Below are 138,333 nucleotides of genomic sequence, written 5' to 3' on the forward strand. Positions count from 1 at the left end.
CAGTTTATTGCCCACAAGATAAATCATAGCAGTATGCTGTCTGTTTGAAGTCGGCTGCGGTGCACGCCTTGCAAATTTCCGCCTATCATCGAATTATAAAAACTGTTGTCGCTCAATAACTCTTTTATTGGAGTGGATATAGATGGAACCAATGCATCTGTAGCCATTTAAAAGCTTCAACTTGTCACATGTTGGTTGTATCATTATTGTGATCAAATACGTCCAGTAGCACCTGAAGTGCACATAGTGCACTCACTCTCACTCACTCAGTGGCAGTATGTGGCTACCAGTCACTCGGCTGTATCCTCATATGTCCTCCATTTATAGACTGACCCTGTTTGTGGACAGACTGGAAATCCTCCCACATTTAGTTTGAATCCAACACAAAATAAGGAGCTGGAAAGCAAGCAGCATCATGATAGACAATCACTTGTGTCAGCGGCACTGAGCTCATTTAAGCTCTGGCAGTTATATTTGAGTGAGAAATATTTCATCCTGAAACACACGTCAGTACCGGTTATTGAGATGATCTTTCCATTTGTGACTTCCACGATTTACTGCAGTGTCTCGATGTTAATAACTAATTCTAAGATGTATTTTTGGATTTTCTTCTTTTCTTTGGCATCCAGAAACTGTAACAAAGTCAAAGGTTATTGAAATCCCAAAGGTCACACATTAACAACAGCCCAGTGTGACTCACAGAGATAGCCATAACAATAAAAAGAATGCGCACTGTCATCCTTTCAGTTGTTTATCGAAGCTGACATGAGAGTATTAGAGAGGGTTTTTTTTGCCAGAGTGCAACGTGTTCCATCGTCATCTGGTATTAAACATCTGGTTTGATGCATGAGCTGTTATCTGTGGCGGAGAGGCGGCGGTGTGACTCAGATCCTACGTCGTTTGGCGACACACGACACCATCTACATCTTGTCATCATACTATGATTTTCTGTTGTGCATCTGTTCTGTACACATGGCATTTATTGCATGCATCTATTGTATGTCCGTTCTGGGATAAAGATCCCTCCTCTGTTGTTCTTCCTAAGGTTTCCATTTTTCTTCCATTTTTTCTCCTGTTTTTTGTTTATTTGGAGGAGTTTTTCTGCATTTAAGTGCTGTGTGCTGTACTGATTGTACAATAAAGCCTCTTGGGGCAAACGTTTTGATTTGTAGCTTGACTTGAGTTGTCTTTATTTCTAAAGGGGACAGAAAAATGTACCGTTGAAAGTGTGTCATTTTTCACTTCCAGTGAAATATCTCAACATCTACAAGATGGATTGGCACCACATTTGCTGCAGATGTTAACAGTTTCCAGATGATGTAATCCTCCAACTTTGGGGATCCCCTGATGTTTCCTCTGGTGCCAACACGTTGACATTTCTGGTTTTAAGTGAGCCAACATCTCAACAAATATTAAATGGATTTCCATGTAATTCAGTGCAAACATTCATGTCCCCCCTCGATGATGTCTAAGTTGTCTAATGCTTTGGTTTGTGAGCACACACCTTCAAAACGATATTCCCATTAGCCTCAGTTGCCCTCATTGTTTAGAGCTCATTTGCAAATGCTAGCGTGCTAAACTAAGAAGGTAAACATGAGCATGGTGGTTTAGTATCTGCGAAGATCAGTGCAGTCAGCACTCAAAGTGACTGTGCATGTGCTAGAAAGGCAAACTGGATGTTAATTTTGTGTACTGCATATATGTAGTGCATACACAGACCCCCATCGGCAGTATGTAGCATGCACATGTCTGCTGTCCACATACAAATCTGCTAAGAATTTAATAAGCTTTTGTCTGACGGATTTGATACTTGTGTAGGTATGTAGAAACCTTTAATCTTTGCATTTACATAAAAAAATGCATTTATCATTACATTAGTAGTGTATGTTTCAGATCCTCGGAAACAAGTTTTGGACAGACTGATTGTTTGGGCAGAAGGAAACAGTATAATATTTCTTCATTTCCAAACTCAGCTGTTAATCATAGGAAACACTTCCCATATTCACGCTTTGTTGATAATGTAGTGATGAGAGATGAATAATACTGATGCGGAAACGACCCGACTCATGAAGCAAAGTGTTCTGCACTTCGTTGACAGGAGCCGAGACTTGTGCTAATTTATTTCTCAGATATGGAGTGCGAACCTAAATTTGGGTTAAATTGCTGCTCTGTTGTGGGGTAATTTTACACTTCCTGTCCATTCCTTTGTTTTCTGTGCCCACTGATCAGCGCTGATAACGTGTTGAGTTCTGTGGTCAAACTGTTCCAGATTTGTTGAATGGGATTAGGACCTGATGTTATTTTGGTATTCCAGCAGTACTTCTTTGTTGAGCCAAACTTCAAAAAGTGTTTCTCAAAATCACCCAGTTGCAATCATTTATACCAGCACAGCACTCGTTATACACCATGAAATTATATTGTGCTTTTTTTGAATGCAATAAGTGCCCTGTCACTCAGATCCAGGACGGAAAACAGTTTCCAATCCCATGTTATCTTTCTGTGGTGAAGCTTTGCATTTTAGGACCTCTAATTTGCGATAAAATGTTAAGGCACTTTCGTCTCCGCTTGCAGTCCAAGTCGAGTGATCACATCTTCAAGCAGGTCTTAAAGCGGCACAATGCAATTTACCTGCCTGTTGCATATACTTGACAACTTGTTAGGATTGGAAAGGCCATTGAAAATACACTCCAAAATAAACACATTTTTGTAAGTCCTTTTCCTGGTTGAGCCAGGAACAGATGTCCAATCTGGCTGATGAATCGGAACCATCTGAAACAACCCTTTTAGTCTTAGTTCAATAAATATACCTTTCAACACATTTACAGGAAAAACATGTGGAGTCACAGCACAGGCTTTGCTTTTGTGGTACCTGTAACCTGCAGTTATTATGGAGTCGATTGCTTGCCTATTCATAAATATTTCAATTAGTAATAGCAGTGTGTATTATCTTTTTTTTTTTACTTTTGCCGAGCTCTATCGAAACAGTTTGTATTATGTGCTCATGATGGTGAAAGACATTTCCAACGATCTCCAGTGACACCATTACAGAAAACATGCTTGTAATAGCCCGTTTAAAAGATTTTCTCGCCAACTGTTAAACAAGAACAGAACTTCGAGAGCTGTGGTGGTGTCTCCTCAGGCGATGGAAGGAGAGGAGAGCTCTTGTCTGTCTTTTATTTGACATGGTTCTCCCTCTTCAGAGCTGTTGACTCGTGCCTTCTGTCTGCTGAGCAAGTGTCAGACATGTCAAACAGACATTTTTGTTCACAATGCATCTTTTGTTTCTATGGTGTAAGGACGATGTTTTGAGAGCCATCAGGCCGGCACTTGACATCTGCAGCTTCTCTGTACATTCATGGCAGAGTCATTGCATGTTTAGAGCTTGACTGATGACTGAGTACCCTTTTTATTATTGTTACCACTATCTAAGAAGAAGTCTTAATAAAGCAGATGGGTCAAGTGCTTCAAGACTGGTGCCACACTAAGGACACCATGATTTATTCCATTTGAAAAGCAACCATTACCAGCTGTACATTTGAAAGTGTTAGTATGCACATCTGTGCTGGTTTTGAGATAAAATAAATCACCCAATGCTGCAGACTCACTCTTTAAACATGCACGTGTCTCCCGCTCAAAAGACCTTTGGTAGCAGAAGTCATTAATGGGACTTGTTTCCCATCTGTACAAGTAACCCATAAGAGGAGCTGCGTGCTGGAAATCTGAATGTGCTAGTGATTTAGTATGTCACTGTGCAGTAAACACCATGATTCAAAGCCATATGACTCTGAACTGCTCAGAAATCAGAACCAATCGCACGTCTGCTGCAGACATAATGCACCCCCAATGGCCCTTTCATTAACACACCACATTTGTCCTAACAACTCCTAATTGACCCTCAAAGAATGACTTTGATTTGATTTATATGTGAGTTTGTAAGTACGGGGGAAGTAAAAGAAAAGAGGAAAATCTCTGACAAGATTCGGTTTCCCCCAAAGGGCTTTAGAGTCAGTTAAACTGTCTACAAATTGCTCACAGCCCAATAATTGAGCTCAAGTGCTGCAGTAGGAGACAGACCCTATGGAGGATCAAATAACTGATTACTAAGGAAAAGAAAGTGAGGGTGCCAGGGAAGTGTGTATCAAAAGATATGGCACAGACTGGAAATTCCTCTAAATCAAATCTTGTGTGTATGAGATGAAAGTTTGGGAGAAGTACGCAGGAAGGATGCCATCGCTGGAGTTTAAAATTCAGTTGCACAACTTTTGTAGAATTCTTCAGTGTACAGATAGATCCTTGCTTCTTCGGACAAGTATATTTTAGTCTGCTCTTATTTTCTGTCCTTTTCCGCAGAAATAATGTGAATCGTGACACTCAAACTTCATTAGTTATTTGCCACTGAGCCCTCAGGGAGATGGTCGTGACTACATGCAACCCTGCAAGATGATCTTAGTAGCTGGTATTAACATCTGAATATAGTTCACAAACTGAACTTCTCTGTATGTGGTGGAGAAATGCAACCATTTCTACCAAATAAGGAATAAAAGCATTTCTGAAAAAGCGACGAGCATGGATTTATTTTGGCGGGGCGAGAATTCTCAAGAGAGCACGTTCTGCTTTGCAGATACGCTGAACAGATAAAACCAGTGCAGGAGCTGTGTAGAAATGAACGCAAAGAGACTGGGACGTCAATGAAATGCCAGACTTGCACACAAAAGAACAACAAAAAATAGGACGCTGATCTCGGTTTCCCCAAAATTCATCCCAGCTGTCTCAAATGGAGCCACTATTTTGTTGCTAAAGACAACATTTAATATCCTGTAACGTGGGTTTGATACACTGCAAAAGCATTCTTACATGTCCCATATGCAGACCCTTGACCTTCTGCTTCCTTTAGCATACATGTGGGGTGATGCTATCTGTTGGGTGGTCAGCGTGGGTCAGCGTTACGGACTTCTCTTTTCACTCTGGTCACTCTGGTCTCCTCCTCAGCTTTCCTTATTGAATAGTTGGGAATGGACACCTTGTGATCGTTAAATTTCCAATGTGAGAAAAAGCATTTGAAATAGCTGTGCTTGTTTGGGGAATTAAGGAATGAGGTGGAATGGACGTTCTCTTTTTCTTCCAAATAGCAACCTTAAAATGAAGGAGGTCTGTGATTTTGACGTTGCTCAGCCTGCTGTATTCATTTTTTCTGTCGTATGACTCCCCAGTATACTAGAAAATTCAGTTTAAAGTACGATTCTAATTCTCTGAGCATCAAAAATACACCTGAAGTCATATTTCTTCTGATATTATCAGTTGCTTTTCTTGAAAAATGTTCAAAAATGCAATTATTTGGATATGTTGTTGCTAATTAGCTTAAGACACAGATAATAATGGGAGGCTTAGGAAAAGAAAGGGTGAAGTTTTGATATAAAAAAACAAAATCTATTTGGCACACAACACCGAGGGAAACAAGCACATGTTAAAAGGTTTTTTGATTTCATGGCACTTTTATGGAAGATGTAACAACGTGACTGTGTATTAGAACAAAACCATGCATAGTACAAGGAGAGAAATGAGAGGAAACGAGGGATGCGTGTTCCACAGATTCTCCAGTTCCACATTCCTGCAGTGCAAGGAGGTGTAGTTCACACATCCTATCTGCTTGCTCAATTTAAATATTTTGCTGTGTTTTAAGTGCTTCTTAATTTTTCATGGTCTCTAGCCTTCCCAGCTGATCCCTTCCAGATGTGGTTCAAGTGGGAGGTGAGTGAGGAAGCAGGGGCAAAGACAGTCCGCCCTGCACACACATATGTGCACACGGACACACGCACACACTGAAACTCATCCTTATAAAACAGCTTCACCCCTTTCTTTCCCTCTGTATGTCAGGTCGGACAGATATATTAAACCCATAAGAGGACACATACACAAATGAAGGGTATGGGTGTCATGTCCAGTGTTTTCCTCAATTTCTGTGGGAATAGCAAGTAAACAAAAAAGAAATCACAAAATTGATCCCCGCAGCAAGGACTGGCCACTGGGCCTATCACTGCCACAACAAACGCAGACACGCCATATCTCGATCAATCACCTCCCGGCTCATTCGCTGCGGGGTTTGAAAACAGTTCATTGTTGTTTCAAAAGGCCCTGGAACAAATGAACGGTGGGATGATCAACTCTACAACACTGTCGTGGAGCTCATGTTCACATAGCCTCAAACACGGGGGAATGTCCTCACTCACAAGAACATGTGTTTTTGCTGCCTTTTTTTCTGGATTGACAATCATAACCAGTTTCTTTTAATATTAATTACATCAAATGTCATATTATATGAATTCTGCTGCGAGAGAAAAACTATGATTTACTGCCAAACTTTGATAAATACTTCATGATACCACAATTCAAAATTAATAGCAGAATATTGAGTTGAGTGTAGAGGACTGTTATTAAGTTTACACCATATCTTTAAAGGATCATATTGTTTTTCTCTGTTTCCTTTTATTCCATTAACTACCAATTGCATTCACTGCATTTTCGGACCATTTTCAAACCATACCAAATATTTGACTGATTTCCCATCTTCAAGGCAGCCAGTGGTTTCAGTTTATTTCAGTACAGTGTGAAAATCAACCGATAAAGGTAATTCATCCCAGTGAACATTTGGACAGCTCCTGTTTTTGCCAAATTTGGTTCATTCTTGTGTCACACAGTGTACCGTCTGCTTTAACATTCCTTCTGTGGTGCAAGTGTCAAAGAGAATAAAGAGTCGGCTGCTCGATGTTTACAGTGTCAGGATTTTAGATGCAGCTTCACACGATCCTTTTCTCAGCTCTCATGTTCGGTTTTTCAGCAGCCACCTTTCCGGCTCAGTTGTCAGGGACTCGCTGAACTCATGAACATGAACATGAAGTCTTTTTGCAGATTCATCGCCGTGCAACTACAACAAGTTTTCACAAATACATAAATAAAGTGACACATGTTCTCTGTGGTCTCTGTAGGTTGATTTTCACATTACACGGTACTGAACAAAAAGCTGACCCTGCTGAAAGGTAGGAGATAAATCAAATAATGTAAAGAATATTGCTAGGCTTATTTAGTGTTAAATGTTGGTCATTTGTATGAATTTGCTGACATAAACCAACAATATGGTTTAAATCCCCGCAGACCCATGATGATAAATTTTAAAACCCAGAAATTGTACTTAAACACACCATTTAACCAGTAATCAACTGTGTAATGTTACATCATAACATTTGTCTTTGAGTTTTAGTATTTCCTGATTTTAAAAGATTTAAGATATTATATGTCTTTTGGGCAGAATAATGTGCTTCTTAACTTGTACAAAGAAGGACTGATGCATGTTCTGGCTAATTTGGAGGTTTCAGGGTTTGTCCCTGCACATCAGGAATCAGTTTGTTAACTTTAACTAAATTTGTTAACTGGTGTTTTACAAAATTACAGGCCAAATAGTATAGGATAAGTCTTTCACAAGACATGACAATGTATTGGGCTTGAAAGCCTCTTTGTGCGGCTTTGTGTGAGACAGATAGTTGGAAAAGATCCTGTGCTATATTGGGTAGAGAATGGGACATGTATGTGATGACAGGCCTTTCAATTATATCCTCCCTCCCCTGTGAAAATGCCATCATCTTTGTCCTCGTATTCCCCCAACAATGCAGTAGATGGACAGCTATATCGACCAGATACCATCAATAAACGTCTTCTTATGTTTGCCTGCTAACATACTGTATGACCACAAGGAAGAAATGCAGTCACAAACGTGTCAAAATTGCATCCAAGATTGGGAGACTGGAAAGAATGATCTAAGGAATCTCACATCCATCTACACCAAACTTAATGGTGCACAAATGATGGAATGTTTTTGAAAGTAGGTGAGGCATGAAAGAGCTCATAAATAGGCTACCAGGCCCAGGATTTGGGAGCGGTTCAATGCAACATTACCCCAGTGCAAAACAACACAGGAGCGAGCTGAGTGTCTTCATCTCTCTTCATCCTCCAGACAGACAGAGTGCGGGGAAAGGCAGACCGACCTCAGTAACACCAAAACTCTGAATTTATGGGACCCTGCACAGCGAGACAGTCAGGGTGATGCCAAATCCGACGTTTTCGCCTGCCCAGTTAGAAAACACCATTAGATTGCCTCAGTCAATTCATCAAAAAACTGGAGATTTGGGGGAGCTTGTCTAATTTACAGGTCCTCAGGCCCACCACGGAGAGAGTGTTGTGGTTGGCTGGGGATGCCTCAGCGCCAAAACTGCAGCCAATGGCAAAATGTTCCTTTCTGTTGAGGTCAGGTCAAACTGAAACCATTAGAGGGAAGGGCAAGGTAGTAAAAGAACTGGGGTCAAAAGTGTTCTTGAGAAATATGGCACTAACGAGCATCTGCAGGCCAACGTCATGGAAACAGGTTTTGTTTTTTTTTTTCTTTTACATCCTACCGACACATCAAACCAACACTACAATCGCTGAGTCATGCAGTTAATGGACATGAATCTTTAAAGAGCAGAACCTAATTTTCTCAGCTCAGTGGACCCAGGGAGCAGAGTCAGGCACAAAGACGAGCGTGGAGAAGGAAAAGGGGGGTTAGAGAGCATAAGGACTACATGGGAACTAATAATCCCTTCACAATAGTCTGCGCGTCTGGGTTCTGATCTGCACCACAGAAACTCTCTATGGTCTGGAACATTCCTTCAGACTCAGGTTTAGTTCCTCCTGGAGACAGACGCACGTTGGCTCTTTATCCTAACTCCCCTGTCGAAGCCAATATTTCAGATCTCATATAGCTCACGGCAGGGGGCCTGCAATCTAACGGCTTATCATTTTCGAACAATTTTAGACCACTATTATAAGGAGTTCAACATGGTGACCAAAGCAGGCAATCAAAATTCAAATGAAGTTTTCTCGCCATATTTAAGGCAAGAATTAATCTTCCCCTGTGGAACCTCTCTGAAAACACCGTCTTGCTAATCTGTCTGGGTGCCAAAAAGTTCTTTCTGGCTTCAGGTACGGAGGCCTTGGCTATGTAAATCATTGTTTTTGCATATTTGCGGACAATATGCCAAGATCCAGCCAAGCACGTCAAGAATTTGTTTATGATGTTTTAGATTGCATGTAATTCCTGATTTATTCTGTGAAGAAAAGAGGAGTTGTGGCCTCTGAAGACCGGACTGAAAAATAAACTTGTGCAAGCCCTGCAGCTCAACTGCCAATCAGCACTTGTGCACTCAACTGTGGCAAAGTGTAAATTTAATTTACAGCAATGATTATTTTGACTGCCTTCATTCCCCGTAGATTCAGAAAGAAGTGCACTCATTCTGTTCATAGTACCGAAAGGCGCCTTTTTCTGTGGATCAGCTTCAACGTATGCTCTGCAGACATTGCTTATCCACAGGCCTCAGCACCTTGATATGTTTTAGACTATTCGTGATCCAGCCTCCCATAAAGTGGTATGTGCTCAGCGGACACGAAGCCGACCACGAGGAGGTCAAAGAGTGCCGAGTACTTTTGGGGGAGCTGGAGGTGAAATAAATCCCTCTCCAATGAATCTTATTTGATCAGCTGGAAGAAGAGCCACAAGAGGTCACTTCAGTGTAATCGCAGAGAAAAGGAGGCACTTTTCACAAACGTGGAGGTTGAGTTGTTTTTATGATCACCTTTGAAGCCAGAACAACAGCATCATGGTTAGCAGGACCATGACAGCACTTTGGTAAACATGTCTTAGAGCTATGTAAAAAGGCGCCAATAAAGTCTTGCTGCTTTTTCTTGTCTTGTCTCATTCTAAGCTGCTCTCTCCTTAAAAGGCAACATTTGAGCCGCGGTGATACTGTATTGTTTGCCAAGGACACACGGTTGGGAAACAATCACATCTAGGAATAACGTGGGACACAGATCATTAAAGACCTGAGCTGGTGGAAACAAACATCCCATGTCTGTTTCCATTGGTAACTCATGATGATATTAAGCATTTACTGGTGTTCAGTAACTCAAACCTAGTTCTCTATCTAGCACAATGTCATGGATGAACGCAATGGAAACAGAAACAAACAAAGCCATTAGATCTGAGCAATCTCACTTTTGAAGAGCGTGTGTGTAGACTGACTTTTTCCTGGATGCGAGTGTGATGCATTTATATATTACTGAACTTGCCACCACTCTTTTATTGACTTTGCTCAGAAAATGCTGAGCACAATTGTCCTGCATGCATAGCAACAGACCAAGAGAGCATCAAACCACAAGATGCAATCAGTATGTTGTTTAACAGTCTGGTATGGCCTTAATAGAGCACACAAAATGGATTTTTCATGGTCATGTAAAGACTATGTGTACCACTGCCATATGTACAAAATATTGCCTGTGTGCATGGAATATCAATTTGTGTGTAGACATATTTTCAGACCACTAGGAACACTTTTGTATCCCATTCCTTTCTCTCTTTTTTTCCCAACGTGCTGCTTGTATGTGAAGAGTTGAACTCGGCCATTTACACAGTCCCACCCTGCGATTCAGCACCAAATGTATCCTGCCTTTTCTCTCGCACTGAGCACACATTTGGGTGTGTTTGTCATAGGGTAGAAAGAGGGCTAATGTGTCCGCCAAACCACACTACTGGCCCATAGATAGGAATTTAGGGGCTAAATGGTCCAACATTTTACTTGCTCTTGTTACGTCCCTCTGAGATTCGCAGTATTTTTCCATATTTCTTCACTTTCACAGCATTTAATGCACTTAGGTGAAATTGCTTTTACTGTTGAGGGCAGAAATATTGAAATGCAATTATTCTTTATGAAATTTGTATGTAAACTTGTGAGATTTTTGTTATCTGTGTAATGACTATGCACTAAAATTATTGTTGTCTAACTTGGAAACTTGTGGGACATTGTTTTGACATGAACATGCAATTTTTCTGACTATCTTGTGACCTTTCTGTGCAAGGTCCTAACTAATTTATCCAGCTTTCATGGGGGTCCAGGAAGACCTACCAGGATGTCAAGGCCAAAGAGACCAATTGTTTGTCATTGGCGACCCACCCCATTCAGCCCTTGTATACCAAGCTTATACCTGAGTAAAGCCAGGGATATATCTGAATGTGACACTGAATGCTTCGAAAAAAAATCACACTGGAAGCAAAGGAGGTTCCTCAGTCAAAGAGCCTGTGTTCTCACGAAGATCAGGATGGGAACGAGAGGCACAGTTCTTCTGCGCCTTTTCCCAGAGCCTCTCATCCCTCTACAGGCCAAGTTTGCTGCCAAGAGAAGTTATAGGTGGTCTCCAGGCTGCCTTTGATCCTCACCAACCAGGGCTTCTTGGACAGATCAGTCAGTGTAATCACTTGTGTTTCAGAGTGCTCAGGGGAAACAGTAGTGCTCCATTTCCCTTTCATGGCATGACCTCAGCAGTGGCAACCATGGCCTTGAGGTGACACAGACCTCTGTCCAACTAGGCGTCTCTGTTGTCCTTATCTAATTGAAAGGGCAGCAGATAAATGTTAGAGACAAGCTGCCTTGATGAGGCACAGAAAAAGAAGCAGAGAGAGGAGAGTGGGGTGTTGGTGCCCACCTCCGGTGAACACTGTGTCGATTCAAGTGGAGAAAATTGTTGGCGAGAAGGATTATGGCACACAGCTCCCCTGAAACTTGCCATGCAGCTCTTATTTTTAGCTGACCCTTCAAGTTTGCATCATGGCCGAACCACAGTCCAGTTACTGACACTCAAAGAGCAGCAGAGGTCCAAGCCGCGTTTGCACGAACACCCTGCTTTGGCAAGGTGAAGCGGGTGCTGCTGACCAGATGCACAGACAAGGTGCAAAGAGGGCCCTGAACTCCACGGCAGCTCATCTTTGGACTCCGCAGTGCGAGGAGTGTGTTTGTCTTGGACGGGCTAGAGACAGAGCTGCTGCCAGCTCCTTTGAGCAAGCGCTCGAGCAGCAACCGAACAGGTTTGCTACATCAAGATTGTGGGTGGGGGAGCATTCTTGCGTTTCACTTTAGATTAGTTTTAAACTCCTGGGAAACTCTTCACACACATAATTTTCTTATCCGAAGATAATAATTTTATTGTTCTGTGGGACATAACTGCATCCTCGCCTTTCTCCATGTGTTTTATCTGACATTTCAGGCTGCAAGAAAAAGACGACTCTCTATAGGCGCCCGGAAGAAAGACAGGCTTCAACTTTTCTTGTTTCTGTCTTCACGAGTGTGGGAGAACTCTTGGTTGATGCTCCGTTGCCATGGAAACTGTAAGACACAAGCGTGTCTCTGTTAGGTCAGTCATGCACCATGGTTTACTGTTATAAAGGATCTTAACGTTGTTCCATTAAAATCCCTTCAAATAGTGGTTACTTAGACCTTTTAGGCCTGCTTTCCTGTAATAGTTCCCACATGTTTCTCAACAGATATCCATCTTATCAGGCAAAACACGAACCAAAAGTGAAAAAAAAAAAAAAAAGTTTCAGGTAACCAAATGACTTCTTGTAAAACCCCATATTTCCATAAACTGCATTCAGTTAATACCTTCACCTGGAGGCCTGGCAGTGGGACAGCCAAGGCAGCTATTTGCTTCTTACTAACATCAGAGGTGGCTCAGAGTTGTGTTTTAATGATGAATAATGAAGTGATCACGCACGAATATACGCCAAGGGAGAGATGTCCACGCTAAGAACTGTAAACATACTCTAACTTATTTTTACGTTGAGGTTTTCAGTGACATCAGAAAACAGTAAATATTTTGGTTTCACATTTATAGTACAACTCAAACTGAAGGTCACAGATTATACAAGTGGAAACTGACCTGTGAGCCAAGTTCAGTGAGTGTACAGCCCACACTAAATAAATTTTCACCTTATTGTGGCTTATCTCAACCACAAATGGTGGTTTACATGCCGCAGATTAGCACTCATAAACACTATTCATTAGAGGGCTCCGAGAACGCTTCCCATAGGCCCTTGCCGACAGATTATGCTATGATTTATGTGGTGTGAAACTTGTGGCCACGACAAGCCGTGAACTAAATAAGTGGAAGATTTAGGTTTGGTGAAAATAAACAGACGATATTACGCATTAGTGAAACATATTCTCTTGAAAAACAAAATATTCCATCACTTCATCTCCAGCTGGGTTTTTCCAGGATTGGTTTTTCATTTGTTTCATGATTCATGCGTCTCACTACTCATTATTCCCTCTTTTGCCTCTTTGTAATTTCAAATCTGTCTAATCCCCTCTTGAAACTGGCAATAGTATCTGTATGTATAAATGAGGTGCGGGCGCTATCTGAAGACAGGAGCTCCTGGCTGGAGTGCTTTGCTCTCTTCAGTGCTGTGAGATGGGAGAAAGTGGCGTCATGGACACAAGAGATCTGTAATCGGGACATTAATATTTCCAAATGTCTTCAGAGATTACATTTATAATCAAAATGAAATAAATATAGATGCAATCAAATATTAAATAAAATAAACATTTAAATAAATAAAACTTAGAAACCCTTCGATGGCTGGGAAATCCCACTGAGATGCTACAACATTAAGGGTTTATGTTGCATGGTTTATATATTTGTACTGCGTGCTTTGCTTTAATCTTTAGACTCTAATGGTCCCCAGTCTTCAGGGATGGCAGTGTTGGTCCATCACTTCACCACTTTGGTCCAGACTTGGTCATTTGACTATTAGACGGATTACCATAAAATTTTGTACAGACATTCAGAGTCTCCAGAAGATGAATTGTAATTCCCTGGTGCTTCCTCATCAGCTGGTTGTCATGTCTGGCTTTTACTGAGATGTATTGATGACTATTGGATTGATTGCCATGACATTTCAGCCCTGGGTCCTAGAAAATCTACAACTAGGCAAAGATGTTGATACTCAAAGTTTGTTTCCTGACCACATATAAAAAACAATTTCGACAAAAATTTGCAATTTTAATAATGCAGTATCCACTCATAGTGAATGTGAAAGCACTCAGTTGGAGAATGATCATAGTCTATTTTAATATGGGAAAAGTCAGCAATTGTTAGCATGCTGACACAGAAACCAAGACAGTGAACATGGTAAACCTTATACTTGCTTAACAGCTGAATGTTAGCACAGCCATACTGAGCATGTTAGCATGCTAACATTAGCATTCAGCTCAAAGCACCATTGTGCTTTAGTGCAGGCTCACAAAGATGCTCGCATGGCTGTAAATCCTTGTTTCCACCTAAAATTGGGCACATTGTGATTTTCTGCAGCATCACACCCTTCTTGTTTCTTTTACTCCCGTTTAAAAAGAGAAAAACTTGATGAAATGGCTAATGACACAGCAGTGACCGTAAGCCTTCAGCACTTCAGTAGCCCTCCAGATAAGCCATGAAGCACTCTCAGCAGAAATGTTGGCCCTCTATTGCAAACACTTTCATCAGTGAGGCTATAAGGAGGACCGACCTTCAGGCCTGCGTCAATTTTTCTCTCTTTGTTTAGTCAGGCCAGCTGGAGGCTGTGCTCCGTCATCTAGCTGGTGTTCCAGATTTGACTCAAAGCAGAGACTCGGCAAGTGAGCCAGGCTGAAATATTATCCACAAATGCACACATTCACATGAACAGTTATGGGGAGCTTCAATGCACTGCCACTGACTTGAGAAGCAGCATCCGTCACACTAACCCCATTTTACTTTGAAAAAAAAAAAAAAACACCTCGTGCACCTTTACCACTGAAATCCTCTCCATCTGGTATTTCTCACCAAATGAAGAAGGTATGTCAGGGTGCGAAAAAGCAAATGTTTATAACTCCTGCCACAGTGTATCATCGCCTTTCCGAGCAACAGTGAGGAAGTAATAGCTTAATTGTATTGTTTCTGATGAAACCGTGTACTTTTCGATTGCTGTGGTTTTACAACACATTGTAAATTTGTTACTGTTGTCAGCTTGTTAGTTTTTTACTGTTTTCCATTAAAGAAATCCCTTTTTATACACAGTTTATTGTTTTTTTGTCTTTTATTTTCTTCTCCTAATTCTTATGGAACTTTTTACAAGAATGATTTTATTTCAACTGAACTGGACTGAAGCAACAAATATTCCTGGGAAAAACATGCGTGTTAGGAGGAAAATCATTCAATAAATCTAAAATGCTTTTTAATAACATACCGCTCAAGCAGGTGCCATTGTAGGTCTATTCCTTTTGTAAAGTTAAACCATCTCCTCTCCTTTTGATGCTTTTTAAACCATCAATCACTTCGAAGGAATGTGTCAGTTTTTCAAACAGTAGACATCTCATAAGTTATTTTACTTTGGAATGAAGCTTTTTAGTTGAAGACATAAAATCTGTAAGACACATGCTGGGACTGAAGTATCTTTCTGTGCAAGGTTCTGTCGTAGTCTTATTGAACACAGGTGTTCTGGTGCTAACTGCTGACGCCCCACTCCCTACAACTCCTGCGCTGTCAGTCACAAACTGTGGAGACTGATTAGCTGAATGAATATCTGCTTGAAAGATGGATGCCGTGACTTCAGCGGTTGGCACTCCGTATAGTTAAACAGAAATAAACAAGCTCTATCTGCCATGCTCTGCGGCTAGAAGACCAAAGAGTAGAAGCAATGGGGGAAATTTTCACATCATCTGTCAAGTGTTCTCACTCCAGCACCCTGATGGGAGGCCAAAGAACATGGAGCTCCTCTGTTTTCAACCATTTTCCTGTTTTATGAGTATATAAACTCTAGTGTATAACAAAATTGTGTGCTGTAATATAAAACTGCTCCTTAAAGCTGCTATTTAATGTAGTGGTTTAATTTAGAGCTGCTTTTTATGTATTTTTATGTCTGTTTGAGAAAAGACAGAGCAGCTGACTGCTGATGCCCGATGAATAAACTTGCATGAGTGATACAGATGGAATACTTAAGCAGGTGATATGATGTCACTAAAATAACTGGATTTTCTACTTTGTGGCAAGCAAATTAGTTAGTTTTCTTCCATCTAAGCAGCACAAACCCTGTGTGGGTTTTCCTGGTTTAAAATAGCTTGTAAGCCTCGCTTAAGTCTGCTGAAGGCATCAATCATAAATTCTGCTCACTCTGTCATAGAGGGTAGATGGATGGTCTACTGTACAGTGTATTCCTGCATATGTTAATTAATGCTTGTCCAATCAATTACTTTTCTTCTTGCCTAACTAAACACTTTCATGCAAATCAAGGTCATGTGAAGTTCAGCCAACCTGTTGGTTCAGCAGCTGCAAAATGCACAACCGCTGAATACAGACGTGAGGACAGACAAAATATACCCTGCATTCACAGTGATGACAGAATGACTGCGACTGCATACTGTAAACTATGTTTAGTACTTCTTCTAACTGAAGAGGTTAACTGATTGTGGTTTATTATGTGGGGAAACTAACCCTCCTTAGGGCAACAAAGTAAATAGATAATCTTCATTTCAGTCGTTTGCTGCAAAGTGATTCAGCCCGTTTCAAACAGACCCTTATAATGATGCGCTGGATTTGAGAGGCCTACATGCAAGAATGACCATGTATTGAGTGCAACGGGCATTCAAAAGGCTGCATCATGAGCACAAATTTCAATTCATTTTCAATTTTTAAATTTTATTCATATAGCACCAAGTCACAACAACACTTATATCATGACACTTTCCATTCTTTCTCTCTCTTTCTCTCCACTCTTCAGTGTACAGAGACCCAACGAGTCCCCCATGAGCAACAGCGGCGAGGAAAAACTTCCTTTTAACAGGCGAAAAAACCTCAAACAGAGCCAGGCTCCGGGTGAGCAGCTGTGTGCCTCTACTTGCTGGGTTTAAAGAGAGAGAGACAATGATGACAATAATCACAATAACAGATATGATGATAATAGAAATATGACTATTAATAAAATAGTATATGATAGTATATGTACTGTATATGGTATGTGTATGACAGAATTTGTGTGTATCTGTATATGATAGAATATGTATATAATAATCATCATAATAACAGCAATAGAAGACAAAGGCAACAACGACATGCAGAAGTGGCTGTACATTTTAATGCAACACTCTGTAAAGTAAGGAATCCTACCACTGTGATTGGCTTGCCAAACCAAAAAACTGTGTTTATGCAATGACTGAAAATGGTTGCATTTAAAGGTGAAGACAGTATGAATTTAGAAGGAACCACAATCTTTATCCGTAAATACAGCCATTACAGTTTGGGTTTAGAGGAAGTTGACTTGAAATAAAAGGGACTTGACAGTGTTGACTGTCTGCATAAATATGCCTTGTACGACAGACTTTTATACTGGAAATTTATTGTAAAGAAACGTTTACATTGAACCTGAACAGCTTCTTTTTGTTTCTTCTGCTTGGATTTTCCCTTTGCTTGGATTTCATCCTAAAGAGGATTTTTTTTTTTTTTTTTTTTTTTACTTTTTTATCTAAAAAATCATTTATTGCAGTGGATTGCTGATGCAGTCGGTTCCAATTTCATCTGTATGAAAATGAACAGAGAACATTCCTCGGTCTCCCTGCTGTATAAACTGAATACTGGATGGCGCCTCTCCAAACCGGAGTCTCTACGAACTTGCCTACCTTGGCGCTGCGCCACACTTGTGTAACATACTGTAGACACCGTGAAGGCAGCATCATCACAACCAGACAAACTTGGTCTGTCATACATTCTGGTGTCAACTAGGCCTTCTGAGGCCTACACTAATTAAAATCATATTAGTATCCTATTTCTTTCTCTTGCAGATCACCTCCTACCAGGGAATCTTTCAAAAATCCTTTAAAAATGACTATAGAGGGAAAAAAAAAACACTAAACTACCTTTAAGCTATTGTATTTGTTGTATTTATTGTATTCCATCAAGTGTGGAGAGTCAGCATTTGCTCCCTTCATGATTAGATTAAAAAAAGCATAATAATTGAAAAGGTAGCTAAACAAATAAAATATGAAAAATACTAACAACTTAAAACTTTCTAGAGACTTTTTTCATTAACTTGGAAAACTGTGTTCATAACATGCCTGCCACAGCCCTGAATACTTTTTCTTTACATATTTTAGCCTAAACACATTTATTCACCCACCAGGCCCATTTTATCATGAAAAACACATTTTCCTTTCAAGTCATAGGCCTCCTATGAACCTTATCATTCACTTCAAATTGCAGACAGGAGCCAGTCAGGTAATAAAGGGCTATCGCAGACCATGGATATTCAGCAGACAATGTTGGCATATGGCAATACCCGAGTAGAAACTGTGTTGCACCCTCTTCTGGGACAAAAAGAGCATAGCATCACTATATACATTTATGAGAAATCATATTTAATTTTTAATTTCAGAAATAATCCTTTGATAATAATTTTAAAATATATACGCTCTCACATTCAATACTGTTGAGACCCTTACACATGAGCCATGTGTGTTTTAACAACTAAAACTATTACAACGTGCCGTCAGCTTCAGTACCGGCGCAGTCTCAGGAGCTCTCTGATTGGTTCTCTTCGCTGTCGCTCTTTCGATGACGTCCTTCCTGCTTCACCGTATCGACACGTGCACGGTGTGCAGTAGAGAGCTGAAGGAAAAAGCATCAGCTGAAGTTCAGCTTTCACACACCATCGTGTGGTCTTTATTTTTCTTTGTCCAGGGAAGGCTTTGCCAACAAAGCGGTCAAAATGGTGAAGCCTCGGTTCAAGGGGAAAAGCTCGATAAACCCCTCGTCGTCCAGCAGCAACCCCGGTGAGCTAAACCCTCATTAGCCACACCGTTTGTTTACAGCTAATGCTAAGCGTTGGAAGCCAAGTGATATTAAACTCTGGAAAAGACACTTCTGCATTATTTTCCTTTGCCAAACTAAACTAACGCCAGTCACTACCATAAAGATTGATTGATTGATGTGTGTGTCAAAATGACAAACAAAACTCTGGGTGACATAACTAAAACTGAACTAGCTAGCAGCTAGCAGTTGCTGCTGTAACCCAGTGACGGTAACGTTAGTGTTGGGCCTTTTAAATTTGATGTGTTTGTGTTCAAGAGCCTGTGACCAATGGAAATGTTTAGACCAATTATTTCTAATGTCTTGAAACAGCTTCTAGTCTTGATTGGTCAAAAGGTGTCTATTGAAGCAGCTCCTGTCAAGCTAATGCAGTCTGACAACAACATCTGTGTTGCTGAACAGATTAATCACTGAAGTATCTGTACATATATTTCACAGATCGAGTCAAAGGGGCTGGTGGAAACAACATGAGGGACCGAGCCACCATCAAGCGTCTCAATATGTACAGACAAAAGCAGAGATGGTTAGTGATGATAAATATTTTTCACTCTTCCTGTGTGCTGTCAAGTGACAGTCAAATATGATGTTAAGTTCTCTGCTCACACTGATCTTCTGTTTCCAGTAATAACCGTGGAAAAGTCATCAAACCTTTGCAGTACCAGTCCACAGTGGCTCCAGGGACTGTAGCCAGAGTTGAACCGAACATCAAATGGTTTGGTATGTGCACTTCTTTACCTTCGTATATGTGTTTATGTGAAAGTATGTCTCTAGTGGTAGTTGCAAGTTTATTGCCTGTCTTTATAGAGAGAAACTGCATTACTGAATGTGGTATTAGATGGTGCTTGTGCATGCTTGCAAGAACAGAAACAACTTTGAGAGGTGGTACTACTGGGGACAGTGCAGATCATTTGTGAAATACTTGCTTTTTCCTGGATTCTAGATTAATTTGTATGTGTTTGGTGATAGAGACGACAATGCTGAACACATGGACTTTGCCTGCATAAAGAGCTAACAGGTGTCTGGGTTTGTACCAACCATGTCAGTTCATGGTTCGCAATGTGAAAACGTATTTCAAGAGCTTTGTGTTAAATGCGTCACTACCACTGTTACGTGACACTTAATAAGATGATACAACGGATAAAAAGTGCTGGCCCGTAAAGCATAAGACAACATATACATCACTGACGATCATTCTGTAGATATATCAGGTTTGATAGCAGACAGAATCCAGAACAACCATTGCAGAACATAGGGTCTGATGGACAGGGGGGCTGCAAGAGCCGAAAAATTAAGTTCAGACAAACGAGAAATAACACATCAGTGACACGAATTGGAAATCTAAATTGAAAATTGATTGAAATAAGCTTTCACTTTCGATCATCGAAATCAAAAGCAGAATCAGAAATTCTCGCAGTATTAATATTTATTTTCTCTCTGTACCGTTTCCCTACTTGTCTGTGAAGTCTGTGTCAGGAGGTGGATTTGTGTATTTCCCAGTCAGAGTCTCCGGGAGTTGCCGGCCTTGGCAGAACTAAGGCCGACTCTCCAAAACCAACTGACTACTGACTGACTGCTTGACTGATCAAGGGTACTGTGAGTGCCCGCTGTGTATATTGTAAATAATCACTGCTACTGAAGTGCAAATACAGATGCTGCCATTTCAATCTTGATTTCCTGATTTGGTTTGGTTTTGTGGGGATCCACAGTAAAACCTGGAGTGGGCTTTTGAGTTGTCTTTCTTTTGGGGGTTGTGAACTGGATTGGACTGAATTCTTTCTGGGAAAAACAGACTCTTTGCTAGGTGGATTGAACATTGACTTTTTCATATGCACACACTGACATACACATCAATATTGATGCGTATATTTCATTGTTGTTTGGTATTTGCTTTAGTGTTTTGTATGGTTTCAGCTAATTTCTTTCTATTTAATTACTTGATAAGTACAGTATGAAAAGTGTCAAAGCTGCTCGGTACATTCCAAAAAATATGGCAGTTCCATCACACATGCAACTATGTAGCTATGTAACTTGATACTATTTTTTTTAAAGAAGAATTTGAAAATGTAAATGACAGTCATCAGGGCATAAAATCAATGATCTCTTGATGGTCATGAATCAAGAGTCAGTAGTCTGACAGTGGCCGTCAGCACCGAAAAAAAAATGTTTGAACCTTGACCCAAAAAATCAAAAGTCAAAACTTACAGTGGATTTGGAGAATCATGACACTCCTAGTAGTTCGTTTTCACATGCCTAATCCTTAAATGCTTTGTAGAATTGACGTTGTTTTGTTCGTTCGTGTTGCCTCTGCTGCCTTGTTTCAGTGATAAGCTCATGTTCAGCGCAAGACAGTTGCATTTTCCAAAGTTAGCAAACACCCCCAACTTATTCAGGATTTTTCCACTTGTGTTGTCAAATCCAAATATGTGACTCACTTTACTTCTCAGATTGTTTGGCATTAAGATAAGCAGTCGAGCGGAACTCACTTATTTTCACCATTTTGTATTAATGAAAAGAACAACCTCATGCACTGATACAGCAGTAGGGCATGGACTGGGTTAGACTGCATTTTAGGAACGCTGAAATACAAGCGTTTTGAGTTTTGAATTTGAACATCAAATATTGCTCGCCCACATGTGAACAGTGGTGCAAACCTTGAATAAAACGTGACAGTCCCAAAAGAGTCAAAGTACTGGTGTAATAATCACCTGAATAATCTGTGAACTGGTGACATTCCCATTCTGAATGCACTGGTCGTTCATTCCACTGATGGCAGATGTTGAAAGACAGAAGAATTCATATGTGAAAAATGGGAGATCTTAAACTAAACAGGTCACGCTTTGAATCTACATATTCTGCATTTCAGCAAACACCCGTGTGATCAAACAGTCGTCCCTCCAGAAGTTCCAGGACGAGATGGGAGCAGTACAGAAAGATCCATATCGTGTGGTGATGAGGCAAAGCAAACTCCCCATGTCCCTCTTGCATGATAGGGTCAAAGCCCATGTAAGTATATAGGTTATACACTTCTTTTTACTGGACTTTTAAGCAAGAATGATGCCTTTTTCCTGTGCTGTCTGTGTGGCGGTCATTGTGTCCTGTGAAGGCTCTCTGGAGGGGTTGTTCATTGTTTGTCTGAATTAGCACTTTTTATTAGCCATTGACCTTTTTACCTGGTATATATAATGTGCTGCAGATTGATATCATGTCTCTGTTCCTCAGTAGCTTGTTTATTGGGGTTTTATGAGGTGAGATGAACATGAGGCCTCTCTTTAATCCTCGTTCAATGCTCGGTCAGCCCCACTATGACCCTTAGTGTACTGGCACAGTGCTTGGCATGGAAGAGTTGCACTCTGCCAGGCTTTTTACCCCATAACCAACACAGTTCTAAATAACATCCAATTCTTCTTTTTCGCTTCTGACAAATCTTTGGATCATGTTTTGTTCTTTTTTTTTTCTTTCTTCTTCTGTTGTCACTGATGGAATTGAGGCATTTCATAGAATTTGAAGCAGCTAAGTGATCATTTTATATTAAATAAACATTCTTTCATTAAAATAACTCCCCAGTTTCGTCAACATAAAAACATATGAATATAGTTCTATATATGTATTTAGAGCTCTGATACAGCTGCCAGTTCATGACCTTGATGTTTTTGATAGATTTGCGAGTGAAAAACTTTGCTCTTCAGTCTGAATTTCGGGTGTTTGAACAGTGGAATGGTCTGTTCCAAAAGGCAGATGAGATTGAGTTGTGAGTTTGTGGTCCTTCAAAGAACTCGGGGAGCCCTGTAGAAGATCTTGGCAAGATCCCCCCCCCACCACCCCCCACCACCCCTCATGGCAGGTTTGCTTGTGATTTAAGATGAGTGGAACAGTTTTTATCCATGCTGTAGATGAAGAACAGTTGTCCACACCGTCAGATATTCTACACTTCACTAAACGGCACTATGATATATTAGGAAACGCCATTGTGGTGCAGTGTGTATGTTTTTAATGGCAGAGCTGTTAACCTATTCAAAAATTATCATATCTAATTATTCATTTTGATGTGGGCCTACTCTAGGCTGAATATGCACTCAGCAGCTGTATTATGTACACAAGCTCAGCAAAAGCCAGAATGAAAGCTCTCTAGAAATCACTTGTCAAACAGTCAGTGCTGCAAGTCTGATCTTTTCATTCTGTTTCTACGCCTGCAGAACTCCAAGGTGCACATTCTAGACACGGAGGGCTTTGAGACCACGTTTGGGCCCAAAGCTCAGAGGAAGAGGCCCAGTCTCATGGTGGGCGATGTGAAGGACCTCATAGAGCAGGCTGAGGCCTCAGCCCAGACCTACAATGCAGACAACGACAAAGACCTGATGACCGAGGACACAGGAGTCCGGTAAGACCTACAAAAGATACTATAATCAGTCCACTCTACTGGCTGTACTGGTTACTCCAACTGGACAGGAGGTTGCTAAATTTACTTATTTAAAGGTAGAAATAAATAGCTTTTTAAATTCTCTTTTTGGAACAGGGAGGAAGCCCGTGAGGAAATCTTCAAAAAGGGTCAGTCCAAGAGGATCTGGGGGGAACTTTACAAGGTATTGTTTCCACCCTTCTCTCAGTACTGTGCATGATGCTAATGAAGAGAGGTCATTCAACATTCCTGACTGTCGTGTTTTAATAGGTAATTGACTCATCTGATGTCATCATCCAAGTGCTGGATGCACGTGATCCCATGGGAACACGCTCCAAGAGCATAGAGACATACTTAAAGAAGGAGAAACCCTGGAAACATCTCATCTTTGTTCTAAACAAGTGTGACCTCATCCCCACCTGGGTCACGGTAAGAAATGTACCACATGTTCATCTTTGGTCGCCCATTTGATTTGAGTGATTGTGTCTGGCTTGTCATAGTATTACATTGTGGGACTGACTCTTTGTCTCCACTCAATGTTGAACCAGAAACGGTGGGTAGCTGTTTTGTCCCAAGAGTACCCCACTCTGGCTTTCCATGCCAGCCTCACCAACTCGTTTGGTAAGGGCTCCCTCATCCAGCTGCTCAGGCAGTTTGGCAAGGTAAGCACATGCCACGATTTCAAAACATCTTTGATTTGTCATGATGCTAAACCATTTACTGATCCAGTAACAATCACCAAGGCCACAGCTTTTTGCCTTGATGTCCTTCCACTTTCGTTTTATCATTTTACTCGGAACAGAACTAGTTCTTTGCTTTTTAATTGGGATCTTCAAATTACACCCACATCGATTCATGAGGGTGCTATTTTATCCCTGTACTTCTTCCCTTGTACCTCGTTAGTACTTCAGTGGTACTGGGTATGTACAAAGTATTCACGAGATCTGAAAGATCTGAAAGGTCAATAAATCACATTTATTTATGAAAACCAAAAGTACCAACTATAATTTAGGATTTTATTCCCTGGGGTTCAGTTCTCTTTAGTCCTCATTATTTTGCCCATTCCAAAAGGAAGCCATTTAGTTTATGGATGGTTTATACAGTATTCATTTATTCAGGGATTTTACAGTCCTGATTCCAAAAAGGTTGGGATGCTTGTAAAACATAAATAACACAGAATGTGATCATTTGCTGATCCTCAACTTCATTGAGTTTTGTAAATATCTGCTTATTCTGAACAAGTTGGGACAGGAGCAACAAAAGACTGGGAAAGCTGTGGGATGCTCCAAAAGCATCTGTTTGTATCATTCCACAGGTAAACAGGTTGATTGGTCACAGGTGATAGCATCATGATTGGGTATGAAAGGGGGATCCTGGAAAGGCTCATTAAGTTCCTTAATCAGATTTCTATATATTGCTAAGCCGACACAGTTACCTTTACCGTGATCAAAGGTTTTGTCTGTGTCACCCAACCCTAGACCTAAACATGCAATGTTAAGTAGCGACTGTGGAATAGAGCGTGTTTGTGAAAACATGGGAAGATCTGAAAGGTCAATAAATCACAAGGGTTTGATATTGAAACGGAATGTTCTTGTTAGATTTAATATTGCAATTTAAAGAGGCTTTTATGAGAAACACACAGGATGAACTTCCATGTTTTTTTTCCTTGTAAATGATTTTCTATTTTGGTCCAGATTCACCAAAAAGTCTGGAGATAACAAGGTGAAAAGCGTGTTCCAAAACAGCCTTCAGACTTTACCTCCTGGGACCAAAATAAAAGACATATCTCTTGTTTTAAAATGTTTTAGAACATTGTGATTGTCTTGTTTACATAAAAAATCCTTTTTTAAGATATCCTTTGGTATGTGTTTTGTACAAACTACATTGTTGTTCTGGAGTGATGACAAATTCACGTTTTTTTTCTTCTTCTTTTTCTTCTTCTTTTTCTTTTTTTTTTTTAATTGCTAATGGCAACAGAGCCCCATCTAAAATTACCTCCATAAAGTGAGGACAGACTGAGGCTGTTGTTTAGGAAACAAACCACTCTGACTTTCTTTTTTGCCTCCCACAGCTCCACACAGACAAGAAACAGATAAGTGTGGGTTTCATTGGCTATCCTAATGTGGGAAAGAGCTCAGTCATCAACACACTGCGCTCTAAGAAGGTCTGCAATGTGGCACCCCTTGCTGGAGAAACAAAGGTAAGTGTCATCTTAACAATGCAGAAATTTAAATAAAATAAACCTGAAAGTATCACTCTGGAGTACTTTACATTTACAATGATGACAGTGTAAAGGTCTACAGTATAGAATGTGGAAAATTAGATAAACTTTATAGTGAAAAGGAGAGAGGAGCTTTGATTCGGTGGGGAGGTGATGTGAGGTGAAAACATGCATGTTCCTCTTCTTAACTTGGTAATTGTTGATAGCTGCAACAACAGACGTAGTCGGCTCCGTGTTCTTGACTATATAACTGAAAATCTAAGTGGAGACTTTGCCAAGAGAAAGAACAACAACCATTTTTATCTTTAATTTCCTCTCTCTGGGGCTGTTTATCCTGTTTGGAAACGGGCAAGCGTCTGAAACCCCAAATGTCCAAACCAGGGTCAAGGAGAAAGAAAGGGAAAATATCTTTCCTTTTTCCGTGCCTGCCAAAGCTGTGAACTTGGACCAAGCACAGGGGAGATTTTTCTGCACACCTATCAAATGAATCAGATGGGCCCGTGGCCAAAGACTCCTTTATTTCTCACCTTGTCTTTGATTCTCACCACCAAACAAGCTCCTGATACGCAGCAGTGCTGCGACCCTCATTCCTCCTTTTGTTAATATGGATGAATGGTTCTGTTTGTGTGAAAAATTATATTGCAATCCCTCAGTCTGATGAACCAATCAAGGGAAGAAGAAGTAGTTTGCAACATGAGGAGAGAAGAAAGGAAACTGTTGGCCAGATTCAAAACAGTCTTTGCTTTCCTCCACCAAAATATTCTTTTTGTCTGTATAATATAACATTTTGCTGCCCCACTCGTTATAAATCAAGGTAAAATATTACATTTAAAATCTCATGTGAAACTGAAAAAATGTGACCATACAAACGGTGCTGTCTCCTTACTATTTTTTAGGTGTGGCAGTACATCACTTTGATGAGGCGCATCTTCCTCATTGACTGCCCCGGTGTTGTCTACCCTTCAGAAGACAGTGAATCTGATATTGTCTTGAAAGGAGTGGTAAGTCTCTCTTTCATTTTTTCGTTTTGTTGAGTTGTGCGATTCTTGCCCCCACATACTTCAGCTATGTGAATGGAGTTTAATTTGTGCTCCTCGTAGCATTGAAAAACAGCTGCATCTGAAACAGCAATATGTCTTTCCAGAAACAATGCCCCAGTTACTCAAGATAATCCACCAACTGTTAATGTGGTATTTTTGACAGCCCGAGTACCTGAAGTGTGATGAACAAAGAATTCAAGGTGGATTCTGATTGCTAATACCCGGGGCCTTTTAAAATGCCTTGATCGGCTCTGATTCTAATCCTCCAGAGCCTTTTTCCAGATCCTGGGTTTAACACGTAGGCTACGCAGTCCCCGTAACTGAAAGGTTGCAGGTTCATATCTTCAATTGCACGCCTTTTTCTTCCCCTCACAAAGGTTCAAGTGGAGAAGATCAGGAACCCAGAGGAGCACATTGGGGCCGTACTGGAGCGGGCCAAGCCAGAATACATTCAGAAGACCTACCGCATCCCCACCTGGAACTCTGCTGAAGACTTTTTGGAGAAGCTTGCATTTCGTACTGGGAAACTTCTGAAGGTCTGGATCTTACTCTTTCTATTTTCTGGCTTAGCAGGCTACACTTAAAACTACTTTGCCTCAAGTTCTTACTCTGTTTTTACATTCATTTCATAACAGGCAGAGAATGTGTTCACCGAATAAATCGCCATTATCAGTATGAGTACTAATTTCAGTGAAAGCATTTGTTGGATATTCTACAAATGCTTCATATGCTGTTAAGTGCAAGAGAAAATCCTTATATTACTATGTTTAAGATATGGCCTCCTGTCCAAAGTCACTCCAAACATATCAGGGTAACCGCTAACTGTTGCTCACTATACTCTTTGCTGTAGCTCCTAGCTGCCGTTAGTTAGTTCAGTTTGCCGTGCAGCTAGTGGCCCTACGAGATGACTGGAGTCCGTACCGACCACGAGCTCAGAGCACCGGGAGATTGTTGGTCTTTACACCACAGGATACAGAACCAGGCTCAGCAGCCTCCTGGCGAACACGATCATATCAGGAGCTAACAGTGCTGAGGTGATCAGCAGCTCCAACCAGAACTCCAGGGATGATGAAGACACAGTAGACCAGGACAGGAGAGGCATGAATCAGGAGACAAGCTAGAGGAAGGTCATGATCAGCAGTGTGGGAAAAGAGGTACTATTGTGGTGTTACGTGACAGGACCAGTCGGGGCTAGCTGGTTAGCATGCTAACTTCAGTGATTTAAGTATCTAAGTAACCCAATACACAGACGTCTTTGACATAATGCCAGGTATGTTACTTTGTCACATTCTGTTGATAATGTTAGTTAATTTAACATTTTTAACTTAAAATCTGGCCATATCTTGCACCTCACATTGCACCTCTTAAGTAATATGTCTGGTCTGTTTTCTGCTTACATACATTATGTGCTGCAGTCTGATGGTTTTCATCTAAATGGCAAAGTGTTTGTGAGCCACTGGTTTTAAATTTGAAGCTTGAGCAAAGAATTCTTGGTATTATACAGGGCGGTGAGCCAGATCTGACTGCGGTCTCCAAGATGGTGTTGAATGACTGGCAGAGAGGACGTATCCCCTTCTTTGTGAAACCCCCTGGACCTGACGGGGATCAAGATGTAAGACTTTGCTGAATTTTCCACCTGTGTTGTTTTTTTCGACAGCAGCCTGTGCACTTGTGCCAACCTGTGTTTTGTTACCGTAACTTTTCTAGGACAAGGAGCCATTGGCAGTTGAAGGACCCCCAGAGGTAGTCGAGAATGTGCAGGAGGAACAGCCAGACAACCCGGATGCCATCTCAGAGGAACACGAGGAACAGCAGCTGAGACAGAAGGAGCAGGTCCAGAAGATTCTGGCTAATGTGCGACAGAACTTTGGCAAGATCTATGTGGCACCCGAGTTTAACGAGGAAGACTTGGTTCCTGTGGAGATGCCTGACCTGGATATGTCTGACTTCTCTGGCTCTGATGGCGAGGAAGACAGTGAGGAAGAGGAGGGTGAAGAGGAAGACGGGACTAACATTGAACCAGCCGATGGAGAGCCTGAGGAATCCGAGTCCACAACCGTTCAGACTGGCAAGGCAAACGACAACAAGAGTTCACGCGAGGTGATTCGGGAGCTGGATGAGAAGATCTCCAAGTACAAGCAGTTCCTGGACCGAGCCAAATCCAAACGCTTCTCTGCAATCCGGTCCGTCTCTCACCCAAACCTCACTCACATATTTTCTTTGTTTTGCGTATTGCCCTAATTTCATTTATCCAGTAAAGTAGTTTGAAGTTGTCAGGCAGAGAGATGCCATGCATTTTAGGTGGTCCGTGCTAACCAGCCTTTAAACCTCCGAGGACTAGCAGTCATCAGTTTGATCTGATCAATGGTGTCTTTCCATAACTTTTGCAAGTCATTGTTTTCTTTAATCTGAATCTCTTCTTTTTGAATTTCAGCCCACACACTGAAGAACAAAGTCAAATAGCAGTTGTACAGTGACTCTAACCCTAATATGATTACTGTTTATTTCAGTAGATCCCAACTGGAGTGAACTGTTTGCTTTGTTAGGTAATGATTTACTTTCTTTCTTCTTTGGACAGGATACCTAAGGCACTTTCTGACAAAGCGTTCACAGACATCAAGACTAAACAAGCGGCAGCAGCAAAGCAAGCACAGAATAAAGGTAGTCAATCAACGTGTTTGTCATGACTTTGTATGGTGCTGAATGTTGAAGTTTTTTTTACCTGCAGCCATACAAATTAGGTAGGTTAGGTTGACATTGAGATCCATCCAGATACTGACATCAAATTTGTTAATCTTTGTTTGAATTCAGCTGCAAACCAGAGGAGCAAGAAGAGAAAAGCTGAGGACGAGGAGTCCACACAGACACGCAGACTGACGTCTAAACAGGTATGCAGTGTTTGTTCTCCCTGACGTCCAACAGATCTCTCTCGGTGGACATGTTAGATTAATGTGTGTTCCTCCCACTGATGTAACAGGAATCGAGATGAAAAGCTCTGGTCTCTTTTAGCAGAGGATTTCATCATTTTTGTTTCTCTGTTCCTCTTTATCCATCTCTACAGAGAAGGGCGATGGACCGCGCTCAGAGGACGAAGAAAGTTGGCGCGCGCTATTACGAAACACATAATGTGAAAAACAAGAACAAGAACAGAAAGGCCCCAGCATCAGCCACACAAGGCCAAAAGGCCAAACGATCAAAGCACTAGACTGGAGTCGTAAAACACAACATATGCAATAAATCTTTATTTAAATTTGCCAAAACGGCCACGTTTTGCCAGGATGGAATGCTAAGTAAGTGTTAAATGGTCTTGAATGACTACTTCATGCCTTATCTTGACTGTTTGTATCTTGCCTTTTCAAGTTTCTTTGACCCGTCAACCCAGAGCTGTTTTTGAATGACAATTCATTCATCTTTTACAGATGTAATGCTCTCTTAATGTTCAAGAGAAATGTACAGTAATTGATTGAACTGTACTTGTCATGCCATGCTGTTGAAATAAAATAAAATATTTGCTAATTACACAGTTTACATTAAATTGATATCATTTAGAAACAAAAGACAAATTTAGTAACATTCTGTACTGGGAAATGTTCTTGTTTGTTGATGTTACTTCTTTGGTGTAATGATTCCTTCCAGCTGGGTCTAAATAGGAAGACAAACATTAAAATGTTAAGACAGCCAACACAGCAGTTATTGATGCTAAATATTAAGAATATATGTTGTATTTAATGAAGGCACACCTTGAGCTGCTGGTTGGTCCTCTTCAGGAACTGAATCTCTTCGGCGTGCTTCTTTTCCTCCACCTGTCGCTTTTCATTTTCTCTCTTTTCATTTGCATCCCATTTAGCTTTTTGCTCATTCAGTTGCTTCTTCAGGTCTTGCTTCTCGTTCTCCAGCTCAGAAATCTAGGTTTTATAAAAAAGACGCACTTGTAAGTTTGTCCCAGATGCAACATCAATTATGTAAAGAGCACCAATGCCATCCTTATTTCACAGTGACTCTCAAAGTGAAATGCTGCACTCTGCTGGATACCTAACTGAAAAACAGTCTAATTGTACTTGGATAGCTTTAGATCAGTGGAAATTAAGTCTCTGTATTCTGATGTTGGGTCTTTGTGCCCTTGTATGTCATTGTTCAGTCATAACAAATAACTAAATGTCCTTACTCTTTCCTCCATGTCAACCTTGCCCTGCTCAGCCTGCAGTGCTTTCCTCATATTGAAAGCCACACTGCTTTCATACAGCGTCTGGTAGGCAGCAATAGTCATTTGAATCTCATCTCTAACCCGCAACAGCAGCAGACCCCTCTCAGCGCAGTTGATGGTCACCTGTCTGATCAGCTCATCTTAAAGAAACAGAAAATTGTGAGGATCAGATAGTTGCATCTATGTTGATGTGGGTGAAAACGTGCCTTCACTGGAATATAGGTACATGGTTCCATCAGAAGAAAGATAAAAAGTCTACCAAATCTTCATATAATACATGTCTTTAAGCTCTGTCCATATCTTCTGTGTGTAAGGTAGTGTGTTAATTCATCATCATCAGCCTCCTCCTTACCAAAGCACTGGGAATAGAGTTCCCTGCGGACAGGGCAGATTCCTGTTTCTCTGGCCTGTCTTTGCTGTAGCTTTGTGTCCAGTAGCTCCTCCAGGCAGATGATATCTGTTCTTGTACAAGGTGCACTGGACACTTGCTGCACCCACAGTTTGTTTCCCTCCATCCATTCTCTGCATTAACACAAGTTGAGTTGAACAAAAGCGTGGTTTGCTCTTGTTGACCAATATAATATAGATGGGGAAAAGCTGTACCTGGGTGGAAGGATGGCATGCAGGATGTCGTCATATTCCTGCTTGGTAGCCTCACTAGAGATGGATTTTGGTTTGGGAGGTGGTGGAACAGGAGTAGAGCTGACAGGCTGCTGAGGGCTCACTCTCAAAAGGCGTCCCTGTGGCGAAAAGTATTTAATGTTACACATTGCATATTACATGTACATACTGTTACCTCTCCTCTAATGAACTGCCATTCCTCTAATGTCTTCACCTTATGGAGCTGCCTTGCAACTCACTCACAAATTGGCAATTGGTTCCACGCCTAGGTTGTGCCATGTGGAAGAAGGTACAAATAACAGCAGTAGTCCACTCCTGCAGATGTTGCTCCATATGAAGTTAATGAGTGCTGCAGCTCAAAAAGAGCAAACTATATGCTTCAAGGGTTTCAGCAGCACACACGTTTAGGAGGGTGTGATGATACCGAGTAGTGCCAACTCTTGGAGGCTTAGAATTTAAATGTACAGGTATATATTTTTCAAACTCAGACAAACTGCAGCGATGAAAAGCAGGAACTGTCGATACAGTTTGAACATTCTTACGTGCTAATTCTCTTTTGTATGTATGTCCTGTATTTCCTCCCCTCCCTGGCATCACTTCAGACGTTCATCCAACGTTATTTTAGCCGGGTAACGAGTCGGGTGGCATAACTTTGTGAACTCACCTTTGGTGATTTTCCGTCTGTAGTTTTGCTGACCAAAACTGGACTGTCGTATTTCAGGAGAGATTCGGTTAGTGGACTCATAGTGTTGTTGTTTTTTTGTTTTGTTTTGTTTTTAATATTAAAATAATTAAGACATACACTAAACCCGGAAACTTCTAGGTGTTGAGCTTCAGCAACAGAAATAACTGCAACAAGTGCGCGGTTACTGTTTGCGTCGTCATGGCAACAGTGCCTCGTTGCGGCGTTCCATTTTATTTTGCCCGGGTGGAATCAACGGTTCGGTTGGCAAACGTGAGCTGTCGTTGCACTGTTCGTTTTTGGTGATCCTGGTCAATAAATTTTAAATTATCACAGCAAAGAAAGACATCTTAAGTGCTGCTGGGTTTTCACTCGGCGAGATTTAAATTTTCACGTCTTTCAAAAACAGAAAACATCCTTCCCATATTTATTGCAGATAGGGTATATGACAGACGCGGTCACTGCGGAACCAAGTAAAAAGTGGGCAGCGACTTTGCCGACATAAATTCTCGGCGTACCACAGGATGCGGAAGTGAGTCATTCGAGCGTAGCAGTTGAAGTTTGTAATTGCTACATTTCTGAGTTTGCCTTTGTTGTTTTGTTTTTTTAAGGCGACGACGATGTATGTTTGGTCTCACGACGGTTGAATTCGCTTATATATTTCAGAATGACCAAAGAAAAGCGACACAGGAGGAGGGAATCTCCGGAGCGGGAGTCCAAAGTTAAGATAAAGCAGGAGAAACTGAGCCCGGTTAGGCCACAGACATCACGCCGCTCGAGGTCGAGATCCAGCGGTAACTCCAGTCCACAGAGGAGAAGAACGAGCAGGTATTTTTCACACGTACTTAGTCGTCATGTCTCTTAGCTTTTATTACGTGTGTTTTACTTTACCTCGACAGACCCAACATAAACGTTGGCTAACTTAGTGAGTCCTTATTAGCTAAAAGTGTTGTTTTGTCCGTTAGCCTTTAATAAACGGAGCTACTGGGCATATTAGTGAAACTAATAAATAAATTATTTATTTATTTTCTAGATGTCTTCTGAAAGTTTATTAAGAGCCTGTTTTTGTGTTCTTCGTGTAACTGTTAGGTCACCCGCGAGGACGAGGGACCGCTCACCGGGTAGAAGAGAGTCATCTCCCGCCAGGCGAGGCAGCAGATCGCCCAGGAATAGGAGAAGTCGCAGTCCCCATCGTGGTGCTGATGTCAAAATAAAGCGGGTGATTAGACTCTGAATTATTAACATGAGACATTTCAGCTTTCTAACAATCATCAGTGACGCCAAGATCGAAAAGTCGACACAGAGTATTTTCTGTTTAACTAAAATATAGTTTTTACCAGATTTTCATAGCATAAAATAATAATAGTAATAATAATAATAATAACGTTTACCACACTTGGCAAAACAAAGTTACTAAGTGCTTTACATGGTTGAACCAGGATTAAAACATTGCAATGAGGCAAATAAAATATTCTACAATAAGATAAAAATAATAGCAGTAATTAAGTGGATAGGGCATTCTGGAAATAAAGCATTTGCTAGCATTAATAAAGAGGGTTTTTTTTAAGTTTGAAGAAGTGATTTAAAAGATGTCACTGATTCTGCTACCTAAAAAGTGGAGGCCTCCATCGATCATCAGACACCTCTTTCTGCGGGTGCACTGATTCCTACAGGCTCATTTCTCATTATTTGTACCCTACACTGTTGATGGGCTGACATATAGTACTGTCACTTGTGTTCCACTGACATCCACACTTTTGGTGTCAAAGAAAGGTATTGACACGTGACGGTTGCCTATGAGAGGTAATTATGTGCAAGTCTAATAGTCTCATTAGTACCAGTTAGGATGTTGTAGGTGTCATTGTAGCGATGGTTACTCACCATTTATAGGTGGCATATGCCAGTAGAATAACAGTTGCATTACAATGGCCACTTTTCAGTCTTTTCAGTCCAGCTGAAAGTGATACAACGTAACACCTGTTGCCTGTACAAAACCGTCTTCTTTCTTTAACTGCATTCTTACCAAATATGTCACAGGAACGAGATGAGCATCGTGCTAGTGGTGATGAGCGGAGGAGAAGAAACGAGCAGCCAGAGGAGAGGCGGAGCAGGTGGGAATCAGACAGACCACGGGAAAGAGACCGCGGTGGAGACAGACACAGAGAACGAGATGCGCTTGCCTCCCAGCAAGCTGAGAGGCAGCAGCATGATGAGCGGCGCAGGGAAAACCGTCAGCGGCGTGAAGAAAACCAGGAACAGGATTTTGAAGGCACAAGTGACCCGCCTGTTGATAAAGAGAAACCCAACTTTGGACTGTCAGGGGCCCTAACAGAAGATACAAACACATTCCGGGGGGTGGTGATCAAGTACAACGAGCCACCTGAGGCTCGCATTCCCAAGCGCAGATGGCGACTGTATCCCTTCAAGAATGATGAACCCCTTCCAGTCATGTACATTCACAGACAGAGTGCCTATTTGTTGGGACGACAGAGAAGAATTGCAGATATCCCAATTGACCACCCATCCTGCTCCAAGCAACATGCAGTATTCCAGTACAGGTAAGCTTAAGGAGTTTTACTGTGCTGTGTATTAGAGCTCTTCTATCTGTCTGTATAATTTAGACTAGCTCCATGCGGTGTTGCATTATACTTGGATGATTAATACATGTCTGCCTCCCTGTCTGTATTTCTGTAGACTGGTGGAGTTTACACGTGCAGACGGCACCCTTGGCCGCAGGGTAAGGCCTTACATCATTGACCTGGGATCCGGCAACGGCACGTACCTGAACAACAAGCGAATAGAAGCCCAGCGCTATTACGAGCTCAAAGAAAAAGATGTTATCAAGTTTGGCTTCAGCAGCCGCGAGTACGTCCTCCTGCACGAGTTCTCAGACACAACCGAGGTGGATGCCAAGCAGGAAGAGGAAGAAGACGAGGGCCTCGATGAGTAAAACGTTTCCATAAACTGTGTTGCCCAAGTTCATTCAGGTTGGATAACAACATCATCATCATCAGTGTTTGTCAAATAGTTGTTTCTGCAGGGAAATTAACAATTAATTGAACTGGTCAGTGTGGGACCTGATTAAAATAACAGAAAAAGGCTGGTTTGTATATTCTGTAATTACTTATGAACTTGTTGCTCAAACCTGCCACAACTGTCTCAAAGAAGACTTCCTATTCTCAGGTTGTTTGTGTAATGTCTGTGTGATGCATGACTGATCTCACATCTGACAGTGCTCACAATAAGAAGTGCTTGGTGCCAGATCAAGATATCTTGCCTAAGTACAACATTTCCTTATATATTTTTGGATCACAGCACCGAGTACAACATTTAGCTGAAGACTACTCTGTTGTCTTTGTCCAGGCTTTATGTGTCAATGTACATGATACGTGGAATGTGAACTCTAGAGTCATGTTTAACAAGCGTCGCTTACTGTCAGAGTAAAACATTACAGACGTACAACTTGTAATGATATTGCCTTTTTTGCTTTGTAGTGCAGGGAAAATAGTTGGTGCTGCTGTGTGTTTCCATGCACCAATGCTGTGTGTATTTAAACACTTCCCCTTTTATTCTTGTCTGTTCTGAAGCTGGCAACATTCATAGTAAAATCCCATTTATGTACTGTAAATAAAGACAGTCAAAATTCACATTGTCTTAAGAGTTTTTAAAGTGGACGCCTTCATCGGCCCTGTTTACATATTTTTTGTCTGATTCTTGAAAATTATTCTACAAATTAGGGCTGTAACTACTGATTGTTTTCATGTCAGTTATTTTCTCAATCAATTAGTTGTTTAGTCTACAAACGGTCAGGAAATGTTGATCAGTGTTCACAGATATCAATCTGGAATCAGGGAATTTACACTTTTTTTCTTAAATTAATCGATTATCAAATTAATTGCTGATTAACTTAACATCTGAAGAAGAATCGATTAATTGTTGCAGCCCTACAACTTATAATACAGTAAGACGAATAAGCTTTGGACGTTTTTATTGCTTCTTTTATCCATTTGCAAGAAGACACAATTGTGGGACAGTAACAGCAACTGCATTTGGTTTTCAGCGACCACCGCCTCAGCTTTCTTGTGTGTGATCAAAATAGTGATCGTGACAGCAGAGGTCATGCGAGAGTCGAGGCAGCGTGGCATCCAGTTTCAGTATCAGAATGTCAGCGGGCGGAGCGCAGCCGGGGAGGACAGGAAGGAGGGCGGGTCGAGTGGAGACAAGTACCGGGAATGGGATATGTGCTCTGAGCGGAGGCGGCGACGCACCTGGGGAATTACAAGAACAGGCAGCCGCGCTGTTCCCTTCATAATGGAGGCTGTCCCGACGCAGGACATGCACTGAGCGTCAGTCAGAAAAATGTACACGACGGAGCGCAGGCGGATGAGCCTGCACGAGCTGAGGAGGAAAGATCCGGTGTGGGTGGCGGCTGGAAGTTTGTGGCAGGACTCTCTGGCGGTAGAGCTGAGCGCCAGCGGCTCGGGCAAACAGATCGTGTCCCCGCGGAGCCGCACCAGAGCGGTGTCCGTGGCGTACATCGTCAACGAGGACGCGTCGGTGCCGCAGACCGAGGAGAACTTATCCCTGAAGTGTCTGAAGGAAGCCTGCGCGGACGCACACGCCGTTTTCAACACCATCTCCTTTGAGAGAATATCGCTTGGCACCACAGACATTCTGGATAATTTCTACAATGCAGGCAAGTGCAGGCATGCAGACCGGAGGGTAATTTGGATGACACATAGACGCAGCGCTACGCCAATTACGCAAACTGACCCGCCCTTTTAAATTTCCCCCTACAGACGTAGCGGTGGTTGAGATGAGTGACTCTTTCTGCCAGCCTTCCCTTTTCTATCACCTTGGAGTGAGAGAAAGTTTCAGCATGACCAACAACATAATCCTGTACTGTTACAAGCAAGACAGTGATCTGCAGGCTGTCAAGGTGACTTAAAAGCAGCACACACTTATTATTAGACATGAATGTAATGATTAAAGTGGTAAAACTATGAGTATGCTGCCCTGGGGCCCCAAAAGTCAGGAGCGCTGTGTAAAATAATTTGGGATAACAAGTGAACATTTATGTGCAAATGTGTAAAGAGGATTGCAGGGCGAGGTGAGTCCTGCTCTGTTAGCCAATCTGGGGGCCCTGTTCTGAGGAGGGGCCATAGTTTAGTTTTGAGACCTCTCACAGCAAACCTGGGACCATATTTTGTTAGCATCAGCCTTCTGGTTGCTCTCTGGGACTCTATGCAAAATAACATTAAGATGCATGTTCCACTGTGTGCACTTATGGTCAATGGGAGTGAGATGAAACAGAGCCAATCGGGCCCAGAACTGATTTTTGTTCCAGATGTTTGCAACTACTGAATTCTTTCATTATTGATTAATCTGCTGATTATGCTCTCGACTAATCAATTACTGGTTTGGTCTATGAAATGTCAGAAAATGTTGAAAACGTGTCCCATTATCCAAAAGCCTCATCTTCAAATGTCTTGTTTTGTATGAGCAGTGGTACAAAATCTAATTATGTAAAACAGAAAAAAGCTACTTTCAACTTTAAATAAAGTAATGTAACTCACGAAAGGTTCCATTTAAGAGAGAGTTGATGATTTGATATTGTGTCATGTGATCATTTCGGTAAAATGTGTCATAATTCTCCAAGAGTTTAACTTAAATGAAATATTAAGAAAGAAAAACGCTGATAACATTTCATCCCTGTATGACGTGCTCATTGTCTTCCTCCAGGAGCAGTGTGGAAGTTACACATTCATCCCCTACGTGGTGTCGCCTCAGGGCAAAGTGTTTGCCTGCGATGCCACCATGATGACTGGGATCAAAGAGCTGATGCAGCCCAGTTTCCAGCTGGAGCCCCTGCTGACCCTGCTGGTGGAGAGACTGGTGCACCTGCTGAACAACGTACATGTTCAGTCCAGGTCAGGCTTTGAAACTGCAGGGCTGCGTGCTTTGCCCAAAACAACATCATCTCATATTACGCACGCCTTTGGTTGCGCCGTAACTCACAGCTTTCCCCGCGTTAGACATCACGAGTTGTTGAAGATTGTGAAATCTGCTCTTTATGCCGACAGCGAGTACTTCCGGGAGTCGATCAGGCATGAGATCCGCATGGCACGCGAGCGTTTCAGCGGCAAAGACCTGAGCGAGGAGTTGAGCCGCATCCAGAAACGCCTGGACAGCGTGGAGCTGCTCACCCCTGATATAGTCATGAACCTGCTGTTGTCCTACAGGGACATTCAGGTGTGTGTTTCTGTGTGCATTTAGGTAAATGTCTACACATGGAGTGTGTGCCTATTTTCTTTATTTATTAACATTCCACTTATTTGTCAGATTATAATGTCACTTTATCGTATCTTATAATGTTTGAGCAGGATCAGACTGGATGTCGGGTGTTCCGCATGGGTGTAGATGGTGACAAAAACAACTACTAAGATTACAATGATTGTTAGCAATAAATGATTTACAGTGTTCACTGTCAGTGTCAGCTGTGAAAATGGTAAATAATACATTGTAATCCTGCACCCTCTTTTCTCAGGACTACGACTCCATAATCAAACTGGTGGAGACTCTGAACAACCTGCCCATGTGTCTGGTGGCAGGACACCAGAACATCAAGTTCCATTATATATTTGCTCTGAACAGGTACCCAGGCGGCTCCAACAGATTCATAGTTTGTTTTACAAATTAGCTGTGCCGTTTTCAGCCTGTTGCCTTTAGTTTTTGCATGGTATGAAGACGAGACACAAAGAGCTTTGTTAGAGCGCTGATATTATCGAATCTTCCCATCTCAGGAGGAATCGCCCCGGAGATCGCGCCAAGGCGCTGGAGTTCATTCTGCCTATCGTGGAGTCGGGGGGCAAGGTGGCGTCAGACGTCTACTGCCTGTGTGGACGGATCTACAAGGACATGTTCATGAGCTCTGGGTTCACTGATCAGCGCAGCAGAGACCAGGCCTGCTATTGGTACTGCCGCTTTACGTTTGTGAGAAAGGTTGCTTTCGTCTGTCTTTTGGCCTTTTTTTGTACAACCCTGATTCCAAAAAAAAAAACGCTCATGATCATTTGCTAATCATGATCACATGTTTGTATTTCCTTTTGACACAGAGTCCTAGCTGTTTTGGAATCTGTGTTGTGCTGTGGACTGCAGTTTTTTGTCGCTGCTGGTGCACGTTTGCAGTTCATGTTGCATTGTTATCTGATGTTACCTTTGCCTCCTGTCTGTCAGTGTTCGAGTGTAACCCACCAGCTCCGTTCGTCTGTTGTTTCTCAGGTATGGACGAGCTTTTGAGACGGAGCCAACGCTTCACTCGGGCATCAACAACGTGGTCCTCCTGATGGCAGCCGGCCATGAGTTTGAAACGTCCATTGAGCTGCGTAAACTTGGTGCTGAATGCTTTCAGATTCTTTCAGATTCAGTGCGTCATAAAGTTTACTTATGCATTACACAGTGTAAACCTGAGCCTTTGCCAGGCCGCTGTGTTGCAAGGCCACAGTTCTGGTTATAGTTTAAATATTTTTAAGATAAAATGCAACGTCCAGAAAGGGGATTGCATTCTTCTGTCCTAACTGACCGTACACTCTTCTTACTACGCGGCTGAAATGAATCATTTTGCAGCTAATGTCATATCTCTCTGCTTTAAGTGAGCACTAGTACATGTAGGAGAGTGTATTTCTAAATGAAATACACAATACACATCACAGTATGCTCTTTGGACTGATGCAACCACATAGTTGCCTGCAGAACTGATTTATCTATTAGATTCGGTGTGGTGTTACATCCCTACCGCCTTATTTTGTGCTTAGTATATGCAGATAATCATGTTATATGGGTGTATTGATCCTCCACTGGCTCAGCACCCTGGTAGAAGAATGAGTTTATAGCTTTGCACAGGACCATCATGCAGTATGTTGATTCACATATTGCTTTAGCCTGTTAATGACTCGTTTGCTCTGTGTTATTATGCTGCTGTTTAGGTGTGACTCTAAGCACCCTGCTTGGCAGAAAGGGCTGTCTGGAGAAGATGAAGGCCTACTGGGATGTCGGCTTCTACCTCGGAGCCAACATCCTCGTGAACGAACACAGGAAAGTCATTGAGGCCTCCGAGAAACTCTACAGGCTCAAGGCCCCTATCTGGTGAGGCTTAGGAACCAGTTCTTGATCAATCGTAATCGTGCAGATCAGGCTGTTTAATCATCATCAAGATTCACTTTGCGGGGCATTTTAGTTTAATTTGGGTGGCTTAAATAAAAAATGCGAAACCCATGTGGATCAGAAAACATTTGGAGGCATTCTAGATTCATTTAATGTGGATTAATGAGTCAAGTGTGTTTCTTTCAGGTATGTGGCGTCCATCATGGAGACGTACATCCTGTACCGTCAGTTTTCCAAGCTTCCCGAGGTGAAATCTCCAAAACAGGACACCGTGGACTTCTGGATGGAGCTGCTCCTGCAGACCTGTAAACCCACGGTCTCCACAGGCCGCTGCCCAGTAAGACCACACTGAATAAACAATACAGAATTTTTATTTTATATGTTCTTTATTATAGACAGTTTATTTTAGTTTTTTTGCATTACTTATTGCTCACTCTTTCTTTGTCTTTTTTTCCTATGCAAGTACATTGATTGAGTGCAATGTTTAAACCGTCAAATTCCTTGTATGTGCACGCATACTGGGCCAATAAAGCTGATTCTGATTCTGATAGCTTCAGCATTAACCTTAAGAAAAGCATTTCTTAACTGCGACTCAGCTCGGTCCATTTTAATCTTAAAGTTAGCACACACTGCTGTAACACTGCTACAATATGGAGGAGTGTGGTCTGGAAATAATGACGAGACGGTTTTGACCTCCCGTTAGAAAGTAATGAGAAACCATGAGGCGACTATAAACTATTGAATTTTCACTTGCTGCTTTCCAGGTGCTTATTCTGGAGCCCAGTAAAGTCCTCCAACCAGCTATTGTGTGTGTGAGCGAGGAGGACGAAAGCCGCACTGTCCAGTTGAAACATGTCACTCCTTTAAAGGTATGTGGACCCTCTGTTCCCCCCGCCCCCAGGGCCACCCTCTATTCTGAATACATGTTAATGAGTATCTGGCAGACATACAGAATGCAGAATATATTGCGTAATGTGAGGAGGAAGCAGCAGTTCTCACACGGGTTCGTGGCCCTGTGAGAGTTTAATCAGGTGAGTGGTTGGGTGTGCTCTTTGACATACTTCATACCTCAGGGTTGTTTACTCTCCTCCTCTTGCAGACGTACGTGCATGCAAATAAAAGCTGCCCTGTCACGGGTCACGCTCGGTGACGCTCGGCAGTCAAACTGTCTTTGTCCTGTGTTTTAACAGAAAGGCTTACACCAGTGGACTTTCCCAGCCGCTGCAATTCGGGGAGTGAGGTAAAGTGGAGTACAGCATGTGCTAACATCTCTCATACATCTGCTGTCAGTTGTGGGTGTGGTCGGGCCTGCAGCAAAGCCAGAGGACCCAAAACATGCAGGTTGTCTGGGAAACCTTGGCTGTCCGTCAGATTTTTCTTCTCAGTCTGGTTTCAGGCTTTGCTTCTTTTTTGTTGATTCCTCTCTGGCTGCTGATTAGGGTTGCTGCGTACTTCATTCTGGTTTTGTCTGCCAAGTTGCCTTTTCGGCACTTTTCAGCAAAGACCCAAAACAGCAAACAAACATCTTTATCAGATTGAGCTGTGTTTGGGGACAGATAAGAACAATTTTTTTCATTGGTCTTCATCAGAATTTACTGAGCGAGTCAGTTTTCTCTGGTAGCCCTTTGTAATGGAAACACCAATCGTTGGTTTCCTGGAACAGAGAAGTGATTAATAGATACACTTCATTTAAATTTGTGTCACCAGAATCAAAGTTAGCAGAATTACATCTGTGTAAAGTTTTGGTGTATAAATTTGCTTTTTCCTCTCTAAAGTGCTTCAAAGATTGATGAGCGGAGCTGCTTCCTGTATGTCCACTACAACTCAGATGACTTCCAGCTCTGCTTCCCCTCTGAGCTTCACTGTAAAGGGTGAGTTGTTTTCTTTTTTTTTTTTTCCGGATGTGACTCAGATCTGACACGAATCACATGGAATCTGATCTTTCCCAGTCTGATTTGGTCCTGAATCAGATACAGGTCAGACTTTTTGCAATACGACCTCATTGTGAACACTCATAGCGACGAAGCAAATACGACCTTTCTGTCACCTTAAATTGGGATTTGTCCGGGAGTCGCTGGATGAGTCTGTTCCATGGGACGGTGAAGTGATAGACCTCACAGAAAGTCTCCTTCTCCTCATCCTCCTCCTCACGCTCAAGAATTCGCTGGCTTCCACTGCACATCAGCTCAGAACCACAAACACAGCCTTGAGTGGCCTCCGTGTTTACTGTGATGTCGTTGTTATTGTTGTTTCGCCCATGGGGGTCAGTTCAGGACCAGCTCACACTGGAATCTGATCTGATGTGAACAGCCGAACAAACTGAATCAGATCTGACCAATTGAGCACTAAGGCTTGTTGTGTGAACATACAATACGTTGTGGCAGGGTGTGTGTATTTGTGTGTGTGTGTGTGTGTGTGAGAGAGAGGCAATGTGAATGATTTGCTGATGAAGATGAACAGACCATCATTACAGGGTGCAGGAAGATAATCAGAGGTCGACAGACAAAGCTTTGCAGCTTTAGTCTAGTGGCCTGGAGAGCTGCGTGTGATGTAATTCAGTGTATGAGTCATATTTCCTTTATTGCCTTCTAGAAAATCCCCCTAGGAAAGATTTTGGCACTCTTAAAGAGTCACTTGAACACTTGAACTTCAGATCAATCCCTCTAACTTCTTGTGGTATCTGCCGCTGCAGATAGATTCAGTTTTGAGAGATCCGCTCTTCTAAATTACACTATTTTCCAATACCCCTGGTTACTCAGGATTATACAGTTTTTCTTGGAACCTCCTGCCAAACAAAAATGGATGTAAAATTGGGGCATGGCTACACACTGCTTGGAGGAAGTTATGTTGGAAATGTATTTTGTGATTTGGGTCAAGTGATCCCTTAAAGGTGCCCTGTGGAGTTTTCTAGTAAACAAGAGTTGTGTTTACATCCACCGGTACACATTATGTGCACCACTGACGTCCAAAAGACATGTTGAGTGCATTTCTTTCCCAATAAACCGTTAAAACTTGACTATTCATTCTAAATCTTGCATTGTCTGCATTTGTTTTGTTGCTATCAGTCGTCTTGTCCTGTGGAAACTGAGAGCAGCCATGCTTGCACTTATTTTTTTAATGCCGTCATCTCAAGAACACAAAATAATTATTTCATTATCTCGAGATAACAAAGCTCCCTCTCTGGGTTAATTGATCTCTTCAGCTCGAGAAAACAAAAGGCCAATCTCTCAAGATAATGAGAAGTTATCACGAGAAAACACCAGTCCCACTCACAGTCATATTAGACAATGAGTTATCATGAATCATGACACGGTCAGCATTTCCGTGTGCCAGTATTAGGAAGCTGAATGAAAACTTGAAAAAATGGTGAGACGCAAAACCTGGTTTGTGGAGCGCTGTGATCAATATATGTGCATCCGTTTGATCTGTCCTGCGTGGTTAATTTCTGCCTGTGCCTTAAACCTTGACCGAAGCACAGTCTGATGTGTTGTAATAATAAGTATTGAGCACGCCTTGATCTGGCATTTTCACCTCAAACCAGTTGCCACAGTTGTCAAGACGCCATCTCTGCATGCAGGCATCACAAGTAATATGAGGAAACAACCTTTTGTTTTTTTTTCTGTTGTTCTTTCTTTCGTTTTCTTGATAACGGGTTGATTATTTAATCAGTTCAAGATAACAGCACGGCCGTTCTCTGCTTCCGTATCTTGCACTGCCGTTGTTTTTTCTGTTATTATTTTACTTCATTTAAATGTGACTTAAAAGGTACAACATCAAAGTATATGACATGAAAAACAGGAAAAATCAAGGAAAAAGAGTGAAACATGACAAAAGGAAAAACAACTACGGAGCTGTTGACGTGAAAAACAGGTGTCCTCTGGTGTCTGTGTGCATAAAGGCATGCGGTGTTAAGTGTGTTGACATGCATGAAGGTGTGAGGAGGGCGTCTCACTGCTGGTGTGAAACTGCGTCAGCACTGTGCACCTTGTCGACTGCAAGCTCATAGAACTGTGCGTGAGCTTCTTCATGTGCACTTTATAAACAACACAGGGAAAGTGAAAACGTTTGATGCTAGCAGTCAGAAACTCCACACTGACAAACTATAACTCTAATTATAGATTCAGACATTTGACTTTAATGGGTAAAATCTTTCCACAGGGGCAATCTTCACTGAAACTTTATATAGCATATTCTCATCTACATTAATGTCTTCTCCCACTGTTCTCTCACTAGTTTCTGCGAGCTGGTAAACTCTCTGCTTCAGCAGGCTGAAGACCCTGCTCAGGATCTGGACCACCTAGCCGAGGGAATACTAGAGGTCAGTCACGGTCCGACCCTCTCCCTCATCCCCCTGACGCAGAGTGTGCCCTGGTTTAGGTCTCACTTGCCTCAAGAAGTAGAAAACAAGTGCAGTGGAGTGGAAATCAAATTTTCAAGAACGTAAACATTCTCATAAACACGTGTGGAAAGTCTGACTTGTGTCTCGTATCTGCTTGTGTAAATAAATATGCGTTCCGATTTAATTTTTTATTTATTCCTGGAGTTTGAGTCAGAAGCCCCTGAATGAAACATCTGTTCTCTCACTCTTCTCTCTTCCTCTGCCTGTGTTTGCATGTGAAATTCCTCTGATGCTCCTGCCTTCAGCCGTTGCATTCTCCTCATTTCTCTCTGCAGTACATCTATGAGACCAATGAGAACGGCGACAAGGTGGTTTTGGGTAAAGGGACGTACGGCGTGGTGTACGCTGGGAGGGACCTGAGCAACCAAGTACGCATCGCCATCAAGGAAATCCCGGAGAAAGACAGCACGTACGAGAAACCAACACTGAACACCGCTTTTCACTCAGTCATCCCTCAGTGGGAGACACAGAGCTGCACTGTTTCTCACAAGAACGTTTTTTCCATCACACCCTTAACGGGAAAGGACTTGGAAGAGACGACTCTCACTAGATCCCCAGTGCTCTGTAGGAGTCTTGGGGGAGATGGATGAGTGTTTATACTTTTCAGGCTTTGTTTGTTACTCTGTAATCTGCAGAAAGAGCGCAGGCTTACATGAAGGGTTCCATTAAAATGAAATGTGATATTTAAATCGCTTTGCAAACATTTGCCGAACCTCTCTGTTTTAAAGGCGCAGCGCGGTATTTATCTTATCTACCGCTCCTCTGATGTTGGGATTATCAAGCTGCCCTCTTATCGGCAACAAAATATTACTCAGGCGGAGAAATGAGGTGTCGAATTAGCCGGCGTGTCACGATGATCCAGATGTAACGTGAGAAAATAGAGAAGATCCTATTAACTGAAGTGAGACAGAAAGGGGGGGGGGGGGCATTTAGTGTGGCGCAATAGCTGCTGTCATGTGACAAAATGTATAAAGCTTTTTTAAGCAGTCAGCTTCCCTTAACCATTTCATTCATGTATTTAAAACGCACACACACACAGTTTAATATCCTGTAATTACAGTGAGTTGATCCTATGTTTGTCCATCCTGTATATTTTAACATAATGAACTATCACACTGGATGTTGTTTGTTTGGTTGACCAAAACCTCGTAGTCACCCTTTTTTTCCCCTCTGTCTCTCCCAGGTACTCCCAGCCCCTCCACGAGGAGATAGCTCTGCACAAGAGGCTAAAACACAGAAATATTGTCCAGTACCTGGGCTCTGTCAGTCAGGATGGTTTCATCAAGATCTTTATGGAGGAAGTACCTGGAGGTATGAATCCTAAAACCTGAACTGATACGTTGTCCATTACTGGGCATCCGTAGCTAAATCTACACACACATACACTGCCTGATTTAAAATTATAAAACAATATATGAATTCATTGGTAAATGGACTGTGTTTACAGCACAAATCTGCATTCACCATTCACACATCGGTAGGGTTAACTATCTTACTTCGACATATAGGCTGCCAAGGCCGGGGATCGAACCACTGACCTTCCGCTAAGTGGACGACCTGCTCTCCTGAGCCACAGCTGCCCCGCATTCAATTCAATTTTTTCATGCATTCACGTCTGCTTGTACAATTACTGATGCCTTTTCAATTTTATTGCACAGAGAGAGGCGGACTAATCATCCTTGTTGCACTGTGTTTTACATGTAATCTACGAACTAATAAAAATACCAATACCTTGGTATATTACTAATGTAGGTCAGCAGCTGAAATGATACTCTTTGAGACTTTCACTGGAATAAAAAGGAGGAACATGCGAAGAAGTCATGTCTTGGTTCCTTTGAATGGCCAGCATAAGGAAGCCCTGCCCCTGCTTTCATTGTGCATTTCCCTAGTTACTGTGTTACAGGATGATGGCTTTATTAACCATTAAGGAAGTCTGCTTCTGTCCTGTGTTCAGATTTGTAAGTGTGATTGTGCAACATCTGCTGGAAGCTATTTCTAAGAAAGTGGGTGGTGCCGAAGAGCTTCCACTCACAGACAATGGCGTGATTGTCAGATAAACAACTAAAGATACGCGAGCCACTCCAAACTGCAGCTCAGGTTTGATATTTCCAGATGTAGCCGGAATCTGTTGAGAAATTAACTTCCCGTGTACAAAGAGAGAAGATTGTATCTTCCGGCGTGACACTTACAGTAGAAGTGATGCTTTGTTTCCATCTCTGCCCTCATGGACGTGTGAGAAATAACATTTTCACAGCAGGGTTCCAGTCTTAATCATCTTATATTATTTCATATTATTGCTTATAGGAAGTTTGTCATCTCTCCTGCGCTCCAAATGGGGTCCCCTGAAAGACAACGAAGCCACCATCATCTTCTACACCAAACAGATCCTCGAGGGGCTCAAATACCTTCACGACAATCAGATCGTCCATAGAGACATTAAGGTGATGCTCACAGAATGATGTCATTCCGGCTTTATGCTATAAGACAGCAGTGTCGGCGAGACATCTCACTGTGGGTCATTTCTCTGTCCTGCAGGGTGACAATGTCCTGATCAACACCTACAGCGGAGTGCTGAAGATCTCTGACTTTGGAACCTCCAAACGATTAGCAGGGATCAACCCCTGCACTGAGACGTTTGCTGGTAAGAATCTGTGTCTGCTAAAACATTTACGGCTTGGACACAGTGATCCCCAGTTCTAGATTGAACTGCGTTATCAGGAAAAAGATGTATTTTTATCTGTGGAGTTGCATTTCTTATACTTTTGTAATGATTTTTCAATAGGAACTCTGCAGTACATGGCCCCAGAGATTATAGACCAGGGGCCTCGAGGTTATGGGAAGCCGGCTGATATCTGGTCCCTTGGGTGCACTATTATAGAAATGGCAACAGGAAAAACACCCTTCCACGAGCTGGGAAGTCCTCAGGCAGCCATGTTCAAGGTAAGTCTGGGAAAGCTGTATTTTTATGTAGACGCATGCAGTTTTGTTGTAATTTCATAGGATAGTTCTAAATTTGGTAAATATTGATATTTCTTGTAATGCAAGTGGACATCAGAGAGGCTTTGAGAACAGATCATACAAATAACTCTTAACATAAGTGAAATTTGGTACGGACATTCATGTGGCCCTCTGGATGAAGTATAATGACTTAACTTTTCATCTAGCGCCATCATCTGGCCAAAATTTTAATTTGTCCGACGCTGTTTTTTTTCCCCACAAACCTGTAAAACTAATGACGTTCCCATCTGCCTCAGCTGTATAGCGTTTAGTTCTAATTAGCAAATGCTAACCAAGAGCACCAACAAAGGTAAATATTAGCATGCTAGCATTGTTATTGTGCACATAATGTCGTGGGGATGTTAGCTTTTAGCTCAAAGCACCACTGTGCCTAAAGCTGTGTTCACCTCATATGGCATGGCTGGCAGAGACGAGACCACCAGGGATTTACACAGGTGGTTGTGTGAGTGTGACAGTATGACACCACATCCATCAAATTTGGGTTTGTCACATTCAATGATGCTCTTTCCCTGATGTGATATTTGATAAATGTTTGTTTGGCTTTTAGCCGCTTCCGCATTATTAAGTATCAGGTTGGATATATCTGAGCTTTCATAAAAATCAGAGCTTCACAGTCATAATGATGAATTGGATGTTGATGAAAATGCTGTTTGCAAGTCAGAAACTCATAATTACTATAACATGAGTGCGGCATAAGTGCAGCTTCACAGAGCCACAAGCACAGCTGCAGACTCTTGTTGAACAAATATATGCAACTTCAGATTTTTCTCTTCTAAAGCACACAACCCCAAAGTGAAGTTGAGTATATGAAGATAATAAAAAAAAATGCCTTTTAAGTGTGACTGATGTAATCTCAAACTCTGTCAGTAACCTTTAAAAAATCCCATCAAGGTGGGCATGTTTAAGATCCACCCCAGGGTTCCAGAGTGCATGTCAGACGCGGCTAAGGGCTTCATCATGAACTGCTTCACGCCGAACCCAGACGACAGAGCCACAGCCACAGAGCTGCTGATGGACACCTTCCTCAGGTCGTCGCCCAGGAAGAAGGCCAAGGCTCCGCAGGAGTCAGAACCCAAAGACTACCTTTCTGCTGGTGAAGCTTCAGCACACATCAAACCCACACGCTGCTCTTCTTTCTCGTATATGTTGTCAGTTTTCTTCAGCCAGTTTATCTAAATCGCCTCCTATTCTCATTACAAAATCTTTTGTTATTATTGCATGTGTTATGGCACCTGTGTGATGAGTGTTGTTATTAAACCTGGTAAATGTCAGAAAACACTTGCATGTTTAACCACAATCTGGCTGGGATTTTTTTTTTTGCAGCTGACTATCAACGCAGCCTGTCTGTACCTATCTCCATCTTTGTGGAGGACACCGATTCGTACTCTGACTCAATCGACCTGTCCTGTTCCCTGGACCTCAGGAGGCCCCAGTCCTCCCTCAGAGCAGATGAAATCTCTGAGAGCCCACCCAGCACCAGCGGCTTCCTGCCGTAAGTCAGGTTATTGCTCAAGAGAAGGTGAAAGCCTAATGATCTCTGCATTAGAGCTTGTTATACAGGATGTTATGTCAGTGGCAAACCACACTGTGGTTTCAGTCAGATAGTCTGGTGAGGCTGCATCCTGTGTAGGTACAAAAAGGAGGGTATAATGCCACTATATCAAATGCCACAATCTACAGATAACCATGTGTTTAAATTTGAGAAATAACCCGTAAATCACACATGAATTGTCGATATCCACATTTTTGTTTTCATTTCAGTAGATACTTTTTTTTATCTTTACCCGTCGATCTGTTGTGACTGACCTCTTCGTTGCCCCCTGCTGTGCAGCTTACCAGAGGACTCTCCATCAGAAATGTGCAGTCCGGCCTCAACAGAGGAGAGTATTGGTCTTTTTATGCTGAGGAAGGACAGCGAAAGGAGAGCCACACTGCACCGAGTCCTCACCGACTACATCAGTCTCGTCGTCTTTAACATACAGGAATCCGTGCCTCAGGTGAGCGAAGAAGAGTCGCGACAACACAGGTCAAAACAGTGTGAAATCTAATACCTGCATAGCGTCACACGTAGCACATACACTACATAGAACTGTCTCTTTATTTGTTTGTGTATTTAACAGGGACAATACAGGTAAACCTTGTTACACAGGAAGAAGAACTGGAGAAGATGTAATATATACAGGGAGTCTGACTAAAGCTAAAATACAATTAAATAAACAAATGGAGAAGACAGATTCAGAATGCAAACAGCAGAGGATTTCTTCTAATTAGATAGATTAATGGTTCCCCAGAAATAATTGGCCAGTTGGTACATTTCACAGATGCTGTTTGTCGCTACTGGCAAACTAACTATTAGCAAAGACATCACGTGTAAATGATAATCTACGCACAGTAAGCCCTGAATGTCAGGGTCCCCTCTTAGTTTGATACAACTGAAATCGTCCGGATGAGTTGTTGCACTGTTGGCATTGCCAAAACCCAAAAATATGAACCTCCATGTGATCCAACAGTCGTGGCATGACCGTCTGCAATGAGTGCAAAGTTAATATTGAAGTTGGCTTGAAAGTTAATAATTGTGGGCCGAAGGGCATTTTTGCCAACTTATTTTTTAGTCTGGTATCTTTTTTTCTACTTAAAAGCTCTTTTGTCTTATGCATGGAAACATTTTCCCCCAGAGCAAAAATTTCAGCTTCAATGCGTCCTCCACAATTCATTTTATGTCAAACATTTGCGTGATGCAAGATTTAAGAGATAATAGCTGGGTTTTATTGTAGAAATTTAAATACCATTCTGATGAAGATATTAGAATCTGCAAAAAACTGGTTTTGTGACCTTATTTCTTCTTGGGGTTTTTTTGAGCAAAGAGCTACAGACATGACTTCGGTGGCTCAATATAGAGAAACTAAAGTGATTGGAAAAATGATATTACAGGTAGTTGTTGTTATTAATAATGTCACACCTAAATATTTTTGGCTTGGTCTATCCCTAATAAACTGGAAAAAGACCATACAAGTGAAGAGAAGAGCACTACTGTGAGACAGATAAGTCTAAGTAAGTAAGTACAATAGTAGTAATGCTTTTTTCTCTCTAAAAAGCGTACCGATGGTTCATCGCTAACTGCAGACCACATCACCGAGCTCATTAGCTGCTTGCGAGACTACATCCGCTCCCCGGACAGGAAGCAGCTGACCAGCAGCCTGCTGGACCTCCGAGCCACGCTGGTCACTGCCGCAGTATCGCCAAACAGCCTGCAGGTGGTGCTGTTCAGCTTCCAAGATGCAGTAAGTTACCTCAGAGTCAACGCTCAGACTTTCCTGGTGGTTACACAGCTGTCAGCTAGATTTTTGGATGGAACATTACTTTTCTCATAATTGTGTTAAACTGTCTGCTCTGTATGTAGGTGAAGAAGGTCTTGAGGCAACAGCAAGTGAAGCCTCATTGGATGTTTGCTCTGGACAACCTGCTCAGACAGGCGGTGCAGGACGCCATCACTGTGCTCCTACCAGGTGGGGCTTCATCTTCTACTTTATATGTTCAGAATACGTTTGAGTGTGTTGGTGGTTGTTACATTAAAATTTTAATGTCCATGAATCCAGCGTGTACATTTTTCAATTATTTTCTTATTTGTTTACATTTTGGGGATTCCTATTGTTCATATATACCTTGTCTTTGTTCCTGCCCCCCCTCTCTGCCTCTCAGAGCTGAAGCTCCAGCTGCAGTCCTCATTTGAGATAGAGGACAGCACTCCTGAGGAGGAGCAGTGTGCTGACCCAGACACGCCTGTAGTTACTGTCCCCGACCAGCTGGTGGCGCCAGCAGACACGCAGCAGACGACACCCGTAAACGAGGTCCCACTTTCAGCCAGCCCCAACTACCCTGCAGACCTTGTCCTCAACCCCGACTGTCCCCTCAGTGAGAAACTGAGAGACCTACGACTAGAGACCATAGGGTAGCATGTGTTGTTTAATTTATCATTTCTATTAATTTTTGATGGTTTTTGGGATTGTGTGATGAACAGCAGCAGTTATTATCATGCCTGTGAAGGATTTACTTTTCAAGGCACTGACACTGACATTTAATATTTAAATTAAACGTTTTTTGCTGTGAAAAAAATGCAAAGACGTCTAACACAAGGCTTGCAGAGTGATTAATGTGAATTTTGAGTTGCACTGCTTTCTGCTGAGTGATGATGGCTGTTTGTGTCTCAGACTGCTGAGTCAGCTGAATGAGAAGGAGAGAGAGTACCAGGAGCTGCTGAGGAACTCTGTGCAGAGGAAACAGGAGCAGATAGATGCGCTGAGGAAGGCGGCCGTCACTGAAGGTACGGCACATGTAGATGGCACAAGAACTGATTTTTAGATCAACATTCATGCCCTTTCAAAACAGTTCAGATACTGAAGTTCTAGATAAATTGTTAAAGAAAAAGTCTATATTTAACACCAGTGTTGGGAGTAATGCATTACAAAGTAATAGGTTACTGTAATTCCAGAAATTCTAATGGCTTGTTACTTGTTGCTTTTGTCTTACCTGTAAATAGTGCAGAGGATAGCAGACAAATGCAGTCTCCAGATTTACCGGTTTATGGTCTCTCACATCACCAGACCTGATGGTTGATTGACAGTTCAGGCAATATGAGCTTGCTTTTCATCATAGTGACATCATATATGAACTGTACTCTGTTAACATGTACATCCAGCATTCCTACCTTTAAGCTAACTTACAGGTAGGAATGGTAGTCGTTGTTGTCCCCTGGTGGTTTGGAGTGGTAGTAACTCCTGTCACTACAGTGAAGGTACAGCAGAGGGTAATATTTTACAGTTATCTTGTCTCATACTGTATCACAATAACAGTAAATAATATATCTGTGTGTGCATTAATAAGACAATTAAAGCAGACTTTAAAAGTAACACAAAAGTTACTTTTATATGCATAATCAATTACTCTAGAGTGAAGTAACAAGTAGCTGTAGCTATTTACTAATTTTCATTAGACTTCGGTCTGTTGAAGCCTACCATCCAGTACTCAAAGCAGGTTAAAACAAACATTCAGGAGTATTCGCGTTTTCTGTTTGATCTGGGTCGGGTGTCATCTTCAAACCTCTAAATTCCCCCTGCTTGTAACACCTCATAAAGAAAATATAGCAAATTAAAAATGCAGGAAATTTGGTACAAGTTGAAAAATAATAATGCTTTTTCAAGAAGAGAAAGTTGTTTGCCAGTCACGTGAGTATCTAAGAGTTGGTTCAAGCCTGTAGTCTGGTGATCAACCACACAAGCTGCAGCATGACCAGTGTTGCATCAAGGGACCAAGCCCTGTTTGGATTATCAGTACACTTAGTGATTCTCATTACTGTTTCACACTTGTACCAGTCAATCCCGAGCACGCCTCAGCTGCAGGCTCTGGATTTCTGCCTGACTGGTTTGTGTCAGAGGCATAGACCATCCGATCATCAGCTAATGTGCTCCAACTTGACTTGACGCTCGACTAATGATTATACAGTCTGCCTGTGGAAACGCACTAGGCGCTTTTTGTTGTGTGTGTGACGTCATCGCAGTGAGATGCGGCGGGTCTGTAACTTGCACCAGGCCGCCTTAACGGTTGTACTCTGCACATTTTAGATGTCGGACCAGCTTCGCAGATGAGCTCGAACCCCGAAGCAAAGGCTTTGGTGTGCTGGCTCAAGTCCATCCCCGTAGATCAAGTCACTATCGATAAGGTAAACTTTTTTCTTTACACCTGAGTCTGGTTGGATTGCTCATCTACCCACTGTTAACACACTGCCTGTTGTGATCCTGCTTCCCAGTTGCTCTCTCATGAGTTCACCTTGGACTGTCTCCTCTACATGGCCTCCAGGGATGACCTGATGTACTGTGGAATAAGGTGAGCCATCTTCACACATCACCCTCACGCCATCTGTCCACACCGAGATGTAGGAGGGGATTACCCTCGGACGTGCTGGTGCAGAAAAGATGCTAGCTCGTTAGTTTGAGTTTCATCAAAAAGGCCCAGTGGTGTTTGAGGCGGCTCGTTTGTGACACTGTGCTGAAATACTGTTTCAGAGGCGGCATGCTGTGTCGAGTCTGGGCAGCCGTCACCGCTCGCAGGAAGACCCAGCTCAGCACGCACAACGAGGACAGCGAGGACACTCTTCTTTAGTGGCTGCTGATGTTGTGCATCAAAGGACAGATTTATTGACAGGCTGGCCCTGTGTCGTCTGGAGGAAGCGAGGCAGCGGCGAACATAACTGACTTTGCGGGGAGCGGATGTAAAGCAGGATAGATTTTGGTTACCTTGTTGAACTTTGAATGTGTTTTTCCTGTTTTTTTAAAGATAGTGACAACCTCCTCCAGTTTTTCTGCAGGTAAAATGTTAGATCTTGCCAGCATTTTACATTTTCTCAGGGCTTTGGCAAGTGGGACTATAATTATGGCATCATAAAAAAACTGCCTAGTGGAGATATTGATTTGTCTGCAAACACATTTAATACTATTTTAATGGTGCCTTCAGATGATGCTGTCTTATTGTGTTTAACAGAAAACTTAGCAGGACCTAAGTTATTCAGAGCATACTGTATTTAAGATGAATGTCTGCATTCTAGGGAAAAAACACAGATTATTTGTACTATATATCCTGTTAAAACTCATTTGGATAATAAACAGGAACCTTAAATCTCTCAGACTGGCTTGTTATCTGCATGCAGCCATTTGTTTGTAGCAGGGAGGAACAGTTGTTTTTTTTTTTTTTAAAGGAGTGACGTAGGCTGGAAGAAGTGATGAACAGTGTCAAAATTCCACACGTGTTCCCTCATCTGTTTTCACAATGTTGACATCTCCTTAGAAACAGTGACTTTGTGTGTGTGTGTGTGTGTGTGTGTGTGTGTGTGTGTGTGTGTGTGTGGTTACGTGTGTGTTTTATCGTGCAGCCATGCTTCTGCGTAGGTCTACTGTTTGAGGTTTAGGCTTCTAGGTGAGGCCTTTCTCTTTCTATGATAAATCATTTTGTCTAGTCCTCCTTTCTTCAAGTTAAGAGTTAAAACTTGGCCTTTAGAAGCTGGGCTTGTGTAACATTAGGAATGGAAATAAAAGGGTGGAGGGAAAGGCCAGGATTAGTTAGCGGATAAAGCAGGAGGCGAAAACATTTCGCATGTATGAAAAGACGTTTGTGCACATGTCTGACTTGGTTTTTTTCCACTGTGTCATTATTGCCTTGTAATCTCAATGGTCCTGTGAGATCAGAGGATGTTCATTACTTTGATAAGCTTAACAGTGTCTGCATGTCAGCTCCTGTGCTCTGTCAATAGGAATATGACTCCATTGAGAGACTGGGCTTGGCCTCTAATAACCGTGGCACTCACCAAAGATATTAGTAATGTCTTATTCATGATTTTGTTTTGTATTTGGCTGTAACCGTAATTTTAAAGGACGTGTTCATGTTGAGTTTACATGACTCTGTGTGAGCTGGCGTTCCTATTTGAGAGCAACAACTTCCTAATCAAACAAGACCAAACAAGAACCTGAAATATTGCAAAAACCCAAACATAATTTAAAGCATTTTTGTGTATGTTCAGAGTCCCTCACCACAGGTGCTGTCAAGCAAATAATTAAAATCAGCCGCTGTGTGCAAGGCAGCAACTGCAGTAATTTAAAACTGGCATTTCCCTTTCCTGTGTTCACAGATTTATGACATCATTTATTCATTCAGCATCATAAGATCCAAAAAAAACAATCTTCATCCCTTTTGGCCAAAAGACTGCTGAGGCCTCTCGCAGCGAAGAGCACCATCTTTGATTTACCTCTGCAATAATTCAGAATGCTGAATAAATCAGGAGGTAGAAGGGCAGTGAATAAAGTCAGGCTTCTTCCTCCCATGTCCTTGCATGGTGTCAGACAGGAAATAAATATATTTTTTCAACTAAATTCAATTTGGCACCATCTTGTCTCCCCTCTCCACTCCTCTGCTCCCATGTTATTTGTGTGATAAATTAATCTTGTGATAAATACACACAGAAATATTCTCTTGATGGGACATTAAGAACATGTCAAAATCTACACAGCATTGTGAGCTAATCTCATGAACTTTAGATCCTTTAATGGTGAACTCGAACATAAAGTGGCTGTTGTCATGTTTAACACACTAATGCTACAGTTACAATGCAGGCAGCAGCTGTCACCTCAAACTCATTTCCTTTTACAGATAATTGAATGTAATGCGAGTGCAACCCCCTGAGTCTCCCTTATTCTAATAAGATTTATAACACAATAGCATTAGGATTGTCTGGCTAATAGGATGCAAACTGTTTGCTTTGATCAGACATTATGGTGCAACGAGTCGGTGTCAACTGGCTCATGTAGGAGAATTGATCTATTTCCAGTGGAGAGAGTGCACAGTCAAGGTTACAGTGATTCTCAGTGTTCACACAGAAAATACTTTGTCCTAAAGCGCGCATTTATCCTCTTATTATCATGATAGATTTAGCATTTCTAGTCACATTCTCTAGTTTTCTGCACATGTCAGAGGAAGCAAGGGGGATATAAGGAAATCATGTTTGTAGTGTCTTTAGTGTTTCTCTGTTCTTTCTTCTCTAGCCTACAGTAAATCCCTTCATCTCTGTTCTGTCTGGGGGGGTGGAGGTAAGCCACTGATAGGCAAATAATGAGGACTGCTGTCAGGGGGATTTTGGCAGGGTCTCCGGGGGATTGAGGACACCACACTGGGAGGCCCACAACCTCGGGGATTACTGAGCTCACCCTCTTCCTCGCCAGCTCCCGTGGGACGGGTCACCCCACTGTCCTGGACTCAACTTGTGCCAGCGTGCGCCTGGAAAGCTAAATGTGACCATTTCTTGCAGGATTCGATTAAAAATGCAGCGCCATGAATCAGACTTCTGCTTCTGCTCTGACGAGTAAATCGTGTCTCTGGCCTTGAGTGCACCAAGAGCTTGTTAATTATCAATTCATCATTTGTTTTACAGCGTATCGTTAACAACAGAGCTCACTAACAAGCTGGCTGCTTCTATTATTGAAGTCTGTGTAAAGGGTGCACATGCTTGCATGCCTGCAGGTGCTGGCATACGTTTACTATATGCACACAGAGATCAGTACTTCTTTGCTAAATCAGCCCACCATACAGCTTTTTGCACAGTGCAAGTGTGCAACATGATCACATGACAGCACATTCTTTACATTGCTGTCACTCCCCTGAATGTTGATAACACTGCGCTGGAATTTTGACTTGTACATAAATAGTATCATCTAGTCTCGTATGACCTCACAGAAACTTGAGGCGTGTCAGTATTTGTTTATATACAGCCACTGTCATTCAGAGATTTGATTTAAGAAATGCTTTTGCCACATACGCTGCTAATTGCTGCTGCGGTATTTGTCATCCCTTGATAGGGATTTAACTTCTCTTCAAGACCCTTAGGAAGAGGAAGGAATAATCTTACAAGCAATTAACTGGCAGCCAATAGTGTCATTTTATCTCATTTGTCCTACTCTGGCTCATTTGGGAGAAGAATAGACTAAAAGTAGAAGCTGCTATTAGTGCAGCCCGGGCGCGAGTGATGGACAGCTATGATGGCTACAGCTGAACAGAAATATTCCCTCACCAGTCTGAGGCATATATAATTAATCCTGGCTGTAATCCAGGGAGTTGAATTAAAACAACTAATCTTATGCGTGTGTGTGTGCTCGTGCATACACATGAGTATGAGCATGTGTGTGACAAAGCTTCACTGGGGCTTGACCTAATGACCTCTCACCCTTTGTTTATCTCTGCTGTGTTTGTCTCTGAAGACACGTCCATATGACACCGATTCAGTGATTTCTATCACATGGGAGTGACCTCATGACTTTTTAGTATTAATGAGACCTTTCCAAAGGTGACAAAGGAAATTAATGAATTTGCACTAATGTTTTGAAAGTTGTGAGTACAGTATATTTTCTTTGTGCAAATATAATAAAACATGAAGTTTTTCAACAACTATTGGATGGGTTGCCATGAAATTTGATCCCAATATTTATGGTACCCAGAGGATGAATCCTGCAGATCCTGACATTTCCTCTAGTGCCACTGAAATGTCTCTGCAAGTATTGGGTGGACTAGTACAGTCATGTCCCACTCAGGATTGATTGTGATGACATTCGCGAATCTTAATTTTCCATCCAACACCATCATTGGGTCAAAATTTTAATTGCGTGCATTGCATGGTAATGACATTCCTGCAGCTTCAGCTATACTGTGTTAGCATGTTAGTACGCTAAACTCTGATGGTGAATGCTGTATACATTATTCCTGCTAAATATCAGAGTTAGCGTCTTCACTGTCAGCACATTAGCACACTGACACTAGCATTTAGCTTCCTCCGTCTTGCCTCTCTCAACTGCTAGGAAGGCTGTAGTCATGGTTTCTTTCCTGCCTCTTTTCTTTTTGAATTTGTCCTCCTGAAACACACTTTGTAACTTCTTTTTTGACAAGCAGTATACAAAAGTCAATTTGCTTGCTCAATATGCACCTTGCATGCTGACCGAGCAGCGCTGCTGCTGCTGCTCTCTTGATTGCCCAGTTTAACCCCAGTGAAACTCAGGCTGTTCTCATCAAGGTTTCCCTCCTTACAAATGGAAGCAGGGGTCAAGGGAAGGCACTCCCACCATCTCATTCACGTATTTCCCTGCCTCTGCTATTTTCCTCTGTCGCTCTCTCTCTCCCTCTCTCCTCATTGTGGGTTGTCATGGAAATGAAAGCACAGGGAGGGGGGGCTTGGGGGGGGCTTCTATTATTGAAGCAGTTGTGGGATTGGTAGTGGGCTGGGAGTTGGGTATAGTGAAATGGAGCGATTCATGCACTCATAAACAGAGAGTGCGGTGGAGCAGAAGGGAGGTGGAGGGGCTGGGGGTGAGGGAGAGAGAGACGAGGAAAAGGAGAATAGAGAGGGGCCCCGGGGGCGAGCGGAGAGAGGAGCCAGCTCCACGTGTTTTGGCCCCGTTTCTAACCGATAGCACGTTTTCGACCATTACGTCATGGTCTGCCAGGCTCTCTGCTGTTCGAGACATACTGCTGTGGAATCACATTCCTCATGGAAGAAGGCGGGATGAGCCCCTGGTGATGACACCTGTTGTTGGAGAGGCCAGGAAAAACTCGTCAAGGAAGATCAGTGCAAGAGGCGTTTATGAGCGGCGGCAGGCTGTGTTAACCACCGCCTGTATTGTTCAATGCCATATGGAGAACTGTTTAAAGCAATTTAAGTTGAAAACAAAGAATGGTTATGTTGTTTATTGGTTGACCTTGGACACAGCAAATGCTTGCTGCACATTAGTTGGCAGTTTTGGATTTGTCAAAAGTGTACACACTTGTCTAAATCCAGAATTTCATTTTGATTAACAGAAAAAATGTGTAGGATCTTAATCAGGTGATACAGAGTTACTATTCCATTTTTTTTTCCCATTTGTTTCAATGCTAAGGAGACTGGTGTTATTTTCTCAAAGAGGAAAGTGGCTGTTTGTACACATAAAGGTCAGTTTATGTGTCACTAGAAGTACTATTTAGCCTATGAAAACAGTTGTATAATGTCCCCTTCGGTTCTTCTGAGAGCTCTTCAAAGTCTGAAAAGCAACCCTGATGATGTCACCTCGGTTATCATGGTTACCTCATTGAAAATTAAGGATCCAGTGTTTTTGGAGCTTGACCCATACTCGAGATGTGTCAAGTACATCAGTACCTCCCAACCCGAGTCAAAATCCCAGCCCGCCATGAGACGCAGACTAATATCAGATGATTCAGACCAAACAGTGCTCTTTTTCCCAGCACCCTAGAGAGAAACACAAAGAAACAGGGAACTCTCCCACACTCTATCTCTCCCTACCTCCCTGCCTCTGCACATACACACACTTTCTCCAGAGTGGCATGTGATGTAGTGCCTGATTGAATCACACTACAGGAAACAAAAGACAACACGGTCGTAAATTATTGGAGTCTGCGGGCCCCCCTACAGGTGCAGGTGACCTTTGACCCTGCCGGCTTGAGACAGTGTTGTGGTAACTGCAATCGTGATGCTTTCGGAAACCTGACATCGAACTGAACCAGCAACTCTATGAGTGACTCAAATGTTAAGTAAAGTATTTGCTGAATGTTTTAGGTAGAGTAGATTAAGCAAGCAAACAAACATACTTCAGCAGTACATCCATCATAGTTAATTAACCTCACATCCACCCTTCCCTTATGCTACTCCACCCCTGCTGCTTACATGCTCCCTAGCATTTGCTAAAGGCAGAGTTAGTGTATTCAGTAGTCTATACCATAGGCTGGGTCTATGTCCTCTGGGGACATTCTGAACATTCCTGCTATTGTTGTTTCATTACCAGGCTGAGGGTTACCCTTGCCATTCACGGTGGCTGACCCCTAGACTGACTGGCGGTGCTGGTGGTGGTGACCATGTTCCTTGGAATAGGGACGATGGAAGCTCTTTTTTCGCAGGCGACGGTGCGACAAATGTTTTGGTTGTTGGCGCACTTTACAATTTTTGTGCACTCTAAAAGGAGCCTCCAAAGGGTCACTATGGGAATCTTTACTGAATTACATTTGCACTCCCTTCCTATACTTCCCTGATCCATAGTGTGTCTGTCCAGTCCAGTTATTCATTGGCAGTTTAGGGAAATGTTCTGCACACACCACACAAAGGAGAGAAGATGCTACACTTTCCATTATATATTTATTGCTCATTACTCCTTTCGAAAGGTCTAGCTCTGACAGCAGCCACTGGCTGTGAGCACAGTTGCAGCTGCTCTGCCTGGCAGTGCCAGCTGAAGCTGTGGCTGTAGATACGGCTAGTGCTTGTGCTACAGCTGCATTCGAGTCTGTGATGATCTGGTATCTTTCCTGAGACTACTCTTTACAGCTCCTCTTCACATTATCCAAGGAAGCATCCTCCAGCTCAATACAACACTCAGACAGCACAACAATATCATTTTGCTGCACACATACAACCTCTGCATGCAGTTAGTGTTACAGCCATTGTAAATGAATGTCTCACAGTCAGATTCATAACAACCAAAGCACACTCATGTGCACAGCCTCAATCACAGACACGACACTAATGGCCAAAAGCGATGTCATCCCACGGCTATAGTCATAATCACAGCTACAGTCTGTCCCAATCATCCTCGGCTGTAGATTCTTCATAATGAATGCAGAGTGGCTGAGAGTTATGATGTTATGGCATGATGATATCTCTTATATACCAAATATACGTCTGCTTTGAGGGTCTTTCCCCCTGAAATTTAAAATGGAGATATCCAAAAGATGGTCATTTCTCAAAAGCATCTCTGAGATGATGTAAACCTGCTGAATGGAAACACTCACAGTGACAAAGTGACTATTTGTAACACACGGTTTCTCCAAAGAAGCCACATATGTGCTGTGTCAAAAGAAGCAAGCCTACTCCTGTGATATTTGAATCAAGTAACATTACTTCAACTCAAGCAGGATGTTGCGCTTTTTCCACTCCCCAACACCTGAGCTCCACACAGGTTTTTGTTCAGTTCATGTTGTTGGACTCCTGTTGGTTCCTGCCCAAACAGCACAGTGCTCAAACATGCGCAAAGAAAGGGAGACATCAGGCTTCAGGATGCTATCTTTACAAAGATAAGCCTTCATCAGCAGTTCTATTTTCTTCTGTGGTATCAGTTGTCACATAGTCTGTTACCGGATCCCACCTCACTCTTTCTTTTCTGTTCAGCTTTTTACCTCTGCATTCCCATCTCTCTAATTGGTTCCCCTTGCTTTGGGGATGTGTATTTACTGATGCAATCACACCCTCTCAGTAGTAATGATTTTTGTTTACTCTCTTATCCCCAGTGTTCTCTGTTAACTGCCTTTTTTTCGAGGCATGAGCTGCTTACGGCGATCAGTCGCAGTTTAATGAGATGTGTGTGTGTGTGTGTGTGTTAAGTGAGGAGTGCAGCTGCAGCTCCAAAATCAAGTCCTTTCTTGAGCATTGAGGGATGGATAGAGGAGGGGATCCTCCACTTCCTGTGTGCAGTGAGGTCACACAAGTGGTTCACAAATGGAGACAACGCAGGTTCTCAGGTTGCACACAGAACTTGGAATGAATACAGAACAATAAGTGAGAGAATATGAGAGTAGAAAGACAGATGAAAGCATGCGAGTGCACTTATGGTATCTTCATCAGTCACTGTTTCAGTCTGCAGAACGTTAAAAAGACGTGCAGCACTTCAGCACACCCAAATTGCAGCTAATGGTGACCAACTGTGCTATTTTCTCCTATCTGCTCCACCTTACTTTGAATGGCTCATTAGCACAGCACGGTACAGTGATGTGTAATAAATGGAAACACGCCTCCTGACTTTGAGGTATGCTTTCATCCTGAGACCTTTAATTTTCCTATCAGACTGCTGGCTCAAGCACCTGGTCCACTGTCTAGTGTGAACTCAACAGTAAATTAAAGTCCATTTTCATATCACAGTTTCTAAATCAAACTGTGGGAAGAAGCTATACTGTGTTGGATCCGTATGACTACTCAAAAGTAAAATAAATACACCATACGGACATTTTTCTTTAAAAATTCATGTTGATTATAATCTGCAAACATATGTAAATTTATTCATTTGTGCCTCGTTGAATTTTGGTCAGTGTATCTCTTCATTGTCATAACACTTAACACAGTACTCAGCATGTCTTGTTCCTGCAGAAATCAAGGGTGGCATATGCTGTTGATTCAATATACTTTTTTATTTTTATAAAAAAGAGATTTTTTTGTGTGTGTGCACAGGTGTTCTTGTGCAAGTGTGCGCACGTGTTGGCTCAAGAGCTGGGGGGGATGAGGATGAAAGGATGAAAGGATTGAGGGGTTTCAATACGTTGGCTAAAGAGGCAGCACAATAGATCTAAAAACATGCATCTGCAGAGCAATTCAAAAGTAGAGCTGATGTTTATGACATCTGGGGCATTTTAGTTGCTTTCCCATAATGTTGTAGGTAAAAAATCCATAATAGGAAGCAATAAAACATATTTTAGATCTCAAAAATTAGTTATTACAGCATTTGTTTCATATTTGCACAATGTGACAGACCAAAATATAAGGAGGAGATAATGAAGTTAATCTGAGCAGCAGTCAGCTAGTTTCCTTTCAGATTTGGTGTACTCCACTGTAAGGTAGCACGCAGAATGGACTCTTCAGTCTTTGTTATTTCTTTTTACACAACAGAATGTTGTGTAATAGTTCATACTCAGCACATTACCACAAAACATTTATTTATTTGTCCAACATATTCCAATTCCTTCTGTTATTTTCCTTTGATGAGACTGATTGTTGAACTAGCTTGTTTGTACTATGACATGAAAGAGTTTATTAAAGCCTCAATAATCTGTCTAAGCCACAAGGCTCCAGGTAACTAAGAGCAAAGGTGGTGCAAGAAAGAAATATGGCTCCCATTTCTGTAAATCTTGAGTTTTGGCTGATAAATGAGGCCATTGATCTTTCATTAGCACTCAAAGACATTTCCTGCTCTCTTTCAGTCGTCCCTTGACTTGAAAGAAGTGCAAACTTAGCTTCTTTTTTCAGTAAATGAAATACCATACTTATCTGTGATTCAATTACAGATAGTTCTTGAATCAACAGTTTGTCTGTAATGACTTCGGGGAAACTGGGATGTTTGACAAAACCATTTATTTGAGTCATAGTGTGAATTCATCAAGGGCGATCAAGAGGAAAGCCAACAAATACATGCAGATGTTGAGACATGCAGACATTAAACAGTCATTCTTTTTTGCTTTAATTCTGTACAACCAACTCAACCACACACTCTGCAGCACACCCAGCCCCCACCGCTTTCAACATCCCCCACTTTCCAGTTGCAGTGACAGGTGGCTCTTGGGGGTTTGGGTGAACACGACTCAACAGCTGCACAAAAGAGCCCCACTGGGGTCCTTTTGACAGGGTGTCCCCTCTCAAGCGTGCCGATCAGCCCCTGACCCAGCCCCCACCTTGGCAGATGCTCTGAGAGATCCACAGGTGGTAGACGGGAAGACACTCTGTAGAACTTAAAACTGTTATGTAACGAGCAACTTTTTTAAGCTTAATGTTTTGACTCGGGTCATGTTGTCTCCGACTTTAAAAAAAATCTAAATGTATAACAGTAACACTCTATCTTGGGTGGAGTAACTTGTTTAACATGTCAATCATCCATCACTAAAACAAAAACCAGGCTGACGGGAAAATCTAGTGTTCTCTTTACACTGAAATTACATGCATGTACAACCTATTTGCGCCAACAAATTAACAGTTGCCTCCATGTGGTTGACTCTTAGCTGCAGACAGTGAGAAAGCTGCCCTAATGTAATCTGAAAGTGTGCTGACATACAGCATTGAAAAGCAAGGATGGACTGCATGGGCGTACTATCCTCTTGTCTTGACACAATGCATCCACTTTCAATTTCCAGACTACTCAGGTAGAAGGTAGCTGCTTTTGTCCTGCAAATGTACCCACTTAGAGCTGGATGTGCAGTTGGAAAAACATAAATGTATATTGATTTTGAATGCCAAAAAAATGCAAAAGAACTGCACAGAGTAAATCAAATGTTTTTCCACAAAAAAACATGTGAAATCCTGCTGAAAAACTGCAATGAAAAGTTACAGCATTCTTCCATTATTTAAATATAATAGTTTGTCATATTGATAGACCTTTACTGTTAAAGAACTCTTTTAGCTACTAGGCCATGCCTAAATAAATAAATAATAAACAAACAGAAAATATAAGATAACGCATAAGAATGCTGGTCAAAGGTTTTCCAATGAAAAAGGTTTATATTGAATGTGAACTGTGACCTGGCTGCGTGAGGGTTGTAGTTTCGTGGGTGGAGGAGCCAATAAGAACGGAGGGGGAGTAACTATTTTCGTCACATAAAGAAATTCGTTTATGAACCTTAACCTATTACTTTAGGTTATAATATAGCACAATAGTAGTGAATGATTTGCTGTATATGTCTTTGATAACGTTAAATCTAGCTAATATGTAACGACAATACTTGTGCAGCAGCCGCGGACCCCTCTTTGTAATGGTACAGTCCGATCCGGAGGCCAGCGACGGACCATCCGCACGAGCACCGCATCAGCTGAATTGTGTCGGAGAGTGAGAAACTTCTCTCCCTCCTCCTCCCCGTTTTCTCCCTCCTCTAATCCCTCAGACACCTTTTTTACTGAACTTCTCCGAGGAGCGGACGCAGCCACCGGTGCGTCAGCCAACAGGCGGCTACTGACCGGGTTTTGTTTTGTTTCTTCATTTTGTTTGGACCGCTTGCTCAGGAGGGTTTCCTGCCCGGTTCGCTCAGGACATCGGGTGCAACTCGACCAAGTTTCACCCCCTCCTCCTCCTCCCCTCATCCCATTCTGCCTGAGGAATGAGAGGACTGCCGGAGAGGAAGAGCCGAAACTCGCATGATTGAATGAACAAAAGGACAGAAAGCGAGGATACTGCCGCCGAAATGGAAGAAAATACTCTGCCAGGAGCAACATGTAAGTCTACCTGAAAGCTGATAGCGTGTTTAAAAAAAGGACTGCGCTAGTGCTTTGTCATTCACCTCCTTTGTCACGTCTTCACAGTTAAAACCTTGTCTCGGTGGTGTTAACTTTACCGTCCCCTGCCCTCGTGTCGGGGCCGAGAACCGGTGCTGCAAGTCAGGTAGAGCAACACAGACCGTGGCCGGGAATAAATTTGTCTGATGAATAATGAATAATCCATTAGGAGGTGCGGGTACAGACAGTCCACAAACCCCGCAGCTAACCTTGTTGATGTCCACAGCTTTAACACCTAAACCTCAAACCAGATCTTAATCTGAGTGACAATAAAGAGATGATTTACAAATTTGCAAACCTTTTTGATGATGAGAAAAAACGCCGGTGTGATCGTCACTGACTGCTGATGGCTGTCTCTTGTAAAAATATGTTGCCATTGCTTTCGAGCTCAGCCATCAGGGTTATAACAACACAATTTGCGCTAGATGAGGTAATCTGACTAGTACCACCCCATCCCCCTCTGTATGTTATGTTTAGCTCACTTCTAATATGATGCATTCAGTGTATCGTCCCTTTCTATCTCCTCTTTGCTGCTACTCTGCCACAGGATGATTTCCAAATGCAGTCAGTAGTTGATGCATGCACAGGTGCAGTCACGCTGATTGCCTGCTGGTGCAGAGGTGCATTGACAAACTCCTGAAATCAAGAAAATGTTGATGAGAGGCTGCTGCTTAAGGCCAGAGTGCAGGAGCAAAGAGTCCACCTCACAGTCCGGCCACATTCGGCTTGCCCCACCGCTTTATTTGTGCAATTACAAACTATGTCAGTTCATGCAGTTCAAGGCCAGTGTCGTGTCTGATCTCTGAGTTACAACAAATGTCTGAGAGGAGATGAAACAGCCGTGTTGGAATCCTGCCAACGTGAAGTTGGTCTTGCAAGACACCCCAACATTGGTCAAACGTTTGAGTGTCCGTGCCAAAGCATTGTGTACTGACATGATGCCTGTTTCTGCAAGGAGAATGGGACACACAATGTGACCCCCTCCTTCTGACAACAGAAAACTTCCTTCCTGCTGACAGGGGGCTTCGCATAGGGAGGTCAGCTTGTTTTGGCGCTGCGTCAAGCAGGAGGAGAGATGTGCTCCACCCCGATCGTGGGAATATCGACCGGTAGACTGGATTGTCTTTAAATCCCTGTGTTCTGAGTAACGTGTATATATGAGCAAAAAGAGGGCTGTCGTCATGTGTGATGTGACTCATGGCAGACGCGCTGACATCAGGCGTCTTGTTTCATGTGACGTACAGTCTGTCAGCCAGGCTGTTATGCTTCCCGTGCTAAGTGAGAATGACCAAAAAGTTGTTTTTCCAGCTGTCTCTAATAAGTCATCAGTGGTCAAAAGGTCATCAGAGGTCCAACACCGCTCATGCATCCAGTAAGTCAAGCTCAAAGTGCCATATTTGTCTCCAGCGCCTCTCTTTTTCACATCTGCACAGCTCTGTCAGATAAGGATGTACTTCTGAATATCACTTTGAGTGCTCTTGGTTAAGATTTTACCTTTATGATATCGGGGATCACGTTCTCTTATGAAGGAGGCGGGAGAGTGCGTCCATCACTAAAATATCTCTGATAAAAGACATGTTTTCTTGCCCTGTCAGCTACCAAGAATGTGTGTTGCCCATGTAAAACACCCTTGAGCAGGATATTTCAACAACACCTGGAAGCAGTAGAACAATTGGAAAAGTCTCCTTTCTAGCCACAAAAGAAAGCTGACTTGATCTGTCCTGCTTGAAAGCTAGCCCTTGGACTAGAGCTATTGAAAGCCTGGCCCAGCACTGTGAAAACCTGCTGTCAGGACTGTTGGGGAAGATCTTCTAATCCTTCTTTTCTTCATGCAGGCTTTCTTCTCTCTGGGCTCTCCTTTCTGCCACTCTTTGACAGTCGGCTCTGTCTGGTCGTCCTCTTTAATCCCCGTACCTGAACATCTAAGCTATGACCATCTGAGATGAATAGAAACTTTTATTTTCCTTTTTAAGATTAGCTTTTTATAGCATATCACAGGCATTTCAGGTGAGTGTGAACAGTCATATCTCTAAAATTCTTACTGTCGGTGCGCAATGCACGATGCAAATTGTAAATGAGCCCATTATGCAAACTTTGTTTCAAGGAAAAAAGACAAGTTGCCTCACCACAGCCATATTGAGGATAAAGGGCCTCAGCAGATCACAGGCTAGTCCTTGTCTTTAGTGTAATATGGGAGAATCCGCCAGCTTTGGCTGTCAATCCTGAACTGTAGTGAACAGGATCAGTGAGGCGTACATCTTCAGCGGCAGGAGTTGTTGTGTAATCAGGAGAATACGTGCGACCGCGTCCCATTTTTGGAGAGATTGCTGCTCTAGTGTCTTTGCAAATTAGCAGTGGGCAGGATCCCATGGGCCCTCCTAGATCCACTGCCTAATAATGGAGCCAGATAACAACGGGAACCGACATTGTTTTTGCGCAGGATTAATTGTGAGCAATGCGGCGGTGAAGTGTGTGTCACAACGAGATGTTTTCATGTTCTGCAGGAGAGATGTTTGAAGTTATGATTTAGTATTTGTGAATAAGAGCAATTTACTTCCATGTATTTTTGGGAGTGCAATAATGTTGCATGCTACTGTAGCTTTATATAGATATGAATCACACTGTATCAGTCATGCAACAGGCTTGTTTATGGCAGTATCTTCTTGAAATGTGTCCTGTGAGCTGGAATATTTGAGGGCTCAAGTCATTTACACAGTGAAATTAAAAATCTGTATATTTCTGTATTAGAGGGCTAAAATGACAGCACAGCATTATATTTAAAATGCTGCTCCTGCTGTTTGTTAATCTCACATCACTGGGTGGTGTGCACAAAGGGCACCAACCTATGTGTAGGCTCCATCCTGCATAATCCATTTAAGTCAGTGTATGTGCCTGCAATCACAGCTTTTCTTTGTCAATCAAATGGCTTCTTCCAGGCACGCAGGGCTAAAAGGATTAAAGTAGCACATTCAGAATTAGTGTACTTTACATTCTTTCACAAGATAGAACTTTTTTAGATTAATTGATTGGTCCTTTAAAGCTGCTTCAGGCAGTTGGTGTTGGAGACTGGGGGCTTCCCAGTTCTAGCATATTTAGATATGTTCAAAGCCCGCATTCAGTGGTTTTTATACAGGGGAGTCAGCCCCTGTCCCTCTGAAGTTTGCAGAGAGAAGGGAAAAGAACAGAAACATCTGAGTCCCACAGAAGTGACTGAAGTCATGCCAGCACTGTGGCGTTGAGGTCTGCTTTTGAAACTGCAGTGCAGTTTTTAGACAGTGACACATTTTCAGTCTTTTGGCTCGTCTGTACTCCAGCACATTGGATTTAAAATGAAACACTGACTGGGGTTCAAGAGCTTAGTTACAGCTTTAAGTGTATTCACAACATACTGGTTTGAGCATACCCCCCTCCTGCCCCTGCATATTCAGCATGACAGTGATGGGGCTGCAATTGATATCCTGTGTCGATACAAACACCTTCGGTTTTAAGCTCAAAGCTGGCACTCAAAGTGCACAGTCACTGTAATTTGTTGGAGTACAGAGCCAAAAATCATGGCATTGTCCAAATACTCAAGTTGTGCACTTAATATGCAAAGTCTGCTCTATTAAATAGGAGCTCTTAATGCATCTTCCATATATTTGCAAGCTTTTGTATGCATGTTTGTGAATATGCACAGAATATGAAGCTGTTAGTGCCAGATAGTTAAGTCCCAATAAAGGAGAAATTAAAAGAAAGAGGGGACTAAAGATATAAAGTAAAGACAAGTAGAAACCAGAGGAAGGCAAGAGATGCAGTAACGTGGTAACGGTAAAAAAACCCCAACACTAACTGAACTGCCCTCTACAGATTTCTACTCCCTACATAGAGGAAGCATCACGTCAGTGCCGGTCCACTCTGTGGCACCCAGATGGTGTAAATCACACTGGCCAGACGCTGACCTCTCATAAGGGAATAGAGGTAGATCTGTAACCCTGCACTCTGGAAAGGCAAATAATGTAGAAAGCCTACCCATTTACCAGCACTCAAACGTGTGTCAACGGGCAGCTTCTGCAGTGTTCTACCAGGAAATGGCTACTGACAGCGGTCAATGCATGCATGCAGGCACATTTCATGTTTGTTTTCGTGACACAGCCTAATTGAGCTTCTGAAATTCTGCAGTGTGTGAAGTCCTCTAATTTTCTGTTTACTCTGAAAACATGGATTAAGGTAGGATTAGATAGGATTAGAGTTCAATTTTCTTACCCTTTAACCACCTCTAAACAACTGAAACCACAAGATAGTCTTAATATGACAAAAAATGTTTTTATGAGTAATTTTTCAGTTGGCATTCTGGCTAATGTCACTCAAACGCTGATACGTGATAATTGATACAAGGCCATGCCTTTTATGCCTTGCGCATATTGCATTGTGATGATGACTGGAGTGATTCACTGACTTTCCATAGTCCCATTACTCGTGTTATTAGTCACACTTAAAATCACTGGGGGCTACAGTTTTGGTAGATTAGCCTTTAAAATGGGCCAAAGATACTCGTAACTTCACGTTTTGGCCCAAGAATGCATCTGGCTCTCAGAGAATGTGTTTGAAGGCTGACTTTATGATGTATAACCTGTCCTCACCTCTCCAGCTCCTTTGGTCTTTTCTGTATAACAAGGCCCTTTGATATGTAATACAGTTGATCATTCGACAGCTTTGACTTGTCAAGGACCACCTGAGATTACTTTGAGCTGAAGGACTGAAAGCAGGGAGCAGAGCTCAAAATTGTTTGGTGCTGAGTAGGTGTGTTTAGAAGTGTGTGTTACAACATTATACAGGAGAATTATTTGGTGCAAAACAACTCCCCAGTAAAGCCAAACTGCATGAGGGCGGTTAAAGGAACAGTGCATTTTTTTGTTTGTTTTTTGTACGGATATGAGATTATGAGGTGTTAGTGAGCTTTGTGGTCATGGTTGGCAGATTTTGTTTCCGTAAGACAGAGCTGTTAAGACCTGTCCAGTCTTTATGCCAAGCTAGACTAACTGGCTTTTCATCCAACTCTCAGCATGCAAGCACATATGTCCCAAAATGATAAACTGTTTCTTATAATAAAATGGGTAATTGTTGCTTCCAAAACCAACACAAACAACATTTATCACCTATAGACTGACTGCTCGAGCTAAATGAAACCAGAAAGTCTATGGTGCAGAGGTTGTTCAAATGACTGGACCACGGAAAGGCAGACCAAGTTTATTTAGTCCATGCAATGTGCACAGACAATTGAATGTGCTCTACATAATGGATTTATATAACCTTCAAAAAAAAAAGAAAAAGAAGAAGCAGTTTAAGACAACAAGACAAAAATTAAAAGGCCACAGTTTGGTCCATGGTGCTGCATAGCTGCAGCAGCTGGATAGTAAGAAAGTGACTGAATGCCAAGGAAACATGCCATTCCTGCTACAGACTCCTTTGCTTTATTATCACGAGAAGCCCAACAAACATTCACATGTGCCATTTGGAAGGCATCAGCTTTTCCTAACCCCTTTCCTTCTTTTTAGTCTCGACTGTGACATGCACCGAGCAGGCCGATGCTGCAGCGTTGTCACCTAAATTTATAATCCGTTAGCTGTACTTCCCTTCTTCCTGGGACACCAGAGGAAGGACGAGGGGAGGGAAGTCTAGATTTGGACTGCGTCGCTTGTTCCTTCCACCTCCACCAGGTCTGAAAATATCCCAGATGGGCTGCTCTGTGGTCATCTGAAAGTTCCAGTCACCAGACCTATCCGCTACTATTAGACCGGCCTGTGTTCAGCTAAAGGGCTTGCATCTTACACTGTAAACACATCTTGATCGCCCTACATGTTCCTTGGCAGGTCTATCATGTGTCATCTGGAGCCACTTTTTTCATCCATTTCCATTTTTTTAAGGAAATTATAAAATAGTTGCAGCTTCATGTTCTTGTTGATGGATTTAAACCTCGATACTGAAGGAGTGGGAGTGAACGTTTGGCCTGGTTGCCGTTACCTGTGATTATAAAACCCATGATTGGACCCTGCTGCCAGCCGAAAAGTTCTGTGTTTTTGTGTGGGGATAGAAAAATCCAGTTAATGATAACTGTTGGGTGTAATTGCATGTTGAACAGGCATGAGATTACTGCCCGGGTCTGAGTTTTGCTTTAGGTAATGTTTACGAAAATAACCGTCATTGGAAGAAAATGACAAACAACAGTGCTGTCAGCTACCTCAGACAAGGACACACACAGTCACAGCTTCTCCAAAATGTCAGCAGTACTGATGTAAAATGTCACTAGTTACATTACCTGTATCTATTTACTGATCCTCGAGATGCTTCAAGAGTAAAGAGGCAACACTTCAGTCTCTCCACTCCATTTGCACCATGTCATTGTTCATGGTACTTTCATTAACATAATGTCAAGTTCTGCAGTTCTGTGCAAAAAGGGTAATTAGACTGCCACATGCAGTAGATGGGAAATCCATAGAGGGGATGACAGATACTGTACCTGAGAGATACCTGGAATTAATGACCAATCAGACAAAGTTTTGTGAGTGCTACCAGTGTGTAGGATTTAGTGACATCTAGCTGTGCGGTTGTAGATGGCAACCTGCTGAATATCCCTTGCCTTGCCGCTTCCTTTCAAAGCGTTTATAAGAACATACAGTGGGCATTAAACATGTGAAAAGGCTCCATCTAAGATAATGAAAGCACAACAGCTTTCATTTTCAGGTGATTATACGCTGCTGAAAATTCTATACAAATACATTTCTACAAATAGATCCCCATATATCCAAGACAATGGATCTTAAGGTGGCTAACCACAGGCAAGCCCATTGTATGTGTTTCTTACCTAATATGAATATTCCCGTTAGTCAAATCTACATTTCCCTGTCACTGAACCATGGAGCTAGACATTAGTGCAGTAGCTACAAATCTTGAGCATGTTGCTCTTAAGGGTCCTGTCAAACTTTGTTTATTTGGTCAATACGTTTTTTGATATATTTTGGAGACATTGCAAACTAAACAGGGGACCAGAAAACCCTGTCATTGAGACCAATGAGAATTAGATCATGCTGTCACTTCCCATCCCCCCCAAAGGGGATGTGGAGCAGGTTGCCAGGAGCGACTGGATGGCATGCCTGTATGCCGCTTCCAGTTATGAATGGCAGCTTGTGCGGCCCAGAATTCCCTTCTTGTCCTCTGATGTCATTGAGAAAGGCTCGAGTTTGCCGGTTCTTGACACTCTACTCCACCACTGGTCAGGCTGTCTACATTACTTATCCGTTTATGTTGGAGCATGTTGGTGGCAGCAGCAGATGCAGGGTCCCCAGGGGGCTGCTGCTAGTTCGGATAAGCGGAGCCTTTCATCACTGCTGTGGCTTTGGGGCATACGCCGGTGCAGGAGCGAGCAGCAGCAGCAGCAGCAGCTAAATACCAGGCATTGTCCTCAGCCTGGCCCAGGTGATGGGATGAAAGCTGTTGCAGTCACTGACAGAGACATTAGTATTCACCGACCGATTGACGTGCCATGAGAGTATGCTGTCTTGTCTTCAACCCTCTTGATCGGTATGCAGATGCACTTTTATCATATATTAGGCAGACATGAGCCTGATGAGTGGGCTCATCAGTCTGCATCAGATATATCTGACCTGTTTTTTCTAGCAGTCATTCTGAGGAAAATTATTCTGAAGCTATTTTCATCACTTTCCAAGCATTCCTTAGTTTCAGCCTCTCATCATTTGCTGCTTTTCTTTCGCTCATGAGATAGTAAATTGAGAATTTTTAGGTTTTGTACTGTAGCTCAAATAACAGCAAGATGTGTGAAGGAAAACTGTGATTGCCATTTTCCAGTGTATTCTGGCATTTTACAGGCTAAATGATTATTAATTAATCAAATAAATAAGTTGGCAGATGGATGGATAATTAAAATCGTGGTTAGTTGAAGGTCTAACTCGGTCCTTGTTTTCTCAGTTGTATCATGATCACAGCCAACATAAAATCAACATGAATTTTGATGCTCAATTAATCATTTAAGTTGCTTATCAGTCAAATATCTACACAACCAGCCTCTTGAATATGAGGATCACTGCTTTTCTCTTTTCATTTCAGTGTGAATTGGATATATTTTGGTTTTGGGCTCTTGGTCAGCCAAACAAGCAATCTCACCTGGGGCTCTGGGAAATTTTGATGAACATTTTCATTAACATGTGGCTGAAGTGGAAAATAATTGTGTCGGTATGTTGTCATTATCAGGGTATAATCACCTAAAAATAAGAATAACTGTGTTTTTCTTTATATCTACAGAGGGAGCGGGTCCTCTTCCATGCAGTCCGCTATGTTGCTCTGCCATGTTTCTACTGTAGCCCTGAACAGACAAACCAAACACTGGCTCTAGAGAGCTCCTTTAATGTTTTTTTTTTGCCAGGTTTGTAGCCACCAAGGGTTCTCCTACATGCTTCGGAAAAGGAGGGTGGAGACGAGAGGTTTTCGGTCGTTTGCTATCTGGAACCTTGCTGCTAGATGCCACTAAATCCTACACTCTGAACCTTTAAAGTTTAATTTAAAAGATAATTAACAAAATAATTGGTCATTAATATCATCATTAATTGCAGCCCTAGTCAAAAATGACCAAGTAATCCTTGTGGTATTCAAGTGCAGCTTGTGCACAGACTTTAATGATGTTTATCTCGGTTCCCATTTAAAATGATCGTCCTCAGACGTGAGCACATCTAATGAAAACTTTGGTCTCCAAACACACACGCAGGGCCTGGTTTGGCATGGAGTCAGTGCTTGTTGTTTACTCTGTGCTTCCTGTGTGTCTGGGCCCCCTTGCCCTCTTACATCACCCTATTCGGTGCAGGAGGGACACAACAGGGTGAAGGGGCGACGGGTTAGGGGGGTAAGCGATGAGGTAGTTCATTAGTCCCCTGGCCCATCCCAAATGAGATGCAGATCCATTCTCTGTGTGTTTCCTGAGTTCCTCTTTTCTTTTTTTGGGGGGGGGTTGCCGCCCTTTTCCCTTTCCAGTCTTTTGATTTCACACTCCGGGTCTCAATACTGTTTCCTCGTCTCTTGTTTGCCTCATTTCCATTTTTCAAGAGAATGCGCTGCATTTCCACCTCATTTATCAGCTGTTTTCTGTAAGATTAGGCATATGTAGATTTTGTAACTAATCTGTGCTGTTGTATTATAAACGTTCAGCTACTCCTGTTGGTGGTCTGACAGCGCAGCCAGGCCTCTTCTTTCCAGGAGACAGAGAAGATTGTGCTTAAGAGTGAAGCTCTTGTCTTTATAAATATTACATGTGTCTTGCCCTATATTTTTACTCTGCACAATATCTTGGCAAGACATTGGCATTGCATTGGGAATAAGCAGCGGTTTTTAGTCGCTGTGATATCAGAAATATCCTTTTAAAGCTTACTATTCTTTGTATGTTTCACACCGGGAATGTCTGCTTGTTTTTGTATCAGGCAGTTTGCACCGAAAGTGTCCCTCCCCAAGCTGTTAATGAGCAAACACTGTCATAAGAATGTGCTGTCATAGTTTGCAGATTCTGTCATACAGTGAGTCATGTGTTTTGCTGTGCTGTGGAGGACATAAGGTTTTCTTACCCTGATTCACGGGTCTCCTGCGAGGTTGATGAGCAAGTAGAAAAATGCCAGTGTAGTTTATTGTCTCAACCCTGTGCTTAGTACAGTTGACTGTCAGGTCCTTATAGCTTGTACAGCTGTGTGGAGATAAAAGAGCTTCCATTCAAGGTTGCAAAGACCTATTCTCTCTCTCCTTATGTGTTTTTATTACAGCAATCTTATTGCTTCGACATAAATATTCATATTCTGCACTCTGTTGTTATTAAAATCATTCAACTCGAAGGGCTCATGTACCCTGCAGTTTTGGAGGTGACTAAGTCCATTTAAGTGGCAGAGGGGCAGCACTATGTGAAGAAGCAGTCTTTGCAGTATGGGTATTTATAACCTGCTCTAACAAAATAATATGCTGTGAAATTGGATTTCTGCTTAATCACATTTTGTGTGTCAGTATTACCAGTTGTCCCAGTTTTAACTTGGCACTGTACTCCCAGTGTCATCAGCCAAACTGTACTGAAATACCTTTGTGATTGTACTTTGGGAGTGAATGTACAGTGATCTTAGCAGAGCCTGTGCTACGTTTTTCCAAACAACATTTTAAGTCGCACATACTGTATATTTTGTCCAACCCAACATGTATCTAACTGAGAAATGGCACTGAGTCTGTGCTAATTACCTGCTGATTCGCAACCTGCCATTCTGCTCCCACACTGTGCTCATGCATGCATACACCCACTTCTGCAGGGGTTCCTTTACCATTTCTGCTGAGTTCCACAGATATCTTATTCCATTGTATTACTTTTGCATGTAAATGGGTTCAGCTGAGTGCCTCAAGCTTTGTTTGACACCTAAAAGCTAGAGAGGCCCCATAGGGAGACAGGATGGGGCCAGCTCAGCTGTGGTGCAAGGTGACGGTGCGCTGCACGTGATCAACCAGTGATCACGCTCAGCATGCTACAGATTTCTGAACCTCCTCTGACCCACTTTATTGGCTCTCATAGCTGTCGAATTCCCATTTGCAGCTCAGTTGTAGGTGAAAACAAGGCAACCATGCCATGACATCACTGCTTTTAGATTTATGAACTCACTACCCCCAGATTAGTAACAGATTATGCTAATATGGCATATATAGTATGCTAATTATAGTGGCAGTAATACCTAAAAAGTGTTCTCTAAGAAGATTTTGGATTATCATATCTTCTGTTAAAATGTCAAGCACCTAAAAACTTGGCTTCAAAAGTTTTCTCCCTAACATTATATATTTGACACTAAAAAAAAGATATAAAGTAACAAGTTTATTGCTGAATAATTTGTTGTATCAGGGATGTGTATGTTCATTTGATTTGACAGTTTCATTTCCCTGGCATGATAATCACAATCCAACACAAATGCAGAAATATTGCATGTGAAAGAAACACGTTGGACCCACTGTTTATAATAAGAATCTGATTAGAACCTAGATTTTCAGGACATCTAATTAAGGACTGGTTGTGCACACCATACCCTTCAATATGCACGAAATGTCATCGAGCTTGTGAATTTTTTTCTTCTGTATGCCGTCCAGCAAGTGTTTTTTCATGTTCAGGGCTTGATGGAGACTCGAGCATCTCAGAGGAAGTTGGTACGCATTGATTTATGAATATGAATAATGTAAATGATGTCCATAGAGGGTCTGGCTAATGGCTTTCGGCTGGAGTCGTCCCCTGGGTGCGGTGCCTCTGGAAAGCTGGAATGTAAATATTGTAAGGAGGCAGTTACACAAAGGTGTTGTTAGTGCTTCATTGATAGACTCCTCTGTTGCATCGGCTGTGTTAATATAATAATAGAATGAGGCTGATGCTCCTGTTTCTGCAATGATTTCACACAGAAACAGGCCACATGAGAACAGTCTCGCAGACAGTTTGATGAGCTTGTTCAAGTCAGATTTTTTTTGTCTGTGACTGCAAACAGGCAGAACACCGAGTTCATGAATTGCTGAGCATATTTTGCCATTGCATTCAGTACATCTGTGCAAATATTACTTAAGCATTCTTGTCAAAGCCCCGCATGAGTATGTCCCAATCTTGTTTGCAGTAAGGGGTCACTGTGTAAACAGTTTTTCCAAACACACATGTACCCATCACTGTCAGCCCAGGACAGGCAAAAGTCACTGAATTCTATTCATTAATCTTGACAGATCATGCATCATGTGTATGATTGAGGCCTGAAAATGTGTTGAATGCTGTTCATTCCCCAGAAAACACTTCCAAAGCCCTGTTTAAATTTAGATTTCAAACTGTTTGCACTCATGTTTGCTAGTTTGCAGTCTTCGTCTTCATTGCTTTTGCTGCTGTATTGTAACGTTTCTTTGCACGTTATTGCTGCCAACTGTCGATGTGTGGACGGGGATCCACATGTAAAAACACTCCTCCATAGTGCTACTAGTGGTCAAAAACACCACAGGGTACCTCACAGTATGAAAAAAATAAAAAAGTGCAGTTGTAGCTACTTAATTCATTATTTGAGTGAAAGAAAATGACGTTCTAACTACTTTGACAATCAGTTAATTACTACTATTACTAATTACTTCAGGCAAAATTACCAAATATCTGCAGCTTCCAGCAGCGAAAATATAATGATTTGCTGTTTTAAACTGCTGTTTTATATTCTATTAGATAACATTTCTTTAGGTGTTTGACCAAAGGTTGGATAAAAAGATAGATAGATAGACAGACAGACAGATAGATAGATAGATAGACAGACAGACAGATAGACAGATAGACAGACAGACAGATAGATATACTTTATTTATCCCAAGCTGGGAAATTGTAGTGCAGCAGCAGCATTACACACAGTGAAATAATTGAAAATTTCTGAAATAAGACTATAAAGAGCAAACTATACATATTAAAATATCAAAATAGCAAGCAGTAAAAAGATTATATACATAATAATAAAATAGCAAAATAGTAAACAGTAGTAATTAAAAAGTATTGCACAAAAAAGAATATCTACAGCAAATGGCAGTGTGTAGAAAATAAAGTGTACCGTGACTGTAAGCATAACACAGTGAAAAAGTAATTTGAGGAAGTCACAATGGGCTCCAGAAACTTTTGATGAGCATTTTACTGCTTTTTTAAATAGACTAAACAATTATTCATCAATAATAAATAGTTACTAAATGCATTCATAGTTCAAACTTTATCTTATGTTCTGTTTTTTTTCCCCATTAACTTTCAGTCATCTATCGTACACTCTGTTCTCTCAGTAGTCTGGTAGCCCAGACAGTCAGGGTGCTGCATCAATCAGCCCTTGTTCCAGTCCCTTGCTACGCAGCAGCAGTCCTCTCCCTCAGCTCCCATCGCATTTTCCTCCAGAGAGCTTCAGGTTTCATTGGTATTCATTGTCAGTGCCGCCAACATACCAGAGTGTGTTACTTTCTCATTCTCTTCATCATTGACAGTATAGATCCCAGTGATTGTCTGACCGGTCGCCCACAGTCCTGTCAGTCAGCCAATTCTTTGTGGCTCCGGTTCTCAGGTGTGTGGAGAACTTTCACAGGATATGAGGCAACACAATACTCGTCTATCAGAGCTGCACTTGCTCCTATCACCTTTGCTAACGTAGTTGTTGTACTTTCCCTTAGGGATCTGTAAGAAAATGGTGTAAGAAGGTAAATTCAGAGATAGTTGCAACGGAATGCTTGGGGTTGTGTTATAGTATAATTTGCAAAAAATGTTGTCAGGGTTTGCTTGATAATTGGACTTCACAAGTCTTCTGTGAAAGGATTTTTCCTCAATACAGTAGCACAGACGAATGGAGGAGGAAAAGCCAAGAGCAGGCAGTTATATTAGATTTCTGTCACTCACAGGCTCCGGATGCTGTGTTGTCATATAGCATTGAATTTTTTCTCACCTCACCTCTCAGCATCTTTCCTCCAATAAAGTTGCATTTTATGACAAAATTTCACTGAACGGACTCCAGTGTTCATCCTCTACTTTCAGTTTATCTCACTACCGCTCCCCCTCCGGCCTTTCTCCTCTCACTGTCATTGCAGTGTTTTGGCTGCCGTCCCGTTGCCATGAAGAGACCACAACAATGGCCCCTCTCTGTCAGAGCGCATCGCTGCCCGAGGAATGCTTATTTAATAGTGACATGCTTCGACAGGGGGAAACACAATGTCTTGTCTCCCAGCTGAACTCTTTCATGGACTCATGCTGCTGTTCTCTCAGGCCATCACGCTTCGTCCAACTCAGGGTCATCAGTAACTGCCTCCATATTCTGAACTGGTGACATAGCCTGAGCTCAGACAAGCTCTGTGCCTTTTAGGTTTCATAATAATGAGAGTTTTAATCACAAGGTAGCAGTGTGTTTGAAGAACAAGTGAAATGGCTTGTTTTCCAGGAGATGTCTGTGGTTTAAGAAGCACAATGTGTACAGTTGCATACTCTATAGAAGCTATAATCAATTGTCTGTGAAGTTGCACAGCATTAGTCTCGCTGCTCATTGGTGCTCCTCTATGCAAACTGTTGAATAGCGCGGCATTTGTAGAGTAAATCTTGTGAATTCACTGTCTCAGAGTGACAGCCCCCTACTGTCTGTGTTGTTTTTAGCCAAAGTCTGCATAATTTATAGCATGTTGCCCCAGTGTTTACCTTCAGAGACTGTGCAGAAGAAACTGTGCTCCAACATGGTTCCACAGAGAGCGCAGGGGTACAGTGCTGAGTGGACAAAGCCAAGTGTCCCTCCCATTGGGGTCTTTGTTTGGCCGTCAAAGCCTGGGCAAACCAATGTTTGAGTAGGAGATTCAAGCAGCAGCCTGCCAAATGTGAGTCATGGCGCTGTGAGTGAAGCTACTGTCCCGACAAACCGGCCCAGCTTTTTCTTTTATCGAAAAACTTTTAAAGCCTCAGAGTAGAGATGACTCACAAGCTTAAACTGGCAGCTATCGAGTCGTTTTCATCAAAAAACAAGCTTGAGCACTTTCTGGGGAACTGGGGACTACTGGGAAGACGATCACTCTGATTCTGGGTTCCTTAGCAGTTCATTTCACCTCAATAGAATCATCAGGATGCCAAAAAGCAATTACTGTTTTTTGGTTTTCTGGCAGGGAGTCGGGCCATTTTCTCAGGCTGGTCTGTCCATAAATCAGTCGTGCAGAGTAGAAATGGTATTAGGTGTTGAGTCAGAAGGGGCAATCTTAAGACCTATTATCTTGTGCTTCTGAGCAAATGGTGTAATCTCTGCAGCAGATAATGTTGCTTAACAACTGAAAGAAACATTGTACAGAAACAGAGGAGCTCAGATCGTTTCTTTGGAGGTGTTCTGTGTCATTATGTTGTTACAGTGCTCATAATTGTGTTATGGACTTCAACAGTTTCTCTAAGAAAAGAGTCTTCTCGTTATAGCCATGGACTCCACCCCTCACACATGATATATGCAGCTCTTGAGGAAGTTTACGTCATCCACAATAAGCTACTTCATAGGCCCAGCAGCGACAGGAATGAAGCCCGACTGGTTGAGTTCCATCCCTGTGCCTGTTTTACCTTCTCCCCTGTCATTTCCTCACTTGTTTTTTACCCTTTGTCTTTCTTGTTGACCAGCTCCCTGCTCAGATCTGAACACAAACCGCACGAGGCCTGACCCGGAGGGGGAAAGCAGCCCCCCGAAGACGGACAACTCCCAGAAAATGGAGTCTCCAGCTAAGAAGGATACAGACCGGAGGTTGGCCACCCCCACAAAATCTGATGCCATCCCTCGATCACCTGGGTCACCTGCATCACCTGTCCCCAGGTCAAAAAGGAAGGAAGGTAAAGGAAAATGTAAATTTACCCTGTGAAGTACTTATGCTGCGTGTATAGAGTTCAGTGTCCTGAAGGGAAAACCTATAATGGAAGGCGAATTTGGCCTGACATGAAGCAGCTCTTATAATGGTGCAATTATGTCTGCTGGAGTTCGGTCAGCTCTCCTGAGGCAACGTAATGCTTCAGCATCTGAGCGATAGCGACCACATGCTTTCAGACGTGAAACTAAATCCAATAAAGCAGCCTCAGTTTATCTTTAAGTGTTGGAACAAGCATGGGGCACGAGCTGCTATGTGAGCATCATCTCAGCTTTGGGCTCAAAGGTTTATGGCACAATTGAATTAGGAAAGAAAATATCTGCAAAATTTGGACAAATGAGCTTTCTTGGTAAGTGGATAGCCAGCGCCGATCACGGCCAATGCACGGGACCCGAATGAAAGGAAGGTAAAAGGAACGTGAATAGGACTCACATTTCAGTGAGCGATGCCAGCGCGGCATTTAGTTTGACCTCCTGGCACCGTAGATATTTCCACAATGCCACCACTTGAAATCCTGGCGGCCACTGGCTAACAGCACATGCAAACTCGAAGGAGCATGTTTGAGGGTTTTTGGAGCATAAGCCTCTTTTCTCTCTCTCCCCTTTATTCTTTATCCATTAATCCATTCACTGTGGTCATGGTCTTTATTCCCTTAGCGTGAGGTGATGGGGATACACCCCCCAAAGCCCAGACTGCTCCCAAATCTGTAACAATACTTCCAGTTTCAATCCCTTGTTACGACCATAGCCACATCAGTTCAAGACGCTCCCAGTATTCTGTTTATTTCCCAATATTTGGTGTATTTTAGTGAAATTTGCAGTTGTGTTTGTAGGCTCCTAATTCTTAAAATGACCCTCACTTCCCTTCTGTTCCTCAAGCCCTTTACTGGTTTTGTAAAGCACATTACTTGGGAGGTTTTGAACTACCCAGAGGGATATAATGAAGATGAAAAGCACTCCATGGCTCCTTAATTAGTAAAATTAAATGGTGAGGCTTGTAGTTCAGTTGGGAGCTTTCGCTTTTGGTAATGGGCTGCGCAGTTGTGTTTTGTCATATTAAAACATTTTCCTGTGAAAGCAGTGATTTGCTTCTGTCCAAGAGAACCTCAGAGGTGTTGCACTGGTTGGACTGAGTATGTTGGGTCAGAAGAGAAGAGTGAAAGAAACTTACCTGTGAGGACATTATAGGTAATGCTTTCAGTTTGGTTTGTTTATCGGGTGGTTTGTTTGATTGTCAGCAGGATTATGGAAAAACTACTTGCCCCATTTTCATGAAACTTGGTGGAAGGGTGTAGCATGGGCCAAGGACGAATCCATTAAAGTGTGGATACACAAATTATTTTTCACTTTTGTTAACATTGAGAGAATCTAATAGCAGATAGTAGATGTTAATATTTAGATAATGACTAAACATATCCACATCACATTCCACATTCACAGGTACCAGTAATCCTGTGCAGTAGCCGACACATGTAGTCGCTCAGTCTACAAACAGAAAGCATACAGGGACAATAGCTTCATGGGAGAACTGGTACAACTGTAACATCGTCACAACTGTAACAATGCTTTTTTCTCAAACTGAGGTGTAGCTATGGAAACGGCAATATACGCAGATCATGCAACCAATTGTACTCTTCGTCACATCCAAATGTAAAAAGTTTGGAAATACATCCAAACATATGTAGTGGTTGTGCTTGCAGATTTGCATATCATAGTTAAGTGGGCCATTGGCCTTGGCGTGTCTGTTGAAGTTCCACAATGAGGGTTGCACCTTACACTATATAGAATACCCCGCACTGCTCCTGTTGTACCCCAATTTAGAGGCAAACAAAATAAAACACAGCTGTCATTTTGAGAAGATGCCAGAGTGTCTGTGTGTACAGTCTGGAGGCTAAGCAATGCACCTTGCAGCGTTTTCTAGGCCAGTCTGTTTTTGTCTCGGAAGCTTTGTGCATGTGACGTTATGATTAACATGGTGGTGAGTTGCAAACAGCAGCATATCACACTGACCAAGCCCGTGCACATGGGCTCTCGGTAGTCCTATAAATATCAAAGTGGGTCAGGGGTTGTTCTTAGGGAAGGCTGCATGGCAGATTGATTCTTATGATTCACGCCTCCCCCTATTAGACATTGCTGAAGGATGAGTTCCTTTGTGTTTGACTTTGAACATCTGGTCTGTGAAGTCTGGAGGGGGATGACATGGTGTGAAGACTCAAGAAAGATCAAGACTGCAGCCTGTGCCAGCGTTTCCCAGTGGTGGACAAGTTATTTGTAGTAGTACAAACTACAACTGTATATATATGATTGCATATATGGTTTCACATGGAAGGTGTTTTGGTTAATTCACAATTCAAGCTAACGTCTGTGGGTGGGCTGCAGAAATATATAGGGAAACACTGTCCTGAAAACATCCCATGATTTCTGAAAAAGCAATGACACATTGTAGGATCGCAGTCAGAATTTCAGGTTTATGTTGTCCAGCTGCAATTCTGTAAAATGAAATCGCTCAGTAACGACAAAGCATCAATGAATTTGCTGCAATCATATTTGTGCTCTACGTAGGGCTGCAATTGTTTAATATATATTTATCATTAATTAATCTGTACATTTCTTTGTTGATTATTGACTACTTTGGTTTATAGAATGTCAGCAAAAAGCCCAAAAATTGCCCATCACAAATTAGCAGAGCCCACAGTGATGTCTTCATATGTCTTATTCTGTTTCTAAAAACCAAAGATATTCAGTTTACAGCAAATACTCTCATATGAAAAGCTGTAAACAGTGATTTTCTTTTGACCATTTCTGCTTTGAAATTACTAATGACTTGCTTACTAATTGTTATAGCTCTATAGGGAAATATTTTCAATGGGATGTTCTTTGGAGGACATACAAAAGCAAAGGGTGCTTTTGGCGAGTCAGACTGACAACATTTTCTCTCAGGATTGAGAACCAGCTCACCAGAAAGGATGCATTTTAAATTCTTGAAATGGCTCAGTTCAGTGTTTGCTCGCATTGCTGCTGTTCCCCTCGGCTTTTTTTTTTTCACTGAGTGTTTCCACTGAGGTATTTGGAAGGAATGTTACATGTGAGAGAGACATCAGAGTTGTCACACAGAGAAGACATGTAAGTGCTCCCCTGTAGTCATAACACATCACATTCAAACATACACCCACATCCAGATGGCATGGCCACATGCTGCAGCTTTTATGCCGAGAAGTTTGGCTTCCGTGAAGATTTTTCTTCAAACATTTGTTCTTTACGTTCTTTCTCAAACCAGAAAATATAGTAAACTTCAGCCATTTGTGAGCATCAGTGCAGAAATGTTGACGCTGCCAGTTTCCTGTCATTGTCTTGTGGCATGCATTTCCTTGTGGTGACATTTCAAAGTTAAAGTCCTCTGCAGCGCTGACTTTGCAGCAGTGAAGAAAACATTTGCTAATAATATTTATGTTAATCAGGGCGCAGGTGCATCACTGTTGCCTCAACAAAACATATTACTGTACGAATAATTATACATTTACAGCATTTAGAACTTAAGGAATTGCCAGTAACTTAAGTGCTTTGTTAACAAAATGCTGTTTTAGTTATACTGAATAATAATAAGAGTTACACTATGCTCTTTTCACCCCACAGTAGATATGTAGCGTTGTGGAAATTGGCTAAATTATATGTTCTCTGCACAACACAATTAGCCCTCAAGGAATCCAGCTACGGCGAGCTTGACTAACCAGCTTTAATTAAGTACTTAGTAAGAGCTTTTTAACCTTGATTGCTAATTTATATGGAAGTATGTCATGAATCTCACTCGGTGATAAACACAGCCAAACATTCTCAGATACTGAATTTCTCTCAGGTTGTGCTGGTTTTGCAGATCAAACGATCAAATATTGTGTTTTGTTTTGTTTTGTTTTTACCTGCAAGGAAACATAAAGAAATGTCAAGATTAATGAACTTCTTCAAATAAATGTTCTGTAACCAAGATCTGATGGGGCTGAATCATGGAGTGGAGTTGATAAAAGTTTACAAAATAACACATCTCACCACATCCTCTCTGTATTTTTCTCCTCTCTCCCCCCACCTCTATTCTCATCCCAGACCTCATGAAGTCAGAGGAGAGGCAGAAGCTTGCCAAGGAGCGGAGAGAGGAAAAGGCCAAATATCTGGGTAAGTGGAAACAAGGGGTGGGAGGACTAGCCTACTACAGGCATGTCCAAACTATTCCATAAAGGGCCGTGTGGCTGCAGGTTTTCGTTCCAACCAAGGAGGAGCACACCAGCTTAATTAGCTGAGCTCAGTCTTCAGCTGATAACTCAGTGATCCCTTGATGTTGATTGGCTGGCCTGGTGTGCTCCTCCTTGGTTGGAACGAAAACCTGCAGCCACACGGCCCTTTATGGAATAGTTTGGACATGCCTGGCCTACTACATAGGAAGAGCGCTCCCCCTAGTGTTGGGGTGAAAGAGGTTGCTGTTTTACCTTGTGTCAGTTGTGTCGCTGCTGGGTTGGCTGTAGGCTGCAGATGGCATGCACATGTACTGTAGCACAGGGAGGATAAAAAGGCAGCTCGGGCTCCTGCACAAAATTGACTGCAGTCAGCAAAAGTCAAGCCACCATTTTACCAAATACGATCGAGCATTCATTTTCCACAAGCATGCTGAAACGAGCTAAACGTTTGTTTGCCTCATTAGCTCACCTCTGCACTAAAATGTATGCTAATGTATGAACGATTTGAGTTAAATAGACACATTCCTCACATTGACAAAAAATATTGGACGAGCGACAAAAAATGTGTCATTTTTTATCCACGTCTTCATAAAGGTAGCTGTTTTGGCAAGTTAGCAGCTTTTTGCAGTGTGATGAATATCTTTAATGACTTCATTTGAAATTTGTTCCGTGCAGCAGCACTGAGTCGTCAAAGCAACTAAACTCCCCAGAATATTTTGGCTCAAAATTGAATTAACGTTGTTTGGTCAACTGATGCCAAATTTCCTCGGTGCCTTTTCCTTTGGCGCCGTGACGACCGACATGGCTGTGCTGTCTGTGTCAGCTGATATTACATCTCTTTGCGCAAGCCCGTATTTTTTTCTTTAACACATGGCTGTCACATTGTCACTTGGCTACACGCTGGTCATACACTGCTTTGCATGATTGACAGTTGCCTCTGTCTTCTCTCTCACCCCTTCCCCTTGCAGAAGAGCTCAGCATGTTACAAGGTAAGCCACTCACCTATGTGTATGTGGTGGTGGTGGTGGTGATGTCCCTTTTCAAGCTTTCTGTTTCATTTGGATGTCTCAACTTAATGAAGTTCAGTAGATTTAACTAGAGTTGGGCAATAACCTGAAAACATACCAATATAGACATTAGGAGTTATTGAACAGTATGTATGGCTTCAGAACCATCCCCTAAAAAGCATATCGAGTCACATGCCTCTTCTCTATCTATGCCTGATCCACCTTATTTACAGCAACGCAGTATGCACAATCCTGATTCCAAAAAGGATTGGGACGTTGTTTCAAACGTAAATAAAAAATTGAGTGCAGTCATTTGCAAATGAATGGTTTACTGATAATTGTTTTCCTGAGCCCATGTAGTAACATCCTTTATCCAATCATGTGTTCACAAAGTGGTGAGCCTCGCTCCATCCTCGCTTGTGAACGACTGAGCCTTTCCAGGATGCTCCTTTCATACCCAATCATGAGACTATCACCTGTTACCAATCAACCTGTTTACCTGTGGAATGTTCCAAACAGGTGTTTTTGGAGCGTTCCACAACTTTCCCAGTCTTTAGCTGCTTCTGTCCAAACCTGTTGTAAACAGTTGAGGAGGTCAAACAGAACAAAGCAAAAATGGATCAGCAAATGATCACATTCTGTTTGAATTAGGAATATAAAATAATAAGAACCAAACCTGGTGCTTCAGCAGATGTTGCTGATATTGTAGACTTGTCAGTATCAGGGAGTCCTGATTGCAGGGAAAACACAACGGAAACTTTATTGTCATTTTCTTAAGACTGTACATAAAGGAATGACAGCAATATAGAGTTTTGATCGTATTGCCCAGCCCTGTAGCTGTTTTATTTAATCCCTTTGGTGTTCCTTGTTTTAAAATCATGGTTGCTTTATTTTTTCATCCTAGAAATTTCAACTAATTTTAACCTTTTCTCTTTCTGAACATCATCAGTGTGTCTTTCGTAAAAATAATGTAGGCATAATCTGATCTCTTAACCAATCATATATCTGATTATATAATTTATTATTCGTTCTTTGTTGGTTCACATATACGAAGATGTGACATGCCCGGAGTTTGAACTTTGCTCATCCACATATTCCAACTGCACCACAGAGCTCCTTGGATTTTTAAAGATAGCACGTTTGAACCACATGCCACAAAACTGCTGTGATTACCATCTTAGTGGAGAAATTGGAGGTTTTGGAGATGCTCGCAGCCAGTTTGTCTTGGCTGCGAATTTACAAACAACTAAACAACTTAATACTGCCAAAGACAAAATCACACAGTTCAAAGTTTCCTGAAATAGAACATATGTAAATTAGTGTTCGCTCGTTTAGATACAGAGCTGAATGTTAATGTCACAACTTTTGCGGATATTTTTTCTATCAGCTATGGTAACCTCATGGGGTACTGTCAGTGTGGTGCATGCCGTCCGTGGTGTTTATTGCCTTAGACTTAGAGAGAAATTTGTAAGACAGAGTCCAGATATGCCATGTTGGCCCCACTTTCATTCGGCTTTCTCAAAGGCACTTGAGGCTGCATTATATTTATCACATTTGGATAATCATGGCATACATTATATCCTCACATGACACTGATTTCTTGAAACTATCACGCTCATGCTTTCAGTAGTGCAGTGTTGTCTAATCCAGCTGTGTGTTCAACAGCAGTAAGATGACTTTGGCACACTTCATAGCGTGGATCGGTTTAATTGGGCGATCACCAGGGCATGCCAGATGGTACGGCTCTGATATAATACTCTGTCAGACCTGGATAAAAGATTGTGTTTACAAGACCAGCTTAAAAGAGATTTTATCAATCCTGCCCAATGGTATTACCAGTTTAGTAGTATAAGGGGCACAATTAGAAAAACCCTGCACATCCAAGCTTGTGTCTTATTGACTCCTTGTTACGTGAAAGTCTTGCATCAGGGAATTGGCCGGGAGTGCGCAGAAGTCTTTGGTGGAATGGCATAAATACTTCATGTGCGAGGGTTAGAGTAGTGCTCTGTTTATGATTATTTAATGATCTTACTATAGTTGGTCCCAGCACTACTTGTCAGTGCTGATCACTGTCAGGAGAGAGTTGTTGAATTTATTTTAAAGCAATGTCACCTTCAGATATTCAGAATCGGACATCTCATCAGCTCCCAGCTGGGAAACCACTGAAACTCTTCTGTTAAATGAGTGTTACACACTGTCACAGACTTGATTTGCTTGCAAAGAGAGGGTGCAGTCTTTTTACATTAAGACTGTGACCTAAAGGTTTCCCTTGTGAGGAAGGAGGAAATGTTACGGCTGTGGAAACCCTCTTATCTATCCCAGCAAGCCTTAAACACTGCGCTTGCAGCGGTTTACTACCTCCTCTGCTCTCATCACAGTACAGTAAATGAATTATGAAGCAGTTTTCATTGTACTACAGATCTGTATCACTGGAAGGTAAAGCTGTGGCTTCTCTCTAATCGAGGCCATCAAGCTGTGATGAGCTGAGATACGCACTGCAGCAGATATTTTCTTTGCCGCAAGGTGCTGGCAAGCGGTGCCTTGGTATAACTCAGCTTTTTGTTCCCTTCTTAGATAAAAGCCACAGTGTGGGCCTCCCAATAAATTTTAGCCCCTCTAGCCTCCAGCATCTCTGCAATGATCCGTAACCATAATCTGAAATCCACAACCAGTTGCTTTTGTTGCATCAAGTGCTTCAGAGAACTAAGCTTAGCCTCCTTGCAGAGGCTGATTCTTCATGGAGGTTTTGCTTTGCAGTTGAAAGAAATATGGTGAGTTGTGTACACAGAGAGGCAGCTGCAAAAGGCTTCTTTACGCCCTCTTTGAATGGCTCAGGGACAAGGAGACGATTTCCATATCAAAGTGTGTGGTTTATTGAAGCTGACGTGGAGGCTTGATGCGATTAGTGCGGTATAAAAGTGTCACTTAAGAAGTACTGTATCTGTCTCGGCACTATGCGGTATTCTCTGAAAAAGTCAAGTAATTGAATTTATTTTTCCAAACACAAAGTACGATTGAGGTGAAGGGAAACATATTTTATTCAAAGACGGCTTTAGATGTGAAGTAAACATCAGAGAGGCTTGACTTTTTGGGTTTTTCTTCAAGCTTCAAACACGATTTTTATTGAAAATCCCCAGCCTATCAAAAGACGTGTCAAATAGTGGCTCTCAGCAGATATCAGACTGCTCTTTTAAGTCAATACTGATGCAGGCCTTTCAAAGAAAATGCATATGATACCTAAAGTATTCTGAAAGGGCAGGGAGGAGAGGGAGGGCTGCTTTGTCCAATGCTCTTTTTTTGCTAAAATATGACTCTTGACCGTGTCTTCTGTCCCATCTCAGCTGCTAAAAAGACCCAGTGGCTGGAAAAGGAGGAGAAGGCACGGCAGCTGAGGGAGCAGCAGCTGGAGGAGCGCCGCAGGAAACTCGAGGAACAGCGGATTAAGGCGGAAAAGCGGCGAGCCGCCCTGGAGGAGAGACAGAAACAGAAACTGGAGAAGAATAAAGTACGTTCGGATGAGCGCACTGGCTGTGTTAAAAATAATCCAGTCAACATGTGACGGTGTTGTACGTCTGCATTTGTACCCAGAGGTGAAATTTTAATGCCCTTCCTCAGTGGAATGGCAGCTGAGAGTCAGGATTTTGCTTAAGGACATCTAAGCCAGCCTGGTTTAGGTGCTTGAATCCAGGCTTTTCAGGTGGAGGACGTACTATGCATCCCAGTTCTGCAGTATCTTTGATGCATTGGACATTTGAACACCTGATAACGATTCCTGTGTCCTTTCCAGGAACGCTATGAGGCAGCCATCCACAGGTCAACCAAGAAGACGTGGGCTGAAATCCGCCAGCAAAGATGGTCCTGGGCTGGCGCGCTAAACCAGAACTCCAGCCAGAAAGAAAGTGAGTACACTGATCCAATCTCGATACACCCTTTTTGTTATCCTGCTGGAATTTAGCATCAGTGCGCTTTTACTGGCAAAAGATTCTGTCTATCTGTGAGGATTTTGTTCGCCATTCTTGGCTCGTAATGTCAGTGCCATTAACAACGTCCAAGTCCGTCAGAGGAAAATTATTTTTAGCATCAGTCTGCTGTCATGCAGCTCATTGTTTTCACTGAGGATCATATTTTTTTTCTGTGTATATTTTTTCTTACAATAGAAACACCTGTGAAATCAAAAGCAGACCTGACTTCATGCTTTTCTATCAATGACTGACAGCTGCTTTACTTTGAAGGGACATTAGGATTGTCCGCCAGCTGTCCTGTCACAAGGATCAATTTCCAATGATTTTCACTGTTGATCATTCATCTATTTTTTTTCAATTAATCATTTCATGTGTAAAATGTCAGAAAAAAGAGAACATTTTGAACTAAAAAAACAGAAAATCCTCACATTTGAGATGCGGACACCAGCAAATGTTTGTTTTTTTGCTCAACAAATGCCTGGAAAAAATTAATCAGTTGAAATTAAAAATTAATTAGGAAAAAAAGACTTGTGTTGTCTGCTTCTCAGTCCCAACCGCAACACACACGTCTTCGTCAGTTGTACAGTGTTCTATGCTCAGTGCTGGGGTTACATAAGACATTGGCAGGTACACAATCAGGAATGTTGCCCGAGCAGATCTGGACCGCACCAGAGGTTTTCTCTTGTCATATTTTAATCTGATGTGCCTTTGCTGCATCAGTCACACTTCCTCTACCTTAACACGCCAATTCCTCTGATGTCTCAGCTACTGCAGCTCTATCCTAGAAGCCTCACTTCAGGTTCATTAGCCCTTGATCATGACCGTACAGTATTGATCGCACACAGTGAATCTTTCAGCTGCTTTATTGCAACAGTTGCAGTAAGCAAGGTTCTACTGACTAGCAGCAATATGAAGTCTTGTAATGCTTAATTCGAATTGATAAATGTCCTGACAGGCCCACAGCAGATGAGATCAGAGTCTGCACTGACTGCAGAGGCTAGGTGATACTGTAGAAATGATGTTTTAACAATGCAGCTTGATGGATGCCTCTGTCGCTTTATGCTATCCTCCCAACTTCGGGCTCTAAATCGGAAGAATCCAGAGTCTATCTTATGTCGTGTAATCGCCTCTGCCATATGCCAGGGGAATTATTGACTCTCTAATCAATCTGTGCCTTCCTTCCTCCCTCACCGGCCTGCCGGCTGTCAGATGACGGAAGTACACAAGCGTAAACAGGCTGCAGTGGAATAGCTGAGAGTTTGGGATGTTATTTAGGGAATGCTTTAAAGGACTCGTCTTGAATTCTGTCAGAAAAGGATACTGCATCGCCCACTTTTTACAACCCTGATTAAAAAAAAGAGTTAGGACGCTGTGTAAAACATGATAAAAACAGAAAACAGTCATTTGCAAACAAACTGTTTATCTGTGTAACTGTTTTACACAGAACTGCACCTTTTTTTTGGAACAGGTCTACTGTAATACTGTACCATTAGCATATTGTTGTCTGAATCATGTGTTTGGATAAAGAGTGTTCATTTGATTGCATTGTATTAAAGGGAAATAGACACTTGTATTGCATGCAGGTGGTCTCAAGGATTCAAGGTTTTTGGTTGTCTTGAGTTGTCTCTCATTGTTCATTGCTTGTGTTGGTAGCTTTACTGAGTGTGGTTGACGCGTCTTTTGGAATTGGTGTCGTTGTGAAGTATGTATAAACCTATGTTAATCTTTCAAGTGGAATTTGAGAAGAACCTTAAAGGGTCATTTCACCCAAATTCCCCCCAAAAACAAAGTTGTTTCCTTTTCTGGAGTCAAGTGAGATTTAGTTTGTTTTTTTTTTTAAAGGTCATTTTTAAATGTTGTAAGCACTAAAAAGTCCATTCGCTTGAATTATGCTGAGGTTGTGTTAAAAATCTCAGAGGCAGATATTTTGTTTTTGCTATTTTTTTGTTAAAATTGCTATTTTAAATAAGACCAGAATTTATGATACTATAACTTAAAACTTGGAAATAAAACCAAAACTATCTGCAATGCTAAATACCATGAGAGGTAGGTGATTCGAGTGAAATGACCCTTTAAAAGCTGTAGCCTTTGAGGCATTCAGACACAATAAATATCATTTCTGACACGTATCTTGTGCCACAGATGCCTGCCTGCACACCTAACGGCTAGCTGAAGTGAACATATGGTGTACTGTGTGCGTGCATTTACCGTACAGCAGCGGATGTTGTTATATATACGATCAGAACGCAGGAATGTGCTATGATGGGGGTTGCTCACGTTTCAAATACGTTACTTTACAGCGTGTGGGTGTGTGTTTGTAGAGGCATCATTCGAGCGTAACACATGACGCCACAGAAGTTCCCATTCTTCCTCTCGATCATGTGACCTGTGTGAACATCTGTGTGGCGCTCTCTTGGCTTCTTAGGCAGATGCTCTGTGTCAACGGTCAACCTGCCCAAACACGTGGACTCTGTTATAAACAAGCGACTGTCCAAGTCCTCCGCCACGCTCTGGAACTCCCCCAGCAGAAGTAAGGCAACATCTGGAATGCCCCCTCCTACCGTTTAACTGTGTCCATCACTCTGCCACCGCCAACACCTCCGAACCCGTCCATCATCGTCCTCTATTTTTTCAGTTCTTCCCCTCTCTGATTTCAGTCCCTCTCTTGTGCTTGATGGTTGACAGCTGACCCATTTCCATCTTCCAAAACCACTATGAGTTCTGTTTTTTTTTCCCTACCTCTCCAGAATGTGGGTCGGGGTTTTGTTTGACATGCTCCGCATGCTCCTGTGTTAATGTGGGTTTTGTACTGTGTTCGTGTTTTGCTGTCTTTTTACTATCCTTTGGTTGGTTCATTGTGTGGTGCCATTCGTATGTTTGCACAGTCAGTTGGATCCTTTTGTGCTCATTTTCATCATAACTTCCTGGAGAAGGGATGTCTTTTACTGTCTTGAATGTGTTATTGCTTGATGAAATGTAGGTGGGTGTTTTTAAATGACAAATATTTCTTTAACTCAACCTTTCTCCATGCTTTGGAGTGCAGCTAGAAAGGGAAGCAGGTCACGGTGTACTCCTGCAGAGAGGGAGAAACTTCTGAGTTAAAAAAAAAAAGTAAAGTTAGTGAGTGAATCAGCATTTTTCAGGAGATAATGTATTCTGAAAACTCCCCCGGAGCAGGTACTGTTCCTCTGTGCTGCTGGAAAAAAAATAGATACAACCCCATCCCTCTTGTCGCTCTCTTACACACCCTGTCTGTGAATATTCACTGCAACAGCGTCCACATCCTGCACCTTAAAGCCAAAAAAGAAGGTGTATCCCCCAAATAAATACTGATGAGTCTACACTCCTCCTCTTCTCTGCTTGTGTGCTCAAGGCTGCGGTTATATATAACTGACTCACTGTCTAGACAAGCTTTTCAAATAACTCTCTCCTCTGTTGGGTGGTACCACTACAGCCCAAGGTTATAGGAGACACATTTACTGAGCTCATTTTCTTTCTCTTGTAATCTCTATGGGTGGCACTGAGGTGGGTTATTGGGTTTTGTGTATTTGATTGGGTCTTTATGGCCTGCAGGCATATTGCTGCACGTGAGCCTTAACCTGAATAACTGTTTCTTTCAATTTTCCCTTTGGTAAGATTTAGCCTTCATTTTAGTACAGTCTCTGGATAATGAACTCTTCAAAGATTGATTTTAAATGGGCTCAGCTTCCTCTAATACTTCAGGTTTGACCACGTTTTGGGGATGATGTACTTACAGCAAAGTTCTGGTTCAACTGAGGACATCGATTTGAGACATATCCTCGAAGTTAATAGAAAAACATGCATTGATCGGTCTTTTTCTCCTGCCTGCAGCCCGTAGCCTTGCACTGAGTCCATGGGAGAGCAGTATAGTCGACCGGCTGATGACGCCAACGCTGTCTTTCCTCGCCAGGAGCCGCAGTGCTGCAAGTGTCCTCAACAACGGCAAAGATGGTCGTAAGTTGAAAAGAAAAAACCAGATGGATTAACATTAGTTTGTGTCTCACGGTAAATTCATTACAGTCCGCCGCTGTATTGAATGTCGACGAGCTTTAAACGTAGAATCAATTTTCTCCTCAGACTCTCCTCTTTGTCCCCGCTCGGCTTCAGCCAGTCCCCTCACCTTGTGCGCCCACCAGCCCCACCACCGCTGCTCCGACCGCTGGAGAGTGACGTCCAGCACACCCGACATCACCCAGCGCCAGCACAGACGGAGCTCCACACCCGTAAGTCTGCCCGATGAGCTTTTGCCCTGCGGTTGTCTTCTCTGACAGTCAGGTATAGTCACAGTCTTTGAACAGGTGCCGCAGGGCTGGACTCTATCAAGAGAAAGATGTTCTGGGAAGAAGAGTGTAGCCAAACAGCCGTGAAATTCAGAACAGCTGAGTCTGTCTCTACGAGTGGGTTTACCATTCACCAGAAACGGACTGAAAATTTAACGGTGATGTTGTTGGACTGAACTGCTGCCAAGAGAGCGAATCATGGCCCCTGACTAGACTTCCTCGTTTCCTGTTCTTTATGTACAATAACCTGTACCATGTCTTGTCTTATTTTGTGTTTTTACTACAACTGAATGTCACGTTCTTTTGTCATACAGATGGATAAAAACAAGAAAGAAAAGAAAGACAAGGAACGGGAGAATGAGAAGGAGAAAAGTGCGCTCACTAAAGATAAGGTGCTTAAGAAGAGACAGTCTCTACCCAGCATGAGACACAGACCTGATCCAAGGTAAAACATTTCTACTTCTTTTTATTTATCCTTTCTTAATTTTTACCTTCAGTTCGGTTCAGTTCAGTTTTTTGTTTCATTTTTACCACCCGCCTGGTTACTGATCTATCTACTGATTAATCAACCAGACCTATAATCATGATAATAAAGTGTCTGTTTACACATTTAGCAAAGCCTATGATCCATTATCACTGCTGGTGTTACGCTGCCACCCTTTTCCCCTTTGGGTGACAACAACAAGTCAGTCATCTTCCTCTCATTTGAAGTAATGTAGCTCTCAATTTCATACCCGATTCAAGAGCAATAAAGGATTAATATTTTCAGTATTTACAGTTATTGTCATAACCAATTAATTTACTAATTAATTATACAAAGTGTCATATAGTAGTGTGCCAGAGCCCAACAGCAAAGACTATGCTCTTTACAATAATAAACAGAGAATTTCACAGTTATGAAAAACAATTTTCTGTCTGTCAATGAATCAGTTAATCAAGCAAACCTACAAGCACTTGGTATAATCACCGCTGAGCTGAAAGAATGAGCCGATTAATCTGTTAGTTTATTAATAGGAAATGAATCAGAGACTATTTTGAAAATCATTCCACTAATTTTTCCAGCACAAATTCTAAACTTTCTCTGGTTGCAGCTTGTCACATATTCAGATCTGCTGCACCTCTCTCCTTTGTTTATTTCAAACTGTTAGTTAAACAAAACACAACATTTCCAGATGCCATCTTAGAGTCTGTGAAATTATAATAAATAAACCTCTGACATATTACTGTATATACTGTACATAACTCTTGATTCTGAAAACAACAGGCAGACTAATCGATCATGAAAATAATTGTTGGTTGCAGGTCTAAATCATTTTGGCCTATGCTGAACATTAACAGCTGAACACAGTGAATATATGAATATATGTAAATGTGAAAGCTCAAACCAAAAAGGGCACAGCCCCATATAAGGCTTATAATCTAAAGCCACCATGCGCACTTAAAAAAAATATTACATTACTCTACGTATGTTAAGAAGCACTTGAATAATCACAGATATGATAATCTCATATTGGGACATTTAAACAGACATGGCCACGCAGACCATGTTGTAAACAAACTTAACCTCACATCCCCTCGACCCTCAGCTCTTTTCTGGTCAGCGGCTGGGTTAGCCAGAGCGACCGTGTTTACGTCTGCATGATAACGACTGGATGTTTCATGCTCTGTTTGAGCCGAGGCACTGAGTGAAAGATCCCAGGACGGGTGGTCACCGCCTCTCTTACCCCCAGGCCACTGAAATGAATGACATCCATGACAGAAGGGATGGAATGGGAGAAAAAAGTTCTTTTGACTCAACAAAAAGGCAGCAAAGAGCTTGGCAGAGCTGTCAGGGCCAGAGGAAAAAACCTCCTCTTCAGCATAATGGATGTTTCCCCTCCAAGTGTTGCATTGCCTGCGTATAGCCGGGATGCTGACTGATAATGCATTTTAAGGGTGATGCAATGTTTGAGTGGTTTGTCTGCTGTGTGTTTGCTGAAGTCAGGTTTCTTCAGGACACGTGTCATTTTTAACCAATTTTCAGCCCAGGTCTGAAAGAATAATGCAACCAATTTGGTGTAAATGCATTAAGAATCTTGTTGACATAAAATTCCCACCAGTCTTATTGATTTTTTTAATCCTTTCCTTTCTTCCAGTCCCAGTCCTTTATCAAGACAACGGCCGTCGTCTCCAGCCACGCCTAAAGGCAGAACTGCCTCTCCAAGCCCTGCTGCCTCCCCTAAGCCTTCGTCCACACGTGGAAGCCCGTCGACTCCCAAAAGTCGGCCCAAAAGAGCCAGGACCCCTGCCAGGATAGACCACCGCACCTCTTCCCCCGCTCCCCTCGAAAGAGTGAAGGAGCCTCGCAGGCCCGCCACACCCGAGGAGAGAAAGAGTGAGCGCAAAAAAGTTTTGATGGTGATTGTTTCTGGCTGGACTGAATTGAAAAGGTCAACAAGCACCAGTCTAGAGTTGCTGTTCATTATATGTTTCCACTGCAGGACACACTCAAGAAATAAACCTGCATTTTGACTGGAAATAACAGGGACTAGATGTAGTTCCTGTGTGGAGGTCCCTGCTCTGTGAGCAGTAAGCATTTAGATCAGCCCCCTTTTCCTGAACAAGATCTAATCCAGCAACAGTGACAACGTTTACTATATTTAGATTTTTTGGAAATAGTAGTTTGACAAACAATTCTTAATTCAAGATCCATTTACCAGCTTTTTCTAGAGCTTTCAGCCTCATCTCGCAAGCTTCAGCAGTAGACCACAAGGGGATGCTACATATGTAACTGTGGTTGACCACATGCGATCAAGTGTTCGAAGTTTTATGATTATGTCATGTGTTGACCTCTGAGCAAGCTGCATCTGCTAATCATCATGAAAAGTTGTTGAAAGCTGCAGAAGATAGTAAGTGGACTTAAATTAGTCTATGTTTTCTGCATGTGTACAGCACACACAAATCTGCATTTTGTTGCAATTTCTCATCCCCACAGCCATCAACTGTCCTAGTTGCACAGTCCTATGACGTAGCACTATGATACAGCACATCTGGATTTAGCCTCCCTCCAAAGCAGAGTCATACTGTACTATTTTTTTAAATTATTATTCCCAAAGAGTTCTTCTGTCTGACTTGGTCTCTTTCTGGCCAGAAGAATGGGTCTTATGGAAAATGTGAACAAGCCTCTGGAAAGTCTGTATTTCTTTCAGGAAGCAACAGGCAAAGATTACCATCAGGCGTAATTAACCATGAAAACAAAGGGAATGTAGTTAGTGAGCCACACACAGCTTCATGGTCTGTGCCTGCACACACACAGCACTAAGAGGCTTCACTAATCAGCCTTAATTGTGTAATTACCAAGTTCTTAGGCTGAAGCTACGGCTGTTTATGATTTCCAGTTACTTGGGACAGAATGTTTCAGAGTGCATGTGAAGAGAAAAGGCTGCGGTTAAATGTGTTATTAATGATGATCCAGAGACATGACTTTCAAACTCATTACTTGAAGGGAAGCATGAATAATTGTATTAAAGTTTTTTATTAAGTCACACAGCACAAGATCCCTGTGTTATTGTCTCTTCTGTGACACTTGCTTTCCCTGTTTTAGGTTCCCCTCTGGTTCCTGCCATCGTTGTGTCCTCCACCGCTGCCTCACCCCATGCGTCAAGCACCCCAGTTAGAACCACTGCAGCCTCCCCCTCACCTGAGCCGGTCCACTCAGCTCCGTCACCCGTGCCCTCTCCATCAGCCAAGCCCATGGCAGGCACCAACGACCCAGAGGAGGCGGCTCGCATCCTGGCAGAGAAACGCCGGCAGGCCCGAGAGCAGAGGGAGAGGGACGAGCAGGAGCGCCGCGAACAGGAGGAGAAGGAGAGGTCAGGCGGTTTTAATATGCCTGAGAATACAACCAGAGAGGGTCAGCAGTGCTGATCTGTCAAGTTCTTTCACTGTGCAGGAGAGAAAAGGGAGTTTTAAACATGTCTGTGTCCAAAGTGAGTGAAAGCTGAGAGGTTTGGTCATTTAAAAGGTACAATTTGTAACCTTTGCAGATGGCCAATTCTTACACACTATTACTTTAACTACCCATAACCTTCTTTTTCCCTGTCAGCCTTCTCAAGAACTGTACAGAAGGTCATACAGGGGACTGGAGGAACCGTTAATAAAATGCACATTTGCAATGTCACCCTCAGCCATTTGAGCAAATGCTAATGTGTATTGTGTGGTTAGTGTAGAATATGCTGCTGTAGCTTTTTATGCTGCGAAACAAACATCACTTAGGACATTTAGCTACTTCCCGTGTAATAAATGAAATGAAATGAGTAAAACTGAACAGGAAGGTTCAAGGCATTATCAAAGCACATGCATGTCTGAATGAAACATCATTCAACATTGGCCGTGGTGGGTGTAAGCATTCAGGCAGCCTGCTTACTGATTCTAACCACAGCAAGTTGCTTGTGATGTCTTATTGGCACTTATTCTTCTTCTTCTGTTTTCATTTTCTTAAATAGTTTGCTTTCTTGTTGCTTGTGCAGTTCAGCGAGATAGTGTAAACTAAAGGAAATGTCCTGTCAGTAGAATAATTTAAATAGTTTACGGCATTCAGAGTCTCTGGCACATGATTTTGTGGAAAATGCTCATCCTCAGCCTTATGCCCAATCTCTTTAGGATCCTGAAAGAGGAGCGAATAGCGAGGGAGGCGGAGGAGAGGCAGCGCAGGGAGGAGGAGGCCCGCGCCATGGCTGAGGAGCAGCGGAGGAGGGACGAAGCCCAGCGCCTGCAGGAGGAGAAGGAGGCGCAAGAGAGAGCCAAAGCCGAGCAGGAGGAGAACCTGCGACTGCAAAAACAGGTATGCTCACTGTCAACAGCCAGCATGCAGAGAAAACACCTGAAATGGAAGTTATGAGTGAGGGTGGGTGTTAATGCGGTGCAGTGTACACGTCTGGTTAACTTAAAGCCCACAACAGTAACCCTCAAGCACCACTGCGACAGTTATTACTGCCTTTTGAGTAAAGATCAAGACACACATGCATGCACACTCACAGCGCCCTCGTATCATTCCCAGGCACTTTGCCCATCACACCACAAACTGTCACACTCTCCGGTCTTCTGCAGTGTTTTTCAACGCCGCTTGTTTACTGTTTCAGCTCAGCTGCTCACCTCACACTGACCTTTGTTGATCACAATCAAAAGCACAGTCCAGTATTTCTTACATCACTTGGATGTTGTTGTCCTTGAAGACAAATATCAATCCAAACTGGTGAGCAGGTATCTAGAACCAATGTGCCCTTTTTACCTTTCAGCTTGTCAAATAACCATGATGAGCAGTATTGACTCTTTGTGGATGTTGAGGGGGGAGAAGCACAGGAGAATGACGCTTGATTAGTAGGAAGAGGTTACCAATAAAAAAGGAAATGCGGCAGTATTTAGACCCCTAACATGCTCAGCTCTTATCTCTGTGAATGGTCCGTTGACCAGCGCTTGCGCTTTGCCACCCCCTCCTGGTCATTCACAGAAGTGGCATTTGTGGTTAAACACAATCCAATATAATTATGCAAATGCTCAAGTATTGTATTTCACTTTGAATGGTCCTCATGAGGCTGTAAATGTTGAAAATAGATCTTTTTGGCTCTAAGGTAGAGGAAAATATCCCTTTTGTGGCTGTAAACAATAATTGCAGAGAGCAACCACACCCCTGTTACGTAAAAGGCATGTTATTTTGGCTGAGTTTTTTTTTTCCCCCTTCTGCCGGCATTAAAACTGTGGTCGGATTCTCGCCTGTGTGTGTTTCAGAAAGAAGAGGCTGAGGCTAAAGCCCGGGAGGAGGCGGAGAAGCAGCGTCTGGAGAGGGAGAAGCACTTCCAGAAGGAGGAGCAGGAGAGGCTGGAGAGGAAAAGGGTAGGGCAAACATCTGTCCCAGCATCATTGTTCTTTCAGGTTTAAAAGTCACCCATTTCCCAACAGAAATGCACTTTTTTTAAATAATAATAAAAGCATAAATTTAATTCTCAGTCCTTTCTTAAATAATCCTTACATAGATGTTCTAGGAATAAAACAGCCTTAAAAACCTCTAAATTGAAAGTAGTAAAGGTCCAGGCTCATACACCTCAGAGCTAATTTATAATTAGCTCTCGTCCCTCACTGTATTCTGGGATACGTTCACTCTGTGGTCTTTTGACATGACAAAAGCAGGCTTGACAGTTGATTCCTTGAAACCAAGATGAATGATGTTTTTGGCTTATCCTGGATTGGCTGTCTGCATGCCACGATTTAACAGGGCTTAGACTGTGTGCGAGCATGGAGCTATATATAAACGCTAATAATGGAGACCTCGCTGTGCCAGTCGTGTGTGTGGGTTTGTGCACATCTTTGCACATGTGTGTGTGTGTTCTGTGACAATGGCCATCTACTCAAGTACACCACCCACATGTCCAGTAAGCTCACGCCTCTGTATGCTAGCTAAGCATTTCTTCCCGTCTTCTCATCTTCTCTCCATGTGTAAAAAGGCTCTTATCTAAGCGTGCCAGCCCTGCCTCCTTGCAGGAATTAGCCTGCAAGAACAGCATGTCCTATTCCCCAAAGACTCGCCGCTTACTCACAGTGTACAACACACCAGTACTAGTCTGATTCACCGGATGTAGCCTGTGAGTATAAGCCCGCCATTGGCAGACCCTTCCTGCTATCTGCGTGTTACCGTGTTCAAACAACTGGTGGAAAGCAACGATAACCTCTGAGCCAGCGACCTGCACGCTGATCATTGCTGATAATGCTGAGCTGTTACCGTTTCTTTTGCAAGGATCTGGCCATTTTAATGCCAGGGCTCACCTTCCGTCATGCAAATTCCAAAACCATCTTCACTGGTTTTAAGAAATACAAACAAGCCAGAGTGTTTTTTTCTGACATAATGATAATAGGTGCAGCCGGCTATACAAGACTACACTATTTACTCTTACTTCTACCAAAACTGACTGGCCCACTCTTATTATCACCTCAACAAGGAGAAGTTTGTGGTCAGTAAGCACAGGTTAAAAGAATCCTGAAGGGTGACACAGCAGCGTACCAGACGAACAACAATGTTTAGTCCTGAAGCAGAAGTTTTGCAGCCAGAGTAGACGCCAAAGCCATGAGTGTGTGAGCTGTCCGTGAATAATCTTGGATCTTAAAAACGCTTCGCTTTTATGAGTGGCAGCTGCAGTTACGGCCCCGCCGTCTCAGGATAGCTGTGTCCTCAGATGAAGGTCGCATCTTGTATCCAACTTCTTCCTTCTGTGCATACAAATTAGCCACATAGAACGGCTTGCATTTCAGTACAGTACGGACTTATCGTCTTTCCTCGACCCTCCTGTGCACTGTTCGACCATCCTACGCGGGTGTTCCAGCTGAATACACAAGTGCTGCTTCATCATTATTCACACAGCCCTCCACCTGGAGACATAATGGCCTCAGTTTGACTCTGTGCATTCACTTCAAGCAAAATGGCTTTAGATACAAGAGACAGGAAATCCCTTTTCACCGATGAAGAGAAGCAATGAGCAGCACAATGTGAAACCCCAGTTTCTAGAAGAACAAGGTGTGTGGGCTCCGTCTAGCCCACTAAACCTAACCCAATTTTTAACAGAGTTAAATAATGCGGTTTTCTTGTGAATGATGTATTAATAACTTCCACGTTTGATTGGTGTTTTGAAAACTGAGTCCTTTATTTCTTTACTATATAAACACATCTGCCCTGATCACTCACTGTCTTGGCATACAAAAATCTACAAACATGTGGCGTTTTCCTTTTCTTATTCCTCTTTCTTTTCTCAGCGTCTGGAGGAAATCATGAAGAGGACACGCAAGACAGATGGAGGCGACAAGGTACATCTGCTGTTCAGTTTTAAGCAAAACAAGCCAAACGTTTAACTTTCCAATTGAAAATGACTGAAAACATTTCCCGTCTTCACAGAAAGAGACAAAGTCCTCCCCTCTTGCACACGTCAATGACAAAGAGGCAGAGAGCAGCAAAGGTAAGCAGAACAGCAGTCTGAACAAGGCTGCCTTTTACAAAACATCCTCCAGCGATGGAGGAAAATCATTACACACTACAAGCCTTTAATCTCCAGCAATCGTTAAGGGTAATTGTCTGAATTGATCTCCTGTTAATGTGTTATCTGTGGAGGGATTCAAAACAAAGTGGATACTTTGTGACCAGCTGGCTGCGTGAATCCACTTGGAAGTGGATTTCTGACTCTTCCTGCGTCAATTAGCAATTCCACATGAACTAGTAATTATTAGACAGTGTCTGACTCATGTTATTGGACATAAACTCAGGTTACGTATCCCACCTTTAGGCTGATATTTAATGACACACTGCACCATCGCTCCTCTACTTCTTATACCTCTTCCATATGTTTGAATAAACAGAACCACAGGGTATTTGTTGTACTTTTGTTCTCATTTCCCATGTGAGTCAGCTTAACATCGTAGCACTTTGTATGAAAGGGCTATTAGATTATATTTCTGCCTCATATCCTGTACAGCTGCAGTTTGAGTTCTTCTTCGCTGTACAATAGGACCCATGTGTGCTCGCATGTTGTCCAAGCTTTGGGACTTCGGGAGTTAGAGAGGAAGAGTGGGCTCATGGCAACAGCCTGCAGCAGCTATCAGATATTTTCTTTTGACACAAGTAATAATATAAGGATTCATGTGATGCTGTACTGGCCGTACTCATATCCATTCTTCCTACAATGTCTAATTATGGGGAAATTCTGTTCCTAACCCAAGCACTGTATATTAAGAAGCATCTAAGCTTCCACGTTGCATACAGTAGATGAGTAAGATGAAGGGGGATCAATGTGGGAAAACGGCTGTTTGTGGAAAAGTTTCCCGATGCAGGAAGACATTAGCCAGCCACTGATGTGGTTGGAGGCCTGGCAGGCATGACTCCATTCTAGTCAGGGGAGTGGAGAGCTGTCTCAGCCACAGCCATGTTCTCAGCAGAGCTGAGTTAGGAGGATCTGGACTTGGAAAGATGCCCCAGGAAAACTTGGCTTTCCTGCCCATCAAATTTAGCGTGACACACTTCATAAGGATGATCGTTAAGTAATCCCTTATTGATTCCCATAGGGAAATTCATTCTCTGCATTAACCCATGCTAAGTGTTAGGAACAGTGGGCAGCCACTGATCAGCGCATGACGACCAACTCCAGTTCAAGCCAAGTGGATGGAAGAATTAAACTAACATACATGTTTTTGCTGGAAACTGGAGCACCAGCGAAAATGCAGAAAGGCCCTACCCAGGCCGCGAGTCCAACCCAGGGGGTCGCACTGTGAGGTGACGGTGCTAACCCCTGAGCCACAGTTAATGGCGTTTGTCACCCTGTGGTTGAGCATGCACTGCAGTGTACGGTTGGATGCTGAATGATGTGATCATGTTGGTGTGCACGGTTTACACTCGGTAAATGGCTGTTTTATTTTGTTTCCTCCAGCATCTGCTGAATATCAGCCAAAGCCAGAGGTCAACCTGCAGCCCAATAAAATGACAGAAAACGGGCAGGTCAATGTCAAAGAAAGGTAAAGTACTGCTCCTTTTTCCTTTTAAATCGATCATTTAGTCTAATTTGATAGTGTCTTTGTGCTTATATGGATGCAGGACCACCATGAACAATGTAAAACTTGTGTGCCAGAAAAATAAGGCGGGAGTTGACTGTTGTTGTTGTAAACCTCAACTGAAAACACAAGGAGCCACACAATTCAGACTCAGAGTAAACAGTTACAATACTTGGGGAATGATTTGGTTTCTTGAAATATTTACTCTTTGTACTTGAACACATTTCTTGGGGTGGTTTTTAAACAGACTCCTGTAATTGGACGGCAGTGAAATGACTCATTTGTTGTATGAGTCACTCTGACAGATCATAACTATAACCATATTCTGCTCCACAGCAGCCCCTCGGTCCAAGTGGTCAACGGGGTCCAGCCTGTGAGACATGAAAACGGTCTATCCACTAAAGGAGACGCTGCCCACTTTGAAGATATCATCCATCTCGCGAATCACGGCAACACCACCAACGGAGCACGGGATAAGTCAGAGACCAGCATGGCCACCGAGCCGATCCTCGCGTTTGAAAGTGAGGATTCGTTCATGAAAAAGGCCGGCCCCATGAAGCCTCAGCATGTCGCAGGTACACAATGCAAGCAGGATGTTCAAGGCGTAAGATAACAATGAAAGTATAAAGGTGGTCTTGCAAGGGAAAGATAAAAAGTATGAATCATACCAACTTGTCTAGTCCGAGGAGTTCAGGCAGTGAGTTCCACAACAGGTGAGCAGGTGCAGAAATGGTCTGCCAACGTCTTGAACAACCAGGAGACTCCACTCTCATCTCTCTACAAAAATATGAAGCTGCAGCCAGCAGGTGACTAACCTAGCTTAGCATAAAGACTGGAAGCACTTCTAATGCTCACTGTTTCATACGTTAGACCTTGTTTGTTTAATGCATACAAAAGCAGAAATGGAAAAACGCGAGTTATGTGACTTCAGGAAGTCACTGCATCCAGAGAGAGAGAGTTCCAACACCTAACTGGTGGTGCAAACAAACAAGATATGCCGATAAGATATGGCGTGTAAAGAAGTCAAATTTAGAGGTGCTGATCAATGGATTTTTTAACCCTGAGAAGAGTCAGGCAAGCCATTCCCCTATTGTCCTTCTTTATGCTAAGCTAAGCGGCTGCTGCCTGTAGGTATATACACGAGAGTGGTATCCATTGTTTCACCTTAGTTACAGCAAAAACACTCATCCCATAACAGCAAAATACTTGAAAACAATAAGCGTACTTATCCTTTACCTGTTAACATAAACTATAAAACCCAAAGCAGTTAGTTAAAAATCTAGACACAGCTTGTGGATGAACTGGAGGAACATTACTGAGCTGTAAATAAAGTACTTCATGTAGTCTCAAAGGACATAAAGGTAAAGTTGGTACAGTTTAGAAAGGGCATAATTCTGGCTCTAATTCATTACTAGTAGCCAAACAACCACATTTTGAGTGAAAGGATCTGGTTAAGCCAGGACCGCCACTGTTCCAATTCTGTTTGTTTTCTCATCTGTTCCTAATAAAAAGCAGCAGTAGACAGAGCCATGGTTTATTTGCTGCAAGCTTGTGTGCTTATTTGTCCTGATCTGGTTTTCCACTTGACCAAATTCACATTATCCACTAAAGACCGTAGTACAAGGTACCGTAGTTAGGCAGGAAGCAACCGCGAACTTCTCGAACTTCTAACATGCCGGTCATCGCGCCAGTGAGAGTGAGTAACCCCTGAGGAGAGGATGGTGTGGTGAGGAGACTCCTCTTACACTCACGAAGTGGTGGAGATGGGATATGGAAGAGGTAGTGTGGGGAAGGGTGAAGAGAAGCAGGGTATCTTTATACTGATGACAGCTTTTATTCAGCAGCCCCACTGACTTGGGCCTGCACCCAGGGCGGAATTCCTAGAATGGCCAAGGCGATGAGGAGACCCTATCCACAAGTGCTCCGCTGCCAGGGGTTAGAAACCGGACTCCTCAAGCAATTAAGCACCATATCACCCCTAACTTAACCCCCCGCCAGTGGCAACGTCAGCAGCGCCCTGCTCTCTCCTCCTTGCTAAATTTTAACCTTCAACCGATAGCCGAAAACAAGCTAGCAGTCATAAATACTATGTAAAGCAAACAGAAGACGATTACCTTCGCCAGCCCTCTGATGGTTTTTGTGAAATCACACTTTAATCAATGCTTCCTTCGCCTCCCACGCCTGTTGCCTTTAACTCGGTCATGTAAAAAGTGGAGATTCTCCGCTCATTTTCACTCTTGTAAATCTGGACACTTGAGACGCCTTCGACTTGGCAGGACATTTATCACGAACGCTACGATTGGGAATATTGATATGCGAGACTGATTGAATGTTACAATGTAATTTCATAGGAGATCAGTTTATTTTGAGGCATACTTCCAGGGTTTATTTCAATCATACTCACACTTGTTGAGAGTAGGCCCTTCCTCGCCTCGCATGTGGTGTTGTCAGTCAGACAATTTAGTGTTGCGTCAATTACCAACTCGTTTCACTCGGGTTGAGGCCTTTCTGTTACCCCCATGTACACAAGACAGTAAAGCTTTATGGGTTGATGCCTTCAGCAGCATGTTTAGCATCTTTTCCATTTAACATTGACACCAGGTCAGAGGTTTACAGACACTAGCCATGTTTCCATCAACATAATTTTCTAATTTCATTTTGGAGTATTGCTTTAGAAAGGGTTGAAGGTTGGGGTGGTTTCTTAACTTGCAAGGCAGCTGGAATTTGCGAGATCATGCAAACCGAGAATCCATCTTGCCTTCAAGCTATACATTTGTGGCCAAACCACAGCGGCTCAGAACAATCAGCGTCCTGTGAGGAACTACTGGCAGCCACGGGTTCGCATAGACGCTGCTATAGCATCAGTTACATTAGGATTTCTCCATTGAAGGAAGAACAAAGAAAAGCAGTGAAAGCTTTTTCACAGAGGCTGGCCCTGTTTTAGCTACAGACTGGACTGTTTTGTCTGTTAACTTGTGTTGATTAATCCTCAGTGGCTGCTGACCCTTAACCCCTTGCTCTCTGCCTCCCTCCCTCACAGAGGTCCTGTGACACGTTCCGGTGTTGAAATGCTCGTCGCCTTAGGCCACTGACCTCCCAGCCCTGCCAACGCTCTCATGGGGCGCCCTGTTGACCTGTGCCAATCAACAATCAACAGCCCCTACAAGCAAACATACTGCTCTCTGAAGACGACGCGGGCCACGGAAGATGGCGACCAAGCATCAGGACGCGAGCAACAGACAAAACAGGATGAAAGGTGTCGCTGCGTGCAACACAGCTGCACCAGTGTTAACATTTGTAAAGATCTCTGTGGCGACGATCCCATGCACCTTACTACTCGACAGTATCATCCTTTGTACATTACAGTACAGCTGAGTAATTATTACAACAAGCTGCAGTGTTTGTTTTCTTTGTTCTTTAGTTATTTAACTGAAAGAGAAATATAAAAGACTGGGTACATTTTTGTGAATAATGTAAATTAACTTTGTGCGATGGACAAAGGAGGGATGGGTCTGTGAATTAAAGTTGTATGAAAGGGATTCATTTTATGCTACTTTGCTCTGAGTAGACCTTCGAAGTGAAAGCCTGGTCTGTATAAAGCCACCTGTGACAGTTTTTGTAAAGATAAACTGAGAAATCTGGAGATTTTGGAAATGTGCGTTCACATGCAACAGCTTCTTGCCGTGTGTAAACATGCTGTCTGTCTCAGCTATGATTGATTGTACGCAGAACTGGATGTAACGAGTGTGCAACCTTGACGATTAAGAAACCAGAAGTCATCTACGGTCAGATCCCTATAAACTAGGGATTTGCTCCACTATTTAACAGTTAAAGCTGTTTTTTATTTCACATGTGCAAGCATGGCTCAGTTTTCTCTCATTTGCATTGAGATGCCATGGACTCATCTGTGTTTGAAATGCTGGTGCGTGTATATGCTATAATTATTTTGATGTGCGTTACAAGGTCAGTGGGAGTATCTTAAGTCTTATTAAAGACGAACTGTCCAGTCTGTGGTCTCTTCATCTGTTTGTCATAAATAACAGTGGTTTTGATTAATTCTGAGAGTATTTGTGGGAAGAGAGATGTTGCAAATGTTTTGATTTCAGTGCTAAAAATTCTCAGGTTCATTGTTTAAAACAGACATGGAAGTTGGTCATCATTTGTTATTAATTTGGCAGTTTGCAAATGTTTTGTTCTTTGGCTTGTTTACTCCTGAGGCTCAATAGTATTTTGACTTTCGAGGGGAAATGCCAGTTCCCACTGAAAGTCGCAGCTGACAGAGTGCACGCTAACCACAGGAACACAGAATTAGAGATGACCAGAGGGCCTTACAGTTGATATGTACAAGGCATGTGGGTTGGCTCAGCTGTCCATTTCAGTTTGGGTCTCCTTTTACAAAACCCCTACAGGGGGTACATGCCGCTCTATCTGCTGCCCCCTTTCACGATATTCAGGTGGCCAGTGGGAGGTCTGGCACAATGTTTCCAGCCGTCTAGGCAGCTGAAGTGTGTTACTGTCATGATTTATGTCCCCTTCTGTCAAACGCTAAGACATGCCACACAGATCATCATGTAGAACTTATGCGATTTAAATGACTTATAGCCGCTTGTGAAATAAAACGGCAGTAGAGCCGAGCAGAACGAGGGACTACAGTTTGTTGACTTGAGCCTGTGATGCACGGATGACCTTTTTACCTCCCAGTGGGCTTCACAAGATTCGATAACCGTGAAGTGGAAAGCTCGGAGCAGTGCATTCAAACGCTGTTAACCAAATGTCTTTTAGGAGGACGTTTTCAAAGTGAAACAGAAACCCAAAGATGGAAAAGGTGAAAAGGGCTATGATTCATCATTAAGGAGACCCAACATGCATGTGACCAAGATTTAAGTGAAGTGATGACTGTAATGCAATGTGGCAGTTTTCATTCTGATCAGTCTAAACAATATTCCTAGAAATGATTATTGAATCAGCCAAATGCCAGCAGGCTTCGGGTCGATTGAGTGCATCACTTTTTTACATAACAAAGAGGGAGTAGGAAACAAGAAGTGTCAATTTTGAAAACACAATCTCACGGGTTCGACATGTTTGGACATGTTGTCCACACGAGCCCGCTGTTAAACGCTGTATTCATCAACCCCACCAGAGGGTGCAGCACTGCAGCGAGGAGGCGATAGGCAACATATTACATTTCTCTGGATTCATGCCTGCTCCTAAGTTTGATACAACAGTGTGTCAGCATGGAAATTGCTCACACGCAAATCTCAGTGTCTGCTTAATAAAACTGCAGAGATTTATTGAAAATTCGTAATCTCTGTGCCGTTTCGCACGCAGTTCATCTGTTAGTCAGTCCCTGGTAATGTGTAGTACTTCTCAGCAGGGACTGGAGGATTAGTGGACACTATTTTTAGGGAGGTGTCAGCAAGGCAGTGCACAGTTACAGGCTGAGCAGTGCCAAGTCTCTGAATAAATTCACACAGGATGAGGATTGGAAAAAAAACAATAAGGGAGGAGAATTTGTGATCTAAGAGCCACTAATGGTCAATGAATTAAGGGGCTTTCTCTTTGTTAAGGTGAGTGGCGGCGAGTTGGATCGTCCTGGAATAGCCTGGCCGCCTGGCATGGCAGTGCCACTTTGATTGATGGGCACATCATTTTCTCAGCAAGCAAGTGTGCTGATGGGTGCGCTGGAGGTGTCACTCGCCGTGATTGTATTTTTATTCCCCTCCTCAGTCATGTTTAAAAAAAGTAAAAGAACTAACCACATCCTGTCGTGCGTGAGGACTTTACGGGCATGCTGTCAAACCTTTGTGTTGAAGCTGCTCTCTGCCAGGCTACTTGTGGACACGAGCTCACTGTTGTTTCAGACGTAAATCTCTGCACTTGAGGACTGTGAGGAATCTCGCAAATGTTTCAGAGTGGCAAGTGTGGCCCCCTCAGCCTCCATTTTAAACAAGATAGGGGGGGATCAGCACTGGGTCACACCTCAGAGTCCCACTCCAGATAAGACCACCGCTGCGACAGTTATTCATACACCACAACCATCAAAGCCCATGGCCCAAGTTTTGTTGAGTGTTTATGCTCATGCCCCCTCCCCCTCTCACGTTGACCTGTCTTTATCTGCTCAGCAACAGGCTCTCTTCACACAGCTGCTCTCTGGTGGCAGGGCATTAATGAAAGGCCACAGAACGGCCAGCACTCACAGCAAGCCTGTTTCTTGATCCCCGTCGGAGCTGTCAGAGCAGGGCAACCTCTCAGCTATTTCGAAGGGAGATGGCAAGATCTGAGCCCACCCCCACCACCACCATCAGACCCCTACAGGGCCTCGAGAGCCGGAGCTGCCCTCAGAGGCTGCACAGAGAACCCAAGGCCTCACATCCTATCAGCGGTGGTCGCCGCAGACAGGCAGCAGCTGAGTCTAAACAGGCAGCTGCTGGATCATTGTCAAGACCTGTCGGATACGGACGCTCCTGGATGAGGTCCCTCTTGAGTGATGTTCCCACCGAACCTCAAGTATTCAAGGAGTCTGACCTTAGTGGTACACTCTGCTTTCACAGTGTTGTTAGCTGAGGACATGCGGGGTACAAAGCGTGCTCCGAGAAAGTGGGAACAGATTTATTGGACAAGCAGACGTTCACTTTATGGGTGCATCTGCTTGAAGGCTGATTGGTATTGAGGTTCCAACAGCGGTAGTAACATGTAGGACTGAATAACTGTGTTGCTAACTAACATTGGATCTGCGCCAAATACTTTATGATCCCATAAAATAAAAGGACTGATAGACTACTCTCTAATTGTCTACCTCCTGTAAACATGTGATACAGTCCACAGCCGTGCTAGCAACTCTGTAAGGCTGAACATAAACACAGCAGTGCTCTGAGCGAAACGCTAACGTCAATATGCTAACAAGCTAACAACAGTAATAATGCTACCATGCTTGTGTCTGGCAGGTATGTTGCTAACCATGTTCACCATCCTAGTTTAGTGTGTTAGCACTAAACTCAGCAAGCAATTTCATAGCTGTAGAGCCAGTGACTCAGGACGTTGCCCCAGTGACTCGGGACGTTGCCCCGTGTCCCTAATAATGCTACCATGCTTGTGTCTGGCAGGTATGTTGCTAACCATGTTCACCATCCTAGTTTAGTGTGTTAGCATGCTAACCAGCACAAAACATCAAGTGCAGCAGAGGCTGATGGGAATGTCAGCCATGATCCAAAGCGCTGGACAAGCTGAGATTTTGACCTGACAACGGCACTGCTTGCAAGGGACACCACAGTAATCACAATTCATCCTGAGGGGAACATGAATGTCTGTACCACATTTTATGGCACTCAATCAAACAGATATTGAGACATGTCACTTAAAACTATGCCCTTAGGACACATCAGTACATGTTGGCATATTTCACCCGAGAAGCAAAAACCTTGATCTGCTGGTGGCACAAAAGAAAAAAATCAGGGGATTGACCAAAGTCGATAGGATTCATCCTCTGCATACCCATGAATGTAGAAAATTTCTTGGCAATCCATCCAATAGTCATAGAGACATTTCACTAAAAAACAAACATGTCAACCTCATGGTGAAGGAAAAGTCAGGGGATCAGCAACGACAGTCGGCCTCATCCTCTGGGGACCATGTATGCCTGTACAAAATGTCAGAGAAAGTCATCTAATAGTCATGAGGATATTTCAGTCTGGCTCAAACTGGTGGACCAACCGACCGAGTGACCGACCGACATTGTACCTAGAGCCACGTGGCTACTGTGGCTAGTGGCTAAAAGCTGGTTTAACAAACTACACCCCAGAGGTTTCATATTTAGACAGTGACACAGCTTTAATTTCAAAGATCTGTTGTCTCTTCATCTTCGTCTGACAGTTTTACAACATCACCGCCAGTCAGCACACGGACGACAAGCGGCTTCAATTTTGCCAGCTTGCAGACTCGGTTATTTTCAGTTCGCGGGATAACTGAGAATTAATCCCTGTTGCATGCTCGTTGCCAGCTTCTGCAAGGGCCTTTGGCACGGTCAGTTTTCTTTTTTGTTCCATTTGGAATGAAAACTCTAAAACGGGGGCTCATGAGGAGTAACAGAAGCCAGAGCTGTGTAGGGTAGAAAGGGGATCCTCTCTGGTGTCGGCCTGTGTTAGTATTGGAAGTGGAACCCCTATGGATTATTTCTCTGAGTGCTCGACTGGCACCACCTGCAGCGTCTCGTGTCTCCATGCAGCATATCTTCACTGCACTAACATGTTGTGTCTTGGTTGCCGTGACACTGTGGAACATCACAACCAAAGGAGGAATCAGATGAAGCTGCACGGACGCGTTTTTTTTTTCCATTGGGAATTTCTGTCGGTCTGATTTAATGTTGGGAAATTTTCTCAAATTTAAAGTAGTTTTGGATTTGTTTTCTCACATTTTCTGCTCTTCAAAAGTTAGAACCCTCACAACAAGAACATGAAATATCGTTTTGAAAACGATGACTCAAGCCCTGGCAAGTTTTTGGTTAATTTAGCTGCTAAAGCATTAAACCTTGTTCTGGATCTTTCTTCAAGCAGAAAACTGCAAGGAGGATTTTAAAATTGCATTAATTTATTGTCTGAGAGTTTGATAAGGCGTTGCATGCAGACGTCTATCTGTGTGGTTGTTTGTGTATGTGTGAGAAATAAACATACGGAGAGAGAATGGGTGTGAATTTGTGTTTGCATTCCCACAGTTCAGTTTGTACAGTACGTGGATTTATGTGTACGTGCACATACAAGTGTGGGAGTGTGTGTGTGTGGGGCAAGTGAGTGTGTTGGCGTGACACATGAGAGCAGCCGTCCGGGACCCTGGAGAGCAGAGAGAGGAGAGAAGAGTGGGGGCTGAAACTACCGTCCGCCCAGCGACAGTGGCCCTGAGTTGTCAACGCTGTCAGAGTGAAAGCATTCAGGTCGTGGAAGGAAAGTTTTAAAAAAAACACACTGACACATTTCTGTTTCACACCACACCGGGACAAAGATCAACCCCGCTTAGACAAAGCCATGGGAGTATGAAAAAGAGACTGAAAATACAAAGAAATTTACATAAACTGCCAAAAAACACCAGGTGAGCAGTGACTGACACGGAGGGGGGGGGTGGGCAAAGTAACACCTGCACTGGACTTTTGAAGACGCTCAAACAAAGAAAATACAATTTAATGAGCCAATATAACCAAATTCCTTCCACACATTTCTCTTTCCCTGTGATCTTCTGCTCAAGTCGGCTTTTCAGGCGTTTGTTTTCATAGTTTGTTCTCAGCGGGATCCAAAAATAGTTATGACCGTGCGTGCACACTCTAAAAGGTTGCGCTCTCAACACAGGTACTACGACTTTACCAAACATTAGTCTTTAGTAATTGGAAAGTGTTTCTTTGCAGAAATGCACATATGCTATTTTTATGTTATTTCACATCGTCAAGATCCACAAGTTTCTCTCCAAAGCTGACAAATCATGCATTCTGGGATGTTTTCCGTGAACATTTTTGCTTGTTTACGATGTAAAAACAGCTGCACTTTTTCCATAAATCTCCAGCGTGGGTAAGAGAAAGTAAGCAAACAAAAATCTCAGTACATACAGTTCATTGCTAAAACATCTAGAATAACACTTCTGAGGTCAGTTGTGAGTAATATTTGTTGTTCTTTTGCTCAAAGGTTAACTGTCGCTGCTGAGATTTGCTTCATGGACTCTGCAGAGGGAGAAGATTAAGGAGCTCAGTGCTATGAAGGAGCTTATTGATATTTTCCTTCATTCTTCACACTAAGCTCGGTGAAAACACAGGAAACGGTTACCAGCTGTGCTGCTGGGAGACTAATATAAAACGAGCATGTGTACCTGTGTGTATAATTCAGCTGCAGCCAGTGAAAGGCGACATGGCAGCTTTGAGCCAGTCAATATGCACACGTTTCGAACAAACGCTGAATTATCCTCTTATCACGTGTGCTAACAAATATTGAGACTAACTTGGCGTCGGTGTCTTCATTCCACCGAGCTGTGAGGAATCATCAGATCAGATCATTGTCCTGATTTATTGGACATCTTCTCGCCGCGTCCCCAGTGGGGATGTCCGGCACAGCTGGTTCTCACTCTGACAAGTGGGAAGTCCCGTTTTGCGCATCATCATCACTTTTCTCGGTTTCTTGATCTTTTCCTTTTCACATGTGAGAGGATGCTGGCTCGCCAGCAGTGTCAGCTGTCTGTGTCTTTGATTTGCTGCTGCCGGCTGTGACGTGGCTGGGCCTCTCTCTGCTAATGTGCCTCTGTGCAGATAACTGAAAATGGCTGCTGGTTTCTGGAGGCGCCTGCCACTGACCCACAGTCTTTTAAATGTCAGAGGCTTCTCGCACAGGGACAGAAAATTGTGGAATGGTTTCTTAAGCAGCATTGTGTTTATATATCTCAGATGTAAGCCTATAATAATAATTTCAAGTAGCTGCCATTGAAATGTAACTTAAAACAGATGTAGTGCATACATTCCTCATGCCTTGTGTGCCGTCGCCCTGCATGTTCCCGCACAGCGTGTCTTTAGGTTTGGAAACAGGAAAAAGGGAAGGAAATCCAGATAAGGGTCGCTGTTTGAAGCCTTAATCAAGAACACCTTTGAGCTGAGAAACAACAGTCATATGAAAACTCCGGCTGCTGTGAACGTATTGTGAATATACGGGACAGATGGACACAATATAGGAAGTTACCATAAGCACATGTTGCTGATCAGAGAGACAGGCCTGAAACATATAAGCTGTAATGTCTCTCATGTATTTTTATCCCAGCTGCATGTGTTCTGCACTTGGTGTAGAAATTTAAAACAAGAGGAAGGACCTACAGCCAGGCCTGCAGCTCTGTCAGACTGTATTTAGGCATAGCAGCGCCTGAACGTGCTATGCTAGCCTCAGCATGTTTGCTTGCTGACATTGGTAACATTGGTTGGCGGGTTTAAAGTTTACCATGATGGCCATGCCGGTTGTGCATGTCAGCATGATAACATTTGCTAATTAGCAATGAACACAAAGTACAACTGCGTCTCATGGGGATGTTATTAGTTTTGCAGGTATTTGGTCATTAACCAAAGTACTGGACAAATTGGCATTTTTGACCCGACGACACCACATGAGCAGTCACCACAGTTATCACAATAAATCTTTAGGGGGACACAGATGTTTAGAATAGTTGGGATTTGTGATATTGGGCTACATAGATAAAACTGACTGTAAAACCACAAATGTGAACTTCCTGGTGGTGCTAGAGGAAAACAGCAGAGCATCACCAAAGCATGGAGGAACCATGAATGTCTGGCTACCAATCAGATAATTGCGATATTTGAGGGATATTTATCTTGAGAGATTGACAGGCCTGCGTTAGACAACCAGTTAGAAGAGTTCAGCTCTTCAGCTCAGACAAAGCTCCTTTTGTCAGTTAGACCTGAGGTAACTTCTCCATCCTCTCAGACCAGCACTAATTAAAAATAAACAGCAGCTGCAGGACGCCCACCAGCCTCATGGTTCTTGGGGCCACAGGATCCATTTCTAGCATCATTAAAGACACAAAATGCCTCCGGCATCATTTGGTATTTGGAAGGAAGCTAGCAGAGGCCTGTATTTTCATAGAAACATCACAAGCAACCTCACAGCAGGGTTCTGACCTGAAGTCATTCATTTGATTGCTGCCTGTCGGCCCCCCCGCCCCTCTTCCCTGTGGACTCAGACTCTCATTTCAGAGGGGTTTGTTCATTAACATGGCAGCTGACCTTAAGTCCACAGTCTACCTCTCCTGCTCCACCACATATAAGCCAGCGGGCTCCATTTTGCGTAGTAAAGTAGTGTCATGTTGCATATTACCTAATCACTTCAAGAGGCTCCAGACTGCTTGGGTTTAAAGAGTCCTGCAGAAGTTTTTGTCCTCCTGCTGATATTGCCAAACAAGGAAATACTTGCCAGTGGTTGGCATCAATAAAGCCGTGCGGTTGGCATGGAGGACAGTAAGCTGGTCCTGGTTACTTTAAAATTGCTTGGAGTTGATTTAATTCTTGAACTTGCATAACTCCAAAAAAAACAATTGGTGCAGCCAAAGATAGGCAGCAGTGAGCCAGAGAGCTGGTCCTGTAGAAGCTGCCACACATATGCACACACATGCATTTACACATACATGTTGCATTAGGCATCGCGTTTTGCTTTGTAAAGCAGAACTGAAGAGAGCGATGCGGTGTGCAAAATGATTTTTGTGTCGATGATGCACATTGCAGTGGATTGAGAGGTGGAGCACAGCCTGTTCCCATGTGCATCGGGGGTTCTCCTTAAAAAGACAACAGCAAATGGCTTTCAGTACAAGAAAAAGCTGATTATAGGGTACGTGAGGTTGTAGGGTTTGGTTTTTTTTGTCTGGGCTCAGAGAAGAGATAAAAATGTGCAGATATGACAAATGTTATTTATTTTGAGCTGAGTCAACCATGACTGACACACTTGCATGCCATCATACATCAAAGTCAGAGGGACTTTAAAATGACGCAGGCATTTTATCTGGCACCCTGTTGCGTTTCTTAGGATGCAGTCCAAATAAGTTTATTGATGTTTATGTATTCCCAGTTCAAAATGGATGATGAAATTGTTGCACCCTTTTGCACAAAAGAGAACTGTCCTCTGTTTTTCCTTCTCCATTAAAAAGCCATGGAAAGAGGAACATGAGGACCAAAAGTGCTGTACATGTGTTCTTCATCTGGTGTGAAAAAGGCACTAAATCAACCATCTGTAAAGAAAAAAATGACAGTCTCAGTAGGCTGTGGGAGCTGTGGGAGGATGAAAAAAACTGGATGAGAACAGTTTGAATTGAGATCAGGAGGTCCAGTTCCAGGGTACTTCTTTATTATAGCAATTCCCCCTGCAAAGCCAAGCATCTTTGCACACAATGATCATAAAAAAAGACATTTCCCAGAGACTGGTCATGCATAATGCTTGTACGGACACAGAAAATGTCCAACATCTTGGGTTTCATTGGGACTGGGGGAATACATACAAGTTTCAGAACTGGAGGAAGACCAGGATCATGCTGATCTGCATCTTTAAGTGATAGATTATTAGTATGGTCATATTGCACAGGGCAGATGGGCATGGCATATTTTGGCTGATCTTGGCCAAAAGTAATTTTATATATATTGTTATATAATACAGCAGGACTTTTGCTATAAACTATTCCATGACTGCTTTACTTATGGTCCCTCTGAAGAGTTGAGTCGTACTTATGTGTTGCTTTACGGCCCAAAGAAATAAAGAGGTTGCAGATTGCATCCAACTGAACATCCCTCGCTTCACCCTTTCCAACTTTGAAGGAGAATCTACGGTGGCCGCAAAAAAACGTATAGCATTCGAGTGGTCCCTTCTGGGCCACAGTAGAAACATGATGGTGCAACATGGCGGACTCCATGGAAGAGGACTCACTCCCTCTGTCGATATAAAAGGCTCATTCTAAGGTAATGCAAACACAACAATTCTTATTTTCAGGTGATTATTCACGAGTGAAAACAAACTTCTGAATATTATATTCCATTTCTGCCAATAGATCCTCCTAAATCTTACGGACTGGACCTTTAATAAGTGCAGGCCTGAGAAAATTTAAGAGGAGGTAAAGTTTATGCCCTTCCAATGAACCCGATATGATTTCATCATTTAAAGCTTGAGGTTGTTTATGAGAGGAACAATTTCAGAGTGCCTCGCGAGTTTACAAAGGTGCAAAATGTCGCCATTGCTATTCCTGAAAGCCAAAAGCTTTCTGAGCCCTACAGCCTTGGACGTAATGCTGACAGACAGCCTGCTCTCTCTCCCTCTGCCCCCCGACAGCCACTCCTCTCGGCTGGAGCGGCGAGGAAGCCGTGAATGCCCCTGTTGTGCAAAAGAAACTGTGTTTGTGAGCTCCACATGTCGTGTGTGTGTCAACATGAACGAGTGATGGAAGATGTGTGACACCGTGGCTGCTCTCTGCATTATGTGTGAAGGCGAGTGTCCGTACAAAGTGCGCATGTGTCTGCAGCACAGATCAGACCGAAAAGGGGAAATACCGCTTAACTGAAAGTTGGAGCAGAACCAAAAGCCACAAAAGTAGCTCTGGATCCAGCATCCCTGAGCCCAGCAGAGGCGTCTAGCAGGACAGAACAGAGGAGAACAGTGGTTCTATTCAAACGAAACCATTTTTCCCTGGCACTGCTTTGAATGGGTATAAAATGAGATCACTCTTTTTTTTGCCATCCCAGAAATGTCAGAAAAAAAAACGAGATGAAAACGGAGAAGAAAGCATTTTTTCCACCTTCAAAAACAGCAGCTGAGCCTCTTGTGTCTCGTAGTTGGATGCAATCAAGTTTCATCATATAGCTGTTGGTATTGGGCAAGAAACAAAAATATGTTTGGGTTGAGCTGATGGGGCCTCATTTTTTCCTCGTAGAGTTGTTTCTTTTCGGAAGTGGATGGGGACTGGAAATGTTTCCCTCACCAGAGTAAGAGCGGAACAATAAATTCACAGTACGAGTCCACTTTGACTGCATTTACTCTGCCTTTCTTCTGTCACTCCTGCTTTTCTAATTTCTTTCCAGCAGGACAACTGTCACTTCAAATTTCTGACTCTTGAACTCACACATGCTTTTCAGAGAAAACCCTACAACACAGGAAGCCTAACAAGCACATTTTCCTGATTAAACTGACCCCGTGAGAGAAAACAGGTGGGCTGGCTCACCACGGCCTTCACATACTCAATGATCTTAGTCACGAGCTGTGATTGCCTGCCAGGTGTTAAAGGTAATTACCATGTGTTTGAAAAGCTGGACTGAAATGTAAATTATTTTATTTTCCTCATGCAGAAAACAAATATGGTCCACAAATGCTTTTAATAAATAGCAAACATAGTAAAAGTTTTTAAAAGGACTGCTCCCAGTTGTCGACCGTTGCTTTGCAGCTCAGTGATTCCATAACCCTAACCCTAACCCTTTTGTTTACTTTTCATGTCCTGGAACCTCTAACCAAGAGTAGGAAAATGCAGTGTTTCCTCTTTTCAGCTGCACTTGCCGCAGCTTTAATTTCTCCTCCCTTGATTTCACTTTTGAAAGCAGAGAGCTGAGAAGCTGGAGCTTGAGGTTCAGCTCTCAGAGATTCTTGGCAATGTCCACCATGAAGGCCACATCACACAGAAGCTTGCTATCACGACAGGTTTTCCTTCATCTCTATGAATTATTTCTGACAAACTGACACTTTGGAATAATTTGACTTTGTCCGGTGCCAGCAGCTTCACAGCAGCAACAACGCCTGACTTCACAAATTCACCTTCTGAATGAGGTTTCAGCTTCTTGTCTATTAGCTCGCTCAGCACAAAACTTGCCAGCAGAACACTGTCTCTGTCAGGATGTGGTCTGCTGAAAGCTGCTTGTTGGGCATCCAAACTCCATTGAAAAGCATTAACTTTACCCAAGTGCGTTTGTCGTTGTAGCTCGTCCAGTTCAGCACATTTTGAGCTGTAATGACTCTTGAGATTGTCCCCAAAAACGAACTTAGGTGCACTGGTTTGACTTTGACTTCACCACCAACAAACATAACCACTGGTACAGTTCTCTTGGAAAACGGGACGCTCCACATCTATTTATGATTTGTTGACAGGCCCCATGATGCATGGTCGTGACATCAGTTCAGGTACCACTCAGAAGAACGTGCTAGTCGACTATTTTATATTATTTTCATTATTGCTGAAAAAAGCTCATTGCTTTTTTGTATTTTTGAATGGCCTCGCGGACGGGATCAAATGGCCTGGAGGCCGGAGGTTCCCCACCCCTGCTTTTGAATATAGTTAATTAGCATAAAAACTAGAATAACATAAACATTTAACTATGCAAACATGGCTTTATCTGCTTCAACAAAATAACACAAGTTATCTTGCCTTGTGCTTATTAAAATAATGGTGTAGTTGCTGGGATGGTACTTTTTCAGGTGATGGAAGGAGATTTGTTCCCATCTTGGGCCACTGAACGACAGCACATTTTGCAGACCATCCTCAGTTGCTTTTGAGGTATCCAAACCACTGCCATATAATTAATGTCATGTCGACTTTTAGGTCAACAGCTTTCCTCAGCTTTGGAGAATAACGCAAGTTCACCTTTAGCACATTAGGATAAAGTACGACTGTGCAAATCAAACCAGGTTTGGATTAAGACGGGCAGTAAATTACTACAGGCAGAGTTTCTGCAGGTTTGTGTTCTGCTTGTTCAACAGGTGTTTGTTAAATTGATCATATTGTCTCCCATGGATAATGTGCATCATCATTACAAAAAGTAAAATGTATCCTGAAGTCTGTGGACTCTGGCTCTGAAGTTACACTACTGTGTGTGCGGACAGTGTGTGTGTGTGTTTGTGTGTGAGGAGCACAGCCTCACCTTTGTGCAATCACACAGAGCAGAGGCAGACAGGCAAAAACGGCTTTGGTGCCCGACTCATTACTGTTCTTCTTTTCCAGAGGACGCCCACGCTCTCATCACTTTCCTCAGCAGCAGCTCAAACAATACTGTGCGGTAGGAAGTGGGCGTGCACTTTCACACTCAAACCACAAGCTGCAGACTGACTGTCTGTTGGCTCATTTATTTCTGCTGTGAGATGTTCTGTCCATATCAAGCAAAAAAAGATTATCACCACTGCCAACACAAGTTTTTTTATTGCGATCTCCAAAAAAAGATCATTTCTTTACCCAACCTATTTCACCTGTTACCAATGAATCTGTTTACCTGGGGAACGTTCCAAACAGGTGTTTTTGGAGCATTCCACAACTTTCCCAGTCTTTTGTTGCTCCTGTCCCAACTTGTTTGAAGCATGCTGCCGCATCAAATTCAGAATAAGCCAATATTTACAGAAATCAATGACGTTGATGAGGTCAAACATTAATATAGTCTCTTTGCTGTTTTCAGTTGAGTAAAAGGAGTAGCACATGATCGCAGTCTGTTTTACACAGCGTATAAACACATCTACTGTGCATGCTGTTCATTCAGCCACACTGTGCAGTAGATGAGAAGGTACGTTATGACTTACTGTGTTTAACACATGGCTACAACCTAAATAAAGTTCTTAACAAAATCCATGGCAACAGGTTAAGTTCTCTATTTAGCATTTCAGCAGCTTTTTGGTTTAGTTAGCTGTCATTGAAAGAATTGCTAATGCTTTTAATGTCACAGCACCCATTAAGAATATGTTTTAGGCTGCTCACACAGCAAGAACTCTTCTTTTTTCACATTATAATCTTTATGGAAGAATGGTTGAGTAACTCTGAAGCCAAAGAAGATCCCAAAAATCGTTGGGGTCATCAGTGACGAGGAATGGGCTTACCGCCATTAAATAAATACAACAAAATGTCATCAGCATAATGAGAGATGTATAGTTACCGTCGAAGGAAGTGTTCACCATCCACAACAGCACTTAATCAAAACAGCATGATGAGTCAAACCTGTTTCAACAGGCCTCAGGCTTGGCAGAGAAGACGCAGTAAAAGCTGAGTGACCGAGCTGTTGCATTTGAAAAACATTAGACTGTGCAGAAACATTTCAGTTTTTTTTGTCTTTTAGTTGTTTTTGTGTGTATATGTGTTTTATTATCCAACACACTGCAGTATTTTTGAGACATGCAAGGCTGTGGGAAAATCCTGATCTTTAGATAATCACAACAATATGCATCTAAGACTCAGACAGTACTGGTATAATATCGAAACTCAGACTGCTTTCAGCACCAAAACTAAATCTGATGCTCTCAATATGCTCATGGAAGAACATCTGTATGCCCTCTTTTGTTTAAAAAAATGGATCCACTTGTCACCTTCCAAGTTATGGAAAAGTTAAGCAATTCACAGTAATATGAGGCACCAAATTAGCTTTCATCTGATATCATTATCTGAGCACTGGATATTGAGAGGGAGTAGGAAACTATGAGCACTTGGGAATTCCAGTAAAAGTTGGTAGACAGATGTCTGTTGGTGTAAGACTTTTTGTCCTGAATTAAGCCCAGCAGGTACGTAATGTTCAGTCCCAGGCCAGACGCTGCTCGCAACAAGCTCCATAAATAAAAAAATTAGTTTGAGGTCAGTTATTATGCGATTGATGGTAAAAGTGCAGGAGAAGTTTAGAAATGGTTTACTGGGATTTCTCCTTGAAATTTCAGTTATTGCTGTGCAACTTGTGTATTTATATTTAAAATCTCTTTTATTAAATTAGATTTTAATATTTGTAGATGTTTTGCTGCTTAGTACCAAGACAAATACTATGTCAGTGCGATCTTTTGCAATTACTTTGACCATGAATTTAATGAACAATGAATAGATTTTTGTTGACGTCCACAGTGGCTTGATTTTTCTTTTAGCGGTGTGTCTCTCCCCCTCATCCCTTTACCATTTTTCCTTCAGACATTTTCCATCAAGTAACTTTTTCAACATAATGGTCTGTTTGACTGCTCCAGGAACTCAGGAAAGACATCAAATTAGCATTAGTTCAACAAATGTTGCAGCAAACAAACAGACCTTTTGCATCCACATGAATATATTTAGGTCATTTTCCTCAAAGACTCTGTCCAAACTGAAATGTGAAAACAATTAGAAAACAGACAAATCCCTTCTTCCTACTCCTCTTTCCATTTACAAACAACAATCAGCTGTGCAATACAGCCAGCAGAGACATTTCTATTCAAATTCAGAATGGATGTTTTCGACTGCAGCTATTTTCCAAGCCCTGAAAGTTTATGCACTTCTAAATCCAAGCAAACCATAAACAAGTTATATTTAAACAACCAGATTTGCCTAAAAAAAATCTAGTGTTCCATCGTTAGCTGCCAAATTAGGTGTTAATTAGTCCTAAACAATTTATTATAGGACAGGAATAGGTATTGTTTTAGAATTACACTCCATCTGACGCAAATGAATACCTTTTTTTGCCATATGTATTTACTTTCAGTGAAGGCTGTGCGTCTCCAGGCAACAATTACTTTTGGTTAAGTAACACAGTGTGAGAGGGAATCAGACCCAGATGGGATTCTGGCTCATCACAGTGGATGGGAGCCACTCCAGGAAAAGAGCTGATCACCAAACTGAATATTTGGGCTTTTCTGTACATCCCTCAGATGCCCCGCCTGCTCTTGATTAAAAAGAGCTCCCACCATCACTGTTATTAGGTTAAAGCACTTGTTCGATTGTCACGGCCATTCTGGGTGCGAACATGTGAAGACTGGAAACAAACCGAGCTCCTGTTCCTCTAACAGGAGCTCGGTTTGTTTCCAGTCTGCAGCCGACAACTACTATCCACAAACTCTGCTTTTTACTGTTCTTATCTACACATTTCGAGCAGTCACACAGTGGGTATTTGATGGTGTTTGACTTTTTCCATTTCGTAACGTGAAAAGAATTTTGGCGAGAAGAGACAACCTCAAAGCACGCGGCCGTCTTTTAAAAATACACTTTAAAAAAAAGGCTTTTGATCCACTGGGCTCTGATAATATCCTGATATATGTCGGGATATTCGCTTATTTCAGGAGCTCCTCCAGTGAACAACACAAGCTATTTGATTTAATGTGTTTCCTCAAGAGGAATAAGCCAAGTAATGACTGAGGCTGGGACCAACCTGATAAAAGAGTGGATGCTTTTCCCACGTATTTATTAGAGAGGCACCAAACGAACTGATCTGTCTGTCTGTGCCCTGATGAAGGCGATGAAGGTCATGAAGGAAAGAATGAGCTTAGTAATGACACTAACAAGAAGAATGGCCTATCCAAAAGACACGGACCCTTCACTTACTTTGTGTCAAAATATAGATGAAAATGCATTTTCTGCTAATAAGTTAAAGTGGACATTTGCATCTCTATGATGCACAAGCATGCAAAAAGGGCATCTTAGTCTTGCTGTAGTGTTGATGTGTGTTTGTGTGACACACTTGCAGATATGCTGATTTCCCCAGAGACTTCGCTCATTAACCGTGGTGCTTTCCTCTGGGGTTAAACACACTGAAAAACAATTACAAGTCGGGTCACCTTATTTCGGGAACACGCCTGACACTTAGAAACTCCCCTCAGGCACATTTTTAAAAACAAGGCAAACATTTAATCTCCGTCTTTAAACCGTCACCGTTCTTTGTGCATCTCTGAATTTTGCTTTCACTTCTAAAGCCCCGTTAGTCCAAATTATGTACAGCATGGCCAGAATCAGCGAACCGTTTTACGCCTTTGAAGCTATCCGACTGACAAACACCGTTCTGGAGAGAGCCTGTGGGCCCAGGCTCATGACAATCTTCAATCATCTAGAGGATTATTTGCTACAAACCCATTCAGCCATAGATACACACAGTCAGATCTTCCACAATAACTCTCGGCCATGTGACATTAATTAAAGTCGCTGTTCTCTCTCCGTCCTAACAAACCACAGCTAGTGCTTCGTTCGCCATTTCTGTCATCGGCAGCCAACAAAAGGCCACTAGGGACGGAGAGGAGTTAGACTGCAGCAGTTACTTTAGGAAATAAATGAATCCCTGTACTCTCTCGCCAGATATCAACTGAAATATCAGCCACACTTAACTTGTGATCAGCACGGTCACATTCGTTTTCAGACATTCTGTTCTTCACAAAGCAGGAGCAGCACTGGAGTACCTCTTCCAACGAGATTATTCAGACCAGATTTTGTTGTCTTTGCTGAGTAAATGGATTCTTTGTAGATCATTAGTTATCATTTACTTGTGTCAGTCTCCACCTACAGTTGGCTGCTACGTTGTCAGTCATGGAGGCACTTGTTTGATGGGCAAAACACCCAGTATTACAGCTCGCCCAAATAGTTACTATTTTAGATGACCTACTGAAAATTCCATCATTCTTCCAATGACGCAAGACAACTACATTATGTGGCTTTGTAGGGACAGAAACGGAGCACTGTCAGTTCTAGCATGGCGCTTACATGTAGCCTCGGGGTCAGAAATTCAGTCAGCTGAAACTAACGTCGCTGTGGTTTCAGTTGCAAGTTGTGCTCTGGCATATTCTGGCAAGTCACTCAGCATCCCATTAGGGCCTCAGAGAAGTTTGAGAAGCGGGCTTGTGACCAGCTGGTCACTGGTTTTAATATTCAAACTGGCTGCAAACTTGTGTGCAAAATGTGAATAAGTAAAATTTTCCGCTTCTTCACAAGCTACTGTTGACACGGCATTAAGAAAGGGGCTTTACTGCACCGGTACAGCTGCTCGGCAAGAGAAAGCCAAAGGCTGGGTTTGTTGGACAGGCCCTGAATATCACTCTGGGTTATTGTACATTTAAAGGAGGACATTACTTGAAAGGAGCACATGTGCAGAGGAAACTTGTCCTGAGATGCAACAGACGCATGTAAAATCTGTGAAGCTCCTTCCAGAGGAGTCGAAAGGGACAAACTTCAGTCGACTCTATGGCAGGCATAGGTCAGAATATGTGAGTTATGGGCTAAGATGCCACATACCTTTCTGTTCACTCAACTTTGTTTTGGCTGTGAAATAACTCCTGAGGTCTACGCTGCTGAAACAAACCTCAGTTATATCTGCAGGTCACAGTCTGTCCTTACTGTGCAGCCACATGCAACAGTCACACAGCCAAGGTAAATGGAACAGCAACACCAAAAGATTATTAATGACAGCGGAAAAAGTCTAAATGAGTTTGAGCTAAAGGGCAAGTTCGAATGTAGACGCTGTGCCGAAAGAGCAGCTTTCTGGAGAGCCTCTGATTTGTGGTTTTCTGAAAGTGGAATGTTTAAGTTGAATGTCTAAAGAAAACCACAAGGACTAAAGGGTTGGTTTACACAAATGAGAGAAAAATGCATTTTCTGTTACCAGTAGTGTCACTGAGCCATGCGCACAGCTTGAGCTCAATCTGCCCCCATTCTGAGACACATCCTGCCACACCAATACAGTGGAGGTGAATGGAAAACTGTTTGTGGTGCTCGCGGCGTGAAAAAACACAGACGTACATTTAAAATTGATGCATTAAAGTATCTGACGCAATGCAAATCGCTTATGGCAATATGGTTTTGCACCACAAAAAGACAAGATGACAGTGAGACAGTTTCAATATGCTCGTCTTGCAGAGTCCCACGATTGAGAGGAGCCACTGATATCAGCCGTGCCTCACTGTTAACACATTTGCTAAGCCTTCATTAATATTTTAAATTATGCATTGTTACATCAATGTTTGTCACTTTGCAGTCTCCTTCCTCCTTGCCTTTGCTGGCACATTACTGCCTCAAACTGGCACAGGTATGAGCAGTGTGTCGCCTGCATATAAACTTTATCCAAAGTGCTTTACAAGGTTTATGCCGCTCATTTACGCAAAAACTCACACACCAATGGAAGCAAGCTACCACGCAGGCCTGAGCATCAAGAGGTTTCAGGTTCTTGCCCAAAGACGCTTCGACATGTGGACAGGAGGAGGAGGAACCCCGTGACCAGTGGACAACCGGCTCTACCGCCTGAGCCACGACTGCCACTTGTGCATCTTCCTGCAAGTGCATGATACAAACAAAACGGGAACCCACTCGTAAAAAAAGGGGTCAAACTGTCAGAAGGCTACAACGCCAGCTGCAAAAAAGTTGGGACGTGGTCTAAAACATAAATAAAACAGAATGTGCTAATTTGCTAATCCTTTATAACATCAATTGAAAACAGTACAAAGACAATATATTTCACGTTTTACCTCATCAACTTCATTGATTTTTGTAAATATATGCTTCAACATCTGCATGACGGTTGCAGCTTCTTTATAAGCTCACAGTCTTCTACGCAGCTGATGACGGATCAGCTGTGCGGTCTTGTCTATGACAGAGTACCTGCTAGCGGAGTAATTCCATGACTTCTCGAAGCGAGGCCCGGCTCAACTGAGGCTGACGCGATCATGAATGAGTGAATGCTGAGGCTTTCAGTCTGACCTTCTTTCACCCAGCCATTTCATGTTGAGTGGGGAAAATTTAGCGCTTGTCAGCAGGCTGTAAAGGCCTACAGTTCACCACTCCTATAGCTGTGTGGCCAGTGAGAGGCATCTTGTGTCCAGACAACGGAGGAGAAACACAGCGCGCCTTGTCAGGCTGAGCTTTCAAAAAGTCATCGTGTTCTGGCCGCAAAGTTAAACGGATCCACAGGATTGGACAACAGTAGCTCAGGACAACAGCTTGTGTGTGAGGGTCTCTCTGGTACTGAAATATCTAGAGCCTTTAGGTGCATGTCCTCAAATATCCTAAACATGTATGAAGGCGAGCAGCGTGTGGCAGAAGAAGATGTATACTGACACTTTTCTGCCTCTACACAAGCGGTAGTGGTGGGGTGTTTTTCTTTTACCAAAAGTGACTCACTGTGGTCCTCCAAAGCATTCCTCTGTTGCCCTCCATTTCCTGGATGCCTTTTTTGGAGACAGCTAAATGCAGCACAATTTTTCTGTGTTTATTCGATTATGTGGAATTTATTGCTTTTGTTTGCAAGAGTTTTTACTTTCACTGCGCTGTTTGTTCCTGTTTGTTGATACGAGTTGATTTGTTTATGATATGAACCCCCGCAGGAGGCATCTGCCTCCACTTAATGAACCCCCCCATTCAATTTAATTCACTGCAGGAGGGCTGCTATTCTCAAATAGTGCATTGTGTAATTTTCAAAACAGAGGGGGTTAGGTACTTCAGCTTTGAATTATATGATCATTTAAAGTCTCTCCAAGTACAGAAGAACTAAGAAGAATGGTCGATGAATTGTGTCATAAACTGAACAGAAACTCATAAACGTGCTTCCCTAAAGAATTTAACCATAAATGCCATTAATGGTCCAATCAAATGAAACTGCCAATTTTCACATTTTTTACGTACATCTCTTCATCTGAAAATGTACTTTTCTGCTAAGTAAATCCATGTGGGCTGCTTGGTGTGTCTGTCTCTGGCCATGTGGAGGCCAGTAGTCTAAGTAAGCTGTGATTCAGCTCTATGAATTTGAACTGTGGTGTCCCGACTCACTTTGTTTCTCAGTTGGCAAAAGGGACCACAAGGGCCTGGCGAGGCGCCCTGAGCCTCTACCTCTAGGCCATGAAACACGCCGTCCATTCATTGCTATGATTCAGTTACAGCTAAGCAGATGACCTTTGGAAAAAAAATGCAGCCCCATAAATGCCGGGAGGAAAAGATCAACAAATAAATATAATTTATATGATGTCAACTTCCCCATATATATTTCAAAGCTGCAAGAGTAATAATTCTAGTAAAAGAAATGCCCTTAAGCGAAAAGAAAGTCACATGCTGAATTCAAAGAATGAGTTTAGAATATGCTTATTTGAACTTTATTTGATCCCCCCACGATTGCATAAGCCCCTGTTTAAGCTGTTGTTGCCACCCACGCTTTTATTATATGCACGTGCTTTTGTAGCAGAAGTAAATTAAATGCTGCTCTCACACCACCACAGGGTGAAAATAAGGTAAAGGAAAAAAGCTGAGCAGCCTCTCAGGTGTCAGGACGCCATATATTTGCATTTTATGACGGAATATGTGGCCTCTTTCTCTGCTGCCTGTCTCCTGATTATGTTCTCAGGTTACCAGTGATCCAATGGAACGCTAACTGTAAGTGAAACCGATGACAGCCTGTAATAGTGAGTGACAGCTCAGGATGATAGGGCACCAAAGGTTGGGTGGATTTTCACAGGCACTAATTTTATCCATGGAAGAGCACAGATAGAAGGTACGCAGCACCTGTGTTAGCATCTTTGTTAAAAAAAAAAAAAGTGTGTGAAAGCAGGTCGGGTCTTCACCTTCTCACCTCAAACACAAACAGCCCTGTTGAGTGCAACTGAGAGCAGAGCTCGTAATGTTTTTTATTGATGTAGCAGATCACAAACCGCCCTCAACGGGACTGAGCCGAGCCCCGGATGGCTCGGCGGAGAGTGGCAGCCTCAGCTGCTCTCTATCGTAAAGACCATCCTCTGGGCATCAAGCTGCCCATGAGGACACCTCCTTTGGGTCTGAGAAACTGCAGCTGTGATGGAACCTAAAGTGTTTTTTCTTATGCACGATGGACTCCCACGTGCATTTTGCATACACTGACAAATACATGTGGTGCCGAGGGTTGCATGCACATACACACTGTGCAGCTCTTACTCACAGATCTTTTGCTTGAATCTTTCCAGAGGCAAAGTAAGCAACTGAATGATATGGTTCATGTGAAAAGCGCTCAGCACTTACTAGAGGTCATTTCCTCTCTTATCTAATCAGTTTAATCAAGATCATGGGGACAGCATGCAAAGTATGGTGCTGAATAGTTTTTCTCAGGAAAAAGCGCCAGTGAAAATTTCATGTGTCAGCTGCTACAAGGGCTGAATCACACCACAACATCTGCTTTGTAGTATCTCTGTGGCAAAGTGTTCTCAGGCTTGCCGATGTGTTGCCATAGTCACCTACACCTAGAGCATAATAAGCGCCTCGCTCCCAGACAGCCGGGCTCACTGTGCTATCCCTCGGCCGGCTTACAGAACATCAAACCCGAGAAGCTGTAAAGCAGCAGAGGGCAATCGACAAACAGGATCCAGTTCCTGAGTTTGCAAATTATTTGGGGAGATGCCACAAGAGGTGTCGTGTGGCCTTAGACCTCGACATCGTTCACTTTCTGGTCATTTATTAGCCATCATTAGCTGCTTGTGCGGCCTTTACACACCACCTGCTGTCCCGTCCTGCTGAGTTGAATTACAAATGAAGCAGCCATAAATCTAATGGCATTAGTTGTAGATAGACAAACTGCGCCTCCACAGCCGCTCCGTTTGGCGGCTCACCGGCCATGTATTTGGCTTACATTTTAAGCACAACATTTTCCACGTCCCCCAGGTACTGATTCATCAAAACCTCATACATGGAAACCATGAGCCCCCCACCAACAATCCCCCCACTTGACGCAGACGGCTCTTAGCTGTAACTCCAACTGACCCAGCTGCTGCGCTACGTGTGTGAGCAGCATGCACATGGAGAGTTCCTCTTTTATGAGACTGCTGTGCTGCATCATATGGGTAGTCTATTTAGGTCCAGGCTGCTGGCATGGACTCTAAGTAGGGGCTTAAGAACCAAACTTAGTTGAAAGAAGAAGCCCTGATGGGGAAAGTGGTCCCTAGAGAAAGGAGTGTGGGCAGTCCTTTTGCCTTTCGGTGTTGAGAGGAGACAGCGGAGACACAGGAGGAAAGGCTCTGCTAGGATCTGATCCAGGAGGGGTTTCGGTTCCAGAAACCACAGCAGCTATCTCTTGAAACAAAGAGAAGTTGCTGAGCTCTACGCTGCACTTTAAGTTTCTGGAAGTGAAATCTGGACACGTACAGCATGTTCAGAAGTTGTCTTACAATGTGGTTTTCAGTATTCTGTGATTGTAGCTGGGGGAAAAACTATGAGTGACTCACAAAAGGAAAGTTGAACAAATCCCAACTTTTGTCAGCTCTTCTCTGGTTGATCTGGTAATTGCATACATCTAATAATTCACAACGATGCCAGTCATGATGCTTAAGTTACATACAGTATGTACTTTAGTCTGGAAGCAAAAAGAAATGTGCAAACTAAATCCCAGTGAAAGTAGCTGGAGTTTTTGAAAAAGTGATTTTTTTCCCTCTGGATTCGGTGCCCGACATGTGCTTTCAATGCAAATGGTATCTTTGAAACACACTGGCCTCTTTGTTCCAAAAGATTTTTTTTCATGCTCTAGTGTTTATTTCAGATCTAGTAGCTTGATCTCAATCTCATAATATGAAGCAGAAGCCTAATTGTCGACTTGACATTTTCCATCAAGGTTAATAAGATTAAACGTCTCTGTATTTCAGCAGGATCTAAACCAACACAACGTTTTATTGTCTATTCCCTATAGTCTACATTCTATGATATAAGGATAATTGTAATTTTTGTAAGTACCATCCAGCGGACTTACAGCACGGGGGCCATGTAGCACTTTCCAAATACTTTTTCTATACTTGTCCTCTATAGAGTGTCCAATAAAGCTCTATGATAAACAATGTAAGAAACAGAAAGAGAGCTTTAATTTGGCCCATTGCCCTCCCAGCTTTTAAATTACAGCATATTAGAGCAGGAGGGATGTTCAGTAAGTACCAGGGCAGGGCTGAGAAAAGAAAGCCCTCCCCCAAGGAGAAATAATTAGCCATTACGTTCACAGTCCACATTGTTCTGCAGCTAGATGACACAACATTTAAATGGAGTAAACACAATAAAAACAGCATGGGCACAATGTGATACATTCAAGGGAAAACTAACTCATTGTGTTGTCAGGTGGTGTTATAACCTTAAGCCATGTTGGCCAATCAGAAGCCTGAGAAAGCTATTATTGGTAAGGCAGCAGTAACAAGAGGTCCAACCGGGTCGCGTCCAAAAACTGGTGATGATGGCGGTGGGACGTGTGTTGTGGGAGTGTTGGATTATGGGGCAGTGACCTCTGCAGTACATTCTCTGTAAATTTATGTGTAAACATTCAAACAGTCCCATTATTAAGGTTAGAACCAGCACTATCTTGGACATGTCCATCATTGCGTGTCGCCTCATGTAAACAAAACAAAAAAAAGACTCACAATCTCTCTGGTGTGAACCGGGCACGGGATCTGTTAGGAATACAGGGACAGGCTGTTCTACTTGGGCTATTTGGTTACAAACAACTGCACGCTTGTAAAGCTGTGCAGCATTTTAATGACTCTTTTTTTGTTCTCTTTACTTCTTGACTAATCACATCGGGCTCATAATCAGAGCTTCCATTAAACCTCCTGAGCGAGCAGCTCCATCTTGGGTTCCCACCTTTCTCTCCTATCACCGACACAGCGTCTGATGGTGGAGGGGTGGGATTCAAGCCCCGCAGAAACATCAAGAAGGTGATAATAGGCTCTGGACAGGGGTCATGGAACCCTCTGGAGGCACGGCAGCTGCCCTGCTTATATGTCCATCTTCTCTGACTCAACTGGGCCAGCTGTGCCGACAACAAAGAGGACGAGGGAGAGATCCATTTTGTTTTGGACGGCCGTCAGATAACCTGACGCAAACGGCGACGGTAAAGGACAGAGCAGGCGGAGGTGGCATAGCGGGTGTCTTTTCACTTTCTGGCCAAATATGATCATTTATGGGGTGGGAAAGCTGGATCTGAATGGATGTACCAAAATGAACTGGACATTAAACCCCAAAATAAAATGCTCGTAAACACTAGCTGGATTTGACAGCGATGCAAGTGCTGAAGGATTTACAGCTGTTGTGCTGAAAAACAACCTTATGTTCCATGAACTGATTTTCCTGTGTATCACATTATTATGTCCAGCAGGTTGCCAATGGAAGATCTGCTTTACCTAAAAACAGCCATGTGACTGTGGTAGATCTGTCTTGATATCAGAGGTAAATATTGTACTTTGTACTCCACTACATTCATGTGGCAGGGTGGTGCTGTGTAACAGTAAAATGCATTAGAGAGGAGCTATCCCTTAATGCCTCCGTTCTTTATTTGGGGCAGGCTAAGCAGCGTATCATGGCTGGACTCTCACATGGTGAGATGAACGTGATTTGGGCGGCAGGGCTGTTTACCACGTTCTCACGTGACATGAGAGCGACAGTCGGTGGCGGTGAAGCACCTCTGAGTTGGTTTGCCAACTGCTGCAGAAGAAGAGCGTGGCAAGTCAACAGAAGCTGGAAGCTGTGAATACAGAGCGAGATACAAGCTTCCATTTCCAAGAATGTCAGTTTCACTGTTTTGAGTCAAGTGTTGTCTCATGTGAGGCACTTGCCTTGGTTTGTATGGAGGTTCTCAATGTCAGAATAATAAAATGGGATGAACCACAGCACAGTGTGGTTATTTTAAACCATTTCTTTAAGGCCCACTGTGTAAGATTTAGTTGGATCTATTTGGCAGGAAGTTTTCATCCGCTAGATGCCACTAAATCCTACAAACTGGACCTTGAACTGTATAAGTAGAATGCACTGATATAGATCAAACTACACAACAGTAACAGCACATAACGTAGCTATTATAAGCTTTACCTTGACCAGCTACAACCTGGAAATAAGTCGTATGTATTGATTAATCAGTAGTAACGATATAATGATGTAACATAGAAAAATGAGCCATACTTCTTCCACCTCTGTCTAAAATCTGAGCACAAACCCAACTTATGCAACTGGCTTTCGATTGCCAGAAACGCTGTTAAGTATTATTTCCTGAAATCATCAAATTCAAAGCAAGAAATTCTCTTTTTCTTTTCAAGTTGACCTGTGGGTCTCAGTGGAAAAGCTGTAAAAATCCACCAGTGATTAAATATCAGTGCTTCGCAGAAGGGAGAAGATGGAGGAAGTGCCAGGGTTGTAGATCGTACAGAGCGAGCTGACAGTGAACTTGGAACTGATGTGGGCTTTCACACAGACTCATTCTGTTGAGTCATACTGAACGCAGCCATGTGCTTTCACAAGCAGCGATGTTCTATCAGCACGGAGTGGAAAGGATTTGGTTATTTGAATCTGGCTATTGTGAAAGACAAAAAGTTTTTTGTCCTTAGAACAATCAAAGCTTTATTTTGAGATAATTAATTCCTGAAATTGCTACCACAGTGCCACTAAAGATGAAGTACACAATGGTTCAGCCAGCAACAGCATTATTAAGACAAGTTTGGCTCTTTCGGAGAGGTAACCACAACCAGATGGGCTATATCAAAGTCATGTTATGCAAAAGACTGGCAAGGAATGGCCTAACAACGAGTTGTTTGTTTCTGGCAAAAGGTCTTTGTTGACCTAAAGCTAATTGTGAAATTTAAAAGATTTTCAAAAATACATCTCTGTACAATAAAATATGAACATTTGAAAAGCTACTTTTGGTTATTAATACAGCTAAACATCCCGGAAAATCCTGTCATTTCTTATGTGCAGTTTCTACAAAGGCAGCAGCAACATCACTCAAGACCCTCCACAGCCCTCCACCCCTGGGGGATTCTAGGTGCAGTAATTAGAAGTAACGTTGACGCTCTGTGAGTTCAGGCATGTCAGCAAGGAGATGGACAGCTCCAACAGGTGGGAGGGATATGAAGTAGGGGGAGTATGAACTCTTTTATCCCAGCACAGAGGGAGAAAGTGGTGTCAGAGGGATTGCCCAAAATAACCGGCCTGGTGTCTGGACAGTGGCGATACGATGCAGAGCTAACAGGCGAGGGAGATGGATGGGAAGGGGCCGCAGGAAAAACTGAAGGTGCTAAAGCGGGGCCATCAGAGGACTGGCTTTCAGCAAAGATGGGGAAGGTTAGAAACAGGCAGGCAGTACGGAGCAAAAGACAAACGAGTGTGACTCAGAGGAATTATGAAAGATGGCCTCACAAGGAAACCTCCAAAAGAGAATAATCTCAGTGCATTACATTATTAAAAGCAAACCGAGAAAACCTCTGTCAGTATGTATATAAAAACATTTATTGTAAAATAAAAAAAGCCAAGGAGTGGCTCTCGAAGGATATGAAGAGGGCTTAAGCTAAATGCTAATGTCACCATGCTAACATGCTAGCACTGGCAATGCTCAATGCTGCTGCTTTCAGGTATAATAATCTTAGTTTAGCATGTTAGCATGCTAGCATTTGCAACACCTCAGGATGATGGAAATGTCTTCAGTTGTGCAGGCATTTGCTCGTAACTAAATATAGGACAAATTTTGACCGGATGGAGATCACCAAAGTTGTTACAGCTCATCCTTATAGGAGCCTGAGAAAAAGTCAGAAGACCACCAAAGTCATGAGGGTTTATCCTGTGGACACAATTAGAGTCTGTACCAAATTTAATGCCATACCACCAGCCATTCAGACCAACAGACTGACTGCCAAGCAAAACCATTCTCATGAAGAAATGTGTAAAAGCTACATTGGTCCACAGCACAAAATATATTAAAGGCTCTAAAATTGAGAGATGTGTACATTTTTGTGCCCCATTCTTTTCCTGTTGGCCTGCGTCCCGTCACATGACTGTCAAGCTTCTTTGTGTGAAAGAAAAGAAGTGGACATTCCTTTTATTCTCAATGCAATATTTTAAGACAGCTTTGGCATTGAATGGGTTTTGCATTTACATTTCTAGCGAAATATCCAATTTATTTTCATAATCTCTGTTTGGTGAATGTGTATATCGTATCAGTATATCTTATATAGCAGCCTATGCATTGCTGTCAGAAGCCTAGTGGATATACTCAGATGCCTTGGCATCCTTGCAGTCTGGTTTCTCCCCTTAATGATGATTTAATTGATCATAATGCCTCACACTTTGATTCAGATGTTTCTAATTTGTTGACTATGGCATTTTGTTGACTACTGGCTGTGTTACAGGCAAAGTTACGAATAATAAACAATAAAGTTTATACACAAATCATTCAGTCCTACTGTTTACTTTTGTTTATTTGCACATAATTATCACTTACACAAAAAGACCAGTATATGAATATAATGCCTGTGGGTGCTCATGTTGGCAGATTACATATAAATATCGCATGCTGCCAATGACACAAGATATAAGAAATATATTTGTATCTTAACTGGACATACTGTGTTCCAGATGTTCATAAAAGTGAAACGAAAAGTTGGATCTCTCCCTCGTCCTCTTTGTTGTCGGCACATTATTGTTAATTGGCTCTATCTATGTTGCCAAAAATGACGTGTGTGTGTGTGTGTGTGTGTGTGTGTGATTGAGTGAGTGAGTGAGTGAGTGAGTGAGTGAGTGAGAGAGTGAGAGAGAGAGAGAGAGAGAGAAGGGGGTGCAAAATCTTAATCAGTTGGAAATAAATTATGGTTGAGACTAAATGGACTGGCTTCGTCTTCCCAGCAAGGGTGGCTGACGATCATGGGTAATTCAGCCTTCTGCAACCCTTCTCTCAACGCTATTGTTGTTAAACAGTTATTATAGCTGCAGACCAGCGTGGCTATTACACATTTCAATGTGTAGACTAGGTTGGCCATCCAACCAAAGTCACAAATATTTTCCCATTCACAATAAATGTGCGTTTTTTGTACAGTTGCAGTAATGCATACAGAGCCATTCCATACTAGCAAACCAGCAAACTGCATGGAAACTAACAACAAAAAAAGATTCCAGGTCAACATCTACTTTTTGTCATATTGTGCAGCATTGTTTTGAATAAATAAGCCCAGACAAATGGAAGCTGCTTTGTCTCACTTCCTGTAGCGTATTGCTCATTGATGGGCTTTGGCACAGTTAGTCCTTTGCTGGCACTAAAGTTCTGTTAACTCTGACATCATAAACTCAAACAGGATCCCGCCACTTCCTATCTAATCTGCCTTACATCTTCTAACCACTCGGATCTCAGCTTTGCCTACGTTAGTTGACTTGTATATTCTGCTGTGTCAATTTCCTGGTAGCCGCATTTTGAATTAATCAAATAAGCACTGCAGCTGCACCAGTGGTATGTAAACAACACACTGTGGCCTTTGATGGGTGAACGTATTTCCAATGCAAATATAAACTGCTCTGTTTTGCTATGACGTATATCCCTGGACAGATATGAAGAGATATACCTCCTCGACATCTACAAGTAGCTAAAAAGTCAAAGCGCAGTATTCAAATAGACGGTTTGTGCTACTGGATGAATTTACAACAACTATACCCAATCTCATGCAGACCAGCAATTGTACAGATGACTGTAATGCCACATAAACCTCAAATTAAGCTTCTGCAAATCCAGCACAGAAGTCTTTCTTACAGCAGCTTTTAAGAATATTATCACCCTGTAAACGTTGTCTGGTCTAAATCAAGATTTATGGCGATTATGAAGAGATCAAAGGTTCAAATCCAAGAGGATGTCTTCACTTTAAGTCCAGAAATCACAAAGTATGTTGTTTTTGTAGACAGTGGGTTGGCTATGTCTAGGTGGAAATGAGAGATGACAACCATGTTTTTAAAGTTATATTATCTATGTTAGGTTTGATGCATGCATATAAACATGTCAGGATATTTTATTTGAGCTATCAGGATGATTAACAACGATTTTGTCCCCAGTAGCACTGTGAAAGACAAGTGTCTCTGTGGTAGACACTCTTGTTGGCTACTGTGTACTGCAGACATAATAACAATAAGAGTTCTTTTATGCAGCACATTCCAGGGAAAGGAAAATAAAGTGCACACAGCAGCTACATGAACTCTGGACTGTTATGAGTGTAGACACATTTATATTGAAAACGAGCCAGGAAAAACAGAGGAGATCCTAAAATCCTGCCTTGTGGGACTCCAACTGAAAGACACCCTTCCTGACTTTTACAAGAACAGTCTCATTAAGATTCTCATTAAAACACTGGGAGTGTGTCAGTAAAATTAGTGGAATATCATTAAAGAGACACTTCATAGAACAACAGATGATTTGATTTAAAATTTTGAGTATTTAAGAGATGATATTTTTGAATTTGTCCTAATCTATTATTCCTTGCTCTACATGCAGACTTCAATAAAACAATAAAAAAGCAACAATGCGTATCAGTGATTAACATCTGGAAATCTGAACACTTTCGTACCAAACTTTCCCAGAAATCTATTCTTGGCAGGACGGAAAAGCCTCGGATACATCATGAGCCACTGAAACCCAACCAGTGAAACTATGTGAGTGGGACGCAGCGTTTGAATTACACCGTGGTTTTAGGTAAAGCCGCACTTTTCGGAGGCGGGCGGTGGGCCTGCCTACGTGTCAAGATATACTATCAAAACATTTCAATCCATACAGAGAACATTTAGCCAGCAACAAAGAAACAGAAATTATTCACCGTCACAATGTTTCTATTAAATCACTCTCCACTGAGACGTGGGCCGCATTAATGTGTTGAGTTCACCACAACACATCATAAAATACTGGGAATTGTTATGTGCGAATAAATACGCAGATTGACCAATGCTTTAGTATGAGCCTATTATGTATTTCTGGAGCCTAAATTTATAGGACAATATGAAATTATACAGATAAAACACAATATGATCCTTTAGAAGCCCCCCAAAGTTTCTCAAATGAGGTTTTCTGAAGAGCACGTGTTTCTTTTCAGGGGAGTCGAGTAATTCTATATGGCTTATTATGCAAACATAACTGCAAGACTGCATATACAAGTACTCTATAGCGCTGTCAGGGTAAGAATTTATACTCAAAAACATTTACATTTCTTGTCAATCTGGTTGCTCTCTGGTTTAGCTGCAACCTACGTCATTTCAACCCATTTCACGCGAGAGGCAGCGCCATAGACCTGCTGTCAAGCTCCGGGCCGATTAAATGTTTGCAGGGAATGCATGCAAAGGTAATGAAGCTACACTGCATGTTTTAAAGTATGCTGCTTTTACTCAGATGAGGTCAAACAGCGAACATTATATCAGCAGTAGATGACAGTTGAAGCTATATCTGATTTTAATTGTACAAATCACCAGACAATCGTAAACTGCTCATACATTGTACCAGAATTAAGAACTTTTTTGGGGGACTTAAATCATCAGGATTTGAGAATTCACACCAAAGAATGATACAACAAACGGTATGTTAGAGATACACTAACAGCTAGAATAGAAGCGAAGACTTGAAATGACCTTTCCAAGCTGTGAGCTGTTAAGATAACAGGTAACACAAGGTACATATCATTAGCCTGCGGAATGATCCAAACAGATGATTTAAGGAAGAAATAAACCAGTCATGGTATTCATGTCCAAGTCGAGGAATAAAATAAAACAGCGAATTATAAAACACCCCTTTTAAATATGGCACAGATGATTTGCAACTTTTAAGTATTCAGAGAGTTGAATGGATCTAGTGTTTCAGCTGACTTAGTCAGAAACACAACTGCAATCTATTAA

At 42.5% G+C, this 138,333-nt stretch overlaps 5 protein-coding genes across 9 annotated transcripts; 4 read left to right on the forward strand and 1 right to left on the reverse strand.

Moving 5' to 3' along the window:
- Positions 1-18,497: 18,497 nt before the first annotated feature.
- Positions 18,498-29,928, forward strand: gnl2 (guanine nucleotide binding protein-like 2 (nucleolar)). Its single transcript, XM_041942563.1, has 16 exons — positions 18,498-18,689; positions 19,165-19,249; positions 19,349-19,443; positions 21,590-21,729; positions 22,920-23,104; positions 23,240-23,306; positions 23,393-23,551; positions 23,671-23,784; positions 25,194-25,322; positions 26,240-26,344; positions 26,761-26,919; positions 27,888-27,995; positions 28,091-28,566; positions 28,962-29,044; positions 29,195-29,271; positions 29,445-29,928. The coding sequence occupies exons 1-16, from the start codon at positions 18,626-18,628 to the stop codon at positions 29,586-29,588; spliced, it is 2,190 nt and encodes a 729-aa protein (XP_041798497.1). The 5' UTR covers positions 18,498-18,625; the 3' UTR covers positions 29,589-29,928.
- A 61-nt stretch (positions 29,929-29,989) lies between these two features.
- On the reverse strand, positions 29,990-31,953 carry dnali1 (dynein, axonemal, light intermediate chain 1). The gene is made up of 6 exons (XM_041943343.1): positions 31,873-31,953; positions 31,191-31,327; positions 30,940-31,109; positions 30,549-30,727; positions 30,124-30,288; positions 29,990-30,025 (listed from the first exon to the last, which is right to left on the reverse strand). Exons 1-6 carry the CDS (start codon positions 31,951-31,953, stop codon positions 29,990-29,992), a joined length of 768 nt encoding a protein of 255 aa, XP_041799277.1.
- Positions 31,954-32,428: 475 nt separating this feature from the next.
- snip1 (Smad nuclear interacting protein) lies at positions 32,429-35,527 on the forward strand. The gene is made up of 4 exons (XM_041942998.1): positions 32,429-32,718; positions 32,980-33,109; positions 33,928-34,448; positions 34,585-35,527. Exons 1-4 carry the CDS (start codon positions 32,558-32,560, stop codon positions 34,838-34,840), a joined length of 1,068 nt encoding a protein of 355 aa, XP_041798932.1. The 5' UTR covers positions 32,429-32,557; the 3' UTR covers positions 34,841-35,527.
- A 598-nt stretch (positions 35,528-36,125) lies between these two features.
- si:ch211-1i11.3 (mitogen-activated protein kinase kinase kinase 5) lies at positions 36,126-54,163 on the forward strand. Its single transcript, XM_041941795.1, has 28 exons — positions 36,126-36,586; positions 36,690-36,829; positions 37,633-37,820; positions 37,974-38,142; positions 38,438-38,544; positions 38,694-38,864; positions 39,172-39,284; positions 39,876-40,035; positions 40,240-40,390; positions 40,818-40,922; positions 41,244-41,293; positions 41,829-41,924; positions 44,287-44,371; positions 44,728-44,861; positions 45,636-45,763; positions 46,757-46,893; positions 46,988-47,093; positions 47,235-47,392; positions 48,362-48,563; positions 48,794-48,962; positions 49,302-49,467; positions 50,566-50,751; positions 50,871-50,976; positions 51,170-51,419; positions 51,679-51,791; positions 53,089-53,186; positions 53,274-53,350; positions 53,530-54,163. Exons 1-28 carry the CDS (start codon positions 36,250-36,252, stop codon positions 53,624-53,626), a joined length of 3,999 nt encoding a protein of 1,332 aa, XP_041797729.1. The 5' UTR covers positions 36,126-36,249; the 3' UTR covers positions 53,627-54,163.
- Positions 54,164-64,651: 10,488 nt separating this feature from the next.
- Positions 64,652-107,518, forward strand: map7d1a (MAP7 domain containing 1a). Of its 5 annotated transcripts, none has more exons than XM_041942521.1 (19): positions 64,652-64,997; positions 80,218-80,424; positions 84,551-84,619; positions 85,647-85,667; positions 89,027-89,190; positions 89,473-89,584; positions 92,073-92,177; positions 93,500-93,622; positions 93,746-93,891; positions 94,263-94,393; positions 96,084-96,322; positions 97,532-97,799; positions 98,590-98,770; positions 99,715-99,819; positions 101,728-101,778; positions 101,867-101,927; positions 103,389-103,473; positions 103,849-104,084; positions 106,550-107,518. In XM_041942521.1, exons 1-19 carry the CDS (start codon positions 64,928-64,930, stop codon positions 106,558-106,560), a joined length of 2,385 nt encoding a protein of 794 aa, XP_041798455.1. In that variant the 5' UTR covers positions 64,652-64,927; the 3' UTR covers positions 106,561-107,518. The 5 variants fall into 5 exon arrangements, with proteins under 5 accessions (XP_041798455.1, XP_041798454.1, XP_041798457.1 ...); XM_041942520.1 differs by having other exon boundaries at positions 64,653-64,997; positions 103,846-104,084; XM_041942523.1 differs by lacking the exon at positions 92,073-92,177 and having other exon boundaries at positions 64,653-64,997; positions 103,846-104,084.
- The last annotated feature ends 30,815 nt before the right edge of the window (positions 107,519-138,333 follow it).

Source organism: Chelmon rostratus, chromosome 8, assembly GCF_017976325.1.
Source record: "Chelmon rostratus isolate fCheRos1 chromosome 8, fCheRos1.pri, whole genome shotgun sequence".
NCBI classification, from domain to species: Eukaryota; Metazoa; Chordata; class Actinopteri; order Chaetodontiformes; family Chaetodontidae; genus Chelmon; species Chelmon rostratus.

Excerpts from the sequence above, each read along its gene's own strand:
- gnl2 (XM_041942563.1), top strand. The coding sequence starts at position 18,626 with ATGGTGAAGCCTCGGTTCAAGGGGAAAAGCTCGATAAACCCCTCGTCG. Across the intron at positions 18,690-19,164 it reads GTCGTCCAGCAGCAACCCCG|ATCGAGTCAAAGGGGCTGGT; the intron begins GTGAGCTAAACC and ends TATATTTCACAG. Across the intron at positions 19,444-21,589 it reads ACCGAACATCAAATGGTTTG|CAAACACCCGTGTGATCAAA; the intron begins GTATGTGCACTT and ends TCTGCATTTCAG.
- dnali1 (XM_041943343.1), bottom strand. The coding sequence starts at position 31,953 with ATGAGTCCACTAACCGAATCTCTCCTGAAATACGACAGTCCAGTTTTG. Across the intron at positions 30,728-30,939 it reads ACTCTATTCCCAGTGCTTTG|ATGAGCTGATCAGACAGGTG; the intron begins GTAAGGAGGAGG and ends TGTTTCTTTAAG. Across the intron at positions 30,026-30,123 it reads GGACCAACCAGCAGCTCAAG|ACCCAGCTGGAAGGAATCAT; the intron begins GTGTGCCTTCAT and ends CTTCCTATTTAG.
- snip1 (XM_041942998.1), top strand. The coding sequence starts at position 32,558 with ATGACCAAAGAAAAGCGACACAGGAGGAGGGAATCTCCGGAGCGGGAG. Across the intron at positions 32,719-32,979 it reads CAGAGGAGAAGAACGAGCAG|GTCACCCGCGAGGACGAGGG; the intron begins GTATTTTTCACA and ends TGTAACTGTTAG. Across the intron at positions 34,449-34,584 it reads CATGCAGTATTCCAGTACAG|ACTGGTGGAGTTTACACGTG; the intron begins GTAAGCTTAAGG and ends GTATTTCTGTAG.
- si:ch211-1i11.3 (XM_041941795.1), top strand. The coding sequence starts at position 36,250 with ATGTACACGACGGAGCGCAGGCGGATGAGCCTGCACGAGCTGAGGAGG. Across the intron at positions 36,587-36,689 it reads GGATAATTTCTACAATGCAG|ACGTAGCGGTGGTTGAGATG; the intron begins GCAAGTGCAGGC and ends TTCCCCCTACAG. Across the intron at positions 51,792-53,088 it reads GAAGGCGGCCGTCACTGAAG|ATGTCGGACCAGCTTCGCAG; the intron begins GTACGGCACATG and ends TGCACATTTTAG.
- map7d1a (XM_041942520.1), top strand. The coding sequence starts at position 64,928 with ATGAACAAAAGGACAGAAAGCGAGGATACTGCCGCCGAAATGGAAGAA. Across the intron at positions 84,620-85,646 it reads GGAAAAGGCCAAATATCTGG|AAGAGCTCAGCATGTTACAA; the intron begins GTAAGTGGAAAC and ends TTCCCCTTGCAG. Across the intron at positions 92,178-93,499 it reads CTGGAACTCCCCCAGCAGAA|CCCGTAGCCTTGCACTGAGT; the intron begins GTAAGGCAACAT and ends TCCTGCCTGCAG.